Source organism: Chlamydotis macqueenii, chromosome 5 (assembly GCF_036417535.1).
Source record: "Chlamydotis macqueenii isolate bChlMac1 chromosome 5, bChlMac1.mat, whole genome shotgun sequence".
In the NCBI taxonomy this organism is placed as follows: domain Eukaryota; kingdom Metazoa; phylum Chordata; class Aves; order Otidiformes; family Otididae; genus Chlamydotis; species Chlamydotis macqueenii.
This window is the reverse complement of record NC_141560.1, coordinates 30,559,151-30,698,773: the sequence shown is the minus strand read 5'-3', so window position 1 is coordinate 30,698,773 and position 139,623 is coordinate 30,559,151. Positions and strand designations below refer to the sequence as shown.

The window sequence follows — 139,623 nt, the reverse complement described above, 5'->3', positions numbered from 1 at the left end:
TCCACACTACTACTATAAACTTCTAACTTTGCCAAGTCAATAAATACATTTATTGTGGTGTTAATTGTAGTAGTTGTATGTGAGCACTCCATAGTTCAGTCAGTAAGGGCTCACTGTGTCAAGTGCAGTTTATTATTCTCATTCCCTGTATATACATTTGTTAGCAAAAACAAGGTCAGAGTGCATTTGGAAAAGAAAATGACATTTAAGGTGTTTATTGCTTCCTGTGGGATTTTGTTCCAGGAGCTTGAAATAATCCATCCCCAAGAAAGCTGTGCTTCCTATGCAAAGATGTTCAGCCTTGCAGCTGACAGCCAGCTTCTGAAAAATCTGCTGGCTGCTTTTTGACCCTGTTCATTTGAACAGGAACACTCCTCAGTCACAGCTTACAGAATGTGCAGTTTCAATAAGCTATGTAAAGATACCAGAAATTTGGTAGCTGTGTTCAAAAACTTAATTTGCAGTCTGTACACTGCCTCTGGATACAGGTTTCATTTGTGTAGCACTTATCTTTTCACTTAAATGATATAGTCTAAAGTGGAATTGCTTAATGGTTAGGCCAGTGCATTGACTAGAGCAATCCTAAGAGTAAGAGGTCTGTAAGTAGGTACATAGGAACTAACTATCACAACTAAGTTCTTCAGATCCTGATACAAAAGGTGTTGAGCCGTAACAACCTCCTGTCCCTTGTTTACTGACAGTCAGTGGAGACCTACGCGCTGTCTTTGCTTGGATGATTCGGTGGTTGTTACTCATTGCTGAGAGATGGCTCTGGCTCATAGGAAGTCAAGCTTGGTCAGTGTTCTAGTGTTACGGAAAAATTAGCCACAGTGGCAATGATTTCTCTAACTTCAGAGATCAAGAAGATGTTAATAATTTTCTTGCAGTGAATCAGTAGATTATTTGACCCACTTCTGTTTTGTTTGGAAATGGTTTAGTGACCGTACTCCATGTAGAAATCTGTCATTTTCAGCAACATTTAAATATATTCTGCTCCTTAATGTAGTCACGTCACCGAGTTATGCATGCCCTCATTCAAAGGCATCCACAAAATCTGTGTATTTAATCAAACTAATGCATCATAATTTTCTTTCTAAAATTATAAACCCTTAGGTAGTTCAACTGCCACAAGAATTTGAAATTCTAATACAAAATCTGTAGCTTTCCCCTTCTGTAAAACAAGCAGGACCAAATTTTACAGTTTTAAAACATTACATTGAGTTTATCCCAGCTCTCGTAATTGCATAGGTTGGCTTTCTTAGTTTGGCATCAGAGGAGTGATCTTTATCCTGTGAAACCAGACACATCCCCGAAAGCCTCAGGACTATCAGTCTCGAGTCCTACTACAATCTTCCCATCTCGTGCACATGCATTCCTATTTTAGGCAATCTAAGTGGTAGATCATGCGCAAAACGCTTTTAAAGAAAATTACTTTTTAGCACCACAGCATGGACATGCGATGTAACTATTTACTGCTCTGAAGTCTTACTTGTATTACATATGTATCATGAAAATAAATGGATGAAAATTAACCTGGATGAAAGCGAAGTGCCAGAGAGATGTGTAGCTTCCCTTAACAAGAACTGGTGTGGATTCTTTCCATATTTGCTGGGAGGTTTTGTTTTGGATTTAGTAGTCATGATCTGATATGAATACAATTCTCTGTAGTGTCTCCTGTAGCTAAAACCATTCCCCCATTTTTTTCCCTCCTGCAAATAAATGTGTATTTCCCTCTACATATAGACCTTCAAATGTTTTGAAATCATACTGAAGAGTTAGTTTTAACTAATTATGAGATTACTTCTGCTTAATTTTGGGGAATAAAATTACACAGGTCAGCTCAAATATTTTTTTTTTTGTGGTGGCCTTAACTGAGCTGTTTAATTTATTCCCTGAAATGAACTGGGACCGTTTGTACAGTCCAGCTACAATGGCAAAGCTTTCTTGGTTCTTAACTGCATCTCCAACAAGGAGAATAATTGCAACACCTTGTATAAGGTACCAAATTTGGCACCTTATATATGAACGATATCAGGAGCTCTGCTCTGAAATGTTTATTACAATGCAAGCAGAGCATTCATTTGATTTAAAAATAGAATCCAAGCATTCCCTCTGATATACGCCTCTCAAAATACTTGTAAAACCATAAATCGACACATACAGTTTTTATCTGTTTCAAATGCAAATAACTATGTTTATACATTTTTTTATAGACCACAAATATGCACTGTATTAAATAATGGAATAAGGGCAATGTTTTCTTATGTCTGTAAATCCCACTATTGTTGTCTTCGTACTTGGTTTGTTCATTCTTTTATGTATCTGTGTTTTCTGTTACCTGTCCATTACAAAAGCTCAGGTCACAAAACTGCGTAGGGGAGAGATACCAGCCAAAGCTGGTGGACTACGACACAAAATGATTCACAGGCAAGCACATGATTTTTTTTTTGTGTAGGGCTTGGATATTAGCAGAGCTAATTGTTGTAGTGCCACTTCTGCTAGCGCTGAAATAAACTGTCTCTTTTTATATGTGAATGAAGTGAAACAATGCTGGTGCAATATTTTCTTCAGCTTCCCTTACCAGTATGTTCCAGTCCTCTAGGAGGATCTCTTTTGTTTCATTTTCCTGGGGTTGTTGACAGCTAAACTTCTGAGCTCCAGCTGGGATGTGAATTCACCCTTGAGCTAGAACATCAATCCATTTCCCATAGATCCTTAATCAGCCACAGGCCCAGCTCGTTCAGATACAGTTCGAACTGGTAACTCAGGGAAAGGTACCTGCTCGTAACCATCGGAGTCTGTCCAGCTGCAGTACTGAGGATATGGTTTTTCTTCCTAATGAAAAAAGCTTTGGCTAGCCAGCCTTCCCTCACCATAACAACGCTCTGATGAGTTCTTTGAAAGCAAACAACATGAAGATAAGCTGAACTACACAGGGAAAGTAACTATATAAAAAACCACAGAAAGTAGATTTATATCTCCCTCAGTCTGGAAGTCACCTTTATCATGTGAGGGGTATGTGGTAGTTTGAAGGAGAAGCAAAGTTTGAAGGAGCAAAACTAATTGTTTAGTTAATCAGGAATGATCCTTTCCATAACATCGGACAAATAGGTGTTAAACTTGAATTGTGCTTAAAATAAAGCAAAAGTGTTTTGGGGACTAAGACTGGGATTAAAATTATTGCTAGACATTACTAGACAGTGTGTGGTAGTTTGAAGGAAAAGAGACAGGAAAAACAAACAAAACAACTGGAAATCCTCTAGGAGTAAGCGTCAAAGACGACAAACGCTTTGTAGAGCCTCGCTGTATGTTGCGGGGTGGTTGCGCAGCTCTTATTGGGAAATTGTACAACTCTTCACTTGCCACATCACCAGCTTTCTGATGGTTCTGCACACCACGTTTCTCCCCAGGGGAGGAATCCAGTCCGTTAACCTTGCTTTGCATAGGACAAGAAAAAGCAGTGTTATTATCAGCCCAGCGCTCTCAGGGGAAAGAGCGAGCACTCACCATCTTTAGCCACACTCACTCCTCACTGGAGAAGTTGAATTTCTACAGGCTCAGGGCCCAACATGAAAACAAGTGAACCAAAAAAAAGTCACCCTTCTGCAGAGCAAGATCATTATTGTTTTTAAATGATAAAATCTCTCACTTACTAGTTAGAATTAAGTTTCTGTCTTTTTTTCCCTTACCTCTCCCCCTCAATTCACTGCAATACCAGTGATCAAAAGCACAGTCCCTATACTTTAGGATAGGATCCAGCTTAGTCACAAAGTCAGTGAAAACCTGATGAAAACTGCTGTAGTTTTATAATTGTGGCAGTCAAACCACGAACACCAAATCCGTGATGTTTTCCAAATTCTTTTTCCTCCTTTAGGTGTCATTAGTAATTTGTTCCGCTATTCTCCTGACCTGCCCTGGGCTCCCTATGTGCAGTCCCTATCTGGTCGGGATCTGGGCTTCAAGTGCCAAGCTCACCAGTATCCTAGCCAAGCTTTCTACAGAGTCTGACAGCTTTTAAAGTCCGTTTATCAACACTGGCATGAGCCCTAAATTACATAAAGGCCTTAGAAACTTGTTCCAGTGTCTCAGCAGGGACAAGGATTTAGCCCCAAAATGCTCGTATTGATACCTCAAAGGAAACAGCTAGTTCCCTTCCCAAACCCACAGAAATATTTGTACATCTAAAGTTCCTGAAGTGAAAACACATCAGATTTAGAAGAATCTTTTGGCACAAGATGACCTTGCTTTCTGTTACCTATTTCTAATAAATACTCATTTTGGGAATGAAAACAGCGCTAAGAAAATAAATCAACTCTGGCTGACTTAGATCCAGAAAGATGAAACCTGGACTGTGTTCTTTAGAAATTTTCATAGTACAAAAATCAAGGACAAATGTCTCTGTCATTTAGTAAATATGTCACATTTTGATGCTGTTCAAATATTTTTTTTCCACAATGACAGCAGAAAAGCTAAATGACCTCAAAGGGTGTTCGCTGAAAGGCACTCTTACTCTAGTCTCCTCCTTCCTCTTGCTTGAAAGTATTACATTAAAGGGATTCCATTTTGTTCAACTGTTTTTCCTCATTCCCCAAAATTTACCCCTTCTATACACTGTATTCCAATTTTTCTGATCATGCCTAGTGCTCCTACGTGTAAGAAGGCTTTCACTTCTGCAGCTGCATCCTAAAGAACCTGGTAAGTGAGCAGCCACTGTGTCCAAGTCCAACTTCTCAAATAGATTTGTGGGGTTTGGTTTTGGGTTTTCTTCCCTCCTCACAATGGAGGTAAAACTGGAGCGGGATGGCAGGACTGACTGCAATTTGCAGATGCATCTTGATTACCATCATAGTTTCCCTTGCTCATTGGAGAACAATTTTGGCTGCATCTGTGGCCTTGAGGCTGCCGGAGCTGCAAGCTGCAGCGCAGCACGGCCTGAATATCAGCTCTGCAGCTCTCAGATTGTCTATGGACTGTCTGAGTGCTGCAGGTCATGTGTCTGTGATCCATAAGGACTCCACGGCTGCCCAGACTCCAGCGCATCCGAAGCTTGAGGACCAGCATTCAGCAAGGCCCAGTGCCACGGCCTGAGCCAGACAGCACAGAAAGCGCTGCTGCCTGGGTAGGGAGCTTGGCCGGCATCAGTAAGGAGGAAGGGATGATGAGGCCAGCAGGGCTGGGGGCTGCCTTATTTGGCTTACGGAAAGCTCTGGAACAGTCAAATATTAGATGCTCATTGTTCAGCGTGACCACAGGCGAGGATTGGTAACTGAAGGGGTTTCAGCCTGCCCTACAAAGGGAAGAATGGAGAATCAGACCCTTCCCAAGGCATCAAGGTGTAGGGATCGCAGGGTGGGAAGGACTCCAGCACAAGTCCAAGAGAGAGATTCTCCCCTAAAATGAAAGGCAAGAATGGCCAGGGGAAGAGCAGGGCACTGAGCCATGAACCTCTAGTGACCATGTATGGTTGGCAGCATCCGTCATCAAACAGAGCCAAGATGGAAATTCCAGCATCCAAAAATCACATCCCACTGAGCCAGGGATGAGACTGGGGATACACTGGCATTCTTCACTAGAGGAATCAGCTACCAGGAACTAGCGAATAAATTCATGTATTTAGGTGCAGTACTGAATACCACAAAAAATGAGTGCTGCCTACCCAGAGAGCATTTGCAGAGCTGTTGTCAACAGAAGCTATAAGCACAGAGAAAACACCGTTCAGGTGACTGCAGGTGGCTCCAAATCTTGCACATTGTTTGGTGCCACAGCTACAGTTCCACTGTATAAAACTTTGCAGGTACAGAAAAGATTTAGTGGCTTTGCAATAAATCACAGGGGGAAAGGTGGAGATTAAAAACACTAGGTTGATCCTGCTGTTCTTGTATTGGAAAGCCTAGATTGGAAAGGAAACAAAATCTTAACCAGGTCCATGTATCAGACAGAAGTTGTCTATAAACTAAAATAATCTTTTGCTACAAATACCACTACAGCTATTTTGACAGGAAGCACAAGAAACTTGGCATAAACGGATGTTTTACGTACTACAATGGCAGCCATGCAATATGTATTTCCACACATGTAAGGGCAGAAGCAAATTTCATTATTAAACACCAAATATGGGTTTAGGAATCTTAACATTTTTCCATATCACGGTTATAATTAGATGACCCTGTTGCCTTCCTTATGCAAGTACTCTCATTGTATTTGATACCTGAAAGGTCTGAAGCTGTCTGAATTTAAGAAGTCAGTAGGTCGGTTGTTTTGAAATGGGAAGAGATTTGGCATGATGATCATAGAATCATAGAATCATAGAATGGTTAGGGTTGGAAGGGACCTTCAAAGGGCATCTAGTCCAACCCCCCTGCAAGGAGCAGGGACATCCCCAACTAGATCAGGTTGCTCAGAGCCTCATCCAGCCTGGCCTTGAACATTTCCAGGGATGGGGCCTCCACCACCTTTCTGGGCAACGTGTTCCAGTGTTCTACAACCCTTATTGTAAAAAAAATGTTGTGAATTAAAATAAAAGTATTATTATTAATCAAATGGCATCAAGTTATTTTACTCGCTATTTATATTAAACCTGACTGGTAGGTGAGTATTATGAGCCATACTTAAAATGGAATGCAATTGACATATTAAAATCATTTTTTAAAAAATCTATTTCAAGTGTTTTTCATAACTCAGTGTTCCTTTTTCCTTACCCCACTGTGATTAGAATTTAACTGTCTGAAAGTTCATCTGGCAGCGGAAATGTTATTTCCAGTTTGCCTACAGATGCAGTCATTTCTCAGGGTCTGGCTCATAGCAGACTCTTTTGTACACAGTCTTTAAACTTTGCCATTTCAGAGGCAAACACTCTTGATCAAAGGATGAATAAAAAGAAAGGTCTCAGGAGATTCCTTCTCCATTGACTACCTTCAAAAGGTCCTCTCGGGTTACGAGCTCTCTGAATCTCAAAGCTACCTTTAGTTTCTATTTTTATCTTCTACATTTCTAGATCTGTAGACGTAAAAGCAACTACAAAGCCGCCTTGTACAATAGGCATACTTCGTCTTATTTCACATGCTGCTTCTCAGGAAAGAGGGAAGGGAAGTTGTGGATGGAAGCCAATGCCATAGTGTAAGCACCCGATTGATCTGGTCATCACCATCACCATAGGACGGTGTTGTTGCTCCATGGACTGCAGAAGAGGGTATGTTTGTAGGGGAAATACATGGTACTTGCTTTGAGGGCTGTAGATGAAAAACAGAACCTAGGGAACAGCAGAGAAAGGGCCAATGCACCACAGCCACATGTGTGAACACTGTCCTCTTTCAGAGTGCGAGGCGAGAGCAGCGGTTCAACTGAAGGCACGGAAAGGATGTAGGGAGCCGCATGCGTGGCAGGAAAGAAATGGCTAAGAGAGGTAAACAGCCACCATTTGAGTTAGATTAGCTCTTAATTGGAGTCTCTTAGAAGAAAAGATGTAAAATAAAGTACAGGCATGCACGCATACAGAACTATCCTTGTAGGAGGAAAGTTTTTCCTACTGCAAGAGAAAAGGGCCCTATTCTACTAAAATGAAATACTGGCTGTTTAACAAGACTTAACAAAAAATAAAAAAGGGCATCTGAGAACAATGTATCTATTATAGCCTTGTTTTCCAGCAGATGTTTTGAGGTGACACAGAACAGCTTGGTAGCTGGGTGTTCTGTTTTAAAGACCATGCTGTGAGTCGTTCCGGAACAGAGCTATTTTGGCTATACAGGGCTTTTAAATTACCATTTTTTAAGTGTACTTAAGCTGGTAAGCTATGCGTAGCTGAAGACTTCTGTTGAGGAAGAAGAGTGGTAGGCCAAGAAAGGTACCTCCAAAAGGAAAATGGGCTTTATTAAATCAAAGTGCACAAACAGTACTAGTCTTATCTGTTTTTCATACATCTCTCTGTAGCCTTAGTAAAATAATGTATTTCACTTGAATTCAAAACTAACATTTCTAGCACGTAGAAAAAGAGCTTTTGCTTTGCAAAAATATTTTTGCAACAATCAGGTGTCCGAGGGCACTTCCCAAAGAACAAGCGCATGAGGTGAATAACGATGCTATAAACTTCGTTTGACCTTCGAGCAGCTTTCATTTTGAAATGGGCCTTCGCTGAAGCAATGGCACTTAATGAAAAATGAAGCAAAGTTGTTCAGTATGAACTTAGTTTCCAGAAGTCTGAATAAATGACCTGCTATTTAAGTAGCAAGAAACTCAAGAATTTCCCCAGTCTCATTAACTCTTTCTGTCTGACAAAAGGCCTGGGAGCAGGCGCGTGGCCCATCTGCAGGTACCTCCGCAGCGCTCAGGCTGTAGGCAGTGTCCTCCTCATACCCACGGCTTATGCAAGTTTTGGGGCAGTGAAATAATGTTGCATTTTGCTGATACTCCACCATAAATGTATTGCTGCCAAGCCTCTGTGCTTGACCCACACCTCTCACACAAATACAACGCAACTACTTCCAGTGCTTGTCTTGCCCATCACTACCTGAAAAACCCTTGCCCAAAAAAAACCTTGTCCTTAATACTGCTCTGCCGTCTATGCCTTTACAGGATGAAATTAAAATAACGTAACTTTAAATTTCTCTTCAGCACCAGGAGCAGTAAAATAGTCAAATACATTTTGTATAATTTAAAATGCAGTTATATCTTTATGAAGAAAATTGCTTGTGGCCAGCAATATTTGTTGCTGCACTTCTTGTATTCTGCCCACAGAAAACACTTGGAAAAGAGCACTTTCACTCTGAGGTTGAACACACAAAGCTGTGTCATGTTCAAACAGTGCCCTTATGAAAAGGCTCCCATCATAAAGTTGCAGAGCTGCCTCTGAAAACACTTATCTGAAGTCCCGAATTAATACCATGAGTTTTTGAAAGCATCACCTTTCTAGGAAAAAGTCCAAACATTTGGAGAATAATCAGCTGAGCTAAATCTATTCTAAATCCCACAAATTACAACCACAATGCAAGACACAGGAGAAAGACAGTTTTCTGTAGTTTCTATCTGAAGGGTGAAGCAGTCCTGACACAAACAGGACGTTGCCCACCTGTGGAGCCCCTTGCGGTGCCCGTGCTCCTGAGGAGACTCCACTTCCATCAGGCTCTTTGGTAGCACCCACGCATGTGCTGCAACAGGCTGACATGCAGGAACCACCACATGCTGCCGTTTTGTTGGCCAGAAACAATACCAGTGCATAAATTGCTGCAGCTATTTAAACCTTTGATGGTCAGTTTAATTATTTCCATCAATAATGAAAAAAAATCACAGACACTACCACTGCCAAAAAAAACCCCCAGAACTATTGGTGTCTTTACAAATAGTATACTAAGAAAATTTACTAAACTATAAATGTTTAATAACATAGGGCACTTAAAACTCTTTTCAGACATGTCTGTTGCATGTTTGTATTCACTGTCCATCAGGGGTTGGGCTAGATGACATTTAAAGATCCCTTCCAACCCAAAACATTCTAGGATTCTATGATTGTCATCAGGTACCAAATCCACCAAAGGCTTGTAAGTTCAGGTCAAAGTTAGACATTTGCAAACTTTGCTTTGATTTTACCAAAACACACACATGCTTTATATAAAAACAGATAGATTTTTTCACAAGTGCTTATTATTCTCTTAATTCTGCTACAACTGAAATCAGCAAAAAGCAGGAAAGCAGCAATCATATGAGCAAGACCAGACGATCCATCCAGCCTGGCACTCCCAGCACTGTCAGTAGCAGCAGCTTCAGAGAAAAAGAAAAAGATCTTTGCAGCCCAGAACTTGGTTCTAATGCAGATTTCCATCCACTATCGACTGGTGGCAACAAATTAGTCCAAACTATATTTCATAAGCCATAATAAAAAACTGTCACTACAATTACCGTATTTGAGCACTTCATCTCACTGATACTTTGCAGATATGACATCTGTGTTCTGGCTTGCTTGATTTTTTTTTTTAATCACAAGTTTAATGGCAACAGCCCAACTTGAGGCCTTCTTGAAAATTCCTGATATACCCACATAAAACGCACAAACTTTTTCTCCATTGTGTAAAACCACAATGCCAACTGCGAGTTCAGAGTTACGTATTTGCAAACACCAGGGACAGTACAATATATATCTCTGCCCATGAAACAAGGTAGAAGAAGATCGACGTAACAAAGTTCCAATTATCTCTCTTGCCTTCTCACAGTTGAATAAAAGAGCAGAAATAATGTGAGTCTTCTAAAAAATCAAACACCTTGACAGCTGTGGGAAACCAACCCCAAATGTAAAAGGATGACTGCCTCTGCTAATGGGTCCTTGAAGTACTGCTCACCATCATGACAGACAGAAAAGACACACAATTTAGATGCAAGTAAATATTCAGTGTCTTTTTATTTTCTTGAAAGTGCAAACTGCATACGCTTGTTAATCCTAACTGTGACTTTTACAATTTCAGCATTTATTACACTACTTCCAGGAAGCTAAGGAAGCATGCTAAAATTATTCCACCTTTAATGCTAATGGTATCGCCATTGCTGACTTGCTAATTTTCTCCAGACAAATGACTCTACCAAATTCTCTTTTCTGCTTTAATTTCTTTTCTATGCTTGCTCCCCAGACATTTTTCACACGCAGATTTTCTTTCTCACTTACAAATCTCTGCTTGGCATTCACTGAAGTACTACAGGACATAGTTAAAAGCCGGAGGATTAAAATCCATGTAAACCAACTTCACAGAAAAGCAAGAACCTGGAGAGGCAGGGGAAGACACTGAACTTTCTCTACTGACCTAACGGCAAGTGTCTACCCCTGAGAAGTCCTACAGGTTTCAGGTAGAAAAGCCTCCCCTCATCCTCCAGTACCTGCCTCCATGTATGGGAGTATTTTTACGTAAATCTCTACTAGTACCTTAAATAATTCAAACACATAAGAAATAGGAACCATTAGACATGATAATCTCAAAATACACCCTCTGCCTTCAAATAATCTCTCAAGCAAGCAGAGGTAACAATGCTATCTTCTGCACCTACAGCTTGCACAGGCATTGAAAGAGATACCCCACCTGCTGTCAGACCAAGGGACCAGTCTACACCACATCAAAATAACTTGTTTCAATGAAATTTTCATTAAGGTTAAAGCACGACGGGTTTGAGACCACTTAAGAGTGTTAAGTGCCAGGAGGGCAAGCATTTTTGCACTTTCTGAAGCCTGAAAATCAGTAACTTAATGAAGTCATAAAGGGGGACATGAGAATGGAATATCTGAATTTTTTTTTTTCATTCTCAAATTACTTAAATATTGAAAAGGCCAAGTGGTTCACTTTGAAGTTACACTTTAAAACATTAAACATAAGAAATCATGCAAAGGTAAAATTCTAGCCGTAAAATCTCTTTCTTTTCTTGCTGACCCTCATGTAATCCTGCTCCTTGCACTCAGTCAATAATGCCATCCGGGCTTTATAAGCTGCATCCCTGGCACTCCACAGCTGTGATGCTGCCACAAAATTCATCTTTATCCAAGAGGTCAGTTGCCCTGCCTGTTTGTTTGCTTTGTGCGCAAAAGCTTATGGCACATCCAAAAAACCTAAAGTAAGGGTAATATTCACAAATACAAAATTGGAAGATAAAAGGTTCACAGTCTAGACTGAAAACTAGTAATTAAAAAACACACTGGAACAAAATTATTTGACATTTCTGCAGAATTTCCAGAATTTCTACATAGTGCCACAAAGCTAAGAGTCAGGTTTCTGTTACTACCCATGGCTCTGTTTATGAGTCTTTCAGAGCCTTTTACGTACGTGGAAACTGTTCTAGCAACAAAGTAATTTCAACCACAACTGCTTAACCATTATCAACGAGAAGAGAGTCTACTCAACACTACTAGTATTTGCCAAAGCTAACAGATTAAGTCAATGTACTCATCTGGAAGTTCTATACGGAGCTATTTGGGAGACATGATGAGCCAGGAGAGTTCGGAAAGTGTTCAAGCAGTGAGTTAATCTTATTTTTCTGAAGCAGGAAAATTTACGAAATGCCTTTTCTAATTTGTCTCAATTTTCCTAAAATAAAATAAAAAAGGAGCCCTAGTGAAAGATTACAGATGCATCAGATTATTTATTTTGGTCGTGGTGAGGTCAGTCAATATGAAAAGTGAAAAGCCAATTTTAAACATGGAGTTAAGGTCGGTCCCTGTAAAGCAAATGTGGGAGAAAAAGAAAAGCAAAAATATTTAGAAGCCTAAAATACTGTTCTACAGAAATTTTTCATGCCTACTACCCGAAAACAAAGGAGAGAGAAAAGAAGATTAATTTCCTAGCAGGTAAACTAGTAGAAAAATGACAAGAATCAGGTACTTTCTCCCTCTCATCTACAAAAGCCTGAGCTTACAGGAAATTCAGGCTTGGAAAAGGGGAGAAATTAGAGGACTGCAGGTTTCTGGGGGAAGAAATCCATGTCCTCTTCCAGAGGCATACAGCCTCTGACTCTTCTGGCCAGCCCTGTGGCAAGGAAGATTAAGCCCAGAGTACGTATAGAACGAATAGCCCCAGAGCTAAGAAAAAAGGAGAGGTTAGATTCAGTGGGCAGAACAAATCTGACAAGAAATTTGCATGGAGAACAAAAGGGGCAGGGCTGGGCACTAAGGAGCAAAATTAATTGTTTAGTTAATCAGGAACAATCCCTTCCATAACACCTGACAAATTGGTGTTAAACTTGAATCATGCTTAAAATAAAGCAAATTGCTTTGGGGACTAAGACTGGGAATAAAATTATCACTAGACATTAAGCAAACTAAATAGCATTCCTAAATTTCATTTTAAAATACCGAGTAGATATTTATCACAATAAAGGAAAGAGTTTTGCTCAACTCTTGCTGGAGGACCAGTTATTATTGAGACTGACAGGTGAGAAGTACTCTTCACAACTTGTTTGAATAGGATAGAGTTTATCAGTAATTTAATAAAAAGAATAATCTTGGACCAATATAATTTAAAAATTCAAACAAACTATCTCTCAGAAATGAGACTAAAAAATCAAATAAACAAACAGTGCAATGAAATCAGGACAGAGGGCCACCTACATTTTTCCTGAAACATGATGTTTTTTCAATGTCCAATTTTTTTTCTGGCTGCTCATGAATTTGGAGTTGTCCACATCCTGAAAATGCTCTGTTTTCTATTAAAGCTTAGTGAGTGTAACAATAAGAGTAAGTTTTTAATAGCAGGCACACTGAGCATTGCAGCCACGAACGGCCAGTGAAATTACTTGCCATTATGAGAGATAGTAAAACCAGGACATAAAAAATAATTTTATTTGCACAAACAGATTTTCTTCAATCTTGCCTAATTTTTTTTCACGAGCTAGTTATGGGGTTGATGAACATATTGGAGGAGATACAAGAAGAAAAGGGGATTTACATTACAACAATTCCACTGTTGTCAGAGGGCAATACCGGTATGAGTACACAGTAAAATCTAATGTTTTCACATTGCTTCTGTTTCCAGATAAACCCTGTTGCTGCTTCAATGTACCCTGCAAAGTGCTGTCCTTTGTCCTCTAGTTAATCTGTCCTTTTTCTCCTGTCTGATTTAACATCAAAACCACCAGAAGCACATCGACTTCCATGCACTGCAAAGGATCTGCCCTTTGCCACATTCTACACTGATCCTCTGTTCTCCCACTGCTATAGCTGACAGCGACTCAGAAGGTGGATGGTGTCAACCAGGACTTAGACCCTGCAAAGAAAGCTTTCCAGGAAAAAAAAAAAAAAAACCAAAAAAACAGAGCTGAGCTGATTTATGCAGGGCAAAGACATCTGCCTTCAGTGTCTAGGTTAAGGAGAGACCAGTGACCGCTCCAGGCCATCAGTCACTCAAAGCCCTTTGCGCTACAGGGTGTCGGTGGCTCTGAGGGATGCTCTGTCACTCAGTTCACACCGTAGCAACCAGCTGCAACAATGGCAGGATGCAGCAAATGCAAAGAAGAGTCTGGAAAACCGTGAGGCTTAATGCCACACTGCTGTGGTCACAGGGCACAAAAGCAGCAGGAAAGCAAAAACTAAACAAGGCTTTCTTGTTAAGAGGAGGAGTTGTGGGGCCACTTGTGCACTGCAGAGTGCTTCCATCAGCACTAAAAGACTTTCCAAGAAGGGTACAAGCTAACCCAAAAGCCCTTACCTCAGACACTAGACCATTCTTCAGAGCATGTACCAAAACCCAACAGACTTCAGGGCTACCCCTACATTAACCAGAGCACATCTGGTGCCATGGTACTCTAGAGATCCCTCCAGAAGACAACTCTCAGAGCCAAAGATCTGAAAGGACTTTGGCTTGGATTTAGCTCCTGGAACTCGAAAAACTGTAATTTTCATTTTTTCCTCTCCCTCAGTCCCACTGGTCTTGGATTTATATTATGTTCTTATCTTTTTTACTCAAAGAATAAAATTACCTCTATTAAATATGTTAAGTAAATAGTTTGACTGAAGGATGTAATTGCAACATAAAACTAACAATGTCATAGCGCAACCCAGACCAATCATGTGAAAAATCAAACATGCCTGTGGTTGAATTGCACAAAAAAAAAAATAATCTCATTACAATACGGTCTTCGTAATGGTTTTATTTTTATTTCAAAATAATCACTTACAAATAGGAAGCCCTTTGGAAGTGCATGGCTCAATAGCATTTTGATTGACAGGATGAAATCCGGTGACAAAGATGTTGAAGACGATACTAATTGAAAAGCAGCTGGTGGATCACAGGTAAAAAAGGGGGGAAAAAAAAAAAAAAGAGAGAATGAATTCAAGTTCAGTAGAAGCCAAGAGGTCAGGTAAGTCACTGCTGTGATACGGTTCTTGCTGGCTGTGTCTGTCAGGTAAGGCAGCTGTGCTCCACAGTGCACCTTTTAGTCCTGCTCTTAGGTGCACAGTGTAGGGGGCACAGCCCAGTGTTAGGGCAGGTGGGTTTCCGCAGTCTTGGTTCACTGACTGTCCAGGGGTATTGATTAGGGAGGATTTTATCTTCCTCCATGCTGCCACACTTCCAATTCCCTCTGCAGGAAAACAGAACGTGTGATGGGATAGTGCACACGCTCGCAGTTTGCCTGAGACACATCGGAGATCAAACCAATAGAGATCAACCCCTCTACAGGATGGATGCAGCCATTCCCCGCCCCACCCCGAGCAGAAAGTATTTATATTAGTACTCAAAAAGGTAGCAAAGTATCGTAGCTCTGTATGCCATCCGACTGCAAGCACTAGACACTTTTCATTTTCTAATTTATTTGTAAACTAAATTTTCAATATCCCTATTTGTAATGTTACATTCTTATGGTACCGCTCTAACATTTTACATTTCTACAGTGTTTTCATCAGATGACCTTAATGTGGCATGAAGGTTTATTTTCTCTTTATTTCTGTTTGTCTTGTACCTAGACTTACTACAAGACTGATTGATTTAGAGTAGGAAGGAAAATATATCTTGTACTATCTGCTTGTTTGGCATAGGTGCATAAAAATCATTAAAACTAAGTTAACAGTACCTGGTCCATAACTATTAGAAGGAATCGGAGTACGGGCACACAGTTTGCCTGCAGGTAGCACTGCTCCGAACAAGCTGGAACAGGTTGGCACCCAAGCAGTGGCACCCAGCTGGTAATATCCCTCCACACACCAGAGCAGAGGCTGATCCAGGGAAGGAGAAAACAATCCTTTCGACCAGACAGATCTTGACCTGTGAAAAAGCGTTTATAAACATCAGTATACACCGTGGAGCTCAGGAGAGCTTTCCCACGGGGAAAAGCTCTTGAGCCTAGCCTCTCGGTCTCAGAGGGAAGAACCACCAACACCAGCGATGTCGCATCAGACTTGTATCACCTCATATATAAAGATTGACTAATAAATTGATTAATGCCTGGTTTTTAGTAGCTAACAGAAAAGTCATCTATTATCTGAGCATAAATAAATGTTTGAAGTTTTGAGGTTTAGCCTGGTTTCTAAGTCTCTCGGAGTACTCCCATCATGCTGGTCCCAAAATCACTAATAATAGCAGCAATGTGCGCAAGCACTGATGTCTTACAGCAGCCTCATCAACCAGATAATTATTACCTCTGCTTTAGATACGAGGAAACTGAGGTGTAGAGAGGTTAGCTGACTTTTTCCCAAAGCTAGCCGCACAGCCCCAGTCTTCCAAGAGCAGACTGCGTGGTTCCCCAGAGAGGATTGATGCAAGCTTTGCAAGAGATCAAGGCCAACAAGACTGGAGGGCTCTATACTGCTGACAAGGATCCGTGCTGCCAGTCCAGACCGCAGCTCCATCTGGCCCTGTCAGAAACCATAGTTTGTCCTGATGATCAGAAAACCACATAAACTAGTCATTTTCAGTATTCTCGCAAATAGTTTCATCTCTTGCTTTGTACCTCTCACCAACACATGAGAAATGTAACCGTTGACCCATCATGCTCTAATATTTTGTGATTGCTAATTTCTGTGGTAGAATATATCTACATTATAATTCAAGAGTTTCTTAGTAACATTTCATAAACTTTCAAGTGCCACTTTTTCCAGACCACAGAGTAACATGATGGCAGAATGTTCTGTAAACCTATATATATATAGGAGTGTGTGTTTGTATGTCTTGCTCTGCCAAGCCTTGTAGCTGTTGGGCGAAGTTCTGTCAGTTTGGCAGACACAGGGCTCTAGGATTAGTTACAAGAGGACATTTGCATATAAATCTGTCTCTATTTATGAAGCCGAAGAAGAGAAGTGTCATTGGATTTTACTTTTGAGAACAAAGTATGAAAACCTTCATAGAAGCTGCCAAAGTTAAACTTTTTTCTCTTAAGTTAAAAGTCTCGGTTAGGTTTGAGTTAGGTTTCTAGACATATAGACTACATCCTTATTTTTAATGACGCGTGCTCCCATAGGTGCTCACATTGTTTCTATGGACAGGAACACAGCCATGTCTGGGTATGCTGTGAAGTCGGAATCTGAACAGGACCCCTTCTCCCTTTTCCCTGACGGATTTTCACCACTTGCTGATCCAGCTGGCTTGCTTCAGGCTGCAAGTCAGCTTGCATGTAGTGAGTAGTTTGGATTTGACTGCAAGCATCTAGATACATTTATAGTCACCTACTTTTACACTTCCTCACCTCTTTCCATGAAGGAAACTGGGGCAAGAGAGGCACATGCCACTAAGGAAGATAGGCCACAGGTTTTAGTAAAGTAGGGTGAAGTATGATGTTGAAATTCAGATTATAATTAATCATGTCGATGGCCGTACCTGAGGTGCATTAAAGCCAGTTTGCCATACGTGACCAGAAACTCTACACCTCTGCGGAATTACCCTTACGTTACTGCAGAACTTCCTTCTGAGATGCTCTCAGGAATCAGGAGTGTCATTTGTCATAAAAAAAAAAAACACTAAATATTTTAAACTGATAGTCAGTATCACCTCCTACCATTGCAGTAAATTGTTTCAGAACTCAAAAGCTATTCCCTATCATGGCACTCCTTTTGTGAAGTTTTATTTTCTTAATTTTAAAAACAAAATTTAAAGTTTCGTCCAAGTAATTCTCAATATCGGAATTGATCTCAGGCGAGCTTAGCCTCTGCTGCTGTTTTGAATGAACAGATCAGCGCTGGAAATATGTTTTTAGAAGCAGTGTTTTTATAACTGATTGTTGGCTTCTTTCTGTTCATTTTTGTGAGTTCCTGTCAACAGATTATTTTTGCAGAGATTACTGGCACTGTAACGGCCTCATCAAAATGGCAACATCATAGACCTCTTTCTCCAACAATACTTGTAAGATGCTTAAATTTTCACTTTGGGCCCATTATCCTCCTTTTTAAGAAAACCAGGATCTTTCGATCAATATATACTTAAAAGTCTATGGAAATATAACTTTCTATATCTCTGTTCCCTCGATGAAATAGCATCTGCACTAAGAAAAGCAGCAAGCTCTCCCACCACTGAAGTTATGTGTATCCTAGTACCGATAACGACAAAACAGTAAAATGAACCCCATTTTTACTGGAATGTCAGTTAACATTTTTCCAAGTATAATAAAACACATCAACTGCAACTTTAATAATTTTACCAGCAGTTTTTTGTTTGAATTTACTTTTAGTATAGCCTTAAGATAATTTTCCTGATTAAACATTGCTGAAATGCAATGGAAGCACTGCAGAAATTATTTTGATACCCAGTCAGTTTTGCAGCATAAGGATCAAATTTTCTGTCAGCATCTCAACTTTTCTGTGCACAGCTTTGGTAACAATTTGCATGGGGAACTTCACATCTGAAAACCCGTTTTACAAATTGTTCCCGTTATTCCTGGGCCAAATCCTGTAAGGTTTGTTAACTCCCACAGCTCTTGATAGGAGTGACAGGTGGTCAGAGGGTTGGAAATTCATCCCTGTGTAGGTTGGCACCTATTAAACACAAGACTTACTGTTCTTCCATCCCCAGGATCAGTTTCTGGCTGCTCTGTACATATCATCAGGAGGATACAGCTGTTGCAGATCCGACAGAGCGGATGTGAGCAACCTGATGCCAATGTGGGGAGACAAGGGAAATTCTCTCTCCACGGAGAAGAGGCTGCTGTGAAAAAAATGTGAAACAGGTCAATATGGAGGAGACAACTGATGCAACCACAGGGAGGAAATTTCATCTCCTTGGATCCAAGTGCTGGATGTGCCTGTAAATGACCACGCTTCTCCACAACAGCAGATAAAGGGCAGAGAGTAGATGAAGGGGTTTGATGATATCAAAAGGATTCAGGAGAGTTTTGTGAATTGAAGCTCGAGAATCAATACAGTTGAGGTGCAGAGGAGAAAGTGTAACCAGACCTTGTAACCACAAGATGATGAGACAGGGAAGGGTCAGAAGTTATGGCAGTTCTTAATTCATAACAAGATTAATACAAGCAGCATTTTCATACTAAATAACTGAGCAGGTAAAAATTAAAAGACTACATATTTTTTAATACTCAAAATGAAGTGAGATACATCTCCCTCTGCTTCTTTTTTCTTTGAGCTCAAAGCTTTTGGTTTGTACAGTGGTTTCTAAATCTGTCGGGCCGGTCAGCCTAGAGGGCAGGCATTGCTTACTGAGGGCCCACTCAGACTGGGTGAATTCGTGTTTCCTGTTCTCAGACACCTTCACAAGCTTTCTGTTCCCAGAAAAGTGGACTATACATTAATATTTCCAGTGATAATATTATAAAAATACTCTGTCATGTGACACTTAAGTGGTATGCAAGACATAAGAGTCCCAGCTCAAGACAATAAACACTTAAAAAAAAATCGGTAAATTGAAAAGTGACTGAGTAAATATGCTCAGAAGCTCTATTTTTAGAATTTTTAAATGTCAAAATTGTAAACTCTAAATGATTTTTAAAAATAATTTCATAAATTCTCTTTATGTTGTCAATTTTGTGATTCAGAAACTGAAAAAAAAATTGTTGACATAGAAAACCATCTCAACTGAGATTTCAAATATTTCAAAGACATGCAAAAACTTCTATTAATTTTTAAAGACATCTGCACTCAAATCAGAAGTTAATTTTGGTTTGGTTTATGGCAGAATATTCTCAGTTGCTAATTTTTGACCGCAGATTTCTAATTTCACATGTGAATATCCAGTTGACACAAATATGGAAAAGAGTGGTTCATGTAAGATAGTTGTAGAACTATTAAATAGGAGGATACAGCAAAGTATTCTCAGAGAAAAAAAATCCAACAGCAAATGACCTTTGCAGTTGTAGTGAGGAGAAGTGAGGAGAAGACCACCTCCTTCGTACCACTGGTTATCACCAGTGGAAAGCAGCCTATTTTTTTTTCAGCAGGAACAAGATCAAACCCATGGCTGCAAAGGTGTTAATGGTCATAGGGTCCATCCTGCATTTGTGACTGCCAGCACTGATGCCAAGACGTTGGCACCAGCTGCTCCTTCCCACCTCCGGTTGCGTGGTCCTGCTCTTCCGCTGCAGCTTCCCCCTCCAGCTATGCCACAACAACTGCTTGTGGGAGCGCAGGGTAAACCGGATTGCTGAAAATAACCCTTTTGGAGAGTTATTATTAACCTGGATCCCTTCACATCATGTCAGGGTGGCCTCACAAGCCATTGTGTGCGCGGGGGTGTGTAGTAGTGCAGGATAACAGTATTGGGGTGGTGGGATACAGAGGACCCTTTAATTTGACTTTGCCCCTAAAGGCAGAGCATTGTGAAACTACATCCGTGTTTAACACTTGTATGCACGATATACACAGCAGAGAGAATATGGGACTTTCTGTCACATCCGTGAGAGAACAATTAAGTTCCAAAATGCTTTAAAATCATTCAAATACTTCTATTTTCCTTTATTTTTCTGTCCTTGTAGCTAAGTATACGCACAGAGGAGATCTCTTGCAATATTAAATAACTCTTTTCCTCACTTTTATTATCCTCTCATTGTAATTCAGTTCCTCTTCTAAAGGACTCCAGCAAAGCCAAATCACGGCGTGTCAGAGACATTCACAAGAGAAATCTCTGCTAGTAAACTGCGTGGCAGCTACCCACAGCAGAAGCACTGGTAACACAGCACCTTCTAGACCACTTTTCTAGTGGTGTCACAGAGAGGAAATAGTATTACCTTTCAGGTAACAACAAAAATATGTGCACACCAAAAAAAAGAAGCCACTTTCCATCAGGAATGAAGAGGGGCACCACTCTGAAAAATGGGAGAACAGGGCTCTACTTGAGACTTGTCAGTGCATTCCCAGCCTCAGAGACTGAAGAGATACCTATGCACTTGCGCAATAAACACTGAAAAAACACTGAAAGGAGGAAGATAAAGCTTTTTCCTAAGACACTGTCTCCTTTATTTGTTGATAGATGAGTCCTATCCTTCTTTCTCAGAAACAACTCTCTTCTCCAGGCTTCTGGGAACTAGCTGGTATGAGGAATTTTTTGAATAAAGAGGAAGTTTCCTAGCTCAGAGTGCAGCAGCGATGGAAAAGCTCACATCCTTGGACTGGCTTTTCTTTCAGCTCCTCCATGCATTTTTCAATAGTCATTTGGCCCCTGGCTGCCTGTCTGAAGGACAAAAAAAGGCTGCAAAAGCAAGCTGTAAGAATGAGCAGTTCAACTGGTGCTTCTGTACATAAACAGGACGTCAATATTAGCTATTTGAATCTTTATTTTTAGATTATTTTTAATGCTTTCACAACTCTCACTCTCTGAGACTGATCTGGGATTGATATTGCAGCCAGAGAGGATTTGGGGTTTTATTTAATCCTGATTCTTTGCCATGTAGCTAAAAGGCTTTTGCCTTGTTAACAATATTATACTCCAGTTAAGTCAATAAATATTCACCGTGTCTGCCTACTCCTTCTTGTAACTCCTGGTTGGACAAAGCCTCAAAGCCTTTGAGGAGAGTAGAATAAGATCAATGCTTCAAATGATAAGCAGGCAAAAGAAACAACAAATAGAGCCTATCCAGACAGTTCTCTTTTCCCTGCCTTTTCTCTCCTTCTGTATTCCACTTGTCATCTTTTTTCAACACCTCGCTCTCTGCCTCTTCCTTTTTCTGTGCTTTCCTCACTTGGTCTCACTCTCGTTGCCAACAGTTTGCTGCTTCTCTTTCCAGACTCCAGGTGACATCTTGTTGCCACAGCAGTATCAGACATAAAAAATTACATCTGCAACCAACTGCTGTTCCAGCAAAAGTTTGTAGCAATAGGCCTGATCTACAATGCTAATACTTCTGAATTTGCCCCTGAAATTTTCAGTGCTAACATTTTCACTGCATGCTGTTTGCTCTGTTATCCTTAACATGCTGAAACCCTTCTGCTAACCCATCATATTTATCCTTCTAGGTTCCAGACTTTATAAATACATGTCTACATATGATGTGCGGATATATATATTTATATAAGTTTATATGCATTGGTTTTTTAAACACCCCCCCAAAAAAAGCCAACACATGTATATATGCTGACATGTACAGACTACTTCTTCCAATCCGCCATTACCTGTATAACCCCTGTAGATTCATCTCTAACTTTCCTGATGGCTCCTTTACCCGCTATCATCTGATCTACCCCTAGCATATGAAAACTGTCATCTGGCTTATGCTATACCACTACCCTGATTTCAGCTTTCAATGCAAAATACACATCCAGCTGGTTTTTCCATAATTCGCATCCATGGTGGCGTGTGGAATTCAGCTTTGCACACAGTGGAAATCCATGCTTTGCTTCCTACCAGTTGTGGAGACAGGATATTCATGATTGGCCAGAATCTCTGGGTCACCCCGATATGGCAGGAAACAGCAAATGGGGTCACAGGCATAAGACCAGTAAAGGCACTTACTTATGGAAGAGAGGACAGTCATCTCCTAAATCATCTTTTTCCCTCTGCCAGATACCAGCTGCACTAGCGAGGGATGCCCGAGTTAAGAGGAAGCTAGGCTCCCTTGGCTCCCTCTGGTTTCAGTGAAGCACATCTGAATGAGGTTACTCCTTTGCCTTCTGTATTACCTGCAGAGAAAGCCAAAGGTGATTAACTTCTAAATTATCAGATAAGCTTGCAGTCCAAAATAAGGTGGTAATGAATATTCCCCAGAGAATAATACCCAGCATTCTCATTTTAATCATCACAGTTTCTGTCTGTCAAAAGCATGCCCGTGCATCACACCTAACAGGGCTTGACATCATTAGGAGGTGATCCTGTATTTGAAGTATGTGGCAAAACTTATACTGTTAAATACAGTATATATATTCTATTTTCTTCAAAAACCTGCAAAATGATGTCTTACCACCATGTTTCCTAACGAGAAAATTAACTTAGCTAACTCAGTATTACATATGTCCCCAATGAAATTATCCACTTTTGATTTTGAATTTTTACTGACAGTTGAATTGCAAAGTTACAAATTAAAAACTTAAATGCCATCAAGCTTGAATAATGAATTTCAAATAAACTCATAGTTGATAATTATGAAAAAAATACTTAAAATACGTATCTTATAATTGTTCAAAATTAAAAGAAAGCATTATCTCCAACAACAAAGGACAGAACAGGGAAACTTGGCAAGGGAGGGACAGCTACAGCACAATACATTTTTTGTAGCCAGGGTTGTGAGGGAAGGTTGTTTGTTTAGTTTTTTTGCATTTGAGCTTTTTTCTCCTGGAAGCAAGGAAAAAACGGTTAGATGTGGTTTTGCATATGCCAGATGCGACAATGAGATCAAATCTCTTTCTGGGGAAAGAATTGCTTCACAGAGTGTTTGATTTTGAAAGAGCAAGGATTCATTGTCTCTGAATTTTGCTGGATACCAATAAATGCTGGCATTAGTGTGACATTTCCCTTTGAAAGCTGGAGTACAGAATTATTCCTAATACACAGTGCAAATCTTCAACCTTTGCTAAGGCAGAACAGTGCTTACTGTCACCGACTTCAGAACCACTCGTGAACACGACTACAGGTTACAGCCCCCCGGTCTTTTACTAACAACACTTTCATTTTCTATCTACCAGATAGAAGTGAGTTTTTTCTTATATTTGGGATATCTTGCAAGCACCTAATGCATTATTAAAATCTTCTGATGAAGTACAGCATTCACAGTGGTAGCTTACACACGTTTAGCTTAGCAAACGTTTTTAGCATTTGCTAAATGATTAAACACTTATTCAGAGATGTACTACAAAGTAACCTCATAAATTTAGATACATATTTCTTGCATTCTAACAACTGCATTACAATATACAAATCAAACTGCCCAAATATTTTCGCAAGGTTTCTCTTACAGGCACATGAAAGAAATGTTCTTATGTGATCTATTTGTTGGTGGTCTTCTTCAAACTGTTTTCCCTAGATTTTTCATACACATACATTTCATAGATGCATTTACATTGGCCTTAAGTTCTGCACATGCACCAGCCAACTTGGTTTTGGTCTACATTGGCCTTATCCCAGGTCTTGTGGGTCTTAGTGAGGCAAAAAAATGTTTATAAAACTAAAAAATGGACCTCCTACTAATGTTCTTTTAAGAAATTGTCAGCATTTGGATCAGAAACATTTTTAAAAGTACATTTAAGCATTCCTTTAGCACCATTTCCTGGAAGACAGTCTTAATTTTAATTTAACAAATTCATGTTAATTAAATGGCTGCAGTACAAGCAAAAAAAAAAAAAATCAAGAATGTAGTCTTCCCCCGTAAAAGTTAAAAAGATGCATATTCACAAAAAATAAAAATAATCTTTCTCAGCAAGAAGCACTTCCAATAAATCAACTTTTGAGGCTTGTAGCAGCTCTTTGTTTGATATTGTGTGACATAAACAGAAAATCTGAACATGAAATACCATTCTTGGGAAGAAATTTGACAAAGCCGTAATGTGGTCACCTCATTACAGAGAGATCAACCGCTGCTAATAAAAGTAGATATCTTGGAGAGTCAAATCCATGGAAAAAAAAATGTGAGACTGCCACACCTGCTACTGGCAGCTGAAAAACAAAAAGTACTTGGCTTTGTGGACACTTGAGTCCTACAAGTGTAAACTGCAGATTAACCTGGTTGTACCAATTGTTGATTTGCCTGTTAAGTAAGGATCCAGTCTTACTCAAAGGTCCCCTTGGCTTCAGGTCTGGCCTCGTTAAGTAACCAGAGTATCAGAGAACTCTTATCCTAGGACCTGCCTAGAAGAGGATGTTCTCTAGTCACCTTTTCAAATATAGCCAACCAAAATTTTTTCTTTCCAGGCCCACTTTCCAGTGGAAAAGCAAAGTGCTTTCTCCAGCACAGGTGTGGTTGTAGCCTCCCTGACAGATCAAGTGCGCTCCTGAAAGTCCTAACCCTCCCAGCAGCCTGAGCTGCGTGTTGAAGTAGGGCTGTTGGGTGCTTGGGGATGGGCAACCCTCTGAGGGATGCACAGCTACCCCACCAAATGTCCACCCCTTGCACAGGGCCCAAGCTTGCTTGGAAAGGAGAAGTGAAGGGGCACCCACCATGGAACCTTACGTCTTCATCAGTGACCAGGCCTTTCCATTTATTGATTTATCCTTATGTCTTTCACATTTCATCTATGTTTTCCTGTCTATCACACATTTTTTCTCCCTTTACCTTCATGCCTACAAGACCCTTTAGACATAAATAAAGCTTTTGATAATTTTTATGTTTGTGTTAATTACTTCTCCACAGTTCTGAAAAACAAAATTTTCCTTAATGATCTTATTTTTCCATCTTGACAGATACTGGCTGCTTCACACACACCAAGTTTAAAAATTCAGCATGCCTGTTTCACTTTGGGCATCAGAATCACCTACTATATCAAATGCTATATGTAAACATTTCTTACCAAACTTATTTCATAGACATATGCAAATATGTAGAACTGCAAAAACAACCGAGGAACTTTATTTTTTTATGAATAGTGAATTATTCAGAAAAAAAAAAGAACTGCAGGGAGATGTTCCACAAAGTAAGATTAAATCTGGTGAAAAGATTCAGATTTTCTATCTTTAAATAATAGTAATATTAAGATTATGCCAAAATCAGATGTTTGCTTTCAGAAAATCAGGATTTTTTGTTGATGTTTTAAAACCAAAACTGGGCACATTTTCAATTCAAAATTCCACTTATTTTTTAATTAAAATTTTGACATAAAAAAGAATAAACCAAAAGAATTAATTTGGGATTCAAATTGAAATAAAATGCTTTATTTTTTGTTCAGATATAAATTAAAAAATCTATTATTTACTTTTTTAACAATAATCAATTTGTGTCATAATTGTTACTACAAAAAGAAATTACTTACATCACAGTAGCAAAAGTCATGATATATACACATAAATGTTCAATTCAGAGATAGTGAATTCTGATAATACTTGAGGTAACAAAATAAGAAGTTCATGCCACACTCACATTTTAAGAATTATCCGATCCCCCTGCCAAGCTGGAAGATACAAGAAAATACTTCCTCTCTTTTGATATTATGATCTGAGTAAGATTTTAAGAGCCAACATAGACAATAGTGTCAAAAGAAGGGAAATAAATATCAGTAAAACCAGAAGGAATTAAAACAAAAATCTGAGAACAAAGCGTACGAGTTTAAGGCCTTTAAATCCTTTACAGGGTGTGTGTCTTGGAGCCCTCAAGGTAAACACTGTCATCCCAAACAGTTCCAACAATTCTATCATTACCCATGTTACTCTTAATATTTCTCCAAACAATTCTGAACTTAGCTGTTCAGAGAGATCCTAGTCCTACAAAAATATGCCATCTATATGTGAATAAAGTATCTTAAGTTTCTATTGCAAAGGGTTGCAGCAACACCCGTTTTTTAAAAATTCTCTTCATAGGAAAAAAATGCATGGCCACTAATTTCTTCACTTATTCTTATTTCAAAATGTTTTAAATCTCCTTCCAACTATTGATAGCTGATAGGGGAAAAAAAAAGTTTGCAGCAAAGTGAAAATCTGTATTCATCATTCAGCATGACTTTTTAAAATAAAAGCAGCATTGTTTTTTCCTGTCTTTTAGTCTCTGCTGTCTTGGAGGGGAAAATATTTCCTCTCTTTTGATTTCATGATCTGAATAAGTTTTTAAGACCCATTTACCAAGACAGAATACAGTGTTAAAAGAAGGAAATTAAATAAATAAAAACAGAAGGAACTAATCCAGAAATGTCTGGTGGCTCAAAACTACCATTCACTTGAACAACTTTTAAAGAAATTAATTATTCATTCCAACACGGTGCTGAATACTCTTCTTATAATAAATTCTCTCTCTGAATTGACTGGAACTGGTAGAGCTAAAGGCCAATATACTGTTTGCTTTCTCCTCTCAAACTTCTGTTCTTTCAAAAGAAACCAGGCCTGTCTCTCCTTATACCAATGCATATGCTGAAACGGCTCAGGCAAAGAGCAGCCCCACAAAAGGCAAAACCAACATGCTGTTAATATGCCACAAGAAAGACTGGTCACAGAGCTTAAAATGTGAAAAGCCTGCACTACATCCTTAGGAACCTTAAAAGCTCCTAGTATTAAACATTCCTCCGAAAAGCAATGCTTCACTACCAAAGGTAACCACATATCTCACCAACAGGAGCGGTCTGTGGCTGCGCAGAGCCACCCAGGCTAAGACCATCACACTTGAAAGCAACCATCGCTTTACACATCCCTGGGTAGGTGGCATCTTTGCTTTTGCCCTCTCACCCATGGCTGCCCTCCAGTCATCTGCCCAAGCAGAGCTGAATGATGAATCCGCCTAAGGATGGGTTTCTGAATCATTCTAGTTTTAAACGATCCTTTTTGTTGCAAAGGATACACATGTGGTAAAGTCTTGCTTTTGGCTGATTCGGTAAGAGTTAAGCAGTCTTACTAAGCACCCCTTCACACCTACACAAAAGCAGACACCAGACAAACCCAGGCATCCTCAGACATCATTCCCTGATCCTACAAACTGCCCACAGCTCCTTCCCTCTGCGGGAAGAATAAAGGCTGCCACTCACCAATGCCTTCAGAGAAGGAAAAATGTAAGCAACTCACTTTCAGCTCTGTACCTTGCCCTCCCTTTCCTTACCCTAGATGCAGTTACCGAAGCAGCTGTGATTTTAGCAATGCATAGCTTGCAGGTAAATGAGTGTCGTGGCAGATGTTTCCCACAGTAAGAAAATGTATTCAAATAGCTACTGAAGGGGTAGGGGCAGGGGGGGGAAGAACAATGAAGGACTAACAGGGTGAAAAATACTCCCAGCTTCATCTTTTGCTGGAGATGGGTAGTAATTTGACTACAAAAAAGGCAGAGGCCAAGTCTACCATCAAGTGGTATGAGTTCTAGCTGAGATGCCAAAGGAGATGAATTTTGGAGTATAAATTAAATTCCAAGTGTGAAAAAAAGTGATTCAACCATACAAATGGTTAGATTTTTTTTTATAATTAGCAAAATATAAATATATATACATACAAAACATTTTAAAAACCACACAAATGCTTATGACAAATGCTGAAGTGAAGTCTGAACTGAAATTCCATCGCTATAAGTGATAGACAATAGTGCCCTTGATTTTAAAAAGTCATTTAATCTCTAGAGACTATAAGCTTCCCTAGATCAACTATTATTCTTCTGCAAGTCCATATTGCACTGAACATAACAGGAACCCAATTCTTCCTGAAACCTCTGAATGTTATCAGAATCTCAGTATTAAATAAAAATAGACTGGTACATAAATAGATATCATAAATGTTACTTAGCTGTTATTAAAATTCTCCTAAAATATTCTAAACTACAGATTCTAATAATAGAAGTTTTGATGACTGTTCTTTCTAGAAATTGATAAGTGGTTCTCTTTAACCAGCTGTATAGATAATTATGTAATACTCTGCAAAAACACCGTTTTTTTCTTTCAATTAATAAACTATAGCCAGATTAGACTTTCATTCATTTATGATATTCAAAATCCCAGTGAAATAGAAAAGAGCTATGAATGGTTTTGCATTATTCTGATTTCAGGCAATCCACCAGTGACACATTTCTGCTTCTCAGAACAGCCAGGCACCAGCAAGAAAAAAGGTACCATTTCAAATTCTAACAAGGGATATAGTTTGTCCCATTCAGCTGCAAATACAAGGCATTAAAGTGGGTAAACTGAATTCACCGTACCCTCACTTTATAAAGTTAATCAGAAAATGTTTTTTCCATTCCATTACAAAGCCTTGCAAATACTGTGTGCAAACGTGAGTGCGCGTGAAGGAAAGACAAAGAATTCATGTTGTTAAGAATGGCCGCAGTGTGTGTGTGTGGTGCCCTGGATTACCCTCAAAATGTGCAGATGACCATTACCAAAGGAAGTGGAAGGAACAGCATGTTCACCAACCGCAGAGCCAGGAATAACAGAAGCCACAGGTTCAACAACAGCCATATGACTACAGGCAGGCTCCGACCGGGTACTTCCCATTCAGGATTAACATAATGTTTATAAGAAGCAGAAAAATGCACTTTGCTTACCCAAAGCTACATACTTCTCTAAGAAATGCGTGTCCCTGAGACAGGAAGCAGTACCTCTGGCCTCTTGACCGAAAGGACAGGTGAGCCCTCAGACTAGAAGTGCCAGCTGCAGAAACAGGATTTGACATGGTCAGAAGTCATCAGCTGTTTCCAGAAAGCACGCCTTGGGTTTCATCCTGAAGATCAGCATCCCCAGCTCTCAGGGTAAAAAAAAGGATGTTCTGACCGGCAGTTTACTGTACAAAATGTCATTGCTGCCCAAAGCCAAACAGAAGAGAGAGTGGGCAGCAGATGGAAGTGGGGCCCCATTCTTGTCTTTATTAATTATTTAAGAGTCCTCAATATTTGCACACAGAAAAGCATTCTCAGAATGCTAGCAAAAATACACCTCTTGGCTAACCAAGGTCTTATTGACAGCCCAAGCTAAGCATCCAAGAACGAATACAGAGTCATTAACCACTTCTGAAATGATTGTTACAGTTTTATATGTGTTTTTAAAATTCACATGTGAAATAAGTTTAATATGTTTGCTACTATCTTTATTATTTTGTCCCCAGGCTTCCTTTCTATCCTCATGTCAGTGAAACATGAGATTATTTAAATTAATACAGTAATAGAATCCACAGTAACAAATGTCCTGCTGATTTTATCTTAAAAAGATAGTATCTTCAGAGATCATCATAAGAACCAGCCTTCAGGTTACTCTGGAGAGCACACAGCAGGACGGGGCAGAGGGGAACGCGGTAGTGATGACGGATGAGAGACGGCTGGTCCTCTGCCCCTTCATGGTGAAAGCCCCGATAGGAGAGGAGACAGACTCACGTCTGGTCACTCCTCACAGAACTCGCCAGTTGCTATACAAAATAAATCACTAATCTAAAATGTATGAACTGTAGGTAGATGAGGGTCTGCTGCCCAGCAGGAACAGTTTGCTAGCAGCTATGCCTGAACTCTTGAAAGGAGAGACCTGCCTGCAGCTACCTGTCTTCCTTGGAGCTCAAGCTGCTAGGCTAGTGCGTTGGAGGACGGCTCAGTGCTGCTTCTGGCCATGGTTAGAAGCCTTCTCAGAGAGGGCCCAGCCTGTGCAATGCCAGGTGAGGTGCCTGCTGCCTCTGCAGCCCCTGCTGAGGTGCCCCACTGGGCCTTGGCCCGCTGCCACCATCTGGAGTCTGTCCCTATGCGCCAGCGTTCTCTGCCTCCAAAAGGAGACGATATGGTTCCCAGGCTGGAGTAACCCCCATGCTGTGCTCTGGCTGGGGCCTGGTGGGTGACGGGGGCCAAAGGACCGCCAAGGACCACTTCAGCAGTGGGAGAGGAGTGGTGCCAGAGCCTCCAGTGTTCCAGCCTGTGCTCTGGTGCTTCTTAATGCTGTACGTTTGTGTGCATGTATGTACGTACACACAAACAAGCATTTCACCTGCCTTGCGCTGTGGCGAGGCCATAGCTGCCCAGCTCAGAGAGTATCAAAAGTCTGCTGTTACACAGCCTTTGCTTTAGGCGCTCCTTCCAACATTATTTGCTTCCTTCTTCTGGCTTCAATGTTTTTATTTATTCTAGGTGTTTTTCCTAAGCAAGTATGTTTCTGTTTGATTTACTAACAAGCCAATCGTTCAGGAACAAAACAAAAACGGAAGTTTCATAAAGGCTGGTGGTGTCAATTAACAAATCGGCCCAAAGGTGTCAGAAAATGGGCTGTGCACACAGCCACTGTAACGCTTGCCATATCCCTCTCAGGTCCCTTCAAAGCGCCTGTTTCTACGAAGGCACCAAACAGCCTTGCTACAGCTGGCTGCGCAGAGCCAGGCAGACGCGTCTGCTCTGCCAGCCTGGCACCAGTTTGCCTGTCTCGTACTGGTTTTCATGGCAACACCTTCATGACTTTCCCAAGACAGAGTAGCTTCAAACCAAAAAACTCAAGCACCACTCAATATCTCTTAAACATAAAACTGAACGTAATGTGCAAAAGTCAATACAAGACAGTTTAGAGGAGGAATTAAGAAGCCTCTGGGAAGAAAGTGTGTAGAAAAGCATCTTAGGTCTGAACAGAGTGCAGGGGCAAGACAGAAACACAAAACCCCTAAGATTAAGGGGATCACGGAAAAGGAAAATGTCAAGAGCAGGGAAAGAAGGACTGCAGTGAGGATGGGTGAATGTATTTTTCCAGTGAGCAAACTGGAAGGCGCAGGGCACTCAACAAGTGCTGTGTAAGGCTGAAAGTTTAATTAGTACCTTCTTCTGTGCTTTTTGATCTTTGCACAAAGCCTTTTTTTCACACAAAGAGGTTTCTGTCGGGCTGTATGGGAAGGACAGCCAGTGTCCCTTGGTTCAGGCATTTCCCATATTTCTCATAATAAATGAGATGCCTCTCCCTCTTCCTCCTGCCTTTTCCTCAGCCTCTGGAGGAAGACATTCCCAGGATGAAACACATTAACCCATGAGAAAATAGTTTCTCTTGTCACCAGATAAGAGGTGACACAAGCTCAGGAAAAGCCGCCATCCACTGGGACCCCGGGTCTGGGTCTGAGCTCCCCTTTCCTGCTGGCCTCCTTAGGCCTGGCTGGCAGGCGAGCAGCAGGATGCCGGCAGCTGGGAGCCCTTGGCCCCTTCCCAACCCCAGCCAGGGCACCGGGAGGGGAGTGGGGCAGTCACCAGTTTATCGCCACCACTGAGCTGAAGATAACGGGACAGACTCACCACTGGCCCTGCTAACCGCACAGCAGGCACCTCCTCTGATGTGCTGTTTGGCTTCCCAGAATCTTCCATTTAAAAATAATAAAAAATAAGCAAGCCCCCTTCTCTCTTAACTACTGCAGCTCTGAAAAAAAACATGAACCGAGGGCTGCAGCAGAAAGTGTGAACCATTTCTGAAAAGCACTGAGTACCCTCTGCATCTGTGGGGAACAGCTTGGGGAGAGACAAACTCAGGGACAGTTTTTAGTGGCCATTGCCAACTCTTTAATTGATCACCAAAGGGGAAAGATGACTGACCCACTCGAGTGAACCCCTAGTTGAGAAGCAAGCCTGCAAGCCATCAGTAATTCCTTCACAAGCTCTCAGGATTTCTCTCTCTGGAGAGAAATGCCAGCAGAAGTTCCTGACATCTGCACCAACTGCGTTGCATAATTTTTGCATTGGAGATGCTCCCGTAGGAGAGGACCATGTCATGAGGGAAGCATCGCCACCTTTATCCTGTGTGGGAAGCATAAAAATGTTTCTGGGATGATCAAAGCTGGAAGGGAGGGAGGGGGATTATGTTCTCACTGCTTCTTTGCTTTGAAACTCCAAAAAAAAAAAAGAATTATTATGAATTACTTACCCAGGTCCTGCTTCCTACTTTGCTATAGGCAGCATATATCTCAATGGATCGCCGAGTCCTCAGATGTATTTATTTTCAATTATACAAAGAGATATTTCACAATGTGCATTTATATGCTACCAGCTATTAAAAAAAAAAAAAGCCCGAAAGCGAGTTGCCTTGATCAGCTGCCTCCCAAAAGGCGGTTGCTGCCATGCCCGCTCGCTCCCGGAGCTGACTGCAATGCCTGCGCTTCACTTTCTGCCCCGGCAAATCAGTTAACATCCTAATTCCTATGAATTCCGAGAGTTTATTTATATTTGAAAGTTCATTTCTGAGAACAGCCGTCCCAGCTAGAAGTTAAACAGTGGATGCCGGCAGCCAGCAAAGAACACGGTTTTAATAAACGCACCCCTGCCTCTCTTCCCACCCATTCATAAGGATCCTGACCATTCCACACCATTCCCCACTCCCGCCAGCGAATACTTCACGCCACACATGCATGTATGCATTGAGCAAAGAAAGCAAAGCAAGTTCTAAAGTGGGATTTTTTGGTTGATTGGTTTGGTTTTGGTTTGGATTTTGGTTTTGTGTTTGTTTTTTTTTTAAGGGGTGAGGTGTTTTGGATTTGTTTTTTCTTTAATTTAAGCCAAGTTTTGCTGAAAGGAAAGGTAGCTACCTGTATTATTTACGCTAGCATTTCAGAGTGAATACAGAGGATACAATGATGCTGGTGAGGGTATTTCCATCTCTCCGCAGATGAGATTTCATCTCTTCCCGCCCCAGTAGCGAGGAGAGGGCGAACACCGGTGAAAGCTTTGCCCCTTCGCTCGGTTTTGAAGAAGGACCAGGTGTTGTGGCGAGGTGACTTGAGCGTTCATTCTCATTTCTTAAGACACCTGGAATAAACGATGCCTAAAATCGGTGTTCGAAAGTTGTAGGCGGGGGGAGCTAGAGGAGGGTGTGGGCAGGTTTGGAAAGGCGAACGGCAAAGGGCCTCTCCGCCGGGCACAGGAGGGTCCTTGTGCCCCTGCTGCCTGCCCGGAGCCGATGGGCCCCTGCGGGCCGGGGCGGCGGGGCGACTCGCTTCACCCGGTCGCTTGAGCCGGCTGAGGGGCGCCGATGCCGGAGGAGCCGGGCGGGGGCCGCGGCGGGGGAGGGGCGGCAGCACCTGCCGGGCCTTGCCCAGCAGTGGGGCCGCCCAGTCCCGCGTTCGCGTCCCGTGTCCGCTCCCACCCCGGCCACCCTCGCCCGCCCCAGTGCTCATGCGCCCCGGGAGAGGTTTAAAGCGGGCGCGGCGGCTGCCGCCGGCTGCACAGTTCCGCGGTGGGGTCGGCAGCCTGCGGTGAGGCGGGCGCGCTGCCTCTCTCTTCTTCGTCTCCGCTCTCGGCTGTCCCGGGGTGCGGGCGCGCTCCGCCGCCATGTGGGTCGTCCCCCTTCTCCTCGGTGGGTACCGCGGGGAGCGGCTGGGGGCCGGCGGGGCGGACGCGGAGCATCCCCCCGACCCGCTCCCTGTCTGTTCGCAGGCGCCTTCCTGCTCTCCAGCCCCGTGCGCGGGAGCGACGGCTCGGGTGAGTTGGCCGCTCTCCTCCCTCCCCGCGGCGGGGTTTGCCCCTCGGGCCATCTCTGCCCGTCCCTCTCCACTGAGGGGTGAGAGCGCCCGCGGCCGCCTGGCCGTGGGTACCGGCTCGGCGTGTCCGGTTGCGGCCGCCTCTCGCTGGGTTCCCCGCCCGGAGCCCCGCGGACGGGACGGGCCGGGCCGCCCTGGCCGGGGAACGGTGCGGATTGCGGGGCCGCTGCCGCCGGGGAGGGCTGCGTGGGAAACGGGCGAGCCCCGCTGTGTCCGTCTCCTCGGGAGAGGGGCGCCGAGGGTGCCTGGGAATGCCTCCGAAGGTGGGGGGTGAGGCTCCCTCCTCTCACGGGTGGAAGAAGAGCTGTGGTGACAAGTGTCCCTGTCACGGGGAGTGCTGATGGCAAGAGTGAGTGGAGGTGTGTTTGCGTGTGTTGTAAAGACATTCACACAATGTGTGTCAATTTGAGGACCTCTGGCATATTTTTGACCGTGGAACTGATTAAAAGCCACTTAAACCTGCCCTGCCATTATTTTGACCTGGAAAGCAAAAGAACACACGCAGGGTGCCTAGCGGGGCAGGGGCTGCTGGGTGCACCATGGACTGTGTCTCTGCTGCTGGAACGTGGGCCATCCCAGAGCCAGAGTCGACCCGCAGGAGCCGTGGGAAGAGGCTGAAGCAGTAACAGGCCAGGAGGACGCAAGCAGTTTCTCTGGCCCTTCCAGTGGAGCCTTTCACCCAGGGAGGGCAGGAGCCTCCAGAAGGCCTGGCCTGCAGAAGGTGAGCGACCTTGAGCTTTTCCGAACAGTTGTTCAGAATATCATGGTTGTTAGGGAGCAGGATTTGCTGTTCATTTTGTGTTCAGTCAAACATTTGGAAAAGTCTTTTGTGCTTAACTGATAACAGCTATATGTCACAAGAGAGCAATGGCTAAAAAAGGGGGGGAAATGCACAGCAAAAGAAAACCTACTCCAACTGCAATCCCTTTCTTTTTTATTCTACAGATCCACTACAGATGAAGTGCCGACAGTCTGTCAGGAAACAAGTGAAAAGTTTTCTGTAATGCTTCCTCCCAGGGTTGGAGAAGAAGCTACTGTAATCTGAAGGTATCTGGAACCAGCTAAAATAACATTACGGCAAATGCCAGTAACAATACTGGCAAAATGGAATATTGGTGCCAGGATGTGTTTGCAATATAAGATGTGAACAGTTACTGGAGATATTGCCTTATTCTGAGCCTAAACTGAGCAGCATTTTGTTATTTAACTAGAAGCTTGCAGGAACTTTTTAATAAAAGTGCATAAATTCTGCTGTTCAATGTAATGAAAGAGCATTAGTTTCTTCAAAAATCTGCTGTATTTAGGCTCATAACTGCTCAGGGACATCTTAAAGGATCTTATACCTTTCCTTATGCTCCCCCTGAAATGCATACAAATACTGCCCTGTTCAACAGTTTTGGTTACCATACATGAGACTGTATGGGTGGGTGAACATCGGCGGGTGCTGGTAAGCAACCTTAAGTTGATCAGAAAAGGGGCAAGTCTCAGACTGTGATACAGAGTGATACAGTCCTGACCAGTCTTTTAAAATCCCATTGCCCTTGTCCAGATCAGGATATGTACCTAAGATTACATGAATTAGAATGCAACCTGTGAGCATGTTTTCCAAAATATAAACAGTTATAGTTCTACTAGTATGTCTTTTTTTCTAGTATGGATAAAGTTTGTGGGAGTATTCCTTGCATAAAATATAAAAAGCAGGTTTGTTTGAGTCCTCGAGATAAAAAAGAACTTTAAGTCTTCTTGTTTTGCAAAGAGACAATGCTAAGTACTAAAAGGTATAAGAAGCATAATAGGGATGTACTTCTCTATTTTGTGACTCAAAGCTATCTTACTCCTAGGAATCCCTATTTTTTTGTAATATTGTACATAGGAGTTTGTTGTTGTTTTTTTTTTCATTTACATAAACAAACTCTCCTTGCCCAAAGCAAAGCATAGCAACTTGAAGATCAGAAAAGCTCAGATTTTAGCTATGAATTTTATTTTTCTGGAGTCCTTTAAGCTAGTGACTCCTGTCAAAAATTAAGCGAGAACTTTTACAGATGGGCATAAGAAGCCACTATTCAGGGTAAATCAGCATACATGGAATGAGGCATCAAAAAAATGGAAACTAATGGATTGACTGAAAGCATGGTTATCGGATGGAAGTTTAAGGAGAGAAGTGAGCCTTTGCTTTTTTTTTTTCTTTTTCAGGTGAACAGTGGTGGAAGACATTCATCCCTACCTTTAAATACGGCTTAAATCAGGAAGAAATACAGTTTCCTGTCTTTGTACTTCGTTTTTATGATGTACCCTGATATAGTGTGTTTCTGTGAGGCTTAAAGAGTGTATGTCTTGACAGAATGGGATGATTTGTGTTTTATTACAGTTCTGAAGGCCTAATTTTATATTGCATAATTCTTCATAAGAATCCAGAATGTGCAGAAGTCGAGGATTGAGTTCTTCCCTGTAAATTACAGGCTTGTCTTTACTTCTTCCAAAAGCACATGGATTTAGACTACTGGATCACATAAGTATCTAGAGCAGTATCTACTGCTCTTGTGTTCTTAAACTACAGTGATTAAAACATACGGGTTTTATCTCAGTTACTTTATATCTAGCCTTTTTGGCAGTTTCTACTATGATGATACATCTTGGGTAGACTAACAAAACCAACCACCTTCTTCAATTTCACTACTAATATCAACTACAAAATTTGAGAGAATGATTAGTATGTAAGCTGGCAAGGAACTATTCTATATCTTCTAGTATTCAGACCTGAGTAGTACGTTTTCCTGTTTGCAATGGACTACTTTTATGGGTTGGATAGTTGATGATACTTTAAATAACAGGGAAGAATAAAATCCACTGCAGAGTTGATATCATAAGTCTTAATTTTGGTATCCAGTACTTACCATTTTGATACTGCACCTAACATTCCTAATGTTAGTCTCAGTTATGTAATTTTAGCTTGTAGAAAACTATACTAAACTACCTACATAGAAAACCAAAAGGAAATGGTTTATTTTAATTAACAGCATCATGTACTTCAAAGTGTGTGTTTTCACTTCTGTGCTGATCCAGCTGAGGTACGAGCTGCTAAAGCCCCTAGCTACAGTATGTGAGCTCTTCACTCCACTCAGAGCAACTTGCTCCCTTCCCTCAGAGCACCCCCCTTACTCATGGCGTAGAGAAGGATCATGACAGTCTTTAGGCTGCCAGTACAGAAAAATCCCATGGCTGGGCTACAATGGATTTCTGTGTTTGCATAGCCAGGGAAAACGCAGCAAGGTTTTGTCCATATGTTGTGTGTCCCATGTCCCTGTCCGTCCCTGTCCCCCCCCCCCCCCCCCCCCCGCGTATATTCTGTGCTATGTGAAATGTTAGTCTGACATATGACTGTAATTAGTAAGTACCTGGTAGTGAGAGAAATGCAGATCTGCAAGTGATAAAGGGTTCATTAAGTAGACATGTCTAATTATTGTCTTTGTATGCACAGCCTGCCAAGGAATTCAGTCAAGCACAGTACATTAGAAATGACGGGCATTAAAACTTCCTGTGGCATCCTGCACTTTTAGAGGCTGGAAAAATGTCGCAGGGTGCATGCAACAATTAGTACTGCAAGAGCAGAGACTAACAGTGATGCTCATTGCAGTGATTCCTCCAAGGATATCCAGTTGCTGTTTTATTCTGATAGTCCTGCTAGTTGTCATTTGGTGGGTATTATTTGATTAGTGCCCAGTAATTAGCTAACACACTTGTAGAACTTTTTTATTAAAGGATTAGGGGACTCAAACAGCAAAGCAAATTGACTTCTTCTAGCATAACACCAATAGTACCGCACTCTTAACAATGAAAATAGGGAGCATCTAGGTATAAGCATGGTGATTCTGCTTGGTTTTTCAGACTTTTGTTTTTAAGGCAAATGTGTAAGACTACACATGGAGAAGATGTGAGTAGGTAAAACTAAGTCCTAAAAGAAACTTCTTAATTTCTTAGGATACTTGAGAATCAGATTAAATCACTTCACAGTGTCTTTCTAAGTAGACAGGTCTTATTGTCTTGAGAAGGGAAAATGAAGAAATATTTACTGCTTGCTTTCTTCTTATTCTGGGCTATATAGACATGTTTAGCATGTTAAAGTCACATCTTTGTGCTGAGAGCAGCAAAAATTTTTCTGGAAGATGTAATTAGGTAGTTTAACATAATTTCAGTATAGTATTAATGATGATTATGTATACTTAAGAGTAAAACTACATGCATGGTCTATGAACACAATGTGTTTGATTTATGCGGTTAGAATGAACAGACACTCTTCTCTGTGCACCTCTGGCTGTAACTGTTCTGCTTTTCTGTTCTAAAGTCAGGGAGATTAGCAGGAGTTATGATCTTTTCCATCTGCTGATGTGGAACAGCATAAGCTCCAAATACTTTGAAATACAAGCAGCTTATGTTGGGGTCAGTAAACACCCTAGGGTGAGAGGGGAAGAGTGGGCAGGGAAGCAGATGAGAGACAGATCACTGATCCCCAAAACATACTCTCCTTGGGATACAGTGCTGTGGAATGCACCAATACATTGGCCAGCTCTCCTCATAATGTTGTGAAAATGTAATACTGAGTGCATATAGAAAAGGTTCTTGCACCTTCTAGTGCTCAATGAGGGCAAGACATGCTCCTAGGAATTTCAGAATAAATATCCAGTCATGGGTTGAACTTGCGATGCTGAATTGATGTTGATCTAAGCCAAAGCTCTAATTTGCTGTGCTATCAGACCAGGTGTCCTGGGTAGCAGAAGGATGGTAGTAAGTATCCAAGGTAATGACCTCTAGGTTTTCAAAAGAAAACATCAATTTGCCAAGTAAAATTATATACTAGTGTAAATCTGTGTCTAAATACCTACATTGCACGCACGCAAGCACAGTGAAAGCTTAATGATGGTGGTCTGAGGAGTGACTTTTAAGGAGAGAAAAAAAAAAGCAGAGTTCTGTGTGAAACATGCTTATGCCTGAGCTGAATAAATAACTTTGTCTCAGTGAGTCTGACTGTCCTTTGCACAATTATAATGATGTAAACTTCATTGCAGTGAATTGATATGAATGTTCTAGATGTTACTATAGTACTGGAGCAAGGAGATGGGCAGTCCCTTTTTTTTTTTTTTTTTTTTTTTTGTCTTACACTGGTTTCAGTAGAGTTTATTGCAGAGACTAAGGGAAATGCTGCTGTCAACCTGCTTCATGAATGCCACGGGAGAGAAGGTTCAGAGTTTCCCAAGTGATTCATAGATGTCCCATGGCTGGAGATTGCTGTGGGAACATGAGTCATTTAATTTCTCTCTTGTGAGAGAAGTGTTCCAGCAGCCCTCAAAGGTCTTCCCCTTGCCCTTCTGTCTCTGCAGTAAACTTACAGATGTGAATTGCTTTCCCTCTGTAATATTCCTTAGATATTATTTTAATATTGTTTTACTGTTGTTTGCTCATTTTTTTTCACCCTTTCCACCTTTTTCTGCCATTTCTTTCCCATAAATAATTTAATGTGTTCTCCCTTGTCATAACTGTACATTTGTAAGCTCCAAAGATGTCTTTACATATGTACTGGAGCATAAGATGAGACACTGTACCTAATTCTGAATTCAAGCATTGCTATAAACTTGAAAACTGTAGAGATATATAAAAAAAAAACCCCAAACATCAACAAAACTTAAGACTTCCAGGTCACAAGTTCTTTTTTTTTCTTTAGCTTCCACTGCTATCACATGCTTTACAAGAGGACTTGACCTTAGAAAGGAGACAGAAGATGTCCTTTGCCCAGCAAACTGTCCTCTATGGCAATTCTATGTCTTTGGGGATGGAGTTTATGCCTCTCTTTCCAGTATCTGTGGAGCTGCCATACACAGGTAAGTCAGATAACTGCTAATCAATATGTTAAGCAAGTTTGTATAGTCTTGCCACACTTCTAAATTTGAACTTTTTGATGCTGTCATAATGAAGATCTCTCTGGACTCTGGGAGACATACTAAGTCAATAGAAGAGAGAACAAGGAAGAAAATAACTTGTAAGCTGCCCAGACATTATCTGAGTTGTGTTTTAAGTGTTTCTGAAAACCACCTTATTAACTGTCTCTGAAATGGCACAACAGCAGACAGGATTTCACTGTAAGATTACTTATGTGTTGCTGGTAGACATGGAAGGATACAGTGTAAATAGTAACTAATTGGAGAATAAAAACAGATTCACTTTCTGACTTTCCTTTACACGACACTTTTTCTGAAATTGCTGAAATCAGTTTAAGCTCCTATGCAAACAGAGCTTCCCATGATTTAACTGAATGTCATCCATAGACTATTGCTTCTAATCTGTTAGTTTTTTGTTGTAGCATTCCTCTTCTGACAGTTGCTTGCTGAGTGTTACTTTACTTAATCATCTCTTAATTAGAGAAGTATCTAGCTGAATTCACTCCTGTATCAAGTTGAAACTAAAGATTAAGAAAAGTATGCAAATAACCAATGTTAAATAGATGTAATTAGAAAAGCAATAATAATTCCATAGGGGAAGGAAAACAGTCTGGCAGAAATCTTATAATCTTATTGAGTTTACTTTTTTTTTTTTTTTCTTTGGAAGGACAGAGATTTAGTTTCTTACTTGCAAGGTAAATTCTCTCCTGGATCAAATTTTAATAAGGAAATGTTGGACAAAACCAGCTGGAGACAGTGAGATACCTATTTCAGATGCCTGTGGAAACCAGACTGATTCCTGACTGTCAGTCTACAGGGAGTTTCAAACTTTGATTTTAATACTTTGAGAAAGCTTTTGGTTATTAAAGGAGGATTTTTTGCTTCATCTATTAACTGGCTGTACAACATGGTATTTGTTCACTTCAACCATTTCACAATATACTTCCTACCACAAAGTAGTTCTGAAACTTTGTAAGGTGTTATGGCTCTTTAAGATAGGACTGACGCTTCAGCAACAGAAATTTGGATTAGACATGAAGAGAAGTCTAACAACAAGGACAGAGACAAGATGGCCTGGGATATTACAGGAACTGCAATAGACAGTGCAGCTGTCAAAAACGGATAGACATCTGTCTAGAATAACTAGATAACTATAATCAATCCTGACTTGAAGCAAAAGTATAAACTAGATCATCCTGCCCAAATTTTTCATATTTAATTTTTGAGAATTCTGTAATTAAATATTATGAATATATTCAAAAGTAAGACTTCATCCTGCATATAATATAAATTAATTGGGTTTCAAGAGATACTCTTGACACAAATTATTATATTGAGGTATCATACTATATTACAGAGACTTTTTAAAATGTCCCATTCCTATGAATATCATTAGCATTTGTAGATTACAGTGTGAGTTATCCAGAATCCCTTTGAGTGTCACTGAACTTCTTAGAACTACATTTATTTAGTGTCTAAGTACATTCATGTTAACTGATACATAAACTACAGCTAAAACAAAAAAAAAAAAATCATGCCATCTTATTATATTTGTATATTCCAGATAAGATGGACTGAAACTGTTCTTAAAAGTTTAAGTGAAAAAGTGTTTAAAAGAAATGGAGGAATACTTTAAATGTTTTCTTATTCCCAAGCAACAGGAAGAAACTCTTTCAGAATATATTGATATGATGCTAAACACTGCTATCAGTGTTTTTTAATTTAAAAAAAACAACTAAGATTTTATAGAAAAATAAATGACTAGAAGATAAAGGAGGAAAATAATTTTTTTTAGTTAACATTCATTGCTTGATACTTTAAATGCTGTAAAATACATGCTAAGCATTTAAAATATTTTTTAGGGGGCTATCATTACTATCCAGAAACTTACTCAAAACGTCAGTTAAAATCCTAGAAATTTTAACAGGACTTGAAAAATTCAGGATGTTTTTATAGTATTTAAACTCCATAGTAAACTGAAACGAAATATTTCTTAAAAATTGGATTTAAGGAGGGGTTTTGAGTGGAAAGTTTGTCTGGAATTTCTCAAAGGCTGTAGAGGAGACTAAGACCTAAGGTACTATAGGGGCAGCTAGAAAGAACTTAGAAGGTATTGTGGGGGTCTGTGTGTATTTGTTTTAAAAGTTTAAGAGTTAGTTTCAAAGATAATTATATGTCTTTGTATTGTTAGAACAGGCTTCCTTTTGATTGTTCTGTGAAAAGTATGAATGCCTCCATTCAGTGTGCCTTAAATGTCTTCATGAGTGCTAAAAAAAAAAAAGTTAAATTTCAGTTCTTCACTTTTCCTAGTTTAACTATATACAAAAAGTCTGTGAAATAATGTCTGGATCAAATGTTTTCCTTTTATCTAAAAAAAAAAAATACATATGGGAAAACTGAGAGACTATAGGTGAGAAATCTTTCTGTTTAGGAGAATTGCTGGTTTTTGGAGACTGCATTTAAGTTTGGGGCTGTTAGTCCTGCCAGCATTTCATACTTAGAGCAGAATTCGTTACGTGTGAATGTTTCATTGGTTTTGCTGCAACTGTTAGCAGCCATAAATACTGGTCCTGGTAAAAAAGGATTGTTGGATGGAGGAGAGGCAATAGCTGTTTAGTTCTTAACTAATTTCAGTGTTGGATTTACAAAATCCAACAATAACATAGAAAAAAACCCCTTGCTTCTCCTCGCTGTCTGTTGCAATGGCTAAGCTCCGTATTGGTGTCAAAGTAACTCCAAGACTATTTTGCTAATAGCTAATCACCATAATTTGCTGTTATTGTGATGTAACTAGATGCCTGCTTTGAGAATTTTGGAAATTTCTTCCAAATAATTGAAAAAAACACTTCTAATTTACAACTAGGTTTGCCCCGTGTTACACTGCACGGTGAGTGCAGCATAGCTCTATACCTGAAGTGCTATGGAGTACGAGGCCTGTGCCTCTGCAGTGAGTGCTGCTATTACCTTACACAAAGCACAGTCAGACAGCTGTCCACCATTTCAAGAAGCATCAGTCTTGGGAGCAGTGCTTGCTTCTTTTCTTAATACTGAAATAATTGTGTGAGCATGGGTCAGTCCCTCCCCTCCACATACACTACAGTTTGTGTGCTGGGTCAATATTGAGGCCCGATTCCTTAATTTTTTATAAACCAAATAATGTTTATTCCTATGAGTAGTTCCATTACTATGAGGCAATTATTAACACAATAAAATACTATGTAGTGCATGTAAAGAATTTAGCAGAATTCAGCAATGAATAATTCCGTATACTACAGATGAATAAGCTTTCTGCTTGTTTTAGTTTGTTATATTTGGCTTTTTTCTCCATATTTTATGTGTAATTACTCTCAGGAAACAGTATTTATTTAATATTGTTCTCTTGCTGGACAGAAGGATAAAAGATTTATTTGCTGGAGAAAGAATGGAGAACCTCCTACCAGGCTGACACTATGCAGGCATGAAGAACTGAGTTAAATCTACCACTGAGTGATTAATTGGATTAATAATCAGAAGGTCAAATGAAGGACTAGGTTCTCACCTTGTACAGTTCTGTTCCAGTGCCAATTCCACTAAACAGAGACCTAGCCTGATGTGGTAGTGTTTAGCTCCTAGATTGGCACGTAAATTTTTTTCATAACCTTCCTAACTACAGAGTGGAACCATTTCTAATTAAATATTGGGGTCCCAAAACTCAAGTGTAACAAAAGCTTATAATGGTATTGCCAAGCTGGCCACGAAGTGACCACACAGATGATGGCCTCTGAGCTGCCCTAGTGTTTGCTAGAAAAATATTGACAAAAATGTTGTCTGGCCAGAGGGATTTCTGAGCAGCTCTAGATCCCCTGGGAAACTTTGGTATAGTGCCTGCTTCTGCTGCTGAGCTTTCTTTCCTGCCAAAAACAGCAGAGGTGCAGAGGAGACAGAGCAGAACCCAGGGAAGAAACAATGGAAAACTTACCCAGGGGAAAAAGGTTTTTCAAAAGGTGAAAATCTTGCGTTTCCCCTTTCTTTTAACAGGAGGGGGTATTTCAGCTTTCCACTGCTGTGTCTAAGATTACTGACTGCAGTTACATCTATAAGGGTCATCTCCCATGGCTGGAAGAGTCTCTTTGTGCTCTAGGCATCAGTTTTGATGCGCAGGCTCCTTGAAAAATCCAAATTAATTCAAAATTCAGCAAAGGCAAGCTAGCCCTGTATCTCTTTCTCTGAGAGGGCAGATAAACAGTTCTTGCACTTTACTTTGAGGAGCTGCATGAGGCTATAAAAAGCTTCAATCCCATCTGCTCATTTACCTCAATTCAGACTTTAAAGTATGCTTTAGATGAAATTCCTATTTTTCACAAGACCTTCCCAAATCTTCTGCTGCTCTTGGCCAGTGTACTTTCTCTCATGACCTATTGTGCAATGAGGTACTGGATTGCTTCCTCATGTATCTGCTTTTCTGTTTAATTTCTGTGCACTTTTGAGTGAAAAATACCATTTAGGTATAAATTCTGATTTGTTATTAACAGTGAAGCTAGGCAAGAGAATGGACTTATAGCTTTTATATAAAGTTGCCGCCAAGCAGCCCTGGGAGTAGCATGGAACAGTGAGTAAGGGAGTGAAAGCTGTTCCTGGAAAATCTGCAGAATTCCAGTTTAATCAAAACAGCCACGGCATGCAAGTCAATCACGCAGGAGCAAAGGGCAGCAAGGAAAATCAAAGCAGATTGTAATGACTTAAATCATTCTGAGGAAATCATTGTTTAAATATCACTGCAGATCTACAGAAGAGGAATCTCACTTTTAAAGTCAATTGTAAATGACTGCAGAAAGGAATTTGCCAATCTCTTTCAGAATACAAAGGCAGATTACTAACAATATGGTTTATTCCCCTTTAGCATATATGAGCGTGCACTCTGAGTAAACTTGCTGGAAGAAACAAGTAAAACAGATAAGATGATTGTAAAAGACAGCTTAAAGGGTTGTTAATTTACCTACAGAACAAAATGTTAAGAAAAGAGGAATAACTTTCATAAAGCTATAGTTCGTGTTGTATTCACATCTAATATCAGCCACCTACTTGCATTAAAAACAGCAGAGCTGTCATATAGATATAGTGTATGTATCTTCAGAAGGCCGTCAAGTTTTATGACTTGTGATGAAATACAGAATCAAATGTTTTCAATAAATAGATAAGGAGCAAATAAATCTATTATGGTTTCAGTGGAAAGCTTTCAAATTCAATGGAGACTATCTAGATTTTTTTTTTTTACCCCAGAGTGATTACATGGCAATCAAAATAAAAAGACCAATAGACAAAGTGGAACAATACAGACAAAAATTGCTCACACTGACTAAAATAAGCTGAAACCGTTGCTTCCAGGAAAAATTCTTAGGCTGAGCTTTCAGTGTGAATGTGTTCCTGAGTTTAATTTGTCCAGTGCTCAAAGTTGCAAGTCCACAACAAAGGAATGGGGAAGAGATATTAGGCTCCTCTTGGGACCTGACTTGGGCATAGATCAGGTTTGCTGAGGCAAGTAGTTTCACTGGAATTGCAAGTATAAACTTAAACTAGAAAATGTTCCAATGAAACACATACATTCTGTTTCTGACACATACTTTCTTATCCGTTACGACTGAGACACTAGTGAAGGCCTGAATGCCAAAGAGAACCAAGTACTGGAGCAGAAAACTATGTTCCAATTAGACTGAAATATTCTAAATACATTAATGTGTTGATTTTCCCAAAGATAATTTTGCCTTACTGAATTTTTCTGTCATTCAAAATAACCACTTAGAGGCTCTAGTCTGATTTTTCTCTCAGTGCTTTTTAAAGAACTTTAAAGGGCTGTTTGTATTTGCCCACTTTTTTATAACGTGATTTTAAAGTCATTCAGGGTAACTTTACTAAAGCTCCTCTGTATATGTACTGTATACAGTATTCTAGGTGAGAAAATATCTATATATTTTGATACTATCATAACATCCTAGGCTACAAGAATTAAATATATATAACTACAGTTCAATTCAGAAATGTAAATCACATCCATGAATGACGAATGTATTTTAACAGCAGTCCACAAGGACACAAGGATTTATGTGGAAGCTGCCTTTGCCACAGATACCCAGAGCTTTTATTACCAGAAATACATGCAAGGTTTTCTAAACTCTGGTCTTGATTATTCTACTTTTGTAATGTTTTAAATCAGATGAAGCCAGGACCTCTCTTCAAGCAGGAAGCCAAACAGATAAGAAAAATAAATGCAGAGGTGCACATTGCTGTGTTTAAATAGCCTTGAAATGGTTGGTTGTCTCCCACAGCACTGTACCTGCCTAAGTACTACAGAGCAGTAAGCTTTTACTCCCTCTTAGAGAAGCTCAGCATGGAATTTTGTCCTCTAAAAATAGTAATTCTTCTTTCAGTAGCACATAAAAAGAGATCTGAACAGTTCTGATGCCTATTATTGTCACTTGAGGTATCCAAGCCTCTCTGCCTGCAAAAACAATGAAGTTCTCTTGAGGCTGCTTTTAACCCTGAAGTGTCCTGAATGCAGAAATCTGTTCTCCTGCTGGGTGTTCACACAATCCTCAGTCCATAGGCATCAGCAAGCTTTTCAAACCAGCTATTCCTTCATTTGTCTCAGGTGGCGGGACAGATCTGGTAGGCAATCTCAAAATCTGTTTGTTGAATCATGAAATGAAACTCAACAAGGGAAAAACACAGAAGGCCTTCTCTAAGAACTAGACTATGACATCTAAAAACTTGTGTAGGATCTGGGTGTTTTAGGTTCAACTCTCTTCTCAGTTTTGGAAAACTTCCTCCATAGATTTTTACTACAAGTGTTCTTGTCACTTCTGTGTTTCTGAACTGACTCTTCTAGTAAGGCATTAAGGAATATAATACTCTTATAATACTGAATATTAATTTATAAGATATTTTAATCATTAAGCTTCTTGGTATTTCTTCTGATTTTTTTTTTAATTAATCCATTATAACTGTATATTAAGGATGTGTTGTGGTATGCTTAAACTAATGAAGATAGCTAAGACTTGCTAATTATTACCAAAGTATTCCAAATTCTGAAGATGCAATTTGGTACGTTACTCTCCATCCCTGTCAGTGAAAAATCACACAGCTGAAATTGCATCTCCTGTTGATACACTATTTCCAAGCCTAGACTGAAAGCAATCCGGAATCTTACATGGATTGCATTAGTAACTTGCATTTAGTTATTTCTCATTCATTTCAGGTTTCACATTTAATGTTTACTACAGGTGAATAGGAAGAATAAGATGCTTTAGGCTCTGTTCTTGTAATTATCAGTAACCTGATGGCTGCTGTCAATAACGCCTACCATTTCTGATTTCAGCCTGTAGTTGCGTAACAGGATATCCTACATATCCATTACTACTATAAACAGCAATTTTTCCTTCCGGTTTTCTTAGCTTTGGTCATTTTATAGCTAAGCACACCAAATCTTGTTTCAGGCACAAATATTCATGAGGCATAATGGGCTCAAATACGTTCTGCTGGAGCTCCTTCCTTTAGGAATTGATATATCCTCGAAACATCACGCTTCTGCATCAGTCTGAACACTGACAGAATTTTAGAATTTCCTGACCTTTTTTGCCCAAGTGTGTGTCGTGCTCTGCAGAATAGTTTCTTTTAAAAGTCTTTTCAGCAATTTATAGCTTGTTTTAGCCTGAACACAACCACCTGCTTACATGGCATCTTTTTCAGGAGGCTAGTGTCCAATGTACTAATAATTGTTTAATTGCATTGCATTTTTCTTGTGATTAAACTGTCTGATTTATAACGACTCTTTTTGTATCTCAGCGGGGTGATCACCAGTGCAGGAGGAGCTGTAAGGGTACAGACTCTCCCAGGACAGGAAAACTACCCTGCTGTAAATGCCAATGGGATCCAGTCTCAGGTGCTCACTAGATGGGCTTCGTCTTTCTCAGTGACTCGTAGGTGGATTACACTTTTTCTTTTGCAAGCTATACTTGAAATATTAACAGAATTCCAGGAAACTTCTTCAGTGCTCCTGTATGCATTAAAAAAAAAACGTGATTGCCATCTGAAGTGTAGTAAGAAAAGTTTTCACTTTTAACTCATTATTTTATCTTCATTTTCCTACAATGTCCTTAAAGCACTATTCCAGCTAGACCACCTAGTCTGTAGCAGAAGCCAATGCATAAAAATGGATCACGGTTATTTAGAATATAATGGCATCATCGCAGGCAGTTGACAGTGCAGCTCCACAACAGTTTAAGCTGACCTAAGTCAGTGCTTTGGTCCTGCTGTTGTGGTCCTGTCCTCCTAAAGCTTCCAGCCCGTAGTTTTATCCCTTCTCTCCCCCTGCCTGCCTTCGCATGGGCAGTAGCGCCTGTCAGAGCCTTCAAAGGGCTTGTACAGCATTCCCTGCAAACAGACCACTGGCCCTCCAAAAATAGGAATAATATCAACTTAGATGCGATGTGGTCCTTAAGCTACAGTGTGACATGGTGGTTTTTCCACAAGTTTTTGTCCACGTCCAATTCAAATCAGTTATCACGCACTGCCATTTGGGTGAGCTTAAAACACCCTCATAAAAATGTATAAAGAAGCCTGCTGGTTATAGATGTTGTTGCTGTTTCCAAAAATACCAAAGTGTATGTGTTTTCTCATGTATTCTTTCCAAGTCTGGGAAACAGATCTCTCTAATGTGTTCCTATTGTTTACATAGCTAAAATTCAGCCTATTATCTCTAAGATACTAGTTCTAAGAAATTGGAATTATAGGTGCTTTTGGTAAGAGTGTAAGTGAAATCCACTTCTCCAGATCAAGTCCTGAATTTGTATGCTAGAAATAATGGCTACTACAGCTCAAAACCTCTCATCAGCTAATTGTATGCTGTAATTACTCATCAGCTGCTATTGTTTCAATGCAGAAGCTGAAAGGAGAAGTTCATTACCTGTAAAACAAGAAGTGCAATACTGTGTTACACCAAATATCTGTCTAGGCCTGTGTCCTGCTCCCAGAGTAACTAATGGCAGATGATGAAGAAAGGTTATTGGAAATGTAGTATTCTTGTAATTTCATCTAAATACACTAAAATACAGTAAATTCATTCTTCCATATTTTAATAGGTACCCAGAACACAGCACTCGAGGCAGTTGGACGATCGGTATCAACAGCACGTCCTTCTACGGGTATGAGATCTCTGCCACAGGGGAAGCCTCCTGGAATAAGACATGCTGCAGTGCATGAATCCCTGGCTAAAATGCTATGTTTCGTAGGATTAATTTATTTTTAAAGAAGTAAACATGTATACACTAACCTGTTTTTGCAGTATATCTCCCATCAGCAAAACGAGGAATCATTTGTAATTGGGTAAATTTATTCTGATTTCAGTAGTGTTCATGTATATTAAAAAAAAAAAAAAAACAAACCACCCAAACGTGAATGAATTTGGAAAAGTAATACAGATAATATAAAGGAAGGAAAGCGTTCATGAGCTCTTGTGATATTAATTCCTATTAAGTGACAGAGAAGACAGAGATAATGTATTCCTTCTTACAGAACTACTCAGCTGAGTGCTATCAGGACTTACATAGCAGAAATTTAGATGTTATGGGAAATTCTCCACAAAAAAAAATGCTGCCAGTAAAAGGCTAGATCAGTTTCTTATGAAAGTTAGTGGTATGTAAATACTAGACTTGGATTTTGTTTGTGAATAGACCCTTTGCTTTCCAGTTTCCAAAACATTAAAACTGTGCACTCTACAGCACAGCACAACTGAGAAATGGAAGCACTTGGGATCGTGAGCTACAGCAATCCACCCAGCTTTCCATGTTTCACTAATCAGCTAGGCAGGTGTAGAAAGGAAGGTTAAACTGTTTCATTTGAAAAACAATATTCTCTAAGAAGCGAATCAGTAGCAGTGCAAGTTTAATTATTAAACCAATTGATATTTCTTAATGCAGATAGATTGCAACGTAATTCTTGAAGTCTGAGCTTTTTCTGTTTCAGTTCTGTCTGTTCATCTTGTTGTTCTTAAATGATCCATGCTGTTTCTTTCACTGAAGGTAAAAGACCAAAGAAGCCACTTGATAAAAAGGCTGGAAACAAAGGTAGGAACCCACAGATTTAATTTTTACAAAGCAAAATCCTGATGTTTACTTGGTGTTAAGTAAGTGTGATTATTTTGGATGTTCACAGACTGTAAAGCTGATATTGCATTTCTCATTGATGGAAGTTACAACATTGGCCAACGTAGATTTAATTTGCAGAAGAACTTTGTTGGAAAAGTAGCTGTGATGTTGGGAATTGGTACAGAAGGGCCTCATGTTGGAGTTGTACAAGCCAGGTAAGAACTGATCTATACAAAATAAAACTGAGTGATTAATAAGAAAAATCAATTAACATATCACTCCCTATTTTGCAGAACAGTATTCACTCAAAAATGGCAAATTAATAGGTAGAGAAAGCAAAGTCTTTCCAGCTGTAGCACTATTTGCTCTGTGCTACATGGAGATGTCCATGTGAGAAGACATGAAAAATATGATCATCTTCTGCCTCTGTGATATTTGATAATTGGATATAGAGAGCAGCTGGACTTCCCACAGCCCATGTGCTGCTGACAGTTTTGTAGCTCATCTTAGTAAAACAACAGAAAGTATTCTGCAAAGGAGAGATGACTTTTAAAAAAAAAAATTGTCACAAATGGCTATGTGCATGTGCAAAACAAAAAACTGCATTTGCCGACCTATAGGTTGCTAAAGCTAATATTTTCAAATTGTAAATTATAACTTTTTAATTTTGAGACTATTCATGCTACTATGTATGTTTGCAGGCTGCAAAACAGTCTGAAAGCCACTGCAACATTCAACACCTCAGTAAAAGGGGTTTTTGGAGCCACAGCTCAGTTGGCTAGTGCTCAGAAGTAGCAGTTCTCCAAGGCTTAATCACTTTCACTATTGGTTCAAGAATAAAGCACCAAGAAGCCTTTAACTCTCTTATTTCAAGAAGATGAAACATCCGTTAGATTAACACAGGGTTTCTCTATTGCATCTTTCATCATTAAAGTGTGTTCCTCTCCCCTGGCTTTAGAGAACTGCAGAGTAAACAGCTGCATCAGATTTAGTGGCCTAGGCTGGCGTTGTAGTCACTAGACCACATGCACGGCACAAACCATCTGAACCGCTTTGGATGCCTCTTTTAGGATGTGATGAATTCCATGCATTCCATTTCACAGGAATTTTTTATAAAGAAGGTATTTCTCGTACGAATAGTAGAAAAGCTGCCGATTTTCAATAACACAAATACATTTAGTTTAGCATTGGGCATGTTCAATTTTTTTCCTGTATGTATTTTCAACCTAATGTTTTCAGCTGCTTGATAAGCCCACGAATCAGTCTGTTTTTAATTTACCCACCCAGGTAAATAATTCCTCTTGCTGAGGAGTGAGAGAATTATTAAGCAAGGAGCATCTTCTATTTTAGTAATTAAAAATATAGAAAAGAGTGTGACCAAAACCAAAATTATCCAAATTGTATTTTAGCTTGCCATAGCGGTATGAAAAGTGAACTACATACTTTATTACTCTGTTTTATTTTTACACAGTGAACATCCAAAAATTGAATTCTATCTGAAAAACTTCACTGCTGCAAAAGAAGTTTTGTTTGCCATAAAGGAATTGGGGTTCAGAGGAGGCAATTCTAATACAGGTGAGTTCATAGTTCCATGCAAATGGAAATTACTTCTTTACATATTTATCTATATGTGTGTGTATATATCTACTGCAGTTCTTAGGATTCAGTTAGGTAAGAAAGTGTTTTAAATGCCACGCTTATTTTACTCAGGTTCAACATTTTTCCACTAGAACATTGCCACATCTACATTTAATTTCCAGAAGTTAGTTACTTATTACACATTTAATTAGAGAAGCGCAAATATAACTTTCTGCGTTTAAATAGTAATTGTCTTTTCACTAGTAACAGAGTGATATCTTGAGACAAATTTATATCTAAAAGGCCTAGCATTTCTTTTGTGTTGAGTGGCTAATTAAAGAGTTAAAATATTAACTTGGAATAAGTAGTAAGTGGTTATGAAGAGATGTTTGCCAAATGAGGAAATGGAACATTTCAAATATGTTGCGTTTCACAAGCTAAAGTTAGGTGGCTCCTCAACTTTCTTCCTTCCAATCTATTTGGCAGGCACTAATATATCTACTTGCTAATACAAAACTACACCTGTGGGTGAGAAAACACCAGTGATTTCTTTCTCAGCTTTATCTTTTTGTTATTTTGTGGGTATGGCTTGGTTTTTTGGAGGGTGGTTTCTGTTTGTGTTTTTGTGGTTTTTTTTTGTTTTTGTTTTGTTTTGGTTTTGGTTTTGGGGTTTTTTTTTGTTTTTGTTTTTTTTTTTAACTTATGGGTTGCTCAGGCTTCATTATTATCAAATTTCCTGGGATGCTTTTACGCTCGGTGAGACCTGTGATAACAACAGAAATCCAGCGCAGTTTCGTGCAGGGAACCGGTACCAAAATGTTATCACATTCGTTCTTCATGTTCTTTTTTCTGTTCAAAACTAGGGAAAGCTTTGAAGCACACTGCTCAGAAATTCTTCTCTTTGGAAAACGGAGCACGCAAAGGAATTCCCAAGATCATTGTAGTGTTCCTAGACGGCTGGCCCTCAGATGATTTAGAAGAAGCCGGCATAGTGACCAGAGAATTTGGAGTCAATGTATTCATTGTATCTGTAGCAAAACCCACAACAGAGGAGCTGGGAATGGTACAGGACATTGCTTTTGTTGACAAAGTAAGAGAGAAGAATACTATTATACTTCTTCAGTCATGGGTATATTCTAGAGAATTTACTTCATGCTAAAATCCTAATTGACTAATTCCTAATATTTACTTCTCTCCAATAAGCCAATTAAATTATCCCTGCTAGTAAGTGATTTAAAAGAATCACACTGGGAAACCTAAAGAGGCACTGTTATTTTATCCTGCTAAAGGGGCTACACAAAGGGTAACAAAGTGCTGTCACCATCTTCCCAGTTCAGAGTCTTGGCCAAGCTGTAGCTCCTGGACTTTGCAATTACATTAAGATTCTCAGAGTAGAAGAATCCCCTATCCTAGGTATGGTTACATGTGTCATAAGCAATGAGACACAGCTATGATACCTGCTATCCTGAAATGGCAGATGGGGAGGCATATCTTTCAATACCTGCTCTATGGATGGTTCTTTACTTACTTTCATTACAAACAGGACAGAAAAGATTGAAAAAAAACACCACATCTTAACAAGTTCACATGCAAGCCATTTATCTTGGGTGAAAAGTTTTGGATCTAGCTCCATATGAGTTAGAATAGGAATTCAAACACAGATCACCTACTCTCGCGTAAACTTTCTAATCGCTAGGTCTTTACTTACTCTCTAGTGAGAAAACCTCATTTTCCACAGGGACATTTTAGATGCCTAATTTCAGCATAAATTTCATAGCTTAGGGCATGAACAGAACGAAGCACTACAGCTCTGCTGCTTCTAGGCACAAGTGAGCTTGCTGCTGATCCCAGTGGTACTGCAGGCAGGTCCAACTCCTATGTACTCATAGGCACAGGTGACCAAGGCCTGCCCTCTCCTTCTGTATCTTGATCTTAGCCAAATTCGTTACCACCTTGGAGAGCTGATTTTAAATTTAACTCCTTTCTTAATTACCTTGCACTTAACATGCATTTTATGGAAGCCAGAGAAAAAAGAAATTTTACTTGAATGACCTGGAGTTATATTTCTACCCAACTGGATGTCATTATGACATTATAGATTTAAAAAATAAAGGGCTTATAAAGTTCAAAGGGAATACACAGAGCCTAATGTTCAATGGATAAGTGAAAATACAGAACTTTCAATCCATTGGATATGCAGTAGCATGACTTAGTTAACTTTCAAAAAACGTGATTATAATTTCCAGTTATTACAGTTCTTATGAATAAAGTTAAATTATCTGAAATTTCAAAAGGTCGAGGGCAGAGTTGACTTTATGATTGGATAAAATAAGCTATATTATGGCTTTCACTGACTTCAGCTGCAGCTATTTGTCCTTAATTTCTTTAAAAACAAACAGGTGAAAAACCCACCCCAAACTCCCACCACCAGGCTCTGTTTCTAACCTACCTTTGAAAAAAAAATCATAGATGTCTGATTATGATCCATACAGCCACTATGTCAGTATTCACCTGTTGACTTTGTTTTCAAACAGGCTGTCTGTCGAAACAATGGCTTCTTCTCTTACCAAATGCCCACCTGGTTTGGTACTACCAAATATGTGAAACCTCTTGTCCAAAAATTGTGTTCACACGAGCAGATGTTGTGTAGCAAGACATGCTACAACTCCGTCAACATTGGTTTCTTGGTAGATGGTTCCAGCAGCATTGGAGACAGCAACTTCCGCCTTGTGCTTGAATTCATCAGCAATGTTGCAAAGGCTTTTGAGATCTCTGACATTGGTTCCAAGATCGCAGCTGTGCAGTTCACATACGATCAGCGTACGGAGTTCAGCTTCACAGACTACACCACCAAAGAAAAGGTCCTCTCGGCTATCCGGAACATTCGCTACATGAGCGGTGGCACTGCTACTGGTGATGCCATTTCTTTCACAACCAGAAATGTGTTTGGGCCAGTGAAAGATGGACCTAACAAAAATTTCCTTGTTGTTTTGACTGATGGTCAGTCTTATGATGATGTTAGAGGACCTGCTGCTGCTGCACAAAAAGCAGGTAAGTGACGTACCTTTAAAGGCAGCATAAGTGAATTGATCCTGTTTATGCTGTTTTGTAAACTCATATGGAGCAAGATTTTAAAGTTTTGAAATACAGCCCCAGTGAGTGAATAAAGTATCTGTACATGTTTTAAATTGAGGAAAATGTGAGCTCCAAGGAAATGTGTTTCCATTAGGATCAAAAATCAGTGTTGTGGACCCGGGTGTAAGTGGACTCACTCCTAGCAGCTTAGTTAAAACTGTACACTCAATCTTATTTTTCCTGAACAGGAGAGAAATGAGTAGATTAAAAATAAAGAGCCACGTAGTGAATCTCCAGCCAATGATGCCATTCAGTATGGCATTACTCCTGCACTCCATCATCATCTAGGAAAGAAATAACCAGTTTTGGCCAAAAAACTTATTGGGCTGTGGATGCTTGAAAACACTAAGCATACACAAAGGATCCAAATTTTTCTTCAAAATAATTTTAATGCAATTTTAATTTGTGTTTCAAGACTGACATCGTAACTGCTATATTTTGTATGTCACTATAAAAACACCTAAGACACTAGCTCTAAGATAACCCATATTTCCTTCAGGGTTCTTACCAGGACATATATAATTCTTTATATTTAGTGGTAAAATCTAATAATCTTTGACAGACTGCAGGTATTGAAACATGCTTTTCTGATCCAGATTAATTAACGGATGTAGAAATGGCTGTTTTACTTGTATCTATAGGCAAAAAGGTCTTAACTATATATTTTTTTCTTACTGTATTTTGACACTGTAGGAATAACAGTCTTCTCTGTCGGTGTTGCCTGGGCACCCCTGGATGATCTGAAAGACATGGCCTCTGAACCAAGAGAATCTCATACTTTCTTCACTAGGGAGTTCACAGGATTGGAGCAGATGGTTCCCGATATTATCAGAGGCATCTGTAAAGATTTTTTGGACTCTAAACAATAAAGCAAAAATCTGCTGTTGGATATTACTGCTTTGAAACTAAAAATCATGAAACTGAAATGGTCCTAAAATACAGATTTTTATTCTTATATATACTATCATAAGGCAAGGGGAGAAGAAGGGCTACTTCTTGTTTCTGTAGTCAGCCAACGATTCTTGTGAGCTTGTTAGAAGTTGTACTTAATACTGGAACACAGAATTTGGCCAAGAGCTATGATTTTTCAACATGTACATAGTATCCCCAAGTTTAAAGCTATGCATATTGTGCACTTAAGGCTATCAGATATCAGCAGAGGAAACAAAACAGCTCTGACATTTTTTGCTGTCACTCACTAGATGTCTTCTTACAAGTTAAAAATAATATCATTTTTAATACACAGTACTATCTTCTATAAGCCTCTGTAGCTTACAATATGTATCTTTTTGAGGAGTTCTGATAGTGTGAAGTACTTCCAGTGCTTCAGCTGCGCAACATCCATTATTGGCAGGCAGTTTAAGAACAGGTATGACAGACTGTAGTTAAACAGTATTTTTATTAGTTGGGGTTTTGCTGTAGTGAATGATACTGCCATCTGGTTGGCAAAGTTTACACCAAAAGACATTTAACTTCTTCCCACAGATTTTTGTGGAACTATGTTGTTTGGTTCTTTTGGCACAGAGTTGAAAGGTATTTAAGGCACAGTAGTGCTTTTTGAGAATCTGGATCCTATTAGCTGATACTACTGCTTCCTATACCACTGAAATCAATAGTGATATTCCTAATATATCTGATAACTGGATTTATTCCTGTCTGCTGCCTTGTACTGTGTTGATTTTACAACGTGGTTATTGGCTAGACAGTTAGAGACAGGAATCTTGGGCAAAGAGATTGAATTAGACAATGCACTGGGAACTGAAAGCATTCAAATTAAAATCCAAAGGTATCGCAAACCTTGAAACATACCGGATTTATATCAGATTATAGGGTTAGAGAAGAAGAAAGTAGGCAAACATGTAAGTGGGATTCAGTAGCTCACAGAATAACAACTTTCTAATGCTAGTAAAAACATCTTTAAAGATGTGTGAGATTCTCTGAGGATGAAAGAATAGTTTCCTTGAAAGAAGGCTTTAATTTTATTACATACCTATTTGATATTTTGTTGATATGTTGATATTTTTATACCTACATGGATGTGGTTAAAATGATGCAATATTTCACTGAGTTATTCCAGATTCCTGGAGTGAATAACAGACTTCAACTATTCTTTAGAAAGGAAAGGTTTTTGCAAGCAAAACACACAGTAGAAAACAAAACAGCACTTCCGCTATCAATCTAGAGTTTCCCTTTTTTCTCCCTCCCCCACTATTGATTGTAAAATTCATAGCAGTTTTGGAGTGGCACAGAAGGGATTGTATTCATCAGGCTTTTGTTGTGCATTTTTTAAATAACTTATGACTGGCTATATATTACACTAAACATGAATGGCAAAGATGCCTTCTTTTTTTTCTATTAATTGTTATCCTTAATTTTGTTATGTGTTTATAGATAAGAGTATTCAGCTATTGCTGTATAAATTCATATGTGATATCAACTTTGTGCAAAAGTTTAATTCATTTAGTTTATAAACTTTTTATAGAAATATATATTGCAAGAAAACTGGACTGCTGCTATCTGGTTTAATATCCTGTAATATAAAAGTCTTTTTATGATGAATGTCATGTAGTTTAGCCTGAGTAAGTTGCAGCTGATGCTTCTGGTCTGCATTATCTTAAATCCTAATTTGCAAAAGAAAAAATTCTAAATAATCCTCCAAAAGCAAGGACTCTATTTATACAAGTATTTTAATTTGGTTGAGTCAATATCAAAGTTCTAGTCATTGTTCATACTAGGTACAATCCTAACTGAATCTTCTGAATATAAATCACACACTAGCCAGTAGAATCACATTTACCCTCCCACTTGTTTTTACTGTTGCAAAGAAGGAGGCAGCTTTACTCGTGCCATTCAATTCATCAAGGAAAAAGCAGGTGTGTATCTCTGGGATACTGAAATCTGCAGAGCTGAAAGTCCAAACATTTCCACTTCACAGGAATGGTGATGACACATTACTTGCACCCTTCATACAGCCCGATTACACTGGGGTAGGACTGGTGGGTACAGAAAATACTTTTTTAAAATAGAAAGTTTATGTGGAAGCAAGCATTTGTGAGCACAGTTTTGATCTGGAAAAAATCATTGCTGGGATATGGATAAAAGGTTTGAGACCTGGTGAGATGCTGAGCCAGGGTGGAAAGGACATGGACTGTGCTGTAAGTAGAAGGTAAGTTTGGAGGAAGAAGAGCACAGTAGAGGGTAGCAGATGTGATCTGAAGTTCTGTTTTGGGTAAGAAGGTAGGTAAAGCTACAGTATGAGGGTTCAGTTTTATGCTGCTGGACCAAGCAGTACAAAGAATGTGAACAGAGCTGCAGCTGCCATCACTTGTGCAAGCTCCATTTGGCAACATTGCTGCAGGTATTAGGGCTATCAATCACAAACATGGCCTGCAGTGGGACCTGTCGGTTCTCTTCTCTAGTGAGACTGATTAAAACCTTTATGATGAAAACCATGGCGTGGCAGCTGGACTGGATGATCTTTAAAAGGTCCCTTCCAACCCAAACCATTCTGTGATTCACTATGCCCTGTTTCCCTGAAAACTACTGTCAAGGCTCAGGAGACCTCGGATTTGCAGCCCCTCTGCTGATGACATACTACCGCACATTAAAAAAAAAAAAAAAAAAAAAAAATCCTTCACTCAGAAAAGAGTAGAAGATTCTAAGCTTAGTGGTTTAGGTAACTCCCAAAGCTGTTCCTGAATTTTACATTAAATAGCATTTAACATAGTCCAAAACTCGTCCTTCCCAGTGGAGCTCCCAAAGCAATCTAAACTTACAAAACTCTATTCATTTGCTATCCTAAAGAAATCAAAATTACTTTTTGTATGATGATAACTTCTATTATGAGCTGCTACAGCCATACATCGGTTAGGACATACGCCTGAGCACTGGGATCGTTCACTGCCAGAAGACCAAGAAAGATACCAAATCTGTCTCACATTTCCCAGGTGACAACTTTACTCATAGGATATTTTATAACTGAAAGAAGCACACAACTTCCTCTTCCACTGGCAGTATGCCTTTCGCAGTCCTTGAAGGAAATGTTACAACTGCTTATCTCCAGGACAAGATTCCAAGTCAGGGATTACACACACAGAGGATGTGTTAGACAAATTCCATGCTCACTGTGTCCTGCATGCTACTTCAGCAGGGACGTATAAAGCTTGTGTCTGTACCAAGTAGCTCCCTGCTGAACTTGCAGGTCATTCACAGGGAATTTTTGTCCCAAGGTGCTGGCATGGCCCCAGGCTCTGCCAAGAACGCCTCTATACCCAGGCCCAGGTCTCTGATTCCAATTCCAAGGCACCTTAAATTTTACGCCTCTCACAAATCTTAGGCATTCAGATCCTCTCTGCCCATGAATCACCTTTTGACAGTGTGATGCTTTCTAGCTGTACGCCTGTCTGAAAAGTGCAGTATATAGGAGAATCAGGTATACAGTCCAAGACTAAAAGTCAGTAAACTGCAGAAAAGTCTTCAAAACTGCCAGACCTGTAACCTGGAAGCAAAAATCTTTTATATTATACCCTCAAGCAGAGTGCAAGAACAGTTCTCTGAAGTAGATCTTTATCAGTGCTTGTGGCACTATTAATATTGAACCAGCAAGGAACAATCCAAAAATAAGACCACCCTAATATTCTTAAGATAAAATAACTTTAAAACTACTTGCTTTGCCTTTCCAAATCAATGTCAATAAAGAAGAGCTGTGTGGTAACCAGGCAAAAAAGCATTTGCATCAAAAGCTAATGACTATACTTCTCTACAACTTACGAAGTAATTCTGAGGTAGGAAGGAGGGAGGACAGGAAGGGTTTCGTGCATATGAAGTAGAATAGTTTCATCATAACAGTTGTTCCTCCCATAAATGTTCTTAATTACTTCTATTTGCAGTTCATATTAGTGTTGTCACATATGTCTTCTCTTCCACCAAGTATGACACCATACAAATACTGTATTTTCTTTCCCCCTGTTCTGACAAAGAAAAACAGTGACAAATTTTTATGCCTTGATTTTAAGCCATATTTCTAATGGGGCAGCTCTCAATATCACTACCAAGCTGCACCGAAGTCACTGCTTTTTAATGCAAATATTCTAGTTTTCTCAGCACTTTTCTTTCTTTCATTAGGCTGAAGGATAAGTCAGCTCCAGAAAGCATCAAAGCCACAAAAATCAGAAAATTTCTCCATTGCACGCAAGGCCTGAGCACATTGTCAAAGAAGATCAACTCCTATCTTTAACAAATTGCCTGGAAACCAGAGGCTTAGATCCTCAGCCTAATAAAATCAATCGAAAAAAAAAATCTTACTGGCCAGCTTTTATTTGGAACTGGGACAGTAAACATAAAGGGTTTTATTGAGAAGCTGAAGTGGAATGTGTTTGAATATCTTGTGATCAACTGCCATACAAACAGAGGCACCAAATGTATGGAAACTTCCACTGAACAGTTCGTAATTGGAGTATGAGTTACTTTCCAGTTATATATGTCTATCAACTGAAGCACACATTCCTTTGCCTGCTTTAGCTTCAACAGGAATTATGCCTCTGGCTTCAGCTGGATGAAGAATAAGTCTTGAAAATTTGCAGTCTATGATAAAATCCAAGGGCTTAATCTCTGTTTTGAAGCACACTGCCCACTTTAAACTTAATCTCATTAGGATCAAAATTTCCTTTCCTTTCAAACAATCAGGTTTGGTTAGTGAAGTATCCTTGATCATAAGCCACTTCTATTACCTGAAGGGTATTTACTGTGTTATTACTCTGAATTTTTTTTTTTTTTTACATTCATCTGTGTCTACATACAAATGAATACTGCATCCTTACTATTTTTTTTTTTTTTTAAGTCCCACCACTGGAACAGTCTGCAAATGCCACCAGGGTAGCTGAACTCTAGTCATCCCAGGATAATGAAGGGAAACAGCACTGCTTTAGCCAGTTTGTTTACCACAGCCAAAAGGAGCAGGTACCACAGGCACTCTCCTGGAAGCCAGGTGCTGTTGGTTTGAATATACCCTCAGCCTCAGCATATAACCAAAGCTACCACTGAACTTCATACTGGGCCAGTTCCTAAGACACTGGCATGAGAACCCTGCCTAGCTGTTTTTGCTAGCAAATGCTAACTGAACTTTTTCAACCTCCGCTGAGGTCAGATGCAGCCTTTACTAAATAGCAGTCAGAGTACGGTAGAATGTAAGCAAAGGGATAAGAACTGTTTTTCTGCCCTGATGTACGTGATCAGATTACAAATACGATAAACAATTCTCTGCCAAAGTACACAAGTTAGAGACAACAACAAGCCAAAAGACTGAGATAAGACTGGCAAGGTTTAGGAAAATATGTTGAATTAGATGGAAAACAAAAAATGACTAACATAGTACTTCTAATTTTTTCCTAAATGTCAAATAAAAGCCCCATACTATTAAAATAATCTTTTTAAATCAAAACCAAATTCACAGTTACATAATTTTCATAGTTATCTGACACTTACTCTTGGGTATTTTAATAATATACTACTTGTTCAGAAAAAGAAGGTGAGGAGACAACAGCTTTTTCCCATCTAAATATCCTAAATGAGGTGAGGTACATACACAACTGTGTCCTGTTGAACTGCTCATTCCGGTGAGGAGTCGGAGCCAGCTTGGAAACAAAACAGGACCGTCTGGCTCAGCACCCTGGCAGCAAACACATCAAGGAGGACTTCACTCTCCAATGGTCTGATTTGCTCAAAACTGAACAGAGACTATACTAACACAATTAGGAGAAAGCAACCACGATCAGTTGCCTCTTTAAGCCCAAATATCTGCCAAGAAAAAGGTTTCTGACAGAATGAAAGGCATACGCATCGTGGAAACTGTCAGGTACAAGATCCCTCAGACTGGGGAAAATATTTCCAGCCTCTAAGAAATTCTTCTGTACAGCAACTGTTAGCTAAATCATCTTAACAGAAAACTGCACTTACCAAGACTGGCAGAATCAGTCACCCGGGTTATCAGAGGAAAAAGAGTCAAAGCACTCATTTAGGAAGCAAAAATCCAGCCCCTGTTCTGCTAACAACTACCCTAGTAGTGAAGTGGCATTGAAAAGCACTTTAAAAGATTCACTGTCATTAAGATGCAATGGTGTTTTTAAGGAACACAGAAAAACTTCAGGCAATGCAATCCAGGGGAACCTCTGGCTGCTGACCTGCCCACCAAAAGCACCAGGCACACAGAACGGAGTCACAACGCAGACTTTGCCGTACTGCCACTGCGTGCAGAGCATCTGCAGGGCCTTGCAAGAGCTGCTGCTTTTCAGCTCCTGCCACCAGCGTCTGCAGCCGCCAACCGCTGCTTCTCCCAAAGGCCCAACGCTGTTCACCAGCCCGGCCACGGCAAGAGCCCTGCACCCTTCCCGGCGGTGCCTCCCCACCTGCTGCACACCAGATGATTTCCCAAGGGAACTGAAGGGTTTGGATTTTTGTGCTCCCGGCTGTTGTTGCGATTCCAGGGAAGGAAGACATTGCTTCTGCATGAAGCATGAGCTCTTTATTCCCACTCAATTTTAAGTCTGACAAGAGCTTAGACACAAGATGCCCCTAATCAAATGAGAAGCTTTTTCCTCAGAAAAACTCTCTCTTTGGAAGGGAGAAAACCCATGTATTCATTAAAAACCAACTCAACAACAAGAACTCCATCCATTTCAAGGTATAAAAGAGCAACTGGAGAGGAACAGCACCTGAAACAAGAGGAAAAACACTGCTTAAAAAAGCCAACCAGGTCAGACACCATAAAGTTACCAACATCATACCACGCTGTTGGCCACTCCTCCTTCACGAGGGGAAAAACGTGTCTCCTTGGCCAGCTGCCGTTTATGAGCAAAAACCTGGCAGCTCTCAGGCTCCATCTGGGGAGGGCCCACATGCAATTCGTCGCTCCCCCTGCCCAACCTCCAGACTCACCAGGATCATCCCAGGAGTGACAGCAATGCCCACTCACAGCTTGTTGCTGGACTCCTGCTGCCTGACTGTCCCCAGTCCAGAAGCAGCCATTGTCATCTTCTCCAGGTGGCACCACCAGCTGAGCCCCACCAGCTCCACCCCATCCACAGGCAGGTGGGCCAGAAGCCTCTGTGCACCAAGCTTATAAAAGTCATCCTCTCAAGAGTACAGATGGGCATGTATTCTTGTAGATCACACATAGATTCATGACCTAACATTTACATGAGCTTCTCTTTCCTCCTGCATGTTTCTCACAGCCTCTGGAGCTTTCTAGAAAAGCTGAGAGTTGCAAGACAGAAGCAGATGGGAGAAGGAAGTTAGCATGTCAGCTAGCACTAATGAATGCTGAACACTGAAGAGAATTTAAAATCTTTATGATGTTATAAAAAATGTTCAGCTGCAAAAAGCTTCTCCAAGTTATGCTAAAAACTGAAAAAACCCCCAAAAAACCAGTGGCATAGCCAGTCCTATTTATTTTTTTGTCAGAAAGGAACCTGAGGATAGAGCTGCAAATCATTCTCTTACAGTGGTATTCTTCCTTCAGGTTGAAAGGTCTCCAACACAGCCAAGTCAAAGACATCCCAAAAGCCATTGCTTCTCAGTCACCAAGTGAAATATTCTGAGGTGTCCAGTACTCGCTGAAGTAGAATGGAGCGTTTCACCTTAAGAGGTTATAAATCTCACCCCATCTCTTTTGTGTTAGACATGAACAATTCTACAAGCCGTACAATAATTAAAGTAGCCTCATCGTTATTTTTATTTGAAAAATCATAACTTTTCAAAGGATTAATGCCATTTGTAAAGAATGGGGCAGAATCAATATTTTCAAACTTCACTAAAACAGTTCCTAATAATACTCAATTTAAAAGGGGCAGGCTTTAACCCACACAGCTAGCACAGCATCACTATTAAATTCCTACCTGTAGTCCCAGTTTTACAAATATATACGTAAATTCACAGCACTGATCCTTTAGTTTAGAATGTTTTTAATTCTGTAATAAAGCCACTGATTTGGATCAACTTAAAATGAGAGCACCACAAGTCTCAGAACGCTGTTAAGATTGAAGCGACAGAACACTACAGATATTCTCCATGTAACCGAAGACAACTCTGTGTGCTGTTTATGAAGATATTTAGCAGTTAAAATTGCTCCTTGCTATTTATGACAGGTCAATAGCTAACAACCATCAATACCTTAGGGTCCATATGGAGAACATCAAGTGGAGCCATATGCTTGTAAGGATCAGTTCTCTCTCCTCCAGTTAAGCAAGCATGCTAGACATTTAGCATTACTCTGACAATGTGCTGTTACAACACTACATACAATCAAAGCAGGAATTATCTACTGCCAGATTAAATTCCCTAGCACTGCTCCTAGATGCTGTTGGTGTGCTAGAATGGCTAAGGGTTTGCCTCTGCAGTTATGTTGCTCAGGAAAACCAAATCAGCTGGAACACTGGACATGACCTCCCAGGAGGAAATATTATCAATACCAAATTCAAGATGTATGGGAATTAATAATTAGAAAATTAAAGGTCTCCTATAGTTTGGTTCTATATTAAAATCAGAAAACAAAGCAATGTATTTTAGGACATTTAGAATGTTTTGTAGCTTGAACTATTTTTTTTTTTTTTAAATCTAGTAATGTAAGTCATTTAGTTTGCATAGGACTCAAGGATGTGAATTCACTGAGTATCAAAAGAACAACTATTAAATATGGACTTAAACCTTCATGCATGCTTACCTCAGATGCAGCATTTAAAAACAATTCCAAGGCTTTCTGTTTTTGTTAATTTTTTTCCTTTTAAAAAAGTCCTTTAAAAAAGAACATAAATACATGTATATATACACATGAACTCCGTAGTGATCCCAAACACAACTAAAAGGCCAAGTCAGTCATATATTCATACTGTGTACCTCCACTGTGAGTAAAAAGTTACACTGATTTTCCCAGCAGGATTTATGTGGATCACCTTATTTGTGTGTTTAGCCTCTTTGCAAAAATACCAGTTGCTCAACTGGGACGCATTTCTTTGAGAGACCTTTTATGTGATATGGTAGCTAGAAGGAAAAGCAGTCAAGCATTGTGTGAACAAGCAGCTTTCCACTGATTTGAGACGGGAAATGCTAGAGAAGCATGTAATAAGAGTATACCAGGACAGAGTGTAAATAAATCAGTTAACACAGGAGAAATGGACAGCCCCTCTCAAGCCCACGGAGTTTTCCTACTAGGAAAATCCACCAATTATCTCCTGGCAAATAAATTCTTCCTTAGAATTTCTAAATTAGGGAAGGTTCTTTATCGGGGCTTGTTACGCCCTTTTTCAGATGTATTTGATATTTACGTGGACAAGCTGCTGGACTACAGTCACCACTCATCCGCTTAAAAATTCCTACAATAAAAAGCAAGACGGGGAGTAGGTCCGTTAATCAGTCATGCCCTAGATGTTAAATGTATTATTAAACACATTTAGATTACCTTTCCATTCCGGTTCTGAGCACAAGTGCTTTGGGTCTTTTTTACAAAAGAGAAGTAAATCAGTCCCTTCATAAGTTGAGGTATTTTTGGTAAATGGAAACATTTATTTCAGCACTATCACCCCCCCCCCCCCCCCGGCCCATGACCAGTACTACAGCTCTTGTGTTCTAAAAAAACCAAAAAAAACCAAAACAAAAAAAACCCAACCAACCAACCAAAAAAAAACCAAATAAAGGTTTTAGCATGTTATACCCTACGATAAATAACCTAAGATTGTATTAGAGATTGTTGTCAATATTCAATGCCTCTACAGCATTTGATCCACTATGTATTAGTGAACTAAGATGATCGTTAAGATTTCAATTAAGGAAAATAAGCAAGTATATTTGGTTTTACCATTTCAATTTTAATACAATTAAAAAAAGGTAAATGTTATGCATGGCAATGTTTATTAAACAATCACATTTCATTTAAGCATTAAAATGCAGCAGTCTGGAAAAGCTGCCAGAAACAATGTTTGGCTTCAGAAAAGGCGATTATGAAACTACTTCCAATAAAATTCAAATACTCTTGTCTGTTGATTAGTTGAATGCTTTAGACTGGAAGGAACAAAAAGTGCAAATCAGCTGAATGTTACTTTCAAAAGTAAAGTCTTAGTGTCCTACAAGCGGTTACTGAAAGGCCTCACCTCAATCTTCATGATAAAGGACAAGATTTTCCAATTTCTATACAATTATAATTTACTGTGACATTTCAAACAATATAACATTATTACTAAAACAAAATTAATTTTAGAATATAACTGCAGTATTCTGTCTACCATGAGCACCTTTTTTCCTTTTTTTTTTTTTAAAAAAAAAATCTAATTTGCTTGACATGAGATGGCATGAGATACATTCTCACTGCAAAACTAGAAACTTACATGGAACAATACAGTTACAACCACTTACAGGAACATGTTCCAGCTTAAAGTAATTTATACCTGAATATCCTACTTTTACATGAAAATCTAAGATTCATATTGTGGTGTTCTGATACACAGCTGATACACTTTTCAGGAAAGTTACTCATCCCATAGTAGCTAAACGTTGACCTGCAGCTTAGCTGTCTGCAAAAGGATTGTCCTCTTGCACATCTTTATTGGAGGAGTTGTAAAGCAATGGACAAAGGTTAATAGGTAACATTTAATATATGAGCAAATTTTAAGCATTTAAAAATTATTTTTTTTTTCTAATTCATTCAACACAATGATTCAGTGTCAGTTAGAAATAAAAATAGAGTATCTTTCCGGCTCCTAAATCACTTGAGAATCACTTCATATACAGAGATAGTGAAAAACTGTGATTATCATCTCATTAAGGCTCTAAGAATAAACTAGCAATTTTCAATTTGTTCTTGTAAAAATCTTTAAAAATATTGTGGAAACATGTTCTTATATGTGGGTGCTGCTGCTTGAAACTGAACAGTTGGTTGACATCCAGACAACTATTACAATTTTTCAAAAGCAAAGCAGCTTATAAGCATAATAAATGGTCATTTTGCTAAAATTTAGACCTAATTTAGTAATTTGTAGAATGACACTTTCAAACTGTGCAACACAAAATAATGTAGCCAACAGTAACATACAGGTACACCATTTAATATTTATTATATGCATTTTATATACATTATTTTTCAACAGCTGTACTTTTGCTATGTGGTACAATCTTAAAAATTTGCTGATTCATAGTTTGTAAAACAGAAACCTTACAAAACTCATCAAAACTCGCAAACTGATCAGAAAAGTTTTGTGGAAGACTAGAAAAAATACTTTATTGTATTAATCATGCATTACACAAACAAAACCTTTAGTTACACCATAAACTGAAGCACATCTGAAAATAAAAGAAAAGCAGGGAATAACTAGTCAAAACACAGCAGATTTATGAATCTTGAATCAACTACTTTTGTACTCTATTTGAAACGCAAATAAAAATATTTTTCACTCCAAAAGTTCTGAAACAAGATTGCTTTTTGGAATCAACTCCACTCCAGGTACTTAACCAGAGGAAAAAGAAATTCTTGGTTTGCAACTTTAGAATTATCAAATGTCCCATTTTCTCGTCTATTTTAGACTGTTCAAAGAGTGCCATAATAGATATACAGGGCCCTTTAACACACTACATAAAAGGATATAAAGACCAACAAAAAGTGAAATAAATAACAATAGGCCATTAGCAAGATGGGTAATCCTTGATAAATAAACTCGTAAATACAGTAAGATGTACAAAATATCACATAGTGATAGGATGCCAAGATTAATTTTTTTTTTTTTTTTTTTAAAGAGTTCATTCAGGGGTGTTAACCCCTTTGTGTTTCATCTGAACACATTTTACAGTCCTTTATTTATGAAGACAGTTACGCGATGATGATGAATTAGCATCCTTATGCAAGGACTTAGCTGAGCTGTAGTAGGCAAAAGAAGGGAAGAGTGTGGTTACACGGCAGCGGGTCAGTGAGATCTCTGTGTTTTAGGGTTCTATAATGCAGAAAAACATTATCAATACAATCTTGAGCACTGTTGTGACAGGCTAAATATATAAAAAGACTTATAAAAACTAGAATTTTATCCAAACATTTTGTGCAACTAATGCTAAAATATTTTAAGTTAAATTTCCTTTTCTTTAAAGCAAAATAAAAGTTTAAAAGGGGAATCTGTGGCATTCAACTGATAAACAGAAGATTACTAAGAGATGAAAAGAAAGCTACTCTTGGAGCTCACTTCCCCCCACAAGAGCACCACATTCCTAACCCTAAGGCAGCACACAGAGTCCAAAATAAAAGTCTTTTGTAAGATCAGACTCCACGTTTGCTTAAAGACACCTAAAGAACAGACATACGCTCAGTTCATATCCAGTCAAGGCTACAAATACTGGTTTTCTTTTTTTTGTATTTCTCCCCACCCCCCCAAATACAGTAATTACAGTTAAATGAATGAGCCTGACATTGTTCAAGATGTGGTGACTTTTCACCAACTTATACCTGCCCCACACAAGAGCCTTCACCCAGGCAGATCAGATGTAGTGTCTTATTGGTAACCTTATTGATGGCAGTGACGCATTCCCTCTTTTTTGTCCAAACAGACCTGCTTTTATGACGCAGGTTTGTTCTGCTGTGTCACACAAATACTTTTGCAAGGGCATCAGCTCCTGCACTGGCAATATATGCTTTTGATGGATGAAATGCTACATCATAAATTGATTCATCCAGCTTTTTCCTATGAGCTGTTATTTCTTGCACACATGTCTTGCTGTCCAAATTCCATAACCTAATGGAACAATCATGGCCTGTTTAGCAAAAAAAAAGAAAAAAAACCACAAAAGCCAAAGTTAGATTTATCAGATACTTAAGTGCATTGTAAATGCAAAATTTATAGAGCATATGGAAGATTAAAAAAGCCTTACTTCCAGACATTAAATAGATTCCATTAGGATCTACAGCTAGACTTGTGACAGCATCCAAGTGAGCAACCATAGAATGGATCATTTTACCTAAAAGAAAAATAAACAGTGAATTTCCTCTGAAGTATTGTTTCTTTGAAAAATAACATTCCCATTAAATGTAATACAGAATAACACATTTATTTAGATTACAATAATATCTGAATGTTATAATTCTATTAGAAATTACCAAGTTTCAAATGCACACTCTTGTATAAGGATATGGGTAAGTGGCACACAACTCTCAAAAAAGCACTCCCATTATAAGAACTCTTTTTATCCATCTGGCATCTTTACTGGAGGCAGCAACAATGAAGATCAGTCCTAAAATGACTGAATGAGAACCTACATTTTTAGTCCCTTAAATGTCCTAGTACCCGCTCCAGCTGGACAAAGTGTTGAAGCAGCTTTGTTAAGAGACTTACCGAGTCATATCAAAGGTCCATCTAGTTCTGTTATCTCTAAAAGGGAGGCTATCAGTGACAAACCAGGGAAGAAAATAAAAACAAGGCAAGTGACACTTGCCCACAATACTCTCCAGCTTCTAATTAACTGTTCCGTTATGTCACAAACCAGAGGTGTTATCTCTGCATTCAACTACTCTTAGTGCACTTCTTTTCAGTGACCTCCATTCCCAGACTCTTAATAACATCTTTTAGCATCTCATGATGCTTTCTTGGAAAAGAATTCCAAAATGTTTTAACTCCACATTATAAGAACAACCACCTCTTTCTGTTTTGAATCTCTCACCTGTTGGAGGTTATCAACTGAACCATAGTTCATGTATTGGAAAAGAGAGCAAATAAATCCCTGTAAACCATGACTAACATGAAGAAGGTTCATCACCTTTGCCCAGTTGTCTTTCTAAAGAATCTCAGTCTATTCAGTTTCTAAGATTCTTCCTGAAGAAGCCAAAAGCTACTGAATGTCTCTGATCATCTTTTTAACCATTCCCTAAAGCATTTTAATTGGCTACATCCCTTTTGAGATAAGGGAGACTGGAGTAACACAAAGTACGCATGTGGATACACCAAAAATTCATACAAAAGGTTTTAACAATTATTCTTTTTGTTGTTTATTCCTTTCCTTCCTCCTAACATTCATCTTGCTGTTCCGACTGCTAAGCGCCAAACCGACATTTTAATCCAATCTCTTCTTATAACTCCGAGGTTTTACCTTGAGTAAGAACAGTCAGCCCAGTGATTATTATTTTATATCATAAAGTTTGTTTTTCCTTTCATGCATCGTTTCACATTTATCCACACGGAATTTAATTTGCCTGCTCTTAAGCCTATTAAGATCTTCAGTTCTTCCTTGTCAGCCTTCATCTTTAATATCCTGAATTAATGAATGTCAGTAAACTGTCAATATACTGTCCCCTGTCCAGACAATTTGTATTATGCTGAACTACTGCTGATCCCTCCAGGATCTGAGATTTTTTTTTTTTTTTCCACAAAATTGTAATTTACTTCTACTTTCTGTTCCTCCCTGTCTTTTACTCAATTGTTTGTTCATGCAAGTTTTTTCTCCTTATTCTTTCTACATCTTTGTTTCTTTCAGTAATAAATTTTCATTTCAGGACAATCACTGCAATGTGTTTAATGGCCACAATTCAAACACACACATTCATGGCAGGTCAGAAGGGAAAAAATGTCTTAGTTTTTTGCTTTTAAAAAGAAAAAACCCAAGAACGCCACCCCCAACCCACCCAAACCATAAACACACTTAAAATAGGGGGTTTGCACATATGCTTACTTAAAGTCAGCGTATGCTGGGGTTCTTTTTTCATACAACTTTGGTAGGATAACATGCAGGAAGTGTCTGATAATTTGATGAACAGGAAATGTATGTTCTTTCTTACAATTATTCCAACCTTTTTGTCATGACAGATTGTGCAGTTTTTCCCTATATCCTTCTTTCCTCTATGCTTTCCAAATTCCTTTCTGTTTTATAAACTTAATCAGCAATTCAAGTATAACCCAGTATTGCATTACTATAACGACTTATTTTTTGCCCTAATAGGTACTGAGCAATTTCTTTACTACTGAGAATTGAAAAACGTAACTGATACATGCTTAGAGTTAAAAGCATAGAAATGTTGAAGACAAGAAGAAAATGGCAGGCATATTGTATAAATTAGCAAAGCACTAACTTAAGAAGACCTTCTTGTCCCTCACAACTACCTCTGCCTGTTTTGAGAGAGTATTTTCTGACTGCTGAAGTCACAACTACAACGGATATCAGTATTTCATAGCAAAGGTAATGAAGAGGTTTAATTCTTGCAAATCCCAAAAGTTCTCTTGTGTAAAACTGTATTACTACTAAGTTTTCTACAAATGGATTCTCCCTATGTCTGCCCATATTTACGTTAAACATATTCGTACATACAAGTTAGGTTCTCTTTATCCTTACCCGTTTTGTTGTCAAAAAATTTGATGTGTCTATCTTCATGTGCTGTAATAGTTACAGGAAGTGTGGGATGACTTACTACCTTGTTAATATGATTATTCGATTGTACACCTGAAAAGAAAAGAAAAAAAGAATATTAACCTCCCTTAAAGATTAAATTTAACATCAGACTATTTTAGCATTACACTTTAGCTTACTAAATTAATATTCTATAAATAACATTTTAGGCAGAGCATCAATTACTTTCCTAAGAAAAAAACCCAGCTTCTTGCATTACAGCATGGGGCTAAGCCAGGTATACTGTAGCCAATGTACTGTAAGGTGAAAGCTGCACAAGTGGTTTATACCCATGGAAGATTCTCAAGAGAACTAGCAAACAAACCAAGCAAGTGTTGCAGGGCAGCACTAGCCAAGTAGAAACAAACTGTGGCATCTATAATATATGTTTAGCACAAACTTGTTACACCTCCACATCAAAAAAGATTTAGCTTAAAAAAAAAAAAAAAAAGACAGAATCCAAATAACTGAAGTCAACCTAACCTATTAGATTATGGATATATTTATGTCTTATTTCAACATACAGAAATAATGAATGGTTTAGAATCTCTTTAGAAGTTTTTAGAATACTCTTAAACATTTTCTTATCTTGATATGCCAGTGTTTTAAGGCTTGTTCCCTTCATTTCTGTACTTAATTTCTGTTGATTGCATTTAAGATTCTCTCTTCAAACTATAAAAGTACTAGGAAAGGCGTTTCTCCAATTTGTGATGTTCTTTCTCACTGTCAATGCCAGTTTTTGAATAAGCTACCTAGAACATAGCTTTTACACAGTTTTGTAACCTATGTGGAAGTCTTTATATAAGCTACTTAATACTATAAGTACAATCACTAAGTAAGTTGGACTACTTGTAGGGGAGAAGCAAATTCTCCCCTTGCATTATTCTTTTAGATCTCATTTTAAAGAAAAGAATGATCAGAAACTGGGGGTTTTCCTAATGGAAGACTCTCACAGGTTCAAGAAAAGAAGGCCCCTCTATCAAGAGTTTCATACCATTCCTAAAGTGCTACATCTTTGTACTACCTTATTTATCATAGAATGGTTAGGGTTGGAAGGGACCTTCAAAGGTCATCTAGTCCAACTCCCCTGCAAGAAGCAGGCACATCCCCAACCAGATCAGGTTGCTCAGAGCCTCATCCAACCTGGCCTTGAATGTTTCGAGGGATGGGGCATCCACCACCTCTCTAGACAACCTGTTCCAGTGTTCTACCACCCGCATTGTAAAAAATTTTTTCCTAATATCCAATCTAAATCTACCTCCCTCTATTTTGAAACGATTACCCCTTGCCCTGTCACAACAGGCCCTACTGAAGAGTTGCAAACAGAACTGTTTGCAAACAAAACTGTTTGCAAACAAAACTGTTCTGTTGCAACAGAATTTCTGCTATGAAAGTTCCAAAGGAGAGAGTGTTTCATCACAGCCTGTGCAGAATTCTACACTGAACTAATATTCTGCTTCATTCACTTATTTACTCATCTTAATACCCTCCATGTCAAGGCTATATAACGAAAACTATGTTTTAATATGCAATCCAGACAACTGAATCTTGAAAAGCCTTAGCTTCGAGAACAAAACCTGTTGCTGTCACTACCTCTAACCACTTTCCAATCCTGTTAATCCATAATATTTTCCATCATGTCTGCGCCAAGCATCTTCAAGCATCTAACCAACTTTCAAATTGCATGATGCAGGAGCAAAAAACTTTTTCATTTAATTCACCATATAATAAAACTTTCATAAAGGTACCCCATCCAAGATGGGTATTTAATACAGAAGAGCTTTACTTACCAGATTCTATTTGTGACGAAAGCATGACCACTGACTGGGATGTTTCTAAATCATAGATGACTGTGCTGCCAGTGTTAAAAGACGCCACCATATGAGCAGGGTCACAACCTATAAAGTCAACTGATGTAGGTATTCCATGCTCTAGAAAGAGAAAGAATTGTCTTTAGAAGGAATGAAACACTTAATTCTTGACAGTTTAAACATTTAGCTTGTTTTATACTCATACTTTAAAGTCGCTCCCTTCTTCAGAGTAATGCTACAGCACCAGGATTATTTTATTAAAAGATCTTTTCCCTTTAGTCCTGTCAATCTAATTTCAATAAATGGAGATAATGAGCCTGGACACATTATCAGCTGCCTCACAACAGATTTTCAGAACCACTGCAAAAACTTACCTTTCTCTCCATTGTAAGTGCAAATACAGGGCATTTTTTCTGGTGCGTTCCATAACCTAATAGTGCCATCTGCTGAACAAGATAGTAAGTGATTCTTTACACCACTGTAAGCAAGACCCCAGACTGCATCTGTGTGAGCAACTAATGTGCCAGCTAGAACGTTTGGCTCTGGAAAAAAAACAAAAGTTCAGAAATGAAACCTTTTTAGTGAAGAAGCATTAAATAACTAGTTTTGTACTTCTGTATAAATTACATTCTATATACAACTGTCATATAACCCCCCCAGCCCTTCCTGTTTAACCAATGGCTGGAGTACCACATAGGAGGTCATTTTGCACAACCTTTGCCAGCTTTCTCAAAAAAAACCAAAACAACAACAAAAAACCATGACTGGGAAGAAGGCAAACAAACAAAACCCCCCACCAAACCAACCAAAGAAAAAAACCCCACAAACAACTGTCTCTTTTTCCAGAATAATATATGCCTGTTATCACCTCCTCTCTAAGGCACTTGCTTCTTCCCTCCAAATTCACCATCTGAAAGATGCTTATTCACAGCCCTTCCTCTGTACAAGGTGCAAAGCCACCAAACAAAATCAGATTTCCACATAAACACTGACGTCTAATGCTGTTGACACAGGGGCATGCTCTAAAATTCTTAAGTACTCTAATAATTAAAACAAGATTATTTCTGTTGTGGAACAGGTAAACACATTCTTATTTTCTTCTCCCTGATACTTTATAGTTGGGGTTTTATAGAGGGGTTTTAATCTATTCTCTACCAGGCTCTCAGTAGAGGAGAGAAAAGATGGAAAGGAATAAAGCCAGATAAATTACTAAAATTTAGTTTTGCAGGAAATTAAAAGCAAGTCAGTCTTGCAACCCAAAACCCTGCTAACAAGCTTTAGGGAGGAAAAATATCCTATTAGAGCTCTCTCTTTTAAAACTGACTTTGTCACTTGAGTAGAGACAGTTCTTTCTGAGGCCTATGAAAACTATACCAACAATCCTACCTGCATGAAATCAGATAATTTTAAGTTATAAGATGATATTTTAATAAATTTTAAGGTGTATTTCCATTTTTATTTATAATATATATTTGTTTATAATACATAATATAATTTTATTAAAGTTAATTAACATCAATATTTTTTTAGCAGATAGGCACAATTTGAGCTATATATTGGTTTTTAAGTGACAGGGTGCAGTGATATTCTTAAATCGGTGCAAGATAGCATTGCATCTCATCCCTCCTCATCTCACTGCCACAGATTATGCAGCCTGAGCTTAGCTCACTCATTACGTTGACACACGGTAGAGAGGAAGAAATCTTGACTCTCTCCCACTCAAACTTCAGTCAACCATGGAACTGCACCCATAGAATTACACTAAACACAAAATGCTGATCACCAGCAGTGGCAGGAGAGTGATATGAAGTTTTCCAAGTAGTTACCAGCTCTTTAATTTTAAAGACATTGGTTATGGGAACTGAAATGTAAATCAGAAACATGGGACACAGAATTTGAGTACACTTCTTAATTTTTGGAACACTTCCTATCAGAAGAAATAATCATTCAAAAATGTAAAATTTTGGTTTAAAGTAGGAAGTATGCTTCTTAAAAAATACGAGTTATGATTAGTTTTTTCTTTACTGTTTAAATCTCAGAAGTTGCAGTCTTCCTATTATAGTTCTGTACAAAGTACAGCATCAAGGCAAGCAGGAATAAATAATTAACATTTACCAGACACAAACCTGAAAACACACAATTTATTTAATAAATGGCAGTTATATTTCACAAAAGCTCTCAAAAACCGATTAACATCAAGCAGAAAATTAATGTTGAAGACAACGGTCATAAGTTGTTTATCTTTTAAAAGGTACTTACCATAGGTATCATATGGATCCACATTAGGGCTAGGCATGTTCCACCACTGGATAGTTGCATCAATACCACCACTGAAACACTGTTCTCCATTGGAACTAATTGCCAACGACAATACAGGTCCACTGTTGGGAGACAAAGAAGTTTATTGACACTGTCTACAAGAAAGAAGTGAAAATTTGGCTATCTACTTTAAGAAGTTATTGGATTTGGTTAAATAGTTTAAAAAAAAATTCAAACCCAAAGAAACAATCCTGTTAAAAACCTTTTTTAAGTCTCAAACACCCGACACCAACCTGTAGTAAAATATTAATAACAAATTAACTCGTACTATCCAAATTCAAGCAATTCAAAGAACAGCATCTTACTTCTCAAAGGCAACAGTAACTACACCTGCAAACAGTGAATTTTTACAGTGCATCTGTGCCAATCTAATAGCTAGCTGTGCTGAAAGAGGTGATTGTAGCACCCCTCCAACTATTTTCTCATTCTACTTGAGGAACTGACAATAACCTATGTCCCAGTAAAGTGGTTCAGAAAAATGATCTGAGAAAGAGTACTTTTTGGCCAAGGTTAGACTTTTACTGGTTTAACTTCAACATGTTTGCTGTGATATCAGACAAGCACAAGCTGTAGCCCAAAGGAAGCAGCAAGTCTACTCCTTTGTACACACTATGAAGTCAGGCTTAATTGTACTGTAAAATGATATCCCCAAAATTAGATGTCTGGCTCATTTGACGGGCCATGCTCAGGATATAAGGAGTTCATTGGTTGTTTACGTGCAGATGAGCAAACTAGAATTACATACTTGAAGATAGTGAAAAGGAAGACCATTTGAATCCACCTATGTATTTAGCAAAGTGAAGAACAAAGCTAGGCTGAAAGGGAATGTTGCTCAAAGCCTCCCTGAGTGGAAAAACAGTACAATTACTTTGTTACCAGTCTCATTGAAGTCACAAGGTGGGGATCAGTTCTGTATCAAAACTTCCCCAAACCTTATCTTTTCATATTCAGTAACAAAAGCCCAAATAATAGCCCAAATTTAGACAAAGAGATCTGAAGAATTAAATCGGCCAGTGACCCTCTATCACTCAAAAAACCACTTCTTTTTAAACATGAGGACAAACTAGTCACTCAGTCCTAGGGAAGAATGTTTCATGCTTCAGCTAACAAGTGCAAAAATAAGACATTAAGTTTCCATCAGGTAAGTGGCTTAAGGGAAGAACAAGGGTGACAGTAGCATGTATAGATTTACTAATACAAACTACTAATTTCTTTTTTTTATTTTGTTAAGGCCAGCACAGGAAGTATTATGCACTTCCATGCTTATTAAAGAGCTCTCATGAAGCTCACCTGCTAACTGGGTTGGAGACTGGATCTTTAGTTATATAAGCAAAGTACACTCAAACTACTGTGACTGGCTACGGACTGCACATTTTTTGTCTTGTCTTCTTATTGTAAGGAAGTAGAATTCAAAATTAGCAACTGAAATTCAGCCAGTAATAGAGCAGTCGAGGCAAGCTGAAAAATCACTAGGAGTTTTACAAGCCCCAGCTCAATTTGCAGGTTTTACTAACATTGTTTAGTTTAGGTTAGCTCACTGTCACTATCTGCCACAAAGATCCTTCCTTGTTTCAGACTAGTTTGTGCAATATGCCTTCCCAACATCTTGGGCTGGACTGCAATTAGAAATCAGAATATTTGTTATGGTGCGTAATGAACCACCATCTGCACACAAAGCAGGCAAATTTGAAATAGGAAAGGAGGAAGTCTGGGTTGACATTGCAAGGGAACTGACTGGAGCTATCAGAACTTTACTCAGGTATTAATCAACTTTTTAATTACAACAATTATCTCCGTGATTTCAAAGTTCCCTCAGCCCTGAGAGGTGTACATATTAATTAATAGTCATGGCCTATCTACTACTTTAGCCTATCCTGGCAATCAAATTTTACCTCTTATTCTTGTTCAAGTCCCTGAAAAAAATTCCAGAACTCTCCTAATCACTTGCTTAATCTCCCGATTTTTCAGTTATTGAATCCACATTCAATGGTTGTTTTTTTTTTTGTCCTGATGATTGCATCTGTACTTTTAATTTCTCAGACTTGTATCTGAAGATACTAGGTAAAAAGAATAAATTACAAACTTAAGTAACTTCTTCACATATTATATGTAAAATCCACAGCCCAAGACATGGATATCACTCAGGTGATATCATTGTAATCTTCCACAATCTCTCCTTACCATTGCAACTAACCACATTTGTCACTTCCTGTTCTTCTTGTTTTATTATGGACTGTGCAATTCATGACAGGGACTCAGTATTCACCTGTTTTTACAAAGTATAATGGACCTTGTCTGTATGATGTAAAAGTAGAATACATTTCTGGCTTGGAAATTTAAGTGTCTTATGAATCCATGAGATAATGACAATATATTTATCAAGCATTAATTATGTCAAACACTTACATGTGGGCCCTAAATGTGTAGATGGGTTCTACATCTAAAGAGGCACTCCTGAAAGAGAAAGGAAGGGTTATTACACTACATGAAATATCTACTAAGAAACTCCGAAAGCATTTAAGAGTTTAATCAATTTCAAAGACATTTAAAACAGAACTGGTATTTTATAAGAACCCATATACTTGCTTTTTGGCAGGAACCGTTTTCTGCAAATTCCAAAGTTTTAGAGTATGGTCCTCAGAGGCTGTAACCAGCACAGGCTCTACAGGATGAAAAGCTAATGCCCGCACTCCATCAAAATGACTGCGTAGCGTATACTTAGGGTTCCATGTCTTTCGGAAGGCATCTTTATTAGCTGGCAGCTTAAAAAAAGAAAAGCAAAGGAGTAATTTTATCTTAGGTTTAAAAGTATGTATAATATATACAAAAAAATGTATAATATATATATTATTTTTGATTCAGCTAATACATATTCAATCTTAAGTCTGCATTTATCTATGGATCTGTCTATATGCATCTATAACTCCCTCACTGGCATGCAAGGCAGTCTGCAAATTTAGTTTCTTTTGTCCCAGAGTTGAATGAAGTACAATGCTGAATATACAGACAAGAAGCCTTAATTTTCAAAAGCTAGTTTTAATCCTTTTGTGCAATGATACTTTAATTCTTCTTCCCTTAAGAAATATAAAGGTTTCATTGCTTATCACGTTCCCTACACCCAAGGAAGAGATTATAACTGTCAAAAGCTCATTTGTCATTTAAATAAAATAAAAATGAGCTTCAGGTCCCTAGTGAGGGATCTTCTTCAGATGAGTAACTTGACTGAGAAGGACAGGAAACATGTACTTCTTGAATACTTCTACACGTGATAGTATGTACACAAAAACAGGTAACCCAAATTTCAACACACATTGGTAATAATTTTAAACATAACATTATATAAAAATATTTTAAAAGTCTTTAATGAATTTTAAATGTTAGTGAGACCGTAATTTAGTTACTATGTGAAGCAATATACACAAAATTTACATTTATGTATTGTAAAAGTTCAATTCATACTCTTAACCTATAGACTGTTAAATTAAAATACAAAAATTACAGTTGTTTAATATTAATTGTAGGTAACTCAGAAAAGTTACCAGAAAACCTCAAACTCTTCTAGTGACTGCAAGAGATTAATTTAGAGCTTTGACTATAATTTCTATTACGCAGAGTAGACCCTTAAAAGACTACATCTCACTTGTCCTGAGCCTCCATCGTAAAAAGAAATACATGTGCAGGTACTTTTCTCTTCCTCTCAAGTAATTATAAAGGGAGTTTAGAAAACTGACTTTAGTTAGATGACCAAAATTAGCAAACTAAGAATGAATGGAAACTAATCCCATCCTCTGCCTTACACACTATCTATTCACCATCTAACTGTTAAAGCATGTAGGCTGAAATATCTCTGTATCCCAAAATACTTTCAGCAACTCTATTAAGAGATCAAAATCTGCCATAGCTAATAAGATCTTAGTACCTTTTATCGGTCAGGACTGAAGATAAAAAAAACCAGATCATAACATAACACATACTGTAATAAGTATTCTTGGACCAAATCTATATCCTGGACTGAATTACCACTACTTACTCAAACTAAATGTGATTCTATCTAATCAAAATAAATACAAAGGCTCAGGCAATAAAATTTAATGTTCTGAGTTACAAATGTGCAAACATTTGCTCTTCCTTTAAATTAATTTCTAGTCTAAGTGCAAACTATGCCAAATTCAGATCAAGCAACAGAAACTTGTTATACCACACACGTAACCTGGATATATATTTTTTAATACCTTCCAACAAACGCATTTCCTAACAAAGCATTTTGTTTCTAATCTTTCTACTTCAGAGTATAGTGAATACTGCAATATTTTTATTGAGATTTAAGTTATTTAGCACTACACTGCATATTATATACAAGCTTCATAAAAAGAATAATCTTTTGTTTCAGGCAACAAAGGAATTATGGAGTTCTGCACTAAACTTGATAGATTTCAGTCCAAACTGCACAGTTATTCACCTCCCTGAATCTAAAGTGTTTAAGAAAAGGGGGGAAAAAAACAGAAAAGAAAAAAAAGAAAGAAAGAAAGGTATTTTTCTAGCAAACAGAGTCCCTCAATATTTTTAATCTTCATTATGTGACGTATTCATGCATCTGGCTAATTCATGTTGTCTCATGCACTTGTGGTGATCTGGTGCTTGGAGAAATTGAAGTCAAACATTTGAAATAGCAACTGTTAATTTTAGTACATATTTTTATGTCCCAGATTAGACAGAAGTTCTTGATTCCTTGGGTGCAACATGTATCTGCACCACACTGATTTATATTATAATTGTGATGAAGAGTCATTAAAGGAAATCAAGACTGAATACAGTCGTTCTTATTTTTTTAAAAAAAGGAGAGTTCCTTAAATCTTTTTTTGTTAAAACAGCTGTTGCAATAGTAATTTTGTTCTCAGTTGTTCAGAGTAATCTGCTAAAATGCAAGGTATAGAATTTACAGAAGTTACAAGGTACACTTCCTATCTTAAGTATAGCTTTGAAGCCCTAATTTTTCAAAGCAGACTTGAACATCTTTGTTCTTTTACAAGACACCATGTACACCTTTCCAGAAATCTAGTTATATATGAACTGATTTTTCTGTTTAATTCTTTTTCCCATCCATGTTTCCAATGAATCTTGACATCCTTACTGCAAGAGTAAAAGGACAACTGATGCATCCTTATAAAGAGATTCCTGCAATCTCTAAGAAAAAAGCTAACCAGTAGTATATTAAAAAAAAAAAAAAAATCTCAGAAAAACACAGTCAAGGACTTGGAATAGGTATTCGCTGATTAGAAAGGATAAATGTGAGATACAAAATGGGACAGAGGTATAATGGAAACGAAGTATAACGTGAAAATGTATATCAGTGTTCTGAAGTGTAACATCTCAAAAGTCCCTCAAAACAGAAGGCATGTACACTCTGCCCCATTCAGTCTTAATGTCCTACTGTAGATGCCAAAAGGCAGTCATGAGAAGACTATGGAACCATAAAGCTTCACTAGTGTCTTCTCCCTCCCCGCCCGCCCCTCTGAACTTTGGTGGACTTTACTGAACAGGACCAAGAGGGATCAGCTCAATCCTTGATCCTAGTCCCCTGTCAGCAAACAGCCACAGAATAGATGCTTAGAATAGTAGACTACCAAAACCAAAAGTTATTGTTGCCCTGCCCAAAACCATCCACCAACACACAGATAAAATCTCTGTCTAGGTTGGGAGATACAAACCACTTTACATATCCTAAAAAACCTCTACTAGAAAATATCCTTAAACTTAGAGCAAAATAAAAAAAGATAAAAACCATACACCACAAGAAATTGCTAAACAGATTAGAGGATCAATCAGAATTGGAAATGCTTGCTTTATAATACTTGCTCAATCTAACCTAATAAAAATCCCTTTTTGCCTTTGTTTTGTCTGTCCGTATTGGAATACTGGCAAGGAACCTATTCATCCTACCTTGTAAACCACCAGCAAACCAGACTGAAAGAAGCTACCTGAGGTGAGGAAAAAAAAAAAAAAAAACCCAGAGAAGGAAGCTCTTCCTTGTCCCTGCAGTTAACAGAATCCTTACAGCATAGTAACGACGTGTATTTCCCTATTTCAATCAACTACTCACCTAGAGCAAACAGAGGAAATAGAAAGCAATAATTAATAACTAGTCAGAATCTTTTAATGTTTTAATGTTATCTTTTTATTGATAATGTTGTGACTGATTGGAGAGTTCCAAATTCAGATGCTCTGATAAACGAGGACTTCCCATTTTGCAGCAAGTCCTAAAGCAGAAAACCACCAACATCCTGTGCAGCTGTGGAATCCAAGAATATACAAATGGAAGCATTCGATTTGGTAACAATATTACTCCCTCAGGGTACAAACAACTGCACACACTGAGGTAAATATAAAGAGCTAGATATTGAAAGAGACATGACTTGAGATGACTGTACCATATTACAGTATCTACATGACTAGTCTTGTGGACAACTTGTGCACTAATTCATTCACATAAAGAATTTTCAGCTATAGCTGAAATTCTTAAGATTTAAAACTCAATCCTCATCCTGTCCACACATCCTCTCCTTGTCAAAATACAACACTTATCAAGGAGTGACACATGAAAGCTAGTGGGACCTGCTGTGGCTTTATTTATTCATGGACCATAACGGCCCACACAAGCTATTTATGCATGGACCTATTGGAGGTAAAACGAAAGAAGTGGGAATATTAAGTTTTGGGGTTTTTTTTTTGTTGTTGTTTTACTTAAACATTAACTTAGCTTAATGTTGTCTGCTTATTTGGAGATTTAGTGGAAAAAGAGGTGGCTTCAGCTACGCTCATAGGGGTAGGAGATTAAGATGTCCTACACGTACCGTATTACAGTTACAAGGTAAGACACGGTCTTACTGCACTGCACACCCACATTTATATTGAAACAACTTCAGAAATTAAGAACCATCAAGGAATTTTTAACCTTGAAGGAACAGTGTGATGGAGAACTAATAGTATCTGAATTTCAGTCTCTTCAGATCGAAGACAAGACAGAGATTCCCTTCTTAAATAAAAATATTTTTGAAAAAATCCTTTCCATTTGTGTTATTTGATAGTTCAAGCTTATCTCTCCTGACATACAATACTTAGAAGCCACCACGCATTTTTCAGATATGCTTTAAAATCCCTAAGAGCATTGGGAAAGGAAGACTGTATAAAAAGCAGAGAAACCAAATTACAATTACGGTCAATCACTTCTCATTCCTATTTGGCAAATGATTCAGTAAGAAAGCAAAAACTTAGTTCTATCTTTTTTCCTCCTGTATCAGTCAGGAGAACTTTCCTGAGAAAGTTAAAGATGCAAAGAGCTGAAATTGAACTCTCATATAAGTTACCTAAGTTTCTGGAAGTGTGAAACCAACAACCTGAAGACTTACTTCTACTGTGAACAGGATGATACAAATTTAGAAAGTACTCCAAATATTTTAAAAAGCACTTGCATTTAATTTTATACAGTCCGGTAAAAGAATAATGGATAACTAACATTTTCATTTGTTATTGAGGAAATAGAACTATGCAACATAACACTGCAATAAAGGAGAAATGTAAGTAGTTCTTACTTCATGACAGCATTTAATATTCCTACCAATTTTAAATACTGAAGGACAACTATGATTAAAAAAAGGTGTGTAGTCACGTAAGTATTTTCAGACCCTGTAAAAAGCTGTATACAATTTATTTCTTCTTTTTTTGCAGATTCTAAGACTTAAGTAAAACCTCTAGTATTGGACCAACACCACGTATCTAACTTGAGAAGTTACAGAAACAAAACAGAGAGGTACCTTATCAACCACAATTTAAAAAACCCTAACCACAACCCAAAACCACAAGACACTTTAAAAACAATATATAAGACTTACCTGAACATTTCCCTAATCAGCCACCAAATGTTACCAGCCAATAAAAAAATCATGTAACACTCTTAATGAGTATGATCAAAGGAATGTCAGAACACTCTGGATTATAATAAAAATACACCCTAAAAGCTTACATCTGAAATATACTACCTATATAGCCTATGCTGTTAACACAACAAACACAAAGGGGAGAGCAGAGAAATTAGTTAATATCAGTAGTATTTTTTTTTACACCACATCTTCTCAATACTCCATATGAGTGTATAATTGTCACTTTTGTTCAAACAAATTCATTTTAAGATGTCAATCTGTACTTTATGTCATAATATATTCCCCCAGTGACAAAATGTGAATTACATTATCTAAGTAGAAAATAAACACGTCATCACACTTGATTTTGATTACTCAAATTACTTAGCCCATTCACAAGATGCTCCTTCCTCCTCCCAAGTAATAGTTTTTGCTAATGAAACCTCTGTTCTCTGCATCTGTAATTGGTCAGGGTGAGGGAGAGGGGACCCAACTACTATTGATTAAACTGTATAAAGAATTTTAAAATGAAATTGCACTTACATCATAACTATAGTCTGCATCATTTGTTACTGTCAAGTCTGCAAGGTCTCCAAGGCCCAGTACACTTAACAACACATCATCAGAACCCATAATAAATGACTTGCCTCCTCCAGGTGGAAACGTTATTGGCTCAGCTACAAAGAACAAAACAGTTTTTTAAGTCTCAATGTAACAACTCAAACTGATGAAAAATTGCATTATTCATCACTTAAAAGCAAAGCAGAATCTAAAACTGAACTTGCATATACTGCATACTGCCCCAACTAAGAAAAAAAAAAAAAAAAAAAAAAAGAAAAAAAAGAGAAAGCATGACAACACATACCAAACGCACACACACACATATATTAAATATACAATTCTTCTATCATGCTTTGGCATTTGATTTCAACTTACTTTACAGAGGTGTTCAATACCACTGACTTGAATGACATTACTTTACATTGCAATATCAAATGTACATCCCAGGTCTCTAAATTCTTAGTTAAATATTTCATTCACTACACCATGCTATCTGCCTCCTGTCCATTTGCAAATAAGTCTCTGTGCTTTACACTATTCAAGTATCTCTGCTTATATGTGTAAGTACTTTTTATCTCTCAAGCTAAAAGCATCCTACAAAACAACTCTTCTACTTTGATTTTTCATATGATTAAAAAGAGAAAACATCTGTTTTTCATTAATTCCCTCTTTTACTTTCTCAGCATGATTCTGGATTCTAATTTAAAAATACACTCAATTGATATTTATCTTAGCTAGCTGTGCCTTCCCCAAATTAAAATTTCACATTTATGTTAATTATAATTTAGAATTAATAGAAATTATCTATAACTAGTCATTCTGAATTCACATCTTAATAATAACGTTTCAAATATTTACCCATATTCTTTACACTACTCAAGAATTCTGTATATCTCCTTCTGCCCACAAATATAAATTTAGCAGTGAGGAATAGGAAAAAAGGCTTAAGTACTGTAATAATTTTGCAAATTTTAGAAGCTACTTTTACTTATCAGTATTATTTTCTGTGCAAAGATTGGGACACTTGTTAGGTAGAGTACTTAAAATTTAGCTAAGTGCAAACATCTGCAAATATGTTAAATTTTATTTGACAGCTTTAAAAATTAAACTTCCTTGACTTTTGGATTTCACTGATTTGGAATAGAGAGTTATGGTCTCACTTTAATGTCCCCTCCTTGCTTCTAATCCTCTCAGAAAAACCTTGAAACTCAAAGAAAATACAGTTTCCAGATCTGAAAAACATCCATACCTTGATTTTTGTCTTACAAAAATAGTCCCCAACAACAGGACTAATAATCATTACATTCTTTTTTGTGAATATGTATCTTTATTATTCTATATCACCACTATCTGAATGGTAACCTAGTTACATTCCATTCCAGTTGAAGAAAAGTAACTAAGATGAGGTGTAAAGTTATACGTCTGCCATCATTGCTACGGCTATGCAAAGAGGAGTCAAACCAGCTAGATCCAAAAATACTTCTCAAGAACAAAACAAGTTCTAATGCTTGAGAACTATTGTACTATTAAAAAAAATCTAACCTTATTAGCACAGGCAACACAATTGTATGTGAGAATCTAAGAATACCATCTACATAAGAATAAAGACTGCAGTTCCTACAACTGCATAAAAAGAGCAAGTAGTATTCTAACTACGCACAATCAGCTCTTTCTAAAACATTCACAACCCAAAGCTCCTGCCTCATCACAATACTACATTAAATTAACAGCCCAAAATAGCTTATCATGCCCTTTATATGAATAAACTTTTAATTTCCATTAATATTTTACTAAAACCCTCAATTTGACAGTCTATTCCAAACCACCCAACTGAAATCCTCAGATGAATAACAATTAGCCCCTCAATTACTTCAGAGAACAAGTTTTTCCTGCTTTTCTGACAAAAAAAAAAAAAATAAAAAAAAATAAAAAAAAAGGCTACAAAAAACCCAGAGGGTTTTTTTTTTTTCAGTTTTGTTGTTGTTGTAATCTTTGGTTGGTTTTGTGTTAGTCTTTTTTTCTTTTTGTCCCTCACAGAAAGACTCCAATACTTTTATCCCGAATTTCCAAAACTGGCTCATCTCTACTGTCTTGAGATGGTCCTAGCCTCCCAGATACAGGTATTTACAAGCCAAACCTCCAAGCCGTTATAGAACAGAACTGATGATCACTGTAGAGAGGAGGCAATATGCTAATTTTAAACTTTACGACACTTTCCATTCCTGTTGTGATGGTGTGACTCCTATTTGATCTTTAGGATGGGCCCACAAGGTTTAATTAAGTCCCTGAACTTGTCATACTAATTATTTGCAAAATTAATGTCATCTGTCCTTAACAGATCACCTTTCATATGCTTTATACTAAAAATGAAGCACTACCACAGAAAAACACTACCACATTAAGAGTCTATATTATAAATTTATCAGACTTTATTTGCAGAGGTGAATATTCCTTTATGTAAAGCTTCAAAATGAATGCTATCTGAAATTTAGAGGTATATTTCTCAATACTAAACTTGGCAATATGTAGGTATATGTTGTAAAAATCACATTTTAATTTATTTGCACTAAAATAAGACATATTCAAAGAAGTTTAAAAAATTGTTGAGTTGTTTTTATTAAAAAAAGGCAGAAAAGTATTGCAATGAAAGACATGTGAAGTTGTAACTACTAAAAATAGACCCACAACTCCACATATCAAAAATGGATCAATAGATATATGCAAATTATACAGTTAAATTACTTATTGAATGCTTTTCATCTTTAAAAAAAAAAGTATTTTTCTAACACACAGAGTATAATATTATCCTCATAGCATAATATACGTGTTTAACTGGGCTTGCAACCAATAAAGACCAACTGAAAATTTAAGTGATAGTACAAGTTTCTTCGTAGGTAAAACTAGGTGGGAAAAAATGCAATGATTTGGTACTTGCTTGGCCGATCCTAACCAGCACTTCTTACCCTCAAGTTCTTGACACCATACATAATTAAGTCAAAATCAAGCAATAATATTTGTACAGACTGAAACTGCTTTAATCCCTAATCAAATACATATGTTCATATATGCTGTTGTTGTCTACTATATGGCAGAGACATCTTAATCTTGTTTTCCAGAAATTTAATATGTGGTACACCAAAAGCAGCAGTTAATGCCTGAACAACTAGCTGTTTCTGCTATTTTTTTTGTTAATTTGTAGACTGACACTCCCACAATCTATGGATATTCAAAATCAAAAACAACCTGTGAAAGTAATAATTCTCTGGACAATACATTGGACAGTCATGTTGCAGTCAATTGTTTCTGAAAGTCATTCAAAATGAAAATCCCAATTTCTTATGGCCAAAACTATAAAGTGTAATTACGGCATGACAATTTTCTCATCATATTTAACCAGGTACTTGGGTGGGGGGGAAACTCCAAAACCAAAACCCACATCTTTAGAGGTATAAAAGATAGGTTCCCAGCCAAACAGAACCATAGTTTACTTTCTTCCCTGAACCTCCTCCTCCCCTCAAGAAAAGAAGAAAAAAGTGAGCTTGATAACACTTTGTTCTCTATACAAAAACAAAATTATCAACCACTATCTAAGAACAACATTATAGCTTAGTAACATTCATCAGCATAGGCTAGTGTGTCCCAGCAGGAAAGGCTAAAGTTGTCTGCAAAAAACTTAGCTTTTAAACTACAGCTATCATTTTACGATAATTAAGTATTTGGTCTTGTTAACAAGAGACAGACCTAGAAGGAGTTCAGAGACACCATTAAGCTTGTTTGTTTGCAGCTTTGCACCATACGATACAGACAAAAAACTTTAAAAGCCACATAGTATTCAAGATAGGATTTCTGATCAAACAGCAAAATTTACACTCTAATTTCAAGTTTTAAAGTTATGCAGAAATCACAATTAGTAGATATCATGATAGAGATACTCATACTACTCCTCTAAATGAAAAAAGCCCAAACTAATTGATAAGCTAAAAACACGAACACATTAAATAGCACAAAAATATAATCCTGAAGGCACAGTTTATTTGAAAACAGTGTGGACAATCTTTATTTGAAGTGCAGCACAGTGTTTGTGCTACAGGAACCAGGCAATAAAAGTCAGTTCCTGTCAAATTCAAATTTAGCATCTACTTCTTCAGAAAGATTGTTTTCTCCAATATTATTTTAGATGTAAAGTCTTTAAAGGTGACAACAGCTATATGGCCTGTCCTTATCAATGAACATCTGTGTTTCTTTGCACAACATGTATGGCCTAAGAAAAATACCCTAAGATACACTGAGGTAACTGCAGGGTCACATGCTCGTAACCTTAATGAGGTTAAAAGGCAACCTAAAGAATGTAAATACTAAACCTAAATACAACCTAAATGTGTGTCCACAAGTTTTAGCAGGTGGAACTTCACCAGCAGACTTTTCAGTTGCATTCCACAGGTAAATTGGATACTGGTTCATCTTCAAGTCATAATAAAAGCAAAGATGAAAAGGCAGGCAGTAAAACAGAAGATGAGAAGACAAACACGTTTGTAAAACAATAGTTTAGGAGAGCAACAAAAAACCTCCCTGTAAAAGGTCTGTTTCTCTGCTTGCCTGGTGACAGGCCTTTGCGGGGGCAGGAGCAAAGGAAGAACAGGAGAAATAACATTATCAGGATCAGTAATAACAAATTATTTCCACTTCTGGTATAGCTGATACCATGCCAGGGCTTATGGGTCAAGGAGACAAATCTGAATTCAGTTGAGTATTTTGAATGATTACATTCTGAGTAGAGGACAAAGTTAATACAAGGAAAATAATTCCTTTACAACAAAAAAACGTAAATCTGCATAAAAGCTTTTCGACTATTTAGATAATAGTTTGCCACTGACTTGCATTGCCTCAGATAATCCTGACATTGAAACCAATACTTTGTAAGGAAATAGTGTCTTTGTACACTTGTGTATATAGACCAAGAGAATTCTTAAAAAGAGAACATTAAATTTGAGGAAAAGAGACAAACTAGTCTCATAACTACTTTTAAATTTCACTTTAAAATGCAAACTGTGTATCAAATGTTAATACTCACCTTTTTCCCCTCAATCAATGACACCCTATTTGTAAAAGATTTTACTAACAGGAGGTTCTGCAAAGAGGGATTTTATAGCCAATAGTTTCAGAACACACTGCTGTAGATGAAGTTGTTCAAAAATGCTTATGAAATAATGGTGAGTTATGATAAGCCACAGAAACTCAAGTCATTCTCATCAAACCATTTGGGAAGAATTGCAAATACACTAATGATGTGGCAATCTGCAAGTGGATTAAGCTTTATAGAGGGGACAGAAAATTACAGCGTGTGTTTTCTAAAAGAAATCTCCTGAAATATAATAAGTAGCTGAATTTTTTGTACCTTCCTCTGCTCTTGCACCTTCATGATCAGTCATTCTAGAAGAGGGTGACCTAGATTGATTAATGATTCCTGAAGGGATGTGGGGTATCTCATCATCTCCCAGATCAGCTATCATGTCGTGAAGTTTTGTCCTGTTGACTCCTGTAAATTAATGTCAGCAGCAAAGATTCATTTGGTTGCTACCGCTTGACTTTACTGAAGTCTAAAAATCCATTAAACTAATTAAACAAGAGTAATTACTGATGGGACCTCCTTACAATAAATACAATGCTTTGCTTTTGTCTTTGTATATTAATAAAATTGATCTTTTGGAAATCAAAAGGAGGAGTTAATACATCAACTCTGAAAACTTCATGCAAGCAGTTTTAATTCACTAAATCAAAGAATAACTCCTTTGTGTTCTGTAGATCTATTCTACAATTTCCTGTAGGAGAGAGAAAAAAAAAAATCACCTTACAGCCCTACTGAGAAGTCATGACGAATATTAAAAGAATATTAACTCTTAAACAAAATACTTATGAACTAGACATATGCTAATAATATTACACAACTTTAACTATACTCAACAATTTAACACCAAAAAAACAGAGTGCAAATAAAACATAAGCTTAAAATGAGGGAAAAAGGACAGATAACTCATAATGGGGGTGCAACGAACAATTAACTTTCCCTGCTTTTGAATGGTATTTAAATTGTATAAAGTATTTATTAAACACAACAGCAAGAATGCTTCCACCACTGTATGAAACTGCAGATGTATATTACGCTTATTATAGAGACCTCTAGAAATAAAGTATACTGAATTATATGTGTGTTAAATTTGGTGTAGATGCTAGCAAACAAGAATAGTATAAATTTTTTTTAATTAATAAGTTCATTCCTGCTTCCACTTTATAGCTTTCATGTCAAAAAGCCAGTTTCAAGCATCAAGTGAAATTTCAGTGACAGAATCTCTTTAAAGAAAACGAACCACAACGATGCAAGACATCACCAGTTTTTAATCGATAAAGAGTCCTTCCTGGCACTGCAGGCAATTATACTGTAGAACATTTAAAATAAGAAATCCACCACCTCACCCCTGAAAACTATGCTTTTAAACTTGCTAAACCAGAAATATTTACTATCTTTAAAGGGCATATTAGAACCTAAGTATTTTTCAAATATGTCAATTTTTTAGTAAAGTAAGCATTAGGAAATAATTCCTTATACTACGAGGTGAAATGTACTGCTTTTCTTAAAAGGAAAACAAAACTAAAGCAAAGCCTTAATTCTCAAAAGTAAAAGGTAAACACTATAATTACAGATGACTTATCAAAAGCAGAACCGTTTCTTCCAACGGTTAAACACTAAAATACACTTAAATAATATCTGATCATTTCCATTTTTAGATCTTACTGACAAAAAACGGTTAAAATTGATGTGTTCAAAAATAAATACCCATCAATAATTGAATTCTCTGGAAAGCGGGATGACAAAGAAAAACACTTCTGGAGTAGAATTGTAGCAAAAATATATTATAAATACCCCGAAAGGGATGTTATATAATTATTGTCAGTACTTGCAAAACATTTATTTTGCCAAATAATATAGAACACTCTATATACTTTTTTTTTTTTGGTGCTTCTGACATTTTTCTTTCTTTCTTTTACAGAACACTTGGCTGCTACTCAGACATTGACTGATAATAAAAATGGCTTCCAAAAGTTTCCTTTATGCAACAGAACAGACTAATTGTGTGGTTAAGTTTCATTTCACTCTCATGTAGAAGTGAGTCTAGAAACCTGTGATCTCAGCTAATGAAGTTAATGTAAAATAATAAAAATGAGGAATACCTCTTGCCTCAACTCTTTTTTTTTTGTAATAGCCACTAGATTGATAGGATTTCATTTCAAAGAAACAATATTTAGTTGCAGTCTGCTTTAATATACCCTTTGCTTTCCATAGGAAAACCCATTTGTCCTCTCCATGTCGATATGCATGAACTGTTGAACATATGGATGAAGAATGCCAAACTCTTATTCACATCCAAACTGAATGCATCTTTTTGAGATGCTTTCACACCAAACATATGGGCATGAGAGGGTTGTCTCAGAGCACACTTGGACTAGTAATCCCTCTGCTCTGCTACCTTGAACCAGGCAGTCATTTAGTATGCCACTGATTGGGGGACTGTCAGCCTTGTCTTTTAATGTTTTTCTGTATATTTAGTCTCTTCTTGTCCTTTGGGTATAAAGGTCAAAAAGCTCTCAATCCATCATACAACGGAGAAACTTCTTTCTGAAGTTTACAAAAAAGCAGCTGCTGTTCCAAACAACTTCTCTGTATTTCATGCTGAAAAAGGTCAATATTCAAGACTGTGCCACCACCACAGAAGATTGTGCGGATTTCTGCTTTGAAATAAGTGCAAGTGTACCTTAATGTAATTGTTGAAGTATTTTAAATATAACAAAGATTTTTAAGTACAAGAATGTGCTGTCTCTGCATGAGCAACTGTGTTCAAGGCACAAACTGGATAACTGTGTTTCATCCTCAAGAAAAGACTAGAACAAAAAAAAAAATAAAAAAATCAAGAAACATGAACCTGTTATGAACAAAAGCAAAACACCTACAATCCTGTTTCAATGTATCCTCCTTCAGAGGTCAAAAGTGAAAAAGGCACTGAATATTCAGTGCTGAACAGCTGCCGTCTGAGAAGCCACAAGCAGCTACTAGCTCCAAGATGTTAGAGTCCAAGTCTGAATATAATACAGGGATCGTTCTACATCAACAGGTGATGCTAATGAAGATGGTACAATCCAAATCTGTTTTCTTGTCTATCAATTATTATGCTGTTTTTCCAGAAATAAAGGCTAGCAAAGTGAATGGGACAGATACTGTTTCATAAATACAGAACAATTAGACTAAGGGAAAAGAGCAGGAAAGTGAAAAATGAGAAAAGTTTCAAGGGAACTAAGGAAAATCAGTAAAAGGATTTTCATTTTAACAGTGATGTACACATACAATTCAAGATGCGAAAACTATATTTCAAATTGGTGAGAACACATTACACTGACCTGACAGTATGAAATTAGATATGTATTGTCTCCACTATTACAGTCTGAATTTGACAGACTATATCTGAAAAACAGTCATCCCCTGATTTACCTGCCAAAATGGATCTTGTCAAACTTGGGCAAGAAACTGGCCTTAAATTCAGCATATTACTGTAAAAGGTAAGCCTGGTTTTGTAGAAATCAAACCTAACTCCTTATCTATATCACAACAAAGTACCGAACAGGTTGTGGTTGCTTTTATATTTTTAATATAAGAACTCTTCAATAAAGAGGTTTTGGATTATTTTACAGCTAATATTACAAAGGCAATTCAAGTGTGAGGTGGTTGGGGTTTTTGTTTTGTTTTTGAGTTTAGTTTTTTTAAAAGATCCTTTCATAAGGAAAAAAAAATGACAGAAAAAAAAAATAAATAAAAAAAATAACATAAGTATTACATTAAGAAAACATAGGTGCTGACAGAAGATGACCTAAATTAAGGTGTTCCACCCAAAAGAAAACATATGAATGCAGGGTACAGAAGTATTGAAACAGAATCAAATCTACTTCTGTTCACTTACTTATCTCTACATTCAGAAGGCAAGTTACTATACCTGGGCAAGGGCTATGAAAGACTGTTACGAAGACAACAGTCTAAATGCAGTTTATGGTAGTTACCAGATGTGTATCCAACAAAAGAATCCATCAGAATGTCTGCCCTATTAGGCCGTCCTGGAAGTATTGCAAGGGGTGATAATCAACGCACATTTATTTGATCTTTACGATGATATATACACTGCCAGGCAGACAAATTCTGACATTGCTCAAAATAAATTATTATAAGTCTAACAACACGCTGAAGAGCAAAGAAAGAGATGAATGTTCAGAATAAAGTTCACAAATGATTAGACATGAGAAGCAGGAACGAAGAAGGCCTTTGACACTATTTCCAGTCTCAGAATGATAAAAAAAAAAAGAAAAAAAACCTGAGGGAAAAAAGTCTACAAATCAAATAAAAGGAATTTAAACCTGCCCAACCTTAAATGAATAGTTTTACTGTGTGTGGAGTTCTCTCCCTCAATTAGCTCAGTGACTTAGAGACCAGTTTTTAATCAGAAACTACTATCGTGTGTGAGACGCAGAATTCCACAAACCATCCTGTGAGACTATTTATATGAGCTCAGGGTTTCCCAAAGTAGAATTTACATGAAAATCCAAAATGCTAAACTCCTAAATATTCTCTTATATGAACATAAGCAGGTTTCAAAATTAATTTAGATGAAGAAAATACTCCTTTAAGTTTTGATAGTGGAACACACACTTTCAAAAGACAATATACATCAAACAATAATTGATGGTCAACATACCACACCATTTATGGTACAAAACAATGTTATACTGTTCATACCAACTGCAGGAAGTGGACAGGAAGAAAAGTTTTGATAATGATGTTGCAAAGTTTTAAATTTTTCAACAAGACATTTCAGGTAGAATAAATGCTATTTTAAATGATGGTCACAACCAATTTAATCGGTAATGTAGACCACTAAAATGCCAATTTTTGCTAAAGTAGTTATCTTTGATGGGTGAGAATTATGCTCCTCTTCCAGAAATTTTGAGATGTACAGATGGAAAAACAAAAAGATGACAGAAATTCTTGATTCCACAGCAGCCAAGGAAGCAATAAGTGCAGGAAAGAGAAATCCTTTCCAGACAAGTCAAAATGATGTTACTAGAACAAATTTTAAGGCTCCGAGAATGGCTTTTAAAAAAATTTATAATTCTAGAAGAACACTACTTGTCTCTGTTTTGCAGCTGCTTAGCTTGCACAAGATCAAAATTAGAAACTAACTGGTGTGGTGGGTCCAAAAAGATTAGCATCTCAACAAAAGTACCATTTCAATAATTTTCTGTACGAGAGATTTTAAAGACACAATTTTTGTGAGACAGAATTCAAAACATTTGCTGTTATTTTGCAGCCACTGTGCTGCCAAAAGTCTAAAAATCTGAAGTCTAATAAGAAAATTTCAAATAAAAGTAGTCCACTTTAGTATTAAAAGGAAGTTTCTAACCCTACAATATACTTCATGTGAAATTAGTGTCAACTGCTGATTTACATGTTAAATGAGGACACAGTAATACTCTAGGTGCTAATGGGTAAGTTCTAATCAAGCCAGAGTAGGTGAAATTCTTTACTTCAAAGATTTCATATTTGTATGTATGTGTGTACGTGCAAGTCATGCAAAATTGCTGAAAAAACAATCAACATGCACTAACTGAACTTTAATTTGTTAGATGTTACAAGGTAAATGCAAATCTTAATTACAGAATTATTGATGAATATCTTTTAATTAAAACTTGATTTAGTTAGTACATATTCACACAATTTTTGAAATTGAGGAAAAAATTTTTTTTACAAAGTATCGCCAGAAACTGTTATAATATACTTTCCAAATAAAAACACTGTAATCAAGGGAACCTCTCTAGAGTGACACTCACTTAACAACACTTTGCCCACTACACTTTGTATGGTTGATGATATAAGTTACAAAAGCATTTTTACCAGGTACTTCAATATTGAAGTTGGGTTTAACTTGCATAGTTCAAATAGGTCAACTGGTCTGAAAACTCTTAAAAAGTAAAGATGTAGCAACCAAAATGCAGTAACTGCACCGAAAAGTGAAGGGCACCATAAAATAAAGATTATATCCTAAACAAAGCCACAGAAAAAATTCGTATTCACATTATAGGCATTTTTAAATTCTCATTGCCTTAGATTGTAAAAGTAATTACAAGCCCATAAACAGCAATTATAGCTTGATACAGCTCATGTGAAAAAAAACTAAAAAAACCCCACTCACAACAATACCATAGTAGTATACTTGAAGAAGCAGATAAAGTTCAAATCTTTCAGAAAAGTTCTCAGAGTAGGAATATCCTCAAAATGCAAGTTGTTCATTATTTTTACACTCACATTTCAAAGCATTTAGCTCTCTTTACCTATTTAACCTTAAATTTTTATGTTTTCAACATTTCTCATCTAGGAAATGGCTGTCAAAGGTTTTGACATATTCACATTCAGAAGGTAGAAAGTTAAAGTTGGTTGCCCCCATTACAGAAAATGATGCTTAATGAAAAAAAAAAAAAAAAAAAAACAACAAAAAAAACAAGAACGAAACTTGTGAGAAAAAATGTCCTCTATATAGATAGGCAAAAAAGTGTTGCATTACAAGATTCAGAATCTGCACTTACTCTTTACCCCTTTCTTCCCCTTTCGTTCCTTCTTGTACTGTTCCTTCAGTTTACTTATTAGTCCCTGGTCTACATCCCAAACCTCAGCAGTTGGGGACAGGTCATCTTTGTCTACATGCAGCATATTATTAAAAGAAAAAAAATCAGCAATTGGCAGTGCAAGCTGTTGGCGATTTACTATCATAGCTGTATAAGAGCATTAATAAAAGTTCTTAATAAATCTTTACTTTAAAGGTGCAGTCTCAATTTTAAGTTTACAAAATACTAAGTCTCATTTCATAGAGTTTTCCAAGGCACTGTATAATATCAGTTACATATTTGAAAATTGTATGTTAATTTGTTACTAAGGAACAAACAAATTAAGCTTCATAAGTAACCGTTGTTAGATACTTCAAGATACACAAAAATCCATTGGTGTTCAGAAATGATTACTGCATCTTTATAAAGACAGTGTTAAGAAATTATTCAGCCAGTGTTGAATAAGCAAATAAAAGTATTCATGCTATACTTCTCATGAAAACGCAAGCTGAGTAAGTCAGTGCCAGTTTATTCACAAAGAACACCATGCATCCTCTCGCACTCATTCTACATGCACAAGAAAGAAACCTTGGTCCTACAAATAACCAGAGAAACAAGTCTAAAAATACAGCTTTTTACGTAAAGATGAAGAAAAGTAATTTGCATAGGTCAGTGAAGTGACATCCCACTGCATTCCAGCAATTAAATTATAATTAGCAGAAATACAACATTCCACAGTAGTTTCAGAAGACATTATCTTTTTCTGTTTGACAAATATTGCAGAGCTAATTATTCTCCAAGAAAAGTCAAGTCTCCACTTTTCTAAACTATCCATCTCAAACATATCTGGAAACATAAAATTAATAAAAGGATAAACTTGTTTCTAAAACAAAGTAAGTGTGACATTTGCAGAAGCACTTTTGCTCGAAAACAACGAGGCAGCTACCAGTTTGTGTGCAAGTTAAGCTTTTGCTCACAAATTCTTTAGACATAAAATAATAAAACTAAGTTCCCCAGTTCCCAACTTCCAACCACACCTACAATATCAGTGTTTTCATAAAACAGTAATTTTGACATTATAACCATTACAGTCATAAAAGTGCAGAAGAGGAGCCATACATAGCGGAGACAATGAAACATGCAGTTAAGATGCAAGCTACTAAGAGTTTTTCCAAGTATACGTTTCACAACAAAACATGACAATGAATGAGAAGATATCCTAGGACATTGATGCATCCACCAGAAGATCATCATTCAAATATTGATGATCAATATCAAAGAGAAACAACCTTGATCAAAGACGTGGAATATAGAATGGCAAGAGTAGTGAAGCCATGAAATGGGCAGCATTACAGCTAAGTCCCTGAGCCGTCCACAAAGAACTGCGGACAGGGGAACAGAACAATGACATCCTACACCAAACTGCAGCTACAGCTACCAAACTGCAAACAAAGACCTCAAACTTTATGATCGCAGGGCCAGAACACTGACAGAAGAAGGGTGATCAGTCAGGAAACACTAGAGGCACAGAAAGATAAGCCAGAGGATATGCCCAGCCAAAAGAGGAAACAAATTAGGAACAACAACAAAAACATCTTCTAAAATCCAATGAAAGGAAATTCAGTTAAGAATAAATTAAAATTTAAAAGAGAAATATCAAAAGCAAGATTAATAAAAGGAAAATAATCATCTAGGTTGCACTGTTTCAGAGAAGGATTCAGGAATTAAACTGAATCAGAAGCTGAACATATGTAACAGCAATGTTATACTGTTGTAAACAAAACAACAAACATATCACCAAAAAACCAAACCACAACAAAACTGTCATTCTGGAACATTCTACAAGGTGTGGTGCATTAAACCAGGAGCAGTCCACATAATTCAGTGATGGTGATGACAAAATTGAAGTAACATGTCCAGTCTGTGTTCTATACTAGAAGTTTAGAAAATGTCCTTAGGTTGCAAACCAAACTTTAGATATCAAGACAAAGAATTAGAACGAACTGGGCTCAGTCAGTCAACAGAAAGCAGGAAAAACGTAAGCCTGCAAACATAAAGACTCAAACCCAAAGCTATCAGCTGCTGAAATACAGGCTGTAAGTAGAAAACTAGACAAAACACTAACTCTGATTAACCAGAGAGGCTGCAAAGTGAATTTCAATGAAGATTTTTAGGAAAACCCAGCAGTGTTTCTCGCAGGTATGCTTAGATATGCTTCGCTATTTCAGAACAGAGCCACGTAACTAGAAGAGCTCTGTAATTCCCCCCTAGTAGTAAAACTTCCTCAAGTTGCCTGCAGTGATTATAATCCACATTAAACTGACATCAGGACAGTGCAGAGCATCCAGGATGTCCACTAGCCAATATCATTTAGTGAAGAAAGGATTTTTTTTTCCAATTATTTAGTTTTTTATTTAAAAGATGCCTCAAAAGACTCTGAATTCCAGTCACATTCTGCCACTCAGAATTCTGGGCATAGTAAGTCATTCTCTGACTCATTGTCCATCTGTAAACAGAACTTTTGTGTTTCATGAAGAGGAGAAATTCAGTGATGAACACATAAGTAGTCATCAAAATCATAAGCAGAATAAAAAGAATACATGATTTGTAATATCCATAATATGTAACATAATATATAATAATATATATTTATTAATGTGTGCTTAAGGAAACACAAGTTCTATATGCATTTTATTTCTTTATGATACTCTACCACCACAAGGCATTTATAAATTTTTAAGCTAAAAATGTACATTCATTCTAAATGTACAGCACACATTCTTTATTTAAGATTGCTTGAATTTGCTCATCTTTCAGTAATTTGAAGATAAGCTGTTCCTAAGTAAAACACATTGCATGACAAGACGCTTTAAATCACAATGTCTGAAAATAATTTAAGACTCAAAGTATATTAAATGAAGCACTTATAAAAAAAGAATATGTTCATAAAAAGTTGTATTATAGGAAGAAAAAAGGCAACCCAAACTATCACAGTCCGTGGCTGGTTTGCAGAAGTCTCCAATAGCAAAAATGTAACTGTCAAATTTGGCAATGAAATATTTTAGCATATCTGAAGTTAGATCTACAGATAATACTTTGACAATTCAGTATGAAAAAGAATAATAAAGCAAGACTAGGGAATAGGTTTAGAGTCTAAACATTAGAAGTTTGTTTTCCAGATTGTAAATAAAAGCTTTATAGAAAAATACACATATAAACATTTACATTTTTCAGAGTCTAGATCTTTGCAAGAGTAAGAAGTGATAGAAAGGTGCCAATGACAGAAAAACTAAAACAGGAAGGAAAAAAGCTGAGAATAAACAGAAGTAACTACTTACATTATGAAGACAATAAAAATATGAATTATAACTGAAATACTAACATTGATAGTTGATGTAATTGTTTAGAAAGTAACGGCAAGTATTCATTTAAATAAAGTTCCCAATCAAAAATAAATACATAATGGATGGACCTGGAGATTTCGAGTAATAACTTTCACAAAGTTCAAAATAATGTTACAGGCTAAAAGAAATTGGTTTAGGCAGTGTATTATTTTATTTTAGAAGGTATTTAAATGGGACAATATTTGAAAAGTTATTTTTGATAGGTAATAAGAAGCACTGACTTTAAATATTTCAAATTTACACAGTGATCTTTAAAAAAGGGACACTTAACCCCAAGACCTGATAGATTGTATCCTTAAACATCCATTTAAGGAAAGAATAGCTGTACTAAAATCGGTGACATACTATGGAAAAAGGCATTGCTACTAGAGTTGAAAGTACATCTTCTGACTCATTTAAATACAAAGTTTGTAGAAAATATACAACAAACTTATGGATACTGTCTTCATATGGCAAAACTGAGAACACATACTTAAGATGAAAGTAGGTTTATGTTAATTTCGTCCTCCCCACTTCCTTGCCTCAGACACAAGCGCTGTGGTAACAATTGAATTACTGCAGTTAAATCAGTTATCACAAAAAAAGCAGTCACAAGTATGTAAAACCTCCCAAAATGCTCTGCCCCACTTTTGCTATGGGTTCACTTAAACCGTAATAAAAGACATTCAAACTGTTCTCTGAGAAGTGTGGTGGGTCAATCTGATTTTTTAAATAGATTTTTATATCTTATTGTATTTTATTTTTAAATTTGAGACAGCAACTGAATTGCTCAAAAACAAGTTTGAAAAAAATTAACTTGCCAAGTCAGCATTATAAATAAATCAGAATTGCCTCATTCTAGGTAACTACCTGAGAAGACGACAGAGATATAACACACTGGAGAATAACCTTGGAAAGCAATGACTTGAAATTTCACAAGCTAGTTCAGTAAGTTTCAGCAGTCTGCTGTGAAAAAAAATGGATAAAACTTTGCCTGCGTGAATTATAGTATCAAGATGTCTTTCCTTCAGTGTACAATAGTGGTAAGACTGATGCTAGAATCAAAACTTTCTGCATCATTATACATCTGAAGGGAGGTTGCAAACTGCAAGTCAAAACCGTGGCTTCAGGGTCTACGAGACATCTTACACCAAGAGATTTGCCCATTTGGCTATACAAAAAGATGACCAAGAAACTAAACAAATAACATTGACTTCAAAGGGGAACAACACCAAGCAGCTGAAATGCTTCTAAAAATAGATACGGATTACCAAAACTAAAGGTAACAGTTTGTCCAGGTTCATCTTCCAACTAGAAATAACACTGAGTTTTAAAAATAAAAGTGACTAACTCTTTGATACTAGTTTCCAGGAAGGAATACTTTCTAATCCTTGATACCTTCAAAATCAAGACTGGATTATTTTTCTGGAAGATGTGTCAGTATTTTGACTTCTGTAGAACTTGAGATTCTCTTTGCTCACCAAGGTGTTTCTCTAAGTACAACTTCATTGTCATAGAATGACACAGAATGGTCAAACAAGATTATCTAGTGGCACATTTTGGCCTTACAATGAAAGACTTACAGTATGCAACCACAAAATTGGTTGTGTCACAGTTCAGAAACTAAGATGGTCAACTTCCCATTTCAAGGCAGAATTATTTGGTTCATTATTCTTTTTCCTACCCATATTCTCTCCCTCTTCAAATTCCTTCTTTTGAAACATGTAAGCTCCAAGAGTTTCTGACTTAGCATACTTTGTTTCACATCAAATCAGTAACCTACTTAATTTTATTATCTACTCTAAAATTAAAATAAATAAATAAAAGGTTGGGCCATTAAAAAAGGATTTTGTAAAATTCTACTAATGCAACTCATATTAGCAATAACATCTAAACATCTCAGCCAGAAAAACTAAATACTGTCCATTTTTATGAGTACACTGAAGAAATTCATTTAACTGGAGCACAAGTAGTTTAAAGATCCTGATCAGAAAATCTAGATTTGAAAGCAAATTTAATTCAGGTATAAAACCATTTAGAATCCTATCCTTCCTCATTAAAGAAAGAAAATACCTTCTTATTATTTTTGGAATTAAAACCTGAAACAAATGTAACTATAATTACATCTTTGTCAACTACAACAGCATATATACATATATGAAAGTTTCAGCATCCAATACACTATTATCTAAGCATCAGCATTTGATCATCACAATCATTCCACACATTCACACCCTCTTAGCAGGTATTGCAACTCTTGTGTACTATTGTGAGCAAGTATTCCTTTACTTCTAAATGCTTTTGTCAGCATCTTACCCCATTCTGTTCCATCGCCTGAACTTCGAGCTTCTCCAGCTCCCTCACCATCTTCAGCTGTCACTAAAAAATCAAATTCTTTCAAAGCTTCCTCAGTATCAGGGTCATCCGTAAGGTCAGCAGCTAAACCTTCATTACCAATCTGCAAGAAGATAGACATTTTTCTGCATTTGAATCATGAACAGTTTTTTTTTTTTTCTACTCAAATATTTAGATTAGAAGTTACATCAACTACTCTCACTGTGTACTTGGTTGCAGAGGAAAACATGATATGCAGAAAAATAAACTAAGATACAATCAGATCTAGAGCTGCTTATAAAAAAAAAAGAAAAAAGAAAAAAGAGTGCAGTGCGGTCTAGTAACCATTAGAAAATGAAAAGAATACTGACACTAGTTTAGCAACAAAGTTTCCTTTTTGCTTTCTAGTTCTATTTCAGTGTTAAGCATAAGCCTGGAAAATACAGTGCTTTCAGAAAAGTGCCTTTTTACTAGTTCTATCATGCCTTCACCTTAAACAAAGTCACCCCCCTACCAAGGCATCAGTGAAAAACTTTCTTTCATTCTGCAGGTGAAGAAAATTTCCACATAGGGTTATGTTATGTTTCTCTGACTTGCACAATATTATCACGTTTTCAGAAAGAGACAATTTTTACAAAGATAACTATAAATGATCCTCCTACTTTCTACAAAAAACCAAGCTCTGTCAAGAGTCAAAAAAGGAGTGTAACGTCTTCATATGTGATTGGAGATTTACCTATTAGATAATCTTTTTATCAGACTATTTACAGCTTTAGAACAAAAAAAAAAAAAAAATATATTCAACCGATTGCTTGATTAATCTATTTACCCAAAGTACAAGTTAATACCAAAGGTATGGTGGAAAATCCTTCCTGACAAGTCAAGTTAGGAGATTAAGACTGGCATCAAGTTGAGCTAATGCTGGTACCTATTCAAGAACGTTCAATGCAGCCAGAGGGGCGATCATGCTACAGAACACCCTACTGAGCAAGAAGTTGTAAAACTGTCAGTAAAACGTTCAGAAATCAACCTCTCTACGTAAAGAAACCTCATTGACAGGGAGACTCTTCCAGTACAGGAGAGAAAGAACTAAAAAGGAACAGGTAGTATAGCCTATCCTACCCAGATAATTGCTCATAGAATGGAAAACTAAAGAGGAAAATAAAACAGAACAAAACTTAATAGAACCTTAAACAGAAGGTTAATGGAGACAAGTCTCTGCTAGGCTCTTAACATATTCAGTAAAAAGCTACACAGAAGGAAGAATTAAATAGGTATTTGGCATAGAACTAATTTTTTTTTCCCACTAAAGAGTTTAGTTTCTTCTAAGAAATTGTCCCTACCTTCTCCAAAATTCAGAAAGGATGCACATCGTATTGTGCTACATTTAGAATCACAGAATCATAGAATGGTTAGGGTTGGAAGGGACCTTCAAGGGTCATCGACTCAAAATATGCAGAGAAGCTGAGATGGTCAAATTAGTTCTCTCTTTCAGCAATTAATTCACATTTGCAAACAGGCTGGTTGGTTGTTCTTAAGTTTTCAAGGTAATATATTAACTAAATCACCAAATTTACCAATAATACATCTGCTTACAACTCATTCAGATAATGAAGGTACAACAACAAACATTTTAACATGACACATATGTAATCATCTGGAAAAAGCATTTTCCTTTTAGAAAGGAATTTCAGATCTATATAAAAAAAAATTAAAAAGAAGTCTTTTACTTTGTGTTTCTTATTTATCCGGTGCTTTTCTTTTCCTTCTGCAATATCTTCTATCATGTCACTCTCTTCTTCTTCATCACTATCATCTGCATTTTCTAAGAAGTTAAATGTTTCAAGAACATCACCAGAATTCCTACATAAATAAAAACATTAACAGAAAACCTGTTTTACTTACTGAAGATATTTTAGAATATTAATCAGATTAAATGCAATTGATACCTTACAATTCAAGAACTTTAAAACTAGCAAAACAACAAGAAATGACTGCATGAGGAAGTTTCTACAGTTGCCTAATTCCTTATTATAAAAGCACAACTTCACAGAATCTTTCCCTAAAGTAACAACTCCAAAGTGGTTATATGATACAAATTCAACTTCAATATACTCTATATTTTCCTCTATATATTATACATGTATAATGTGCAAATATAGAATAATACAATAGCTTGGGTTGGAAGAGACCTTTAAAGGTCATCTAATCCATCGCCCCTGCAAGAAGCGGGGACATCTTCAACTGGATCAGGTTGCTCAGAGCCCTGTCCAACCTGGCCTTGAATGTTTCCAGGGATGGGGCATCCACCACCTCTCCAGGCAACCAGTTCCAACTGTTCCACCAACCTCACTGTAAAAAAATATTTTTTTCTGTATGTAATATAGATATAAGTTCCTATGTATAATCAGTTAAGTTCATAATCATTAGTAGTCAGCTACATTCACAGGTGTTCAGAGACTCTAGAATTGAAAGTTCAATGGGAACTGACCTATACATATCAACGACTAAGGAAAATATACTTAAACTTTATGCATTTTTTTTTTTAATCACTTCACTTACCTTTTGATTTCCTGTCCCTTTTGTTTTGATGAAGGAGATTCACCCCCATTGAGGATTTGTTCTAAGTTCTTTGTCTCTACTGAACCATTTGGTTCTGAATTGGAGAGCCCAAGCAAAGACCTTACCCGCTGGGAGCGTACATCCAATATTGTATCTGTATAACCTACTTCCTGAAGATACCTAGATGCATTAAGAGAAGAAAGAAAGAGGAAAGCATATTTGACGGAAAAGGAAAGAAATTAGTATTGACTGTTAAAAATTAATGCCACTATTCTATCACTTACGGAAAATAAGCTTCATTGCTATCCATCTCATATGGAAAACATACTCTATACTGCCTAAAGCTCAAGACTACAAAGTCCTGGAAAATGAACCACTATTTGTGATCTCGATTATTCTGTTTCACAGAGTAAGCATATATACAGCTCCTCATACTTCACAGAAAAGTTTGAAGACACCAATATTCAACAATGTTACTTACTGTCTTAGTAACTGTCTGCCTTGCTTCCAGGTCAACTGGCTATTTTGAGGTACTGCAGGAACCTCGGTATCTTTGGTTTCTTCTGAAAGATACAGTGTCATAGTTTGGTGAGTAGTTTTGTTCTGTGGAGTTTTTTTGGTTTTGTTCTTGTTTTTAAAGTCAATTTAATTTTTACAAGACACAAATGAAACTAAAACCAAACCTTAAAAAAAAAGCGCTTTAAATTAGATGCAGTCTTATGCAGTGTTTTTTTTTAATTTAAAACATTTTTTTCCTCATTCTTTGCTGAAGCATGAAGCAAATCATTTAACAAAACAGAATCAGCTAAAAAACTCTGACTCCCAATATGCAGAAAAAGAACTAGAAAAATATTTAACATGCATACAAAATAAACCCTTGCCCTGATCAGCTGAAGTGTTACTGCTAAGAAAACAGGCTGTATCTCTTTCAAAAAGCAGAGCTACTTAGGAAGTAAAATAAGAGAAGCAGTGACATATATCAGCTCTGAGAGAAAACACAGGTATCAACTTTAACACAAATTCCCTTAGTTTACTATCAACAATTAAAAACTAGATCCACTGCACTTTTACTGTGGCAGAGACTATAAAACACAGTACAAACTAATAGTTTAAGACTTAATATCTAACTTATACTGCCTTTAAACACGTACAAAAAATCCCATCAAGCAAGAAATATGAAAATGATCTCTAGATTCAATTGGATATAAAAGTACCCAAAATGTGGCACTTCTAAAGCAGAAAACAAACAAACCAACACGGTGTGGGGAGAATAAAAATCCGCAGATCACAATTTTAAGGCACATTACACAAATACAGGCCAACAGTCTGTCTTCCCAAAGACCTACATTTCAAATGAAGCCACATGCAATTCTGCTTATTAAATAGTCCAATGTTATTATGAAAAAAATGCTTTCCTTTATCTGCAATATTGTGAAGAACAAAACTGTCATGATCAACTTTATATCTACATTGCAAAATCAGATGCACTCCAGAGTACCAATAAAGATAACTTAATTTTTCTCTTATGACTTTTTCCTTCAATTTAAGATAAAAACAGAAGCTCAACTTTTTTACAGGCCAATGCAGTGCAGTACAATTTTTTTCTCCTCATTCTTTAAAAACTAGCATCCTATAAAAGCACTCAAAAACAACAGTATTAATTCTGTTTATTCTGCCCTGACACCTTCCTTTTGGATGGATGGCACAACAGCAAAAAAAAAAGCATTAAATCCTCCAAGAAGGGGTATTATAAGAAATAATGAGAAACCATAGCTAATTAAGTAACTATTTAAAGCTTTCTTCGACATTCATAGCTCTTTCAAAAAAAAGGAAAGGTCAATTAATTTTGATTTTCAGATTAAATAATATTTACCCAATATCAAACCTTTCCTAGATATCTTCTCTAGAACATACCTAAGGGAGGGTGAGTTGAAGAATGAAAGCTGCAATAAATTGACCAGAGCAAATCTAGAACAGTGTATAAATAAATCATACTAGAACAAGCTATTGTAAAAAAGTTACCTGATTCAAAAGTTGGCATTTTCAAGTCACCTTGGTTCAATTCTGTGCCATATTTTAATTTATGATATTTTGCCCTGAAAAAAGTATGCATATGTTCAACAAATTAGCATACATTACTTTTATCAATTGAAACATGCTATTCCCATTTAGAACAACCATATTAACACAATTTATCCAAATAAAACTGTTGTGATCATTATTGCATCATACTGTTATTTCTAGTCTTTCAAGAATACAGTTTTGAAATAACCTTCTTACAATTATTCAGAATGATCAAATAACTTACCTATGAGCATTTAGTATGCTTAGTCAGAATGTGAGTTTCTTCACGTGTGTCACCTACTGAGTGAAGCTTTCAAAAACCAGGAGGTTCAACTATTTAACTGCTTACTTTTTCAGCTGTAGCACTGTCACAGGTAGCCAACTGCACTACAATGAATGAACCTCACATTTGAGATTCCTGTCTATTTGCCACCTCCAACTTCCACTTCAGTTTCTCTCCTGCTCTGTCTTTGCTTATGACAAAGATCGTTCCCTCTGAAGAATGATGTTACACTGCCACATTCCCTCATCATGTATTCTCTTACTGATTTTTCTCTTCCTCATTGACTGGAGGCTTAGCTTTCAATTCCTGCTCAGTCCACGTATGCAAACATATCTCACTCCTTCCCATCTCCTGATCTCTGATCCCCTAACCTCTCCTTCTCTGACACATTTTAAAAAAATCAGTCTTGGTGATATTATTTCCATAAGCCTTCCAAATCTTATTCTCTACTCAAGTTGCTCCCAATTTTAAAGAGTACTCTCAAATATGAAACTTCTTGAGAAAAAATACATAATGGAACATGTGTTGGACAAAACCAAGGATTTCTAACAAATCTTATTCTTAAATGGCTGAGTCACTGCTGCAAGTTTTTCCAAATTGAAAGTAAAACTTCATCTCAAATGCTGCCTGACATTTTTGATGGTATGGAAGATTTTCTTCTACATTACAGAAGTGTCTGCTAAAACTGCAATTAAGAACAGTCTCATTAACAAACTGTCAGTAGATGGCACTACTGACCCTTTATAGTAAGATAAAATCCCGCATTTCATAGCAATTACACTGTAACTGAAAAACTGTAAGACTCTTGAAGACTAGGTATTTGTGTGACCTGAATTTGACTGCCAATTAAATAGAAGAATATTTTTTTGAATTATTTGTGACTATATTAATATTTCATCCATGCTTTAGTAAGACTGTCTACCCTAGGTGCTCTCTTTAAACTGAGAAACAAAGCTTTGTTCCACATTGTAATAGGGCAGTGTTCCACCAAGCTTTCCAGAAAGTGCACATACTATGATTTATATACTCTGTAAAGTACTGTACATTTGGGGCTTAAAAATAACTAAGAAATCATTAAATAAAGCTGAAATGTTTTTGCTCAATTTATAAGTGAAGGCCATAAAACTGTAACTTAAAAGCCAACCAAAATTTGTTCAATTTAGAGCTGTGGCAAATACTATTTAGGAGCAGTTGTTCCACTTTGGAGCTACAATTTCAAAACACTAATTAAAATTCTGCTTTAATTGTTAATTAGAAAAGATAATGAGGTATCTGATCTAAAATTATACCAATGAATAGTTACTACAAACAAGCCAAAATGTTGCTGCATGTAATGAGATCAGTTGTGTCCTTCACATCACAGCTAATGCTCAACTTCAATTTTACTGTAAGAAATTAATCTTATTAAACTCCAATAAATTATATATTTGCACACGTATTCCTCTTATTGTCACACCAAGGGTAATTATTATATATCTTAAAAATCACTAACAGGCTACACTGTTGTTGACAAGTCCGTGACATTACTCCCCCACACCACACAGTAACTGAATTCTACAAGAGGCATCTTTTGAATCCTTTGAGTATTGATTTGCTATTCTTCTAAGGCTACGTTTCCACACACGAAAAAACAAGAAGAGGAAAAACAATGTCCTAAGCTGATTTAACTGCTTACTGCTATTTAACTGTTGAATCCTACCACTCAGTTGCAAGGATATAAGCCAGCTGCAGTCCAAACCCCATGAAGTCAAAATATAGCCACAGTTTTATGATCTCAGCAACTGTTATTAATTTAAACACAGCACTATGCTAATGAACCTTGGAGTAGAGTGGCTCAGAGTACTCAAGAGAAGTCTGGCTGGGTCTGCAAAGCACCATAAGGGATTATCCATGGGCTGCAAACAAAAAATCCCATTCATATAACTATTTAAGGCTTAATTTTATTACAAAAATTCATATAGAACTACAAAATATTTAAGGACATTAAAATAATAAACAGCATTTTACTTCTCCAAAACATTATCACACCTCTTGCACACATACTTAAGAGACAAATACTAGAAATATCAAACTATTTTGTAACTACTACTGCATTTTATTTAATCTTACACACTAATCTCCTGTTTCATACCCTTTTTCTGAGAAATCAGTACAGTCATCACTGTCTGAATGAGTTTGGTTTTGACTCCCTATAATCTGATATTTCACTGCATGAAACTTTTAGACAGCGTCAGGGAGTTGGCAACAAGAGGAGGAGAAAGGGGGCAGAGGGAATCAGATACAACACTGAAAATTGCTGTCAACAGGTTTCAGATCTGAATTTATTTTGCTTTGGGGGTAGTTTCTTTTCATTAGTTGTGATTCTTCACGCAGAGGAACAATGGCAAAAAAATTAACATCTATTATCCTGGACTCTTCATTCAGTGCAACAATCAAGAAACTAACATCCTGCCATTCTTGAATGATGGACTGACAAGTCAGTACCTGCTTGCTTTCCTTACCAAATCCATAACACTTCAGCAATTAGAGCCTCTTCAAACTAGTGGCCATTTGTAGCAAAAAATAACAGAAAGCTTCCTTGTTGCCTTCCACACATTCACCAATCAACCCCAAAGTTTCAGTTCCCGTTTTTAGCAATCTTCATGACAATTCTGGCTGGGACTTAAGCAAGGATTTTCCTCTTGAGAAGCATGTAGTGTTGGCTTGTACTCGCTAGCCACAAGAACTAACAGAAACTGTATGTTTCTGCTATTCTGCTTCTCTTGTACATATGATTACAAGTTTTTCACCCATCAGATGAATTCTGGAATTTCATGGAAGTCAAACTATAAAAGGTAGTTAGTTGCATTTCAGCAGAAAGCAGGAAGGAGGTTTCACCAATGCCATTCATCTTCAAACTCTACATTCTGTTATATGATGTAACTACCTGCCTCTGATGTACCTCAAGAAGGAAGTAACCCTCACAGCCTGACAGTGTGCATCTGCACAAAGTCTCTATGTGCAGCACACAGAGTTTATTATTGTCAAAACAAACATGTTTTCCTCCAACTTTAGAAAGTTACTTATACCCAAGACGCTTGGGTCTGCCATACACACATTATTCCTTTGACATGTTCAATGTTCTTTAAAGGAAGAGTACACACACCCAAACACTTTGCATACTTTTCATCTGCCTTGAACCCAGAGTGACTTGCACTTACAGGTATGATATAACAACGTAACTTTCAGCCTTACACTGATTGGAAACTTTGAGTTACTTTCCATTGCGAGGACAAGGCTGAACAAAGAAATAGATCCTTTTGGTCTATTGCTTCACCAGAAAACACACGATGTGCCAATACAGCTTCCTGTATGAACATAAGCTGTTTTCGGAAGCACCTTTATACTGGACACTTCACACAGAGGTATGTCGCTATCCTTGTCAAAATACTAGTTTTTAATATGAAACCAACTAATCAAAATTATTTCTATATTAGTCACTTGCTCACAGTACCACTTCATAATGTAAAATATACTTGGACATACTTACTCTTGGATGACTAACATAAAAGTGTCCAGGTGAAGCCTCACTACACTTTGCTACAAAATTTTAACTTTCTCTGGCAGGAATGTTCCCCTTAAAACAAAATAAACAAATATAAGCTACCTATTTTGTTGCCTGATCCTCAAGATGTTTAGACTGTTGGAGTCAGCTACTTTTTTAAGAGCAATGCAAGAACTGAGTCCGCTACTGAAAGCGGAGGCACATGACAAGATTATTTTCCTAGTGTAACTACTAATTTTGGTCAAATTAAATAGCCAGGCAACAGAAGAGCACATAGGTTTGAAGGACATTAGTCTGCATGGACGGAACAGAATTTTAACTTGGAAAGCCTTAAATTAATGCTACAGAAAATGCACCCACTGAGACTAGAAATTCTAGCATTTACCACACGAAAAAAAACAATACTTAAAAATGTAATACTGACTTTTAAAGGATTCTGTTCTGCCACATAATATAGTTTGCAGCATGCAACACATACAAAATGGTTGTAGAGCATCAACAGAATTTTTCATCCTTTCAAGTTTAATACGACTGAAGAGCAATTAAAGGCATAGCAATAAGGTATAAATATTTTTGAACATTTATTCTTATTTAGTATACTGTTACTCTAACTCAGAAAAGGGAAACCGTATGATTTGAACTTTCTGTGTTTAAGATATGAGTCCAAACAATTTGAAAATTATGCTTTTTTTTTTTAGCAGACACTAAAGTTTAACAGAGAACATAGTGTAAGGATGACCAACTATAAAGACACTTTACATAAAGTAACTGTACAATCATCTACTAATGTTTACATAACGTGATGGAACTCCTTTTAGGCTGTAAAGTCTTCCAGGTCAGACAAAAGCTGAGTAATTTGTATACCTACCTTTCTTGTTTTAATGCATATTCTAACATTTTTATTCTTCTCACTAAATCTTTCTTCAAATTTTCTTGACCCTTTCTTTCCCCTTGTAAAAACGCTATCCGAGCCTGAAAACACACAAAAAAAAAGGAAAACAAATTTTATTCCATTCTGTTCCAAAAAAAAAGGCAATGAAGTCTGGCTCTGAAGGGGAAAAAACAAACAAACAAACCTGCTTAAACTGCTTTGTATTAGTAACTTCAGTCATTAAAAACAAAAATATTTCTGCACTAGAGATCAAGTATTATTTTCTGTTCTTAAGTGTTGCGGGTTTTGCCTTAAAATAAAGGCATTAAAGTTACTATAGTAACTCTAAAAGAAGGCACAAACAGTAATCATATTAAACATTTTAATATATGCACATTTTTGTCCTTACAGCATTGTTAGCATAAATTGTTACATATCATCTTCCAAACCCAAAGTCATATTCAAATAGGTACATAGCATACCTTTAAGCAATTTAGCTTTTAATACCAGTATATTGAACACATTAAGAAATGGATACATTAATTCAACTACAGAATTTACAAATCCATTATACAGGGAACAACTATGTTCTATGGATTCACATTTTACTTACTACTGAAGACAGCTGAAGGTTAGAATATCACAGGAGAATTGGTTTAGTGTGCTGTTCTAGATGGAGAAAAATAAAGTTTGTTTTTTTTCTTTTTTTTTTTTTTTTTAAAAGCATCATACTTCCCACCTAACCTGCAAAGAAGCAATCAAGCTTTCTACTTGCCTGCCAACCTAGTAGATAACAATAAATGAAGTAACACATACAAGCTATCTCAACTAGTGCAAAAGGTCTAGTGGAAAACTTTAAAGTAGTTGAAAAATAAAGATAAGTTTGTTGAGAAAAAAAGTAGTCTCTTCACTACAAAGTGAAAGGGCTTGTATTTTGTCTTTTGCAAGCCAAAATCCCAGTGAAGATAAGGGAATTTGCAGATGCAAATATACAATTTAAACAGTTTTAATATTCGATATTAATATTCAATATATAATATTCAATACTACTGGATTGGTCATCATTTCAGGAAACCACAAACTCATTTGTCTTCATTATTACTTTATATTGATTGAAGTCATTGGGTAGCTATTCAAGACAAGATTCAATATAAAATTTTATTGGAAAAGAGATTAAAAAATACAGAATAAGGACAGTAGAGACCACACCGCTCTACAGAGCTTAAAATCAACAAGACAATTTATTAATGGAGGCACAATTAAAAAAAAAAAAAGGTAGAGCTATAATTGGCACCAAATCTATCCTTGAAGATTTTTTTAAAGGCAGTGGTTGTACATTTTTATTACTCTCAGTGATTAGAGCCTGAAATAGTTTAACCAGGAGCGCAGCATTCTTGCATTGCTCCTTTCTCAAGACTAAGTGATATCACCACACAAAACTTCACACATCAGTCCTGATTTTAGCCCCTCTGGCCCTGTGCTCCATGGTAAACCAAATTAAAATCTTTTACTTTGTATTAGCTAACTAATGATTTAATCAATGAAAATTTAAAATCCTAGTGAGAACAAAGCAGTTACAAGTATTGCAGTTTAAAGTCTGTCATGAAAGCACTCTCAACTAACCACTGCTGCTTGTAAGAAAGTAACACACCAAACAATGCATGGCAATAGAGAAGGAAAGAAAAAAAAAAAACAAACCAGGAAAGGAAAACCAGGAAAGGAAACCAAACCAGGCTTTGTAATGATTGCACAGATATTTCAAGACAAAAGGTAGAGATCAAGATGCAGAATCAGCTACTTTAAACAGTAGGCTCCCAATGGGAGTTGAACAAACACAACAACTATACTCAACTGCAATTATGTTACTTAGATTCTAAAAAATACTATAAAACTTACTCTAACCCGATAGAAAGTTAAGTCTTCTAGAAATAAACCCCACAATTATACATAATTTGCACTCCTCTAGTATATAAGGCAGCAAATAATCAGACAATTTCACAAATCCAACTTGTTACCCCCATTTTCACTAGTCAAGGATAAGAAATTGGAAAGTATACAGTGTCCTTACACATAAATATAAAAGCACACACAAAATAGTTATAAAGGTAGGTTTGGTTTTTTTTTTTTTTTTTAAAAAACAAACCGCAGTATGTTACATGCATACATGTGCAACATCATACTTCAAACATTTGGAAGTTACTGCATGCACACAGACTGTTTTTATAAAAATAAAATCAGAACTAAATACTTTGACAATTGTCATCCAAGGAAGGTTATGAAAGCGCTTATGCTCCCTGACTTGAATGCAGTTCTCAACTTTTTCCAAAACTGAGGTCTTCTGTAAGCTGTAGTCTTCTCCCCTTCTATTAGAGCGAGCACCCTTTTACAACTACTTGACAAATCTTAGTTGCCAGCTGCAACTGTTGGGCCTTAACTTCATCCTCAGTTTGCTGATAATGGAGAGGAAAATAATATAGCTGTGATCATCCACAGAGGGATGCACTTGCCTCCTAAATGCTCACAGCCAAGCTATTTCCTTCTGGAAATACTTCTGGAGTACTCAGCTAAGCAGAATCAAGTCTCTTGACTCGAGCATCCAGAGAAGGGCAATGAACCTGGTGAAGGGTCTGGAGAACAAGTCTTATGAGGAGCGGCTGAGGGAACTGGGATTGTTTAGTCTGGAGAAAAGGAGGCTGAGGGGAGACCTCATTGCTCTCTATAACTACCTGAATGGAGGTTGTAGGGAGGCGGCTGTTGGTCTCTTCTCCCAAATAACTTGTGATAGGACAAAAGGAAATAGCCTCAAGTTGCACCAGGGTTTGATATTTAGGTTTGATATTAGGAAACAATTCTTTACTGAAAGAGTGATCAGGAATTGGAACTGGCTGCCCAGGGAAGTGGTGGAGTCACCATTCCTGGAGGTGTTCAAAGAACATGTAGCCATTGCACTTCAGGACACAGTTTAGTAGGCATGGTGGTGTTGGGTCGATGGTTGGACTTGATGATCTTGGAGGTCTTTTCCAGCCCTAGGATTCTATGATTCTGTATTCACTCGGTATTGCCTAGATCTCATACTTTTCAATCAGACAGGTTAATGAGCTAAGTGATCTTGAGAAGCAATATACTACAGAAATAATGTTGTAAAACAAAACAAAACAAAACAAAAAAAAAAACCAAAACCAAACCAAACAAACAGAACCCCAAAATCCACCCTACAAAAAAGCCCTCAAAATTTTTTTTGATATACAATAGTATTTATAACAATCTTCACAGGGTCTAAAGGTTGAACAGAAAGGTTTCCACACAAGAACGCACTTAGTAGTTGAGTTTTTGACATTTTTGTCAGTATTAGCAGACTTCTTACAGCATCACTTTCTGTAGTTGCTTATATACATGTGACTGATTTTAGGATTTTTTTTTTTCTTCCTCCACTGTAACCATCACATAGCTAAAAACTAACCGAAGCTATCTATGCAGAAGAGCTTGATCTTCAGAAATATGGACAACCAATTTAGACTTTAGGAACACTTACTCATCAAGATCCTTAACACAAAACCAAGAATAAGATCACTGTAGATTTGCTGTATAAATTACATTAATCAACTTGCTTCCTTAAGTCTTGAACTCAGAAATGAAGGATGTCGAAACTATCACTTGATATATCGCATGACTATGAGACCTAAGAATTAACACACAATTTCCCAACACCGACTTCTCTGAAGAGCAGTAAATCTCAGGTTAAATAAGAACAGATAAAGTAAACAGATCAGCCTGCCTCAGGGTTGTTGTACTAACTTAGGTTTAACGCACAAACACTTAAGAAATGCTCTCTATGTAATACAACTTTCTCAAACCTTAGACATTCCTTTCCTTTGAAACAACTCTCAGGAGAGCTAGACTTGATATGATGACTATACTGATGATTAAGGATTGATTTGCTCTAAACTTGGGACATGAAATGGCAGAGAACAATTTGGTACTCACCTTCCTTCCCTTCCACCCAGTTACAACAGAATTCTTTCCATTGTCTTAAACCAATTTGTAAGTCCCCAGGCTGATACTAAGAGGAGCAACCCTCCTTCTCTTATTTCCATTCCCTCTATTGTGCTGACTTAGCTGCTTCTGCTGCCACACATTAAGTCTACTGAGGAAATAATTCTATTTATTTTTTACTTAGTTCTGAATTACATCAGTTTCCTGATCCTACTCTGTATAGCCATGGGAGTATTTAGGCTGGCACAAGGGATGCAAACAGGATACTGAAGTAACAGCTCCTTTCAGTGACAACACAGTCTTGGATCAGCCTAAATTGACCATGATATCATAACCTGCGTGTCCAGGGGACAAGAGTCCCAAAAACAAAGGCAGAGAGACTAACAAAGTCAAATACAGGACAAGCTCTAACTCTTTTAAATTACAAATTCAATCAAAATGTATTTTTAAAGTGTATTAACAAGACTATTTCTTAAGGGGGAGAAAACATGACTTTACAGAATATGTATCAAAACCTAGTTCTGTAAGCAAAAACATGACCTTCCATGGCTTTAAAAAAAATACTGCTGAATTCAAGTGTGTACAGATTCTGTTAAAATATTTTCCCCCATAGACAGGGCTATGCTTCAGATTCTTGAAATGAGCTCAACCAGTAGCCTCTTTTGCAGGGCAGATTCTTCCTCGTCTACCATAGTGTCCATTTCCATATTTACAGTATTTTCATGTATCTCTGAGATCCACTATCTTTCTACAGAATTCAGTGACACTTTAACTCTGGTCTCCCTCTACACCTTGGCTCTCAGCCGTAAATAAGAGTACTGTCACATGAACTTGCCCAGTTTTATTATGAAAGTGAATTCAGAGAGCTCAGAGAAGCAGTTAGGGTGACAGATACTTTGTATTTCTGCAAGGACGCATGAAACTACACAAGATAGAATACAAGGATAAAAAGAATTACTGAACAACTACTTGAATAGTATGGACCCCACAAAAAAAAAGAATTATCTGAGGCTACAGGATGCACAAATGGAAAGAGACAAATTAAAATTCTAACATCTAATATTCTAGACTTTGTAAACTTAATATTGTTCTAATAGCGCGCGTATGTCTGAGATGCAATACAATATATTTTATAGTTGGAAGAGTTTATCTTTTAAATAGAAGTCTGACCACGTGCAAACCAAGAAATTCTTTCATCCAACAAACTTTAAGATCTCATATATGAAACTGAAGTTTTCCTTGAACAGCAGGAATAAGTAAATCACCGATTACACTGACGCTCCACATCCTTAGCATGCAATTGCACTGCTTGATCCAAGTGTAACAGCAGATTTAAAGTAATTTACTAGAGAACTTCCATAAAACTTTAAATTATTAAAAGAAAAAATCTGCATTTCACCTAGAAGTTGACAAACCAAATTTTAAAGAAAAAATATTTTGGGGGAAGAAAATATGGATTCCCCCCCCCCCCCTTCTTTTTAAAGAAGCTTGAAAGGTCCTAAAACTTAAGAATTATTGTTCTACATTTCATACAGTAGTACCTATAATAGCAGCCTTCATATTAAAACTGCATTTTATTACCTCAACTGCACATAAAAGACTGACTTAAAAACAATCTTTACGTTGATCAATCATATTTCTCTTAGCAACTGCAGATAAAGGAGGGAAGTTATTACAATTTTTTGGGCAGGTAAAACTGCATATGCAACTTGAAGGTTATATAGTAACTAAATATAGGATTTCACAGTCTTATTTTATTAATACTGATATGCTGTATTTGGAATATTTATCCAACATCTCAAGCCTACCAAAGCATATTAAAGAGTCACAAAACCTGAATGCTAAAGCATGTAGGACTGATTAAAGCACTTATCCTGTTGAAACATTAACACTTTCCTGTACAATTCAAACACTCAAATTCTAATGGATTTACCAATACAGAAATGCACTCAGTAAGGGAGTATATTGTCTTTCCATTTCAGCTGTAAACATGGTTAACTCTCAGACTCTAAAAGTGTATTTTGAAAAAAAAAAAACAAAACAAAACAAAAAAAACACCAAACCAGCTACATGTAAAGCACTGCTAGCTGCAAAGCGTTGCTTGTGTTTTGTTTTTCTCAAGTCCATGCAGGCTTCTAGAAGGAAGGAAGGAAAGGCCTGCAGTATTTTTGAAAGAAATGCAATACATTGAAGCAGCTTGAATATACATACCCAGTGCACACATGCCTAGTGTGTCATATTAGGGCATGTCACAAAACTCAAAACAATAGTAAATTTTTTTTTTTTTTAAATGCTGTTTTAATCACAAGATTATTATCACACGAGAAGACTAACCTAATCTTCACTTTTAGATGTTTATTATGCTGAAGACGAAGTAGAACACTTTTGGAAAACAAAAAAAAAAATACTGAGGAGGTGGAAGATTTGACTCATAACAGTGATTTAAGAGTGGACACACCTGTGTAGCTACTAATGTTCTAGTTCCCATTCACTAAAAGGAAACTGAACATAAGAGAAGCCTTCAGCTTCAGCTTTCAACAGTCTGAAACGTCATCTCACTCAGAACACCTTAAATCATCACACATGTAAAAGCATTACGCATTTAGAAGAGTTTCAGTGTATCCTTATAGACCTGATTATGTCTATACATTTATTACAATTACGATTAATCCTTAAACTTTCAACTGAGGACTGAAGAAAGATACCTTGACTACTCTAAATAAATATATATCTATAAAAATAAAAATCAGTATTTACTTTGCAAATTAAAGCCTCACACAAGATTAACTCTCTAGTAAGCTGTGCAGTGAGATAACTGCCACTGGTCATATCAGGATCATACATGTTTCAAAGATACGCAACTTTTAAAGATCCTGTAGAACAAAAAATAATTGGAAGACTTACATTAGAAACATCAGCTCTCATATGTTATTAGAAAATCTTTACTTCATGAAATAAGTCCAGGTTCAAGATGCAGAAAAAAAGATTTCAACCACTAGTTAATGCTAGTGTACATTTGAACAGTATTTGCAAATAAGGAAAATTTTCTGTGGAACCTTATGAACAGTCAGTTAAATATCAGGTCAGTAACTACTACACTTGAAGGAGCAATAGTATTAGGTTGTTTCCTGAAGAGTCTCTTTTTATAGGTCTTTTCCATTTGAGCTGATGATCATTTCTGGCTGCTCAACTGATACTTTTTTCAAAGACATATCTGATCACCTTTCAAATGCAATTCCTAACCACTAGAAAAGTGACATCCTTGAGCAACTGTCCCATAAGAGTGGTAGATGCAAGAAACCCAGCTAGCTCAAAGGAGCAACCTGGCAGGTTAATGACACAGCTGATATACAAGAGAATGTACTCGTCCATAAGTTCCCTTCAGTCCTGCAATGGGTATGGCAAAGACCACACTTGCAAAACTCTTTCCTTCACTGAATCTGTCCTTCCTCTTTTCCACCACTACCATATCACCTCGAGTCATTCAGGTTCAAAAGTTTGCTTCTTTTCACTACAGGGCCACATACTGTCATGTTCCAACAGCTTCTTTGAACAACTTACATAAAATTCAGCCTTCCATTTCTAACCCTATCAGTATAAACTTTTGCAGATCTAAGTATTTTTCCCACCTACTAGCACTGCTTCTTTTCTAGTTTACCCATTTCACATATCAGTCAGTTGTCCAGAATTATAGTAGTAAAATCTATTTTGTCCCAACATATCAAGGCCTCTCATACGGGAACACAGTTCGCCTCTGCAATTTTCTTCAATTTCCTCCTCTTCTACAGTATGGCCAAATTTCTAAGCCACAACTTAAATTCAGTATAAGACTACCTTCTCCTTACTGAAATGTTTTCATGGAATAATTTTTTCTTGTGCTAGACACTCTCCTAACCAATACAGTATTCAGGAATACTAGAGTAACAAAACTCATACAACTCACAGATGTGTTTTTAAACACTAACATCTTCTAAATTTCATGGTCTGGAAACTAAGTAAACCAATTGTCCATAGTCTTCTATCCAGCACATAGAAGACAGCAGCTGGAAAAAAGTCAATTGAAACTAAAAGTCCACAAAAAAAGTTAAAAGCCACTAAAAACATAGGATTCAAAACACTGTTACAAAGAGCATTCTCCTCAAACACTGAACCAGAGATACGTAAGAAGTGGAAACTAAATAAAATGTTATTTTTGGAATAACAAATATAAGTGCTTTAGAAGGTTATCATTCACTGACCATTCTTGCACTCAAGTGTTCCTTATGGAACAACAGGCTTCTAAAAATTAGTTTCAGTTAAAAACTTACAAAATACTGAGCACAGTTTAATTTATAAATAATTTTTTCTTTCAATTGCAGTCACAGAGGCAATCCTTCAGAAAAGTAAGTCCCTGCCTAGGAATTTTTAGAAGACCTGTCATCTTCCTGAAAAAAGATTATATTCTATAAGACTGAATGATTATACTTACTTCAGGAAAAGTGAAGTTAATCTGGTCATCATCATCCACATCCATAAGAGAACAACTAAAACGCTCCACGCCAGTGTCAGAATATCAGCCGCTGTCCCTTTATGCCAGCTCCCCTCCTCCTCACACACACCTGACAATTTCTACAGGCATTTTATTTTAGCATCATTACAGACTTCTGCACTAGCAAATTTGTATTTTCTTTTGCACCTCACATGCAAATAATAAAAAACATGAGCAATCTAAGCAGACTAAAAATCCATCAAGTTTTAGCTAAGAGTCATTAAACAGTCACAATTATTTAATTAACTGACAGTTAACGGGAACGCTTGAAGGTACTAGATCACCTAATTAAACACAAATGCTCATTTTGACCTCAAAAAACTTTACCCATTTTTACCTCTAAGTTATTCTAACTTCACCAATATAAATATATTCTACTAAGAAATTACAATATTCCTATTCAAACATCAAATTGAATACCACAACTCAAGACAACTAAATAGCCAAGTAAAACATAAGCAGCAAAAGTATTTCCTTACTACTTATAAATGCTATTCTATGAAGAGTCTGGATAGCACACTTCAGCTGCATTCCTTCAGCAGGTTGAATAACCTACGAAACATGTTTGAACACAAGCTCACAAGACACTGAAGCAGTCATATTTCTAATAATAATTTAAGAAAGCTCTGCAAACAAATGTAAATTCAACTAAGTTCTCAATTAAAATTGTTTGAAAACCTAAGTATCCGTCCTCAAGAAAGTACATACTTGCTAAAGATCAAGTCATGTAAAATAAAACTAAGAATCCTACATCTGTTTTTTTAACTGACTTGCTATCAGACTTTAAATAATTTCACATCAGTTTTTCCAATAAATAAAAGGAAGAATACTAGTGTTCATATGTCTTTCACAGGAAGAAAAAAAAGTTAATGTTAAGTAGTTTTACCTCTCAACATATGGCCACTTTCAATGGAACCACAGAAAACTGCAAGAACTTGAGTTATGGAGCTTAATCTGCCAATACATAGTTTGGTCAATGCTAAAATTTAACACAAAATACATCCTATGTTCATCTCCAGTCTGTGTTTCTTCATCAAATCACCTACCAGGTCTCTGCCACAATATTACCAATAGCACAAACATCAAAGTTACTTTTTGTTAATGTCCAAAATGGATTGCTGCCAAAAGTCTCTCACGCACATTACCAAATGAAGCAAGAGGAGTATACAAAGGAGAAAAAAACCAAACCAAAACAACCAACCCCCACAAGGAAAAACCACTCAAATTTCTTTACAATTTAACACAGCAGAGCTTGAGAGCATCTACCTAAATGAACCTTTCCTTAACATGCCTTTCATAGGCCTAATACTTTCACTGTCTCAATAGCTTTTATGAAGTCATGCAATCTTTCAAAAAATATTGGGAATAAACAGAGGACATAATATACATCCTGTGTTTTTTGCAAACTCAATGCTACATGCTTTCTTTGCCAAATACGGCAGCCAAAAATTATTATTTTTTTTTTTACAGATGAAAATTGTTATTAGACTACCATTTGGTAAGAAATCATTGAAATTTTGCAATGTTTTAAATCAAGTAATGGTATTTTCCAAATGTCTGTGCAGGGAAAAAAAAAAACCACAACAAAACTGCAACACTAACGTCAAAAGTTGAATTCTTGCCAAAAACATCAGCTATCAACTGTAAGTGCTCCCTCCCTCAATTAACAAGACTGTATATAGTATTTCCTATGTAAACTTTCTATTTTGGAACATTTTGTACATTATTCCAGTACAAAATGCTTAGGGAAGCAAAGCTTGTGAGCAGTATCTTTCTCTTTGGACAGACTAATGAAAACAGACACAAACAAGTTTGTGGACATGCCAGAGTCCAGTCATCAGGTTTGATAAGCAATAGCAAAATAAACCATAATCACGGATTGTGTTTTAACCACTTGAGAAATACTCTTGACCATCACACCTATGACACCACAGTGCAGCAAGCATTTTGAAGACGTCTGACATCATCATAGATGTCAGTTTATTCATGAAATGTTCTACGTAAAGTAGTGCTAAAATAATCCCTAAAAAATTTTCACTCGACTTTGAAGTCTCTGAAGTGCTTTTCTGCCCAGACTCAAACTTTCATTTATATTTACCCATACGACAATGAAGAGCTTATTTTGAATCTCTGGTTAACATGCTTTTATCTTCTCTATGTATTACTGAAACACAGATATAATGGTGCTATAGGCAGGTCTTCAATCTAGTCACAATGCTATGTAATGGTTCTAAATTACAGTACAAACCGATTTCAAAACACAGACTAAAGTGCAGTGTAACTAGAGCAATTGCAAGAGAACTTCTTAAAGAAAGGTCAGGATTATTTTGCAACTGAAAGTCTTGGAATTTACACTGGAAGGGTTCTTGTACATTTTCTTCTGATTTTAATTTTTCAAGAATAGCTTCTATCCCTGGACAGGCATGTTCAACACCCCACCAACAAACTACTAAACTAATGTGCTAAGACACCGTTTGTCCGTAATCTGACCAGGTCACTATTTAAGATAAAGGTCATTGTCTGTCTTAGAAGAAACTATGTTGAGTACATTTCACCTATTGCAGTACAGGTAGTGCTGGCTTCCTTTTCATTTGAAACAGCCATTTAATTCTGTGAATACACAAGATTAATCTACAGTATTCTCATGATCAAATTCCTGCTTACTACTGTAGTTTTCTACACAACTGGATCAGAAAACACAAAGTTAAAGGAGTGGTATTGAAAATAAGCAAACTATGCATTTGTGTGGCTGTATGTACTTGTACACATCTGCATATTTTACTGCAATTTAATTTGGAGAATATGCTTTTTCTATCCAAAGTAAGCAACATACAGCATTTTTTATTTTCAATCATATAAATAAGAGATTCATGCGTGATGCAAAGCCAAGGTGCTTGAGACTTAGTTTTACAAAGAGCAGTGTAGTCAACTAAAAATACATCTATAAACTCCGTCTTCCAGGAAGAAAACAGTAGTGTTATAGCTTCTCTAACAGGATAATTGGACTGGGGTAACATAGAAAAGCTTGTTTTCAAACTAACAATGATGCAAACAAAACTGATCTAAAAGATAAGAAGATCAATTAAAGCAGTCTGACATTTAGATAGACCATATTTCATTCAGTTACCTTTGTAACTGAATGAATCAAATGTTTGACTGAATCAAATGTTTGACTTAAGACTTAAAAACAAAAAAAATGCAACCCAAACAAAACAGAAAGAAAGAAATCCCCTCGTTCCATCAGTAGCTTGTTCCAAGGGTCTAGTTCTTCATTTAAGTATGATTCCTTAAGAAAAGGCATGGAAAGAACATATAAACTTAATAGCTGTAGATTAGACTACAGAATAATAGATGGTTTACTTGGGATCCATTTATACTTCTTCTGTGTCTTCATGTAGAAAGGAGTAATAATTTTTCATTGTACAAAAATTACTTCAGTATGTTTTACACTTGTTGCCTGATTACTTCTTCGGTTGTTCTACAAAACAAAAACAACAAAAAAAAAAACAAACCACCCAAAAAGCAGCAGTAACCCAGCTTCACACATGTTGCTGTCACGCTTTCTACACTTCCTCATTGGGGTATTTTCTGTTTTTTTTTTTTTTTTAAGGTGAAGTTCCAGTCTGCTGCATCATAGCTCTTAAAACTAAACAAGTTTCTACTTCAAATTAGAAAGCATCTGAATATGTCTAAAATGCAAGGAGGCACCTAACAAGGCTACCTCTAACACTTCTTTTAGATTAGCCAGCAAGAATTCTAAATGGATCACTGTTCTAGATGTTACTTCCAGCCTTCAAATTGTTTTTATGTCAAGTTTTCAGCATTCTTTTCAAAATTACTACTAAAGAATGGGCTATTGTATTGCAATGTTGACCTTGTCAGTCCTGCACAGATCACAAGACAAGAAATCACTTCCCAATTTCTGTACTTATAGCTCCCACTTACAAAGCCACAGATCATTCAGGGGTTTTATGAATTTCTTTTAGCAGGAAATTCACAGCAGTTCTGGAGTAAAGCAACTCAGCACGTTTATTTCAATACAAGCTCATCCTCGGATGTGGTTTCTCATTCTGTCACTATCATCTATATTTTCTACCTTTCTCCTAAATGCATGAACCTTGCAAGTAAGATCTTTTACAAATGAACATACAGTTACACACCTCAGTCCACTTCTATCTAAAAAGATTTACATACAGTCTTTTAAACTGCTAGGCATATTTTGGAACACATCTTAGCTAGTAAAAAAAAGTTTTCTTTCAAAGAAAGTCACCACTACAACCAGTAAGACTAATTAAACACTGATGGTAACACCAAAACACAGTACTTGAATGTGATAAGATTAAAAATATCTTTACTGTCAGCATCACTACAGTGATGCATCATTCCATTAAGATGAAGTTGCACTGTAAATCATAAAGCTAATAATGAAGTGCCACAGTTAGAGCTTTGCTGGACACTTAATACTAGACAGAACTAAGAACATTAAGCTCATTCTCTTTTTTTATTACTAGTAGTCATAGCACAGGAGCACAGAAATCAAAGTGAAGTTGTACGCTTTGTAGTGTGGCAGGTTCTTATAATCACTACAGAGTAGAAAGGGAAGGAAAAAATCGCAGTGTGGCAGACATCCTCAAGAACATACATTTCCTTTCCAAAACCAGGAACACCTATTTATTACTTAGGAATACAGAAGGTGAAAGTATAATCCACAGCAGACCGAACACTGACCTGAACTGACCTAGGCTGTTCTAGTGATGAACACTCATGTCAACAATGTTCATCAGCTGCAGGTCAGTAACACACATTCCCAAGGAACAGACAGAAAAAAGCAAAACCTACTGAAGTGTTAGAACTAGAATATAAGCAGCCATATATATTCATAAAAAAATAAACTATTATAGAGCTTAAAGAGCTTTGCATCATTAAGGCAGTGGCAATGTTGATAATAACAAAATTGAATACAATCAAGTTCATGGAAATAAAAGTTATGAAAAACAAAAGAGCAGGACAGTTAAAATACAATACTTAACAAAGTGTTTTAAGGGAGGCATCACAGTAAGTTGATGAGGAATGAGTATTTTGCACCTCCTAAAAGTTAATCTAGCCTCCTGGCACAGAATAGTGCCAGCACTCTCTAATTTACATCATTTTATCAGAGAGTTAACACAATCAGTAGTCCTGCCTTCTACCGAATCAACTGTACAAATCTTGCTAAAGCTATGAAACAGAATAGGTCTTATGAAACTTGTAAACATGTTTACATGTTCTCCTTGAATACTTCTGAGAGCTCTGTTTGTCCAAACAGGATCTTTTCCTTTCCCAGAGTCTCAAGGTGTACCCCAGGATTCTGTTCACACAGAACACGTCTAGTGTTAGAAAACAAAAAAAAAAAAAAAAAAAGTAATTCTTCACCAAGAAGTGTCATATAACTTAATCTGCCACATACTTTTAGGCTTTGTTTAAAATAAAACCTCACCAGAGTAACAGTAAATTATATAGAAATGTTAAAGATCTAAATCAACAAAGAATGAGGTATAAATAGAAAAACACTGGTTTGGTTTTTCATTTACTTATAAACACTCTTAATCCTTTAGAGCCACAACCAGTCTCTCAATTTTATAGTGAAAGAAATGAAATATAACAATGTAATCACCTTCTTTTCACAAGAGAAAATCTCCTTATTCCTATTTATCTTAAACTATGCCAAGAAATCTCCTTACTTCATATTTGTGTGCATACCTTTTAGGGTAAGCTCCGATACATAGCAGCTGCCTTTTAATTTACAATCAGGTCTTCTCTGTATAGGTTATTCATTCACAAAAAGGAAGCAGCTCTGCACATTTTCAATTTGGAAGACTTGCCAAGAAGCCTAGGAGGAAGGTAGGATTTACCCCTACACACACAGAAAAGCAGACTTTCAACTTACAGTGAACAGGCGCCTAAAGTTTTACCATGGGCTAGTCGCCTCTAGCACAGTTGACTAAATAGCTTATAGGAAGCTACAGTAGGGAAACCTTTGACTATGTCTAATTGCCTTCTACCCAAAATACATAAAACTCTCAATTCAGTGCTTTAAATTGCAGAAGGGACTTAAATCCACAAAATACATAGCTATTTTCGCCATTAGCGTAGAAAAATTATTAGCGAACATAAGTTTCTTTATTATGTGAATAAACATTATTTATTTGTACAAAGAAGTACTTCTGCACCCCTGCTACAGCAAGCACCTTAACAGCTTGCAGAAAGGGAACTCAGACATTTCGGATGCATATATTACCCACAGACCTCATGGCATTTACAAGTATCACAAATAAGAATGTTGATTAAGTTTTTACAATCTACTTAATTTTATTTTCACTCAGTGTTGATTAAGTATCCATTGGTTTTTCTCAGGACTGCTTTAGTAGTTAGTTAAGCTTAATTTCAGAAGAAATACCGAGATACACCTGCAGGACCCCATTAAACAGCGGTTTATCAATTATGCATATTTTCCAACTTCAGCCATCTAGAATGCAATCGATAAACAATGCATGTGGTTAAAATACACTGTGCATTTCACGACTGCAGCATCTGCATTCCTACTTGGAACCTTTGCATGTTCTATCACAATTAATGCCCCTGATATAAGAGTCTGTTATTTAAGCTAAACAGTATCAAAACAGCACTAACTGTATTTTCAAACAACCACACCAAAGCATTTCAAGTACTTCACTGGTCATGAGAATATAAGAATGGCTGTATCTGCTCAGACTAGCAGACCACCAATCTCAGTATCTCACTTCTAACCACGAACAAACAGGCAGCTACATGGGAGTAGTATAAAAACAGAAGAATAAACCTCAGAGAACATTCCAAATCTCCAAAAACTTGTAAATCAAAAGCCTCCTGAGACATAGGTAGTATAGCTGAATTTAGACACCCTCAGGGACTTCTCTTCCATGAACTCATCCAAACACTTTTGACCCAAGAACATTTTAGCATCTACAATATTCCCCTGCACAAAATTCCACTAATTCCTGAAAAGCCAGGGATACTGGAAAATACTTAATTTTACTTCATTCTTCCTAGCTGCTAAGACACTCTGATTCTTTCCTTAACAAACTAACGATCATTCTACAACTGCCATGATGACTTTCACTTCCAATTCACCATCAAAATGAATTATTTGCTTGCCAAAAGCAAGGTGAAGTCTATGCAATGAGAAGAATTGTTCCTCCGACTTTTAAAACAGAAACATTCCCAACATTATCCCCACTTCAAATGTGCAACAAAGCAAAACAAGCTACATGTAGTCAAATATTTCAGCAATTGATTCTTTCTACAAGTTGTAAACACTGAAGCTTTGAGAAAACGCTGAAACACTGCATGAGTGTATCTACACTCTGAACACGGTCTCATGTAGTTCATTATATTAAAACATTTACATATGTTTATGTACTTACAATTACACATAAAGTACCTAATTTAGAGAATCACCTCAAATCTTGAAGAGTCTCAGAAAGATACACATTTTTATCACTTTTTTAAAGGAACATTCTATTAGGATGTAATTCTGCAATATTTATGAGGTTCCCAAAGTTCATGAGCTCCCTTTAACGAGCTGCTCTCCAACCCCCCCCAGGTTAAGGAGGGGTGAGGGAAGGAAAAAAGAAGAGAAGAATACAAGTGAAATCTGTGGGTTGTTTGATTTTGGTTTGGTTTTTTTAAACACTTAAGTAAAGCACACAAAATCTGAGATAACAAAATGCTCCCATGTCACAGAATAGTTGGAGAAAAGAGCATTTGTAAAATTAGATAAACTAGGAACTTCAGTTGTATGTCGATAAAGCTGCCATTTTATATGACATAAAATGTATTAACAACCATATTAATCTTTATGCTCATCTCAGTTACTTAAAAGGATGCATACTGTTTATACTGAAATTGTATATATTTTGTCCTGATTATTTATGTTTCTTAATTATTATTCCTAGTCATTAATACATTTGGAAGTAGCATTTACCGTTAGTTCTCTCTCAACGCATTCTTGTGTGATTTTTGAAGTATCAGAGAGAGTACTCAATTTCATTTTTATCTAGTTCAGAAAACGTGAAGAAACTGCACAATTGAGACCTTTATTCCAGCTAAGCACTAACAGTCTGTAAATTCCAAAAGAAAGGTGAACTTTATTGATTTTCCCCCAAAAGTTGCAAGTTTTCTTATGATACTCCTTTTTGACACAACTTTATCTTCCTTCTCTAAAAGTTTCTGCAGTGCATCTCCAAAGTGTTTTCCCATCCACTTTTTTTTTGTCTCCCATGAGAATATAGAGCCACTTACCTCCTAAAGGAAACAATTATTTCTAACAAATATATAACATCAAACAACACAGGCTTGCTACAACTCCTCTAAAGTGCAAAAATGCCTTAAAAAACAGGGACTGAATTTATTTCAGTATAATAGATACCAACATCAAGGTCATTACATTGACAGATGAAAGTAACAGTTACAATTACACAACATTGTTACAGTAAAAATAATTCTTTTAGTTCACAGAATAGAGAACAGATTCAGCTTATTACTTTAAGTGATTAACATATGATACAAGGCCAGGATACTTCTTTTCAACACAGTGAGTAAACGCTAAAAAAGTTACTGTGGCAGCCAGTACTAGAAGTGAAAGGAAAAAAAGTATACTAGGTTCAAGTTCTGCACTCCTAATATTTGACATTTCTGTACTTGATACTGATTTGCACATGCAGGTTTGGCAAATAATTATGCTGCTTCACTTGTGCACACAGACAGAAAGCCACGTACCTGAACAGTTGGAAAAGATACTATAAAATTATTAACATTTAAGATTCAAAGTCTGATGTGAAAATAGACTTGGTTAAGTCCACTAGTACAGGACTTAGATCCAAAGTGTCAGTCATTACAGCTGTGGTATAAACCCCAAGACAATGAAGTAACGTGTAACTTAAACTAATTATAAAAATGTGTCCTATAGACAGGCAGAACAACAAAACAAGAAGTTCGTCACAAGATCCAAGAAAGAATAAACTGTTACTGTAGACCATCTCTTCCTGCACCATCATCCCTATACGTAAAGACCAGTCTTACTAGGGGTGGGCAATTCTTCACTTGAACCATACAGGAAAAAAAGGGCGTGTGTGGGAAAATCACTCAGGAGTCCCATTAATTTCATACTGCAGATAAGGAAGTATCTTATTCTTTGCAAGAATAAAACTCAAATTCAGAACAGGTAAATAAAATCACACATATTGCTAAGTCATTTGGTTTTCCACATACTTTTTCTAAAGCATCTTTTGCAAAATTAACTAGATAACTTAGTAAGAACTGGTAATTGCCAACACAGAGAAACAGTGGTTAGAGAATTTACTGTCGTGTTGAAAGAAGGAAATTACCTGCACGAGGAGAATTGCATCTAAACCATGCCACTCTCATACTTCGATATGGCTTTATTAGTCACAAAATATCCTGGGACTTTACAACTTGAGTTACAGAACAACAGAAAAACCGCAGACCTGGTAAACAGATCTCTTCCAAAAATATTGTAAACACATTCCTGTATCAGTCTTCACCACTGTACAGGTTGACACTTAAAATCCAAAGGTAATGCCCTCCTCCCTTCTATCCTGGGCTTACGAAGTTATAAAAAAATCCCACCCTCATGCATATGCACTGTCCATGACTATGCTGTCTCTGTCCCATGACCTGATGCACACATAGTCAGCATCAGAACTGCTATCATACCCTCAGAAATAAGCACCTGAAACACTATGGCCATGGATGACAAACAGCAATTACAAACAAGAGCAGCGGACTTGGCAAGAACACAGCACCGTGTCTAGAGGCCACATGAGTTCACAGCAGCATTTTTTCAGTCGGAGCTTTCAAAGCCTCCAAACTGAGCTTTTACATTAGAGTACAGACGGCAGTATTTTGTTTTAAAGTAACAAGCCTATACACAAAACAAATATTTCAAGATGGTTTTGTTTGCTAATGAACAGCACTAAGCAACTTATTTATAAACATAGTGCTATATTACTAAGACACCAGAGAAAACAAGAAAAACAGTCAATTGTTCTCTGCTAAAAACACCCACTAATGTCCACCAAACTGATTTTAAAAACAGTCGTTACACAAGACTTAAAAAGGTAAGACAGGCAGTAAATGAAGGTAATAGTGAAACCTCTTCATTTGATGGTTTTCAAAAATTCTTTCTTAATTATAGTTGTAACAAAAATAGTGCAGATTACATGCTTATTTTAGAGCTGAGAAGTCCTGAAAGAACTGCCCAGGCTCAGGTATAGTTCTCGGTTCTGAAATCCAAAAGTACATACATCACAAATGTTGGCTGCTGTTGCAGCATGCTATTAAAAACCCTAATTACAGTACAATTTGATGGAATGCCGCTTCAAGACAGTAAACATTCACTCAATACAAAAACCACCAAAAATTGTTCGGAAGCAGTTAAGTCTGTTACCTGTTACTGTCTACATTTCTGTCCTATAAAATAATGGCTTCTACACAAATATCTCACATTCAGTGGATTTCATAATCAGTACATAAACTTGTAATAGTCTACGCACAGTTTTATTTTGACATGTAAAAGCAATTAGTAGAGGTATCCTTTTTATTACTAAAAGCAAACATTAATGGCAAGAGATCTATACTGGAACTCCAACATCTGCTCTCTATACTAAAGAGTTATTAATTTTTTGTTCCTGTGACAAAGTTTGTTCTTTTATGTATATTAAAATAATAATGCTGCTGACCCATCAACTGCTCAGTATTCCTCAGTGGTTGTCTCTCCCATACAAAATCTCCAACAAAACGAGACAGAGGGAAAGTCAGCACACATGCTCGACCTGTCTCAAGCCAGAGTGCCTGGCCAAGTCCTTTACTCGAGATTTACCCGAACACTCTTTCCTCATCCTCTCCCGGCTGGGCAGGCAGACACTCCTGCCTCTTCCTAAACCCTTCTTCTCCTCCCAGAGCAGCCGCTGGCTGAGCTTCGGCGAGGCACTAGCCCTCCCAGGCCCGGAGGCTCTTGCTCCCCAGAACCCGCACCCGAGGCTGAGGAGGCCGCCAGCCCGGGCAGCCCCGCAGTCATTGTGCCGAGGGAGACGATCGCCGCTGTCAAGGCGCAGCTCGCCCTGCCGCGGGCGGGCAGGGAGAAGGGTCGGCAGCCCCGCGCCGCGGCAGGGCCCGCCCGCCCTTCCCCTGCCGTCCTGCCGGCCCCGCAACGCCAGTACAGGCGAGAGGCCTGCGGAGCAGGGGCTGCCTCCGGAGCCAGGAGTCCAGGCGGGCGCCATGCTAAAAACCAAAATGGCTGCCCCAGGGAAAGGAGCCCAGCTCAGGCCGTGAGGGGCTGCGCCTCCGCCAGCCCCGCCGGCCGGCGACGCCGCTTCGCCCGCCGGACCTCGCCCAGGTACCGTCCCCGACCCACAGCGACCGGCTCGGCCTCGGGGGCCCAAGCGGCTCCGCTCGCCCGGGCAGCTCTGCTCCCGCACTCCGAGCGCGGCCCGGTCCCCGGATCCCACCGAGCCGGTTCCAGCCCGCGCCGCGGCTCCGCACCGAGCCCGCCCTCGGCCCCCGTACCTGAAGCTCGGCTCGCTCCACCTCCCAGTGCGCCCTCTCCATCTCGAAGCGAGCCCACTCGTGCTGGATGTAGTGCAGGATCCCCGGGATGGTGTAGTGCTGGGGCCGGGACAGCTCGGCGGGGCCCGCCGCCTCCTGACCGGCCGGGGCCGCAGGGCCCTGGGGCTGCTGTTGCTGCCCTCCTCCTCCTCCGGCTCCGGCCCCCACGCAGCCCCCACCCGACTGCAGGTTCATGGTCCCACCCGCCTGCGGCGGTGGCTGCTGCGGTCGCGGAGCGGCCGCCATCCCACCGCCTCCTCCGGCTCCGGGGTGCTCGTCCATTGTCTGCGGGGAGCCCTCCTCCTCGTCCCGCGGCGGGGGCCTGGAGCAGGGGCCAGGGAGGGGGTGAGCGGAGCTGGCTGGGGCGGGGAGGAGGGGGGCGGGCCGGGCGCGGGGAAAGGGGGGGGGGGGGCTGCGCCGAGCAGTATCCGGGTGTCAGAGGAGCGCCGAGCCGCCGCCAGCCGCCATTACAGCCGCCGAGCCCTCGGCCCACCCACCCGCGGCCGGGCGGGGAGGAGAGAGGAGGAGGGAACGGCGCAGCGCATGCCGGGAAATCGCTCCCCGCTGCCGCCGGCTTCCTCCCCGCGGACGGCCAAGGCGGAGGAGTGCGCATGCGCAGGCGGGGAGGTGAGCGCCGCGTCCCGGGGGTGGGAGAGAGCCGTGGCCGGGAGCCCCCGCTTGGAGCTGAGGTGGCGGCGCACCGCCCCGGGGACAGCCGTGGCCGCTGCCCGGTTCTGTCGCCCTGCCCCCGCCCGCCGTGGGGCAACCCGCCGTCGGTAGCCGCTGCCGTGAGGCGGGGGGAGGAGGCCCAGCCTCGCCCTGCCCCGCCCGCGGCCCGGCCCCAGCTGGGTCGGTGTCGGGGCCGGCGGTCCCGGGGGAGCGTGGCCGGGCGGTTTCCGTCCGCTCTGAAGTAAAAACCGGAAGCGGTGTCGTTACGCTGGGGCGGCGGAGGCTGTGGTCGGAGGTGCTGCGGCAGCTCCGCGTCTCGGGAGCGTCAGGCGCTCCCGGTAGAGCCGGCGGGAATACGGCCGGGTCCGGGTCCGGGTCCGGGTCTGGGTCTGCTTCCTAAACCGGCGTGCAAACAGCGAATCGGGGTTTAAAACGCTTAGGTCTCTAAAACTCAGCGCTACTCAATGGTGCGCTGAATTTGCCCGGCAAGGAGGTGATTTTGGAATAGATATCTTAAATTTGTGGTGTGTCTCTGGAAGTTGGCTATTCCTTTTTTAAACGAATGGTCATCTTCATGGTATCTCCGTAGTGAGGGACATGTGTGATGTATTCACTCCTTGATGAGAAGGGAAAGTGCACAATGTTTGGTATTCAAAAGTTTTTGACGTGAGGAAGGTTTTGCAAGAACTTACAACTGAGCCAGATTAAATAAACCAGTATCTGTGATAGCAATGCTGTGTTTGATGCTGTAGTTTCACTATGGTGAAATTACCTCCGTTGCAAAATGTTGCTCTGAAATGCAATATTTACAAATTATCATCATGTCCCGCTTGAAATGATCTGTAGGTCACCCATTGTAAGTAAGCCAGGAGTTTGGTTTTGCCTTATCCAGTACTCATCCAGTAAAAAAAAAAAAGATAACTTCCTAAACAGGGCTCGTTCTTGACAGAGCTGGAATTCTGTTAATTAATGAAACAATAAATACTGCTTGTCTCACTGCTGGTGTTTCCTTTCTCTACTAATCTTTCCTCACGTGTGTATTGATATTTCAGTTGGTTTATCCAGTCCTTCCTTTCTTCTCCATTGAATCATTTCCTTCTAAAATTTCATCCTACAGTCTTCCTGATTCCATACAGATTAGCCAATCTAAATCCAATTCCTTTCCACCTCAGCTGATTTTTTTCATTGTCTACTGACAGTATTGAATCATTACTAAAAATTAAGACTTACCTCATAACCAGTTTAGCCTTCTGTTTAGCTCCAGTCTTATGGGACATTCCTTATTTCTGAGTATATGGGAGTTACTGCAAATTAATTCTGTTACTATAGTCAGCCAGCATTTTGACAACTCAACAGCAAAGGAAAACTTTTTTACTCTTTCCTTCCGCCCTGACTTCCCTAGATTAGTAAGGTTGCTTTTTAAAAATCCGTGATCCTGAAGTTGAACACAGTATTTTATTTTAAAGGGACATAGATGTAGTTGTTTCATCTTTGGATTAATTATAATGTGTACAGTAATAAGATTTAGAATACAAAAATAATTACTATTATGGATAAATATTTATTATGCTGCATGTGATTTTTACTAAAGCCTTGTCCGTGATCCGAGCGAGGAAGAGCAAGGGTATGGATTATGTGAGCGGTCTTCAGTTGCTGCGTACTTCTGTACAATAAGTTCATAGCCAGGAAGCTTGATAGCCTAATGTATACATCAAAAATATTTGTTCTCATGCTGTCACCTGCTTATACCTCTACCATTTAGTCATTTTTTTCTTTTCAATAGTGCTTTAAATCCAGTTTAGCCCATTTTGTTCTACATTTAGCGGACACATAAAGTGCAACTAGACCTCTGCATCCAGAAAACCAACTTGTTTAGAGTTGGACAGTGCAGTAAATTATTGGCTTATAGTTCTAGCCAACATTTATTTTTAATTCTTGGTGAGGCAGTTCTGTAAAAATGTAATAATGCATTTCTTGTTTACTATTTGATCTCTTATTTACATTTTAGATGAGAGTCCTAGAATGTTGCAAAACTTTGTTATAGCACAATAAGTAAAATGCTTCTAGATATGTGGACCTTGACTAGAGAGGGTTTGGCGTGAGAGACGTGCATCTAATTTGAATGATAACTATACTGCAAGAAGTCTTAAAACTCAGATGGTGTTTCTTTTTTATAATTTGTGTGTCAAGAGTATGTATAAATGTTGGTGAAATCTTTAACAAAATAAATGAATGTTGAGTGCTTGTATCCACTGGAGAAGTAATTAAAATTTTGTTTAAAATATGTTTTATGGAATCTGCTGGGTTGGCCATGCTGGAGACTTAAGACCTTTTTATCCGCAGAACAGGTATTGCAGGCTTTACCTCTAAGAGGTCTCAACCAGTACCTGGAAAGACAGCATTTAGGGGTGTGACTCACAAACAGGGACAGCTGACTTTGAGTTGTCTCATGTGGTTATGCAGCCTACAGAGCTGGCATGTCCTGGAAGCAGTTCCTGAGCCATCGTGGTTTCTGTTTCAGCATTTTGAAGCAAACCAGGCAGGTTTCAGTTTGTCTTGAAATACAAAGCCAGAGTTACCTGTACAGGCGTGGGGGGGGAGAGCCTGCTTGGGGGCAGTAAGATCAAGAAGCATCTCTCTTCATGAGCCCAGGTCCTTAGTCTTCTGCGTATGTGCTGGTTTGGAAGGAGTTAAAGCCATTGTATTGTAAGTCCTCAGCGACTATGTGCTCCATCAGTATACCAGAGTGAGTCACACAGGCCAATCATGATACCAGTTTTCTCTCGTAGATGTTTATCTGCGAGAAATATTTTAACGAGGGCGAGATCTAACACAGTGCAACAGCACATATTTAAATCTCAGTAGTTAAACTGTGTGTCATTTGTGTGCATGCCAAATGATCCTTACAGAATAAATACTTTGTAAGGGACATAAAGGAGAGTGCTAGTCAGTCATTCGGGAAGGTAATTTCTTTTGAAGGAAAGTTTGCAATTTTGAGACTTTTTACATCTTTCTCAAGTGATACCTTCTGAGATTTTTGTTTCTAGGGAGTCTTCATTCTGTCACAAAGTTTCATAGGTGTTTTGTAGATCGAGTGTGCAGGAAGCACATACTGTAGGCTATTCTGGACAAAAATTGTAATGCATGGTTGACTGTGATGGGGAGAACTGGACTTGACAGCCCATCAGGATCTGGATAGTTCCTTCTAGTCTTCTATTCCTAAGCGCATTTGTGATGCAGATAGTTGTCCAGTGACCTGGAATGAGACAGCCTATTCATTTCTGACAAACAGCCTTCAGATAGTAATGTCTTTTCATTACTAAAATGAGAAAAATAATGGCAGAGATATGAAAGGCTTGCATCTTGTCACCAATTCCCTTCAACCATTTGATTCTGTATGCATAAAGGCATCGTAATTTTTGTGTATGTGCATGAGAATGCACAGAAAACCACATAAGAGCTGTATTAGAAGAAGCAGAACTATCTTCGTAAGTAGAGTACCAATTACTGATTATAAAAGGTAGCTTCTCAAATACATAGAACTTGATGAAGGAATGAGAGTTTCTCCACTCATCAACATGCACGGATATGCTTTTTGTTTGTTTATTATACTTCAAAGGTTTCTTTATATCTTATAGATGAAAAACTAATTTTAACACGTGGTCTGTATCTGAAAGCCAACGTGAAAAGAGAAGAAATAAACTTTGGTGGAAATGACTTTGAAATTACTCATCCATTTCCCTTTTTTTGCCTAAATTGTGCAAGGAAATGTTTTTATTTGTAGAAGTGATTTTTTTTCCAGAATTTTTCTAAAGGTTATAAAAAAAACCTTAAGATATTTTTAACACCAGTGTTATTCCCAAAGACAGGTTCCACAGCTATGCTTGGATGCTTTTTGTAAATGAAAAAAAAATATTATTTGTACATGTAATTTTTTTCCAGTATTTCTGCACAGAACTGTGTGCTTGTGCTGCCATTTATATAAGCAAAATTTCTGGCTAAAATTTTGAAACCTATCTTTGGGGCTGGTGGGAAAATACAGAAATGACCAGTGATCCTAGTGGACCTCTTTCCTACAGGTATTAATCACCTGTTCTAATACTGTGAGTGATTATTGCCTCACAAATTACAGACAACACATTTGAGTTCTACTATGGTTCTACTTCCGTTAACAACATGATTCATGTTTTTGTATCTGGTCTAGATAAGAGCATTTGTGAGGATTAAAAAAAAAAAATCTGGCCTAAAGTATTTTCATATGTAAAACAGTCCAGGCCATTCATAAAAATGCATGCAGATACAACAGTTGGAACATCAGAAAGGGATTAACCGTGTAGAAAGATTAAGTTAATAAAGGAATAATTAGGATTAGAGGCCAATCCTGCAGTAGGATCCATACGTGTCAATTCTTCGTGTATTTCTCCTGTTATGTATTGCTTGACGGTAACTCAAAGGCTCTGCCGGTGCTCCTGGGGTAGTTTTACTGTCCTCCCTTTCTCAGATCCCACTTGAATATTTGCAGGCATGCTAAGCCTCAGGTTTTTACTCTTCATGGATGGATTTGTGCAACTTGCTGATTTCTGGGAACGGGACTTAGGCTTGTCAGTACCGTTCATGACTAAATTATTAAAATACCTTGGAAACAACTTGTTCAAAACAGAGAACTACGAATTCATGCTTCAGCAGTACCAAACCCAAAGATGAAGCGTGAAACTAAGAAGAAAGAAAGAAAGCTGTCCGTGTCACTGTCATTACCAGTTTAGCTTGGACAGATGTCTTTTGCAGTTGGTAGGAACAATGTGCGTAGCTTTTGGTCTCCTGCTTCTGACCTTGCTACTTTTTCATTAAAACAATGGGCAGCAATTCTTAAGTTGTTCCTCTTTCAGACCACAACCCTTTTTAAAGCAGCTTTAAAGCTTCGGGTTTCTTTTACTCATGAGGTTGGACCTTGCTAGAGTGCCTCCTTCTGAGCTGGAAGGTCGTTCATTCTTATCCTTGTTTCTTGGAAAGCTTGTGTCAAAAAAATTGCTATGTCATGTCACTGTTTTACATTTCTTTATGCCTCAGAACATTAAGTCATCGCTTATTACAACTCTAACTTCAAGCATCAATACAAAATAGAAAGGGGAAAAAAGAGCTGCACATTAAACACAGAAAAGATTGTCTAGATGGTACTCTTCCATTTAGTCGTAAAAGACAGCCTGAGCTGCCATCCAGCCGTGAAGATCCTGTCATACATTTCCATCTGGGCCCTATTTTATCTTAATGACCTTGTTCATTCTTTCTCAGAGACCAACTTGTGCTGGTTCGGAAGCCCGGGGTGCAGTGTACAAGCCGTGTGTGCCGCTGCAGCAGCACTGACCAGCGTTCGTGACTCTTCTGTCAGAGCAAATCAACGAAAGTGGACTCCTGTTCTGGATGTGAAGAGACTTCACTGTGCCTGGCAGAGGTGAGAGAGCTTTGAGATTGTCAGACTCCAAACAGATTGTCTTGTCCCGAGGATTGGTCCTGGACTCCTGTTCCCTGGGGGTGTCCTATGAACAAGAAGACATCAAAGAGGAACTTACAGAATAACAGGGGTAAAAGCTTTCTTACGGGTGAAGGGTTGTGCGAGGGAAGAGTCCTCCCTGCTAGCTGATGTATTCTTTGATATTTTCCTCCATCTGTGGGGCTTGTGAAGATTTAAGGGAGAAAATGTAGTCCTACTCATCCTATGCCCCTTTCTAATGTGTTTTCTCTTTTGAAGAGTTGTATGCAGGGGATAGTCAAGGCAAGAAGATGATTTAACTCTTCACCTCTGGTATTAATTCACAATTAAGACTATGTTTTTGTCCGAGAGCAGCATGTCTGTTAGAAAAGTATCTGGTCAGAAAATCAGATAATTTCGGTCAAAGTTTCATTAAAGTAACGTAACTGCTCCCAGGATGCTTTTCTGAAATCCTTCTGTGAGTACTTCTTTGTCTGTTGTAGGAATTTTCCTTTTATTGTTGACTGATTTTTGTGAATTTGGTCTGTGATTTCCACCACAACTACCCCCACAACCATCTAGTTTTAATACTGTTTAAAGCAGGGACGAGCAACAGATATCATCTACCTGGACTTGTGCAAGGCATTTGACACTGTCCCGCGTGACATCCTTCTCTCTAAACTGGAGAGGCATGGATGTGATGGACGGAGCACTCGGTGGATAAGGAGTTGGCTGGATGGCCGCACTCAGAGAGTCAACGGCTCAATGTCCAAGTGGAGACCAGTCACGAGTGGCGTCCCTCAGGGGTCCATGTTGGGCCCGGCCCTGTTCAACATCTTTGTCAGAGACATGGACAGTGGGATAGAGTGCACCCTCAGCAAGTTCGCCGATGACACCAAGCTGTGTGGTGCCGTCGACACGCTGGAAGGAAGGGATGCCATCCAGAGTCCTTGACAGGCTGGAGAGGTGGGCCAGCCTCATGAAGTTCAACCAGGCCAAGTGCAAGGTCCTGCACCTGGGTGGTGGCAATCCCAGGCACAAATACAGGCTGGGCGGGGAATGGATTGAGAGCAGCCCTGAGGAGAAGGACTTGGGAGTGCTGGTGGACAAGAAGCTCAACATGAGCCGGCAGTGTGCCCTTGCGGCCCAGAAGGCCAGCTGCATCCTGGGCTGCATCAAGAGGAACGTAGCCAGCAGGTCAAGGGAGGTGATTCTTCCCCTCTACTCTGCCCTGGTGAGACCCCACCTGGACTACTGCATCCAGTTCTGGAGCCCCCAACATAAGAAGGACATGTTGGAGAGGGTCCAGAGGAGGGCCACAAAGATGATCAGAGGGCTGGAGCACCTCTTCTATGAAGACAGCCTGAGGGAGTTGGGGCTGTTGAGCCTGAAGAAGAGGAGGCTCCGGGGAGACCTGATAGTGGTCTTCCAGTACCTCAAGGGAGCCTACAAGAAAGATGGGGGAAGGCTGTTCAGTAGAGCCTGTTGTGATAGGACTAGGAGTAATGGTTTTAAAATAGAGGGAAGTAGATTTAGGTTAGATATTAGGAGAAAATTTTTTGCAGTGCGAGTTGTAGAACACTGGAACAGGTTGCCCAGAAAGGTGGTGGATGCCCCATCCCTGGAAATGTTTAAGGCCAGGCTGGATGAGGCTCTGAGCAACCTGATCTAGTCAGGGATGTCCCTGCTCCTTGCAGGGGGGTTGGACTAGATGACCTTTGAAGGTCCCTTCCAACCCTAACCATTCTATGATTCTATGATGTGGTACTTTCTCAAGGACAAGAAATGCCCGTACTACATTTTTTAATATTTATACTAATTTACACTACTAATGATACATATTTGGCAAAAATTAGTAATTTTTTTCAGTTCTTTAGCTCTTACAGTTAAAATTTTACTGTTTCATATGGTTTCAATTTCCTTACTGGCAGTGCTTCTGAAGCTGTAGATAACACTGTACATAAATTATCAATCTCCACTTGGTTGAGAAAGGAACTCTCAGTATCAAGTCTGATTAGTGAACATACATTTAGTATAGAAATCTGAACTTCTTTGTGTATGGAGTAAACCACAGTACACTGAGGTGATCACTTTCTTGAGATCCAAGTGGTGATAAAAGAGGTGGCTTTTCTTTCAGAAAATAATTAGGTGGTCAATATGAATCGAAAGTAAGCAATAATTAATGTCAGCACAGTATATTGGGATTTTTGTATCCCTGACATGAAAGGTTTAGATGGTATCACTCATGAAACTTATGTAGCCAGTTTATTCAACTTGCTAATATTATGAGGCAGCACTTAGGCAGCTTGCCTTGTTACAAAAAGTGAGCATATGTTTAAATAGTCTATGAGGTTGCTGCCTCAAAAACCTATTTTGATTTTTATATTTGTCCCCTTTTTCTTTTCTGCATTAAGATATACTGTTTTTACGCAAGAGCTACACCGTATCATTCTGGGAATTCCTGATATGTTGGGTTTTTTTTTAGCTTGCACTTTCTCATAGGAGCTATGAGATGTTAGGGGAGAATATTTGTGTTATACTTTAGTAAAGCAACAGGCAAGGAGCAACTCTTCAGAACTGCAATAAAGAAACAGCTTTTGCGGTAGTTGCTGTATTTCCAGTGCATTTGGGCCAATAAATCTGTGATCCAAATAGAGAGTCAGATGGAAAACATTACAGTGACTGTTTTCTGGCATTAAAGAAAATAACCAAGAACTTATAGTTCAAAAAATTTCATCTGCAACTTGTGTTTTTTTGCATGCTTTTCAAAACATGAAAGATTACAGTTATTTAGCAAGCAGATTGTGATATATATTGTGCTCTTTTTTATAGCCTTTTTATTTGTACATTGCAAGTGACATATTTCTATTTTACAACTATATTTCAGTGGCGTTGTGTGCATTAATATTCATTTAGGATGAGATTA

General features: G+C 37.8%; 2 protein-coding genes and 1 long non-coding RNA gene across 7 annotated transcripts; 2 read left to right on the top strand and 1 right to left on the bottom strand.

The window, feature by feature from the left end:
• The first annotated feature begins 33,543 nt into the window (after nucleotides 1–33,543).
• COCH (cochlin) lies at nucleotides 33,544–57,167 on the top strand. The gene is made up of 11 exons (XM_086748697.1): nucleotides 33,544–33,715; nucleotides 33,796–33,840; nucleotides 39,616–39,772; nucleotides 47,648–47,781; nucleotides 48,943–49,005; nucleotides 49,882–49,926; nucleotides 50,015–50,162; nucleotides 51,419–51,522; nucleotides 52,389–52,615; nucleotides 54,060–54,576; nucleotides 55,354–57,167. The coding sequence occupies exons 1-11, from the start codon at nucleotides 33,691–33,693 to the stop codon at nucleotides 55,527–55,529; spliced, it is 1,641 nt and encodes a 546-aa protein (XP_086604823.1). The 5' UTR covers nucleotides 33,544–33,690; the 3' UTR covers nucleotides 55,530–57,167.
• A 9,566-nt stretch (nucleotides 57,168–66,733) lies between these two features.
• On the bottom strand, nucleotides 66,734–131,171 carry STRN3 (striatin 3). 5 transcript variants are annotated; one of them, XM_086749344.1, is made up of 19 exons: nucleotides 130,523–131,171; nucleotides 110,395–110,498; nucleotides 105,658–105,731; nucleotides 104,117–104,198; nucleotides 103,636–103,815; nucleotides 102,804–102,936; nucleotides 101,056–101,197; nucleotides 95,339–95,449; nucleotides 89,058–89,198; nucleotides 83,645–83,778; nucleotides 77,772–77,947; nucleotides 77,592–77,639; nucleotides 75,126–75,247; nucleotides 73,241–73,408; nucleotides 72,846–72,986; nucleotides 71,002–71,109; nucleotides 68,554–68,640; nucleotides 68,235–68,436; nucleotides 66,734–67,628 (listed from the first exon to the last, which is right to left on the bottom strand). In XM_086749344.1, the coding sequence occupies exons 1-18, from the start codon at nucleotides 130,841–130,843 to the stop codon at nucleotides 68,267–68,269; spliced, it is 2,442 nt and encodes an 813-aa protein (XP_086605470.1). In that variant the 5' UTR covers nucleotides 130,844–131,171; the 3' UTR covers nucleotides 66,734–67,628; nucleotides 68,235–68,266. The 5 variants fall into 5 exon arrangements, with proteins under 5 accessions (XP_086605470.1, XP_086605474.1, XP_086605469.1 ...); XM_086749348.1 differs by adding an exon at nucleotides 111,011–111,066 and having other exon boundaries at nucleotides 66,734–68,436; nucleotides 130,523–130,654; XM_086749343.1 differs by having other exon boundaries at nucleotides 66,734–68,436; nucleotides 130,523–131,170.
• On the top strand, nucleotides 129,925–137,068 carry LOC147600535 (uncharacterized). The gene is made up of 2 exons (XR_015258724.1): nucleotides 129,925–130,352; nucleotides 136,520–137,068. It is a non-coding gene; the product is annotated as an uncharacterized LOC147600535 (long non-coding RNA).
• Nucleotides 137,069–139,623: the final 2,555 nt, after the last annotated feature.

Coding starts and splice junctions, on each gene's coding strand:
- COCH (XM_086748697.1), top strand. CDS start 33,691: ATGTGGGTCGTCCCCCTTCTCCTCG. Junction 39,773..47,647: donor TGTGGAGCTGCCATACACAG/GTAAGTCAGATA, acceptor TTTGTATCTCAG/CGGGGTGATCACCAGTGCAG. Junction 54,577..55,353: donor TGCTGCTGCACAAAAAGCAG/GTAAGTGACGTA, acceptor TTGACACTGTAG/GAATAACAGTCTTCTCTGTC.
- STRN3 (XM_086749344.1), bottom strand. CDS start 130,843: ATGGACGAGCACCCCGGAGCCGGAGGAGGCGGTGGGATGGCGGCCGCT. Junction 105,732..110,394: donor TATGCATTAAAACAAGAAAG/GTAGGTATACAA, acceptor TACTTTTTTCAG/GGCAAAATATCATAAATTAA. Junction 89,199..95,338: donor GGGGAAGAAAGGGGTAAAGA/GTAAGTGCAGAT, acceptor ATTAATTTACAG/GAGTCAACAGGACAAAACTT.